This window comes from Centroberyx affinis, unplaced genomic scaffold (genome assembly GCF_046629955.1).
Source record: "Centroberyx affinis isolate AG114_WGS23_722 - 3 ecotype Tasmania unplaced genomic scaffold, CSIRO-AGI_Caff_v1 ptg001580l_1, whole genome shotgun sequence".
Classification (NCBI taxonomy): Eukaryota; Metazoa; Chordata; class Actinopteri; order Beryciformes; family Berycidae; genus Centroberyx; species Centroberyx affinis.
Window position 1 is genome coordinate 1 of NW_027280030.1, and position 120,362 is coordinate 120,362.

The window sequence follows — 120,362 nt, forward strand, 5'->3', positions numbered from 1 at the left end:
TGTGTGTGTGTGTGTGTGTGTGTGTGTGTGTGTGTGTGTGTGTGTGTGTGTGTGTGTGTGTGTGTGCGTACATGTGTCTACGTGGGTGTGTGTATTTGTTTTGCAGGGTTTTTATCTGCATACTTGCCCATGTGTGTGTACATAAGTGCGTGGAGTGTGTATGTGTGCTTGTGTTTGTGTGTGTGTGTATGTGATTCGCAAGGAGCTTATTATCTGCAAATTGTGCATATGTGTGGTGTGTGTGTGAATGTGTGTGTGTGTGTGTGTGTGAGGGCATAATTGTGTAGTTGCTTTGCAAGGAGGTTATTATCTGCATGTGTGTGCATGTGTGTGTCTGTGTGTGTGTATGTGATTCACAAGGAGCTTATTATACGTGTGTGCGTGTATTTGTTAGCGTACAAGTGTGTGTGTGTGTGTGTGTGTGTGTGTGTGTGTGTGTACTCCAATGCGTCTGTGTTTGTATTTGTTTTGCAGAAAGGAATCTATCTGCGTGTGTACAAGTGTGTGGGATGTGTGTGTGTATCTATGTGATTTATGGGGATGGGTGTTATCTGCATGTGGTTGTGGGGGGCGTGTGTGTGTGTGTGTGTGTGTGTGTGCATCAGCATTCTATTGTAGCTGCAGAGAGAGCAGTGCTATGGTGTGTGACAGACAGAGTCATGTGTCATGGTGCTGCTGATGCTGTACACATTTGATGGGGAACTCAGCCAACAGTGTGCGGTTTGATATGGCATGGCATGATACAGGCCATTACACACACACACACACACACACACACACACACACACGCAGACACACAGGCAGATATTCACAAACTTACACGTACACACCCCGAAACATACGCATGAACACATTCTCATAAAACATACAGTCAGAAAGACACACACACACACACACACACATATATACTCTGAAAGAAAGACATAAATACATAAAAACGTGCTTAAAAATACATAAGATACAGTTACAAAGACACACACATAAAACACACAAACATGCAAAGACATGCACACACACAAACATTCTCACAACATATACAGAGGACACTGTCTGAAAGGCAGGCACACACACACACACACACACACACACACTGACACACACAGAGCAACCTCCCCCACACCATCCATCTATCCATGCCCAGCTGTCCCCGGCTACTGCCCATCCCCCTGGGTGAATGTGTGTGTGTGTGGGTGGGTGTGTGTGTGTGTGTGCCCTTCTGCCCACCTCTACCCTTTACAAGCTCCTCTTTTTCTCTCCTCCTCTATTTCCTATTTTTCATCCCTTTCTCCACCCCCCCCCCCACCCCTCCCCTCCCACAAACACACACACACACACACACACCCTCCCCCTCCACTCAGCGAGTCAAGATGCAAATTCAAAATTTGACTGTTTGCCCGGTGAATGAAAAAAACAGCCCCATCTGCACTGTAAAACACTTTAAAGTAACTCGCTTTAATTTTTTTTTTTTTTTTTTTTTTTTAGTAGCACCCCCCCTCCCCGCCCCCCGCCCCCCGCCCCCCCGCCCTCCTCCTGTGAGGGAAACACTGCTCCGGCTTGTGAAGTGCGGAGCGTGGCGGGCGTAGCGAAACGTTTTGTTTTCCGCCTGATTTTGCGCGGCTTCGCGGGCTTTAATAGAGAAACGGTTGTTGTGATCCACATTCTGTTTTGTCCCTTTCGTCGTCATCTGGGGGCGCCGGACAAATTAGTTCTGATCTTTCGGGGGGGTAGGGTGGGGTGGGGTGGGAGGGATTGGGGGTCCGGGGGGGGGGGGGGGGAGGGGGTGTATATGGGATTTGAGTGCCCACCCGCTGTCCCAGCACAAACATACTCCTTATCCCTTGGTTTTTCCTTCAGCCCGCCTTTTTTTTTTTTTTCGTTTTTTTTCCCGGGGCTGGTGGTTTGTGTGGACTCTGGGGGCCCAAACCCGCCTGCCCCCCCCCCCCACTCTCACCCCCACCCCAGTACCCCCTCAGCACCCCACCCCATCCCACCCCAAACCACCACCACCCTGCCTCTCTGCTGCCTGTCAAACATGGTTAGCTCAGAGTTCAGACAATCCCCCCTACCCTCCTCCTCCTCCTTCTTCTTCTTCTTCTTCTCCTCCGCCAACTACCAACCCAACACCCTCATAACATCTCCCCCCTCCCCCCCCCCACCCTCCCAGTCCCCACACACACACACTCACACACGCAGACACGCACACCATCACCGCCCAGCAGTGTTTGCAGCAGCGAGGCGCCAAGCCAGCCGCCCCACCCTGCCACTGAAACAGCGCAATGAGAAAGACAAGAGAGTGAGGGACGAGAGAGAGAGAGAGAGAGAGAGAGAGAGAGAGAGAGAGATAGCGAGGGGTTCAGCTTGCAGTAAAGGGCAGCAGCATCACTGCTGACAAAAGGAAAAGAATAATGATTTGATTTGCCAGAAAGAGAAAGACACAGGGAGAAAGAGGGGGAGTGAGAGAGTGAGAGAGAGAGACACAGGGGAAAAACAGAGGGAGAGAGGGAGAGAGTGAGAGGTGAGCGAAGGACATGGCAGGAATAAGCATATATAGATAGATGAGAGGGATGAGGAAAGATGACAGGGTGACTTAGAAAGAGGGCGAAAAAGACTGAAAGAGCAGAAATGAAAAAAAAAAAAAAAATCCAAACGAGAGCAAGATGGAGAGAACTAGAGCGGGGTGGACGAAAAAGGGAGAGGGGGGAAAAAGAGCGAGATGGAGGGAGAGAAAAAGACAGAGGGATGGAAAGATGGCAGAACATAAAGAGAGAGAGGGAGAAAACACATCAAACGGAGGGATGCAGACGGAGAAGTGGCAAGATGGAGGAAGGCGGAGAGAGAGAGAGAGCGGGGAATAGCGAGAGAGCTGTTACGGATTAATGTCATATATCCTTGTATTCATCACTAATCATTATTGAAACCCATTAGTCAACTATTGTGTGTTACGACATAATTAGTCCCCTAATCATTTCTCTGTAATGTTTTGATAGCTTCCTCATATTGTACTGCGTTGCATTGTTCGCTTTTTGACAGTCATGCCGGTAAAGCTTCTTTAAAATGAACTGATTTGACACAGACAGATGGAGAGAGGGAGGGAAAGAGAGAGAGAGGGAGAGAGAGAGAGAGAGAGAGAGAGAGAGAGAGAGAGAGAGATCTTTAATGCCTTGGCAAATGTACCGACCGCCCCTGCCAATAGGCCACTTAAAGAAATGAGCAGTCAATTACCAGGAGTCTGGCCTTCTGACTAAGATCACTGGATCAGCTACGGAAAACCGCACACACACCCACACACACACACTCTCGATATCTCTCTCCCCTTGTACAGATAACACACAATATCCAAAGCAGCAATAACAAGAAGGCCGGAGAAAGTTTCTGTTGTGTTCTTTGAAACACAGTGAAACACAAGTGTTTCGCAATCACACACACTTATATAAGCATAAAGGGACACGCGCAAAGACACACAAACACAAATACGAAACAGATGCACAGAGAAAGTTTCTGTTGTGTTCTGGGAAACACACAGATGTGTCGCAATAACATACACGGCACGAGCACGCACACACACACACACACACACACACACACAGGCTCTCTAGCATGCACAAACACTCATACAGACATATACACACAGGCAAGCACGGTTACCCACTTTCTACTGCTGTTACTCTGTCGTATGTACACACACACACACACACACACACACACACACACACACACACACACAGAAACACACACTGTCTTTCACATACACCCACCCCCACACACACACATGCACACACACACACACAAACACACCTATCCACTTCTAAAGCCTTCTGATAACAGCAGGGAGTAATACAGCAGGCACAAGAAGGATAGCGTTCTAGATGCCCGGGGAAGGGCCAAGATTAGAAAAAGGGGAATAGTCCTAAGCCTCAGAGAAAGAGAGAGGTTGAGGAGGATGAAGGACGAGAGACGGAGAGAGAGCGAGAGAGAGAGAGAGAGAGGTAGAGCGGTAGCGGAGGGGTGGAGGAGAGAGCGAGAGCGAGAGGTGATCCGGCAAGCCAAGGGTGACGAGGGAAGATATGCTTCAAATTAAATCATTTGGAATAAAAGAGGATTGTTGCCAAGCAACCCAGCCAGAACGGGGTTACCGGGGCAACCGAGGTGACCCGAAGCTTGACCTGAGAAATGGAGTCGCCCTTGTCATCCACTGGCACACGCACACACACGCACACACACACATACAAACACACACACCTGCACCCCTCGCTTTCCGTGTCTTTTTTTCCGAGGTCCGTTAAGACAAACGCGAACAGACAGCAGGTTCCTTCTGGAAAATGCAGAACGCAACTAAAATGTCATCCTCTGCTGCAACTGAAAAGGCGGTTTTAAATCAAGAGGGGTTTTTAAAATCAAGATGGGGAAAGGGGCTGGAGCGGCTAATGGTTGACGTTAGCCAGAATCAACAGCTAATGAGGCAGGACACATCGGCCGTCCAATGTCCAAATGAGCTTCTTGAATAAATAAACAGAGCTGTATTTTTAGGAGGATTTTGGCAGCACTGTCGGTACACAAACACTGATTTGAGATGATGGATGGATCCTTCTTCAATAAGGGAGCATGGGGGGAGCAGGGCCTGATTTGAGAAATGGTAGAATCTGTACGAGAGCTTTTTTCCAGAAGCATTCGCATCATAATATCACCGCACTATCATTCAGACTTACCAAGACAAATCCTTTTAAAACATATTTATGTACACAGAGATCAGGTTTTACAATACATTTTGTTCCCAGACCACCTTTTATAGCTTCAGTCGCCCCCTCTGCCAATGGCGTTTTGATTGGAAGTGATCTGAAATTAATTTAATTTACAAATCAAACTACTCCATTTTAAGTATTATTATCATTATACTTTTCAGGATATTTGATTGTTCTAGTTCATATTTTTTTCTGTGCCATGATATGTAGCAACCGATGAGCAAACTATCCTATTAAAATCCTGTTGTAAACCATGATACTCTGTTGGCATCAGTACTGAAGTCAAATTTTTGGTATCGTGTCAACTCTACTGCCTGGTTGCTTCCGTTTGAAATCGCAAATAAATGCGTTCTCTCTTCTCGTCGTGTAATTGTTGTTGAGTTACATCAGACTGAATGTTCTACCGCTGGTTTTTCTTTTTCGTTTTGTTTCAGGCAGACCTTTCTCCTTTCTTCTCCTCTCTATGTCTCTGACTACTCAGCAACATGACATGAAAGGACGAAGAGGGCTTTTGAATGTCTGTATGTGTGTGTGTGTGGGGGGAAAAGTGTGTCTGTATGTGTGTGTGTGTGTGGGGGGAAAAGTGTGTCTGTGTGTGTGTGTGTGGGGGGAAAAGTGTGTCTGTGTGTGTGTGTGTGTTTCCCTGGAAATAGCAGAGAAAGGCAAAACGAGGTTGAGAGACGCAAAAATGTTAATGGGGACCAAAGTTCAGAGTACAGTGTACTCTGGAGCATGTGTGTGTGTGTGTGTGTGTGTGTGTGTGTGTGTGTGTGTGCACGAGTGTGTAAGGGTGTGTTTAAATGTGTGTTTCTGCCTCCCCTTCCTAGAAGTGTCTTTCTCAGTGTATAGGAATGCTCTCCTGCTTGCATCCAGGCACGTCTCCCTCCTCCAGGGACCACTTTGTGAGTGTGTGAGTGTTCTCTGTGTGTTTGTGTGTGTGTGTGTGTGTGTGTGTGTGTGTATGTGTGTGTGTTTCTGCATCATCCGAGCGTCGCCCCCCCTCCCCTCCCCTCCCCTCCCCCATCATGTCTGCAGGAATGTGAGCATGTCTTGTAACGACCCTCGCGACATACCGCCCACTAACGAACGCAACCTTTCTGCTGGCCCCACGGTTTGTCACTCCCAATCAAGACAATGGAGATCAATGGAGGAGCAAGGAGAAAGAACAGAGGAAGAGGAGGAGGAGGAAGAGGAGGAGGAGGAGGCTCACCGCTTCCAACAATGGCTGCAGACACAGACAGTATAGAGACAATAGAGGCAGGACAGTGGCCGTTGTATCTCCGAACACGCGAGTCGCGGGGCGGCTCCAGACATCGTTAGGGCGCCCCTCGTGGGCTAATTGACTAATTAAGGTCACTTCACGTGTTCTTAACTGTAATGGCCGCCTGAATGGGCCGTCGGCGCGGCCCTGCGACCATCTGGTGACCCACTTGACATGAGAGATTAAAAAAAAAAGGGCAGGGCATCATCGTTTATGTGTTTGGATGCACTCAAACGCAGATGTGCACAGACGCACAAGTGGCTGAAATGTAGAGGGGTTCTCAAATATTCACGTCACAGAACCCCAAATTAGGGCTGGGCGATATGGACCAAAAATCATATCTCGGTATTTTTAGGCTGAATGGCGATACACGATATATATCTCGGTATTTTCTACGAAGTGGTCTAAAATGTTCAGTTGTAAGTAGGGCTGGGCGATATGAACAAAATCAAATATTATTATATATTATATATTTTTTACCAAAAACCTCGATATCGATATTGCGTAAATATTGTAGGGATGACTATTGGTGCTTTCACAAAATATTTACACAATGGGATTTTTGATAAATAATCATCAGTAATGTGGATATAATGACTAAGTGGGTAAAGGCAAATAATAGAACAGCTAGAACAGTCTGGTAAGTTCAGAAAATGACATCACTTTACTGTAATGCAGCCTTTAAAACCAGGAAAAGACAACACTTATGCCATATCACGATATTACGATATCCAAAATCTAAGACGATATCTAGTCTCATATCACGATATCGATATAATATCGATATATTGCCCAGCCCTACCCCAAATACACACACATTATGGCCACAGACCCCGTTTGATCAAATTTTGTCCTAGGGAAACATATGGGGAAAATATTATAGTTGATTTAGTGCTGAATTGTACACTACGTTGTACACTGGGGAGATAATAGTGGCGAGAGTGAAACCTATTATTAGAATAGCCATTCTTATTTATTCTCTAATTGGATAATTTGAATTAAATTATAGTGAAATTAAATTATTTCTCATTTTGCTGGAGACCTCCTGGGACCATCAAGAACCCCTGGGGCTCCCTGGACCCCACTGGTTTTTTTGTGAGTCACAGTGTGAGCACACTGTGACAGCACGCATCTAAACACACGCTATGAATAGATATAAAGCCAAGGCTAACACACAGAAATTATCAGTGATGTTGTGGTAAAAAAAAGAGGTGCGTAAACTATGACCTCCAGTCAGTGATAATCACAAGGCAAAGCACCATGAATATAAACAAAAATCAATTATACCTTCAGAAAAGCATTGATTTGTTTTATTTTTCCTTATTTACCATACTAGTACACTTACTATAAGGTACTAGGGTTCAACCAATGTGGGTTTTTGAGAGCCAGTACCAATATTTTTAGAAAGCCTGATATTTTGTGCCAATCTTCAATATCTATAAATGTGAATGTGAATGTTCTTCTTGTCAGGGTGGAAAAGCCTCTAAACAGCCTTTAATCCATCATGGGACACTTAAACGCTCCATTGAAACCCAGATTAATGAAATTCTTTTCAGTTTGTCAGCAGCTCTTTAAGGCCGGCTGACCCAACACACTTAATGGTAGGAAAAGTCCAAGACACATTACTGCCTTTAAATGAAGAATTCATTTATAAAAATTTACATACAGACTGTTTTTATAGCTGTGGTCAGGGAGGAACCTCCATCATATCAGCAGTGGACGACATGACTGCTCAATATCCGATATTTAATAGCAGGCCAAGATCAGCCCGATACAACCCTAACGTATATTTTAAATTTAGATAATAAAGATATATGTAAGCCTTTAAAAGGATGGATAAATGAAAATTAACAAGTGGGTTTACCCTCCTCTACATCCCAAAGTGCAGAATCATGACGGATGTAAACACTGCTGATGCTGTATATCTATACCATATCGTCGGTGTCGGGTGAAAAATCTCTCTCAAATTTCTCTCAAAAATCTCTCAAATGTCAGCTTTTCAGGAACTGACTTGTTCAGGAGCTTGTTTTCAGACTGAACACGATGCATTTTTTAGTTTATCCAGTGTGTTTGGTGTTTTTTTTTTGAAAGGGTTTCGTAAACACAAGGGCTCATAGAACTTTTTCTTTCCTCCAACTGGGGTTAAAACACGAAAATCACCAAAACTGCAGTTAGGAGGTTTTCACATGACAACAGCGGTATAAACCCTAAGTGTATACAGTGTAAACATACAGCATGCCGTCTTGCACACACACACACACAAACACACACACACACAAACTATAAATAGTTGTCTAGGCTAAGCTAGCACATTACCATGATATACATTCTGCTCTCCATTCACACAGCGGTCAGGACGCTGAATCTTATTTAACGTCAGGAGCCACATTTGCTTGGAGAGAAGCCCGACAAGCTCGGCTCACAGAGAAAAGGGCTGAAGTCATCTTTCTTTCTCGCCGTCTCCTTCTGTCTCTGCGCCCTCTGTCTTCCTCTCTTTCCCGCTGTATCTCTCTATCTCCCTCTCGCTGTGATCGCTGCACCCCCCCTCCTCCCTCTCTCTCCCTCTTTCTTTCTCCCCCTCCATGTCTCTCTCTACCTCCCTCTCTTCCCCTCTGCAGTCAGTGAATTCCCCCGGGTTCGACAGCGGGAGACTATTACACTCACAGACGGATTCGCTCTCCTCCAATTTCTCTCTGTCCTCTTCCTCCCAGCTCTTCCCCTCTTCCATCACTCCCCCCCCCCTTTACTCTCCTCTCCGTCTTATTCTCCTCCTCTGCTCCTCCTGCGCTCCCAAACCTCTAGCCCCTCTTATTCATTCTCTCTGTGTGAGTGTGTGCATGCATGCACAGGTCTCCCAAACCCTTCCTCCCCCTTGTCCTCCTCCCTCCCTTCTTCCCTTTCTCTCTCTCCCTTTCTTCAGTCAATATAATTGGCATCGCAGGAGTGCTCCCTGCAGAGTATGCTAAAACAGCAAGCACAAAAACAGAGGGAGAGCAGAGAAGGAGGGAGGCAGAGAGAGATATATAGATAAAGGAAAAAGACGGGGGGGAGAAAGAGGGAAATAGGGAAGAAGGGAGAGCTAGGAACAAGAGGGAAGATGAGAGAGAGATTGAGAGACAATGTAGTCAAAGGGATGAATATGAGAGAAAGAAGAGAGACATAGAGAGAGAGAGAGGGAGTGAGGGACATATAGGAAAAGAGAAGAAGGCAGAGAGAGACACAGAGAAATAAAAAGAGGAAGATGTGAAAGAAAGAAAGAAAGAAAGAAAGAAAGAAAGAAAGAAAGAAAGAAAGAAAGAAACTAAAAGGACGTAGGGGAGAAAAAGAGGAGAGAGAAATAGAGAGGGAGGGAAGATGAGAGAGAAATAACGAGGAAAAGTGAGGGAGAGACATGAGAAAAAGTAGCAAGATAGAGAGAGAATGAGATGAAGAAATATATTTAGGAGGAACGTGGAAGGGAAGGGAGAGGAGGAAAAACAAATAAAAAGAAAGGGAGGTAGAGAGAGAGATACTAAAAAGGAGTAAGATGAAAGAAATAGAGAAAGAAAGAAAGGGAGGGAGGGAGAGCTCAAAAAAAAGAGAAGAGAGAGAACGGCAAAGAAAAGAGAGAAAGAATAAAAAGGAGGAAGATGAGAAAGAGAATGAAAGGGAGGTAAAGAGAGATAACGGGAGGGAGGGAAGATAAACAAAAAAAGACAGTGAGGGAAGTAGGAGAGAGGAGAGGAGAGAGAGGGAGATAAAGAGAGGGAGAGATAGGAAAATGGAGGAAGACAGAGAAATAGAGACAAGAAAACGAAGAGGGAGGAGAAGAGAAATGAGAAAAGAGAGGGAAAGAGAGAGAGAGAGAGAGAGAGAGAGAGAGAGAGAGAGAGAGGCCTTGAACACAGCAATCAGCAGCCAGAGGAACCAGAGAGAGCCAGTGCTGCATCCATACAGAAACCAGCCAGCCACTCAAGGCAAATTCAGCCATATATCTCCTCCTGACTAGACACACAAGTGCCAAACCACATTAGACTGCAAGACAACCATCCTGAAATAACCCAGACCTCTGTAGCAGCAGCCCTCTCTATCTCTCTCTATCTCTCCCTCTCTCATTCTCCCTCCACAGGGTATCTGCCGCTCTCAGAAAGCCAAAATTTAAGACTTTTAGAGACCTTTTTAATCATAGCCGGAATTGAATTTAAGACTAATCTAAAGGTGCTACGTGTGGCGTTTTGTGTCTGTCAGAGTTAAAGCTGCGCGAGGCGAGATTTTAATATGTATGTGTATAGATGTGAGGCAGCCTACACAGTTCAGCAGTGTTGCGAGAGAGGAGGCGAGTGAATTATTCTGGTTCTGTCTGCAGACACTGCCATGTCTCCTAACGGCCACTAGGGACAGTTTGGCTAACCGTGAGTGGGTGAGTGAATGAATGAATATGTATGCGAGTGAGTTACTTCCTGGATCCACGAGGTGCTTTGCATCTAGAAATTAATAATACCTTTTTTAATGTCATTTTACTAGACAAATTCTGTCTTGCTTTTGCTTGTATTTTGGATTTTGTCCATTTATTTTATGTAAAGCACCCTGAGTTGCATTCTAGGTATGAATGGTTCCCATCACAATCCCATCACATTCCCACCAATCGAGACCTTGTAGATTTGTCCTATTTGTCCTGTTTGTCCTCCCTACCGTTGCTCCGCATGCATTTGTTTTGAAGAGTGTAAATCAGCATAAGAGCCAATCACAGCCCTTGATAACAGCCAATGAGCATTCCTGCCAAGTAAGCTAGGGTGAAGTTGAAACTTTGCAGTTAGAATTGTAGAACTGGAATAAAGTTGTGTATTACTCGCAAAGAAAATATGGTTCCTGTTTGTGCCTTAAAGCAATCTCCCTGTGTGCCGTAAAGCAATCCAGCAGATTTCCCACAAAATCCGATTTCCTGGCCCACAATGTAAAACGCAGTGTGCCGGCCAGCGGAGGCTGCCAGTCTTCTTGGTGATGGTCTCATTTGTTTATGCTAATAATACTAATGTCTCAAACTAAGGTGTTACAAATTAAAAGAAAGAATAAACAAAATTGGCAAAAGCAACATTTCCGTTTGAACAGAGCTAATGAAAGTTCTGAACTATAAATGGGCAGAATAAGAAAAAGGACAACAGGAAAGTATTTGTCAAGGGACATGAAGTCCAATTGTGTTTAGAAAAACAGATGAAAAAATTTATGTTTTGCATATTGTACTAGTAACCCTGTTATATATTAATCTATGAGTGGGCATGCAGCGCAGAGAAACCTGTCAGTGCATGGTGGGAAAAATAAGACCTAATACATACAGTATATTTCATACATTTTAATACTTTTCAAGGCCTTAAATTCAGATAATTTATTTCAAGGCTTTTTCCGAAGTTAAGGGCCCATGGATACCCTGCTCTCTCTCTCTCTCCCTCTCTCTCTCTCTCTCTCTCTCTCTCTCTCTCCCTCTCCCTCCCTCTCTCTCCCCCACTAGCTCTATCTAATCTTGCTTTCTGAAGGCACAAAGGCCTAAAAAAGAAGGGGACAGACTCTATTCTATTCAAATCCAAAGCCGGGAGAGCAGACTCAAATCCAGCCCGATCGCATTTATTGCCGGGTTCCGCTCCGAATGGTAATTTGTCGACGGTCTATTGGCTGGGGCGTTGTGGCTCCCGTGATTGACACCTCAACTACAACACAGCCGGAGGAGGAGGAGGAGGAGGAGGAGGAGGAGGAGGAGGCGGAGGAGGGGGAGACGCTGACGTCACGGGAATCATGTCGCTGTAATGACGTCCCTTCGCTGCGATTATTCTTTTTCTTCGTTTCTCATTTTGTGATTATTGCTTTTCCTCTAATTATTGCTCTTTCAGATGCAGTGGCATTCATATTTTTAATTGTTTTGTTTACTCGCTCTCCTCTGTCATCCAAGCCAGATTTCTATGTAGGTGTTCACCCGTCGTCGCTCAAGCAACAGCCGCCCCTCATATTAATAAATGTTACTATCTAGGAGAAGGATTTTAACATCAATAAATCATTATTGACATTAACTTTGAGGTAATATTGTAATTACTGTAAACAAACAAAACCACTGCTGAGAAGATTGTCAGCCTCTACCAGCCTCTACGCTGCATTTTTCACAAGAAATCTGCTGGATTGCTTTATGGCACAAAACAGGAAACGTGTGCTGTTCTTCCACAGCAAAAGGAACTAAAGATTTTGGAGTTTCTCACAATGGCAGCATCCTCTTTGCAACTGGAAGTGACAGTGTTTATGGGAAATGTGATGTTAATTTTATAGTAACATTGGCACAATACAACTGGAGTGAGATAGAGGCTGCCAACTGTCTGCACCATGGTCTCATTTGCTTATGGTAATTATACCAAGGTATCACAATTAATTTGACAATGATTAATGTTTAAAAATGCTACATGTAACACTGTTAATATTTGTGGTCTATTTGTAAAGCTCAGTGGGTAGAGCGTTGCACTCACACTGCCACAGTTTGGGATTCCCTGGGGCCCCCAATGCTAAAAATGTATGCAGTCTCGGTACCGCTTTGAGCAAAAGGCTTCCAACGACTGGCATAAGCTATATCGCTACTTTATTCCTTGTTTTCAATGCATTTACTTTTTACTTTTCTGACTGAGAAGCGCTTTGTAACTTTACTTTGAAAAGTGCTGTACAAACAAAGTTGCCTTATTATTATGTTTTCTATCAAATACGGTTTCATACTGGATTATTATCATTTCATAATGCTTTAAAGCTTTAAAGGTGCAATATCACCAGTATGTTTTCAAATGTGCTACTGTATGTCTCGGAATAAGAATTACGTGTTTGATGGTGTTTGTCAAATAATGCATATTTTATTACTCTGGTATTTGTATGTGTATGTGCATCTCAAATAAATGAATCAGTGTAGTTCAGTTCGGGTATGTGTGTGCTAGTGTGTGCACGACTCAGCATGTATTCCTATATACAGTGAGGTGCCCATGAGAATAATTAATGGGGTATTTATGAATAGTTAATAGGGTATTTGTTTTGTCGGTGTGTGTGTGTGTTTGTGAGTACATGCGGTGAGGAGTTCATAAGAATTATGCGTTTCATGATGTCTCGCAGATAAATGTTGTTGGTTCATCAGGAATTTCTTGAATTCAATCCAAGGTGGCAAACCCAGTGCCAGCTCCTATGATTCAGATGAGGCAAACCTGCTGAGTGGAGGCTTTCAGTTTTCAGTTCAAATGCAGCACCATGGCTGATTGGAGGCATTTAACTGGTGCAGGTCTGTCACGAAGGTTGATGGCAGTAGCCTACGAGAGACACGCCTCTTCCTCCTTTTGTCACCTTTCCTCCAATATGGCGGCGTGTCCCTCGTGACCACTGGTACCCACTGTCTACACATGCTGTGACAGCCTTCTATTGTTTAGGGAGTAAGTGCCAATCAAGTTGTGATGTGCTGGCTGGAGCTAATCTGAAACCGCCTGTGGAAATGATTGGATTTTTTGAAGATGCAATTACTGTTTCTTAACACGTCGGCCATTTAGCTGACGCTCTGAGGCAGAGCAAAACACAACGAGCGAGCAGATAGGAGTTCAATGTCTCGGCCAAGGACACCTCAACGGGACGCACGGCTGTTGTGAGGATCAAACCTGTGACCTTTCAGTTACTGTGCAGTCTCACTGGGCTTTCCTGACACCACTCAAATCAAACAAAATCAAACTTTTAGTGAAATATTAATGCCCTCCTTTTACAAAATGCTTGATATCATATAGGTTTGTAGCAGTAGGATAGCAAGTAATTAACTTCAGTGGTTTTCTTTTTCTTGAAATGACTATGTAGTGTTTGGGAATACAACTCTTCATCCGAATTCTTATATTAAGATGCCCTCTGACATGTTGCTACCCTGCCGTGACTTAGAACCTCGCTGCTCGAATGAAATCAAACTTTTACAGCGTCTTAAGCAAACGACCTCACATGCCCTGCATAAATATAGGAGAAAGGTTTTGTTCTAAAAGCCAGGATTTAAAAAAGGATGGGCTCCTTTTACAAAATGACTGATAGCGTGAAAATCTTTGGTTGAGAAAACTTTTTTCAGCTTGATCCTTTATATTTTAGAGATATTGAACGATGAACTTCAAATGCTGACTTTTTTTGAAATGGACATGCAGTGCTTAGGAATACAACTCTTCCTTTGACTTCATATAATAATATCCCCTTCAGCTCTTTGCACTATGGGATGGCAAGTCATGTCAGGTTGCCATGGTTATCAGTCTGATCCAGTGAGTTGTGACGCGCAACTGTATGAAGAAATGTCAGTGTGCAGCCATCTTGCCACCGGCGACTGACCCGATGACGTAAATGACCCTTTCTTTTTCTCTTCCTCCTTGCCAGCAGCACCTCACTAAACTGTACCGGGACGTTTGATGAAACCAGGCCGCCTCCGACTCGTTCAACCCCCCCCCCCGAGGGGAAGAACTAGGAAATGTCACCGAACCCTTCAAACAACAACAAAAAGACGCTCTCCCAGGCACACCGAGCACTGTCACACAGTCGAGCGTGACACCTCCCATGTACAAGTATATAACCCCCCCCCACACACACACACACACACACCCCCCTTAAGATATCAAGCTTAAAATAGCTCCGCGAGACTGAACACTGAGCCGCGATAAATAAATCACAATAATATTAAAATATTCATTGTAGAATAAGAGGACGGGGGGGAAAAAAAAGAAATGAGAGATGCAGAGGATAAACTCCTTCGTCTTCACTTCAGTTTGCCTTGAGGAAGTTCGGCTGTATTATCAAATTCTTCCTTCAAGGGACTCATCAAACATACAGTAGCCTGTGTAAGAGGCTGATACTCGTCACGCCTCGGGCCGCCCGTATGAATGAACAGCAGATAAGGGCGTGTAGCTCATTAACTCAATTATATCGTTCGCTTGTGCCGTCTGTCGATGCATTACGCAAATGGGATCAAATTTGCCAGTAGATATGAAGTCATCCTCATTGACACACGGGCCAATGGAAAATGATATATATATGGAGAGAGGGGGGGGGGGTTCCATTCAGAAACTAAACCACGTGAGCCAGTTGAGTGTAATTGCAGGAGCTCGGGCGATATATCTGTCGTTTAAAACGGCCGTCTGTTGTTATAAAGAATGAGGTAGAAAAAAAAAAAGAAAAAAAAAAAAAAAGAGAACAATCAAATAGCACTCGACGCGCTCCGGCACTCTCCTCGTGGAAAATGGGAGGCGAGGCTCCGGCGTCTGGCGCGCGCTCGTCAATCTAGGCCCCGCTGTTTGCTTTTGATAGCAAAAGTCATAATGACATTCAAGTACTCACCGGGCTGAGAAATGAGCCGACGACAGAGGGAGAAAGAGAGCGAGCGAGTGTGTGTGTGTGTGTGTGTGTGGTTTTGAGTGTGTGTCTATGTACTTGGGTGTGTCAGTGTGTGTGTAGGATACGTGTTAGTATGAGAGTGTGGGTGGGTGGGGGGGGGTGTGGGGTGTTGAGACAGGAGTTGGTTGGGATCCAAGCGGGGGAATACAGCAGCTAGCCGCTGTGGAGACGGCATTATTCCACCGAACCTAAGTCTGTTAATAAAGTGTGTGATTAATTCGCACTGTGTCATTTTCCCAGGAACTCCCCCCCCCCGGCCCCCCGGCCCCCCACCACTCCTTCGACAGAGAGGGTTTGAAGAGCCTTTTAATTACTCAGCACTCCACTCACTAGGAAATGGAGCGTCACTCGTTGGACACCACCTTATGAAAAAACAGGAAAAAAAAAACGGGCCCGTAAGCACTTTGGTAAATGTTACATATCAAATGCCTACAGTGTGTGTGCATACAGTGGTGCCGCGCTGTGTGTGTGGTGTGTATATGTGCGCATGGGACGGCGTGTCAGACACACACACACACACACACATAGACAGACAGACAGACAGGCAGGCAGACAGACAGAAAGACACACACATACACATACACACACACACAGATAGAGACACACACACACACAATTTTTCGCCTGGCAGTCAACAGCTTGGCTCACAGGGGGATTTTTGTTTAAGCAAAGACTAGAGGGCCTGGTTCAAAGCTCTCTCTGCCTGCTGGTGTGTGTGTGTGTGTGTGTGTGTGTGTGTGCGTGCGCATGTGCGTGTGTCTATATGCACATTGCTCTGTGTGAATATATGTCTTTCTGTGTGTCTCTGAGTGTGTTTCTATGTGTGTTTGCATGTTTGTGCGTCTCTTTGTATATGTGTTTTTTTGTGTGTGTGTGTGTGTGTGTGTGTGTGTGTGTGTGTGTGTGTGTGTGCCTATATACAGTGACGATGCACACATGTTCATGGCATAACGAGCATGTTTAAGTCTGCGTGAGAGAGAAACAGGGTGTCAGAGAGCGAGCGAGCGAGAAAAAGGGAGAGACAGCGAGGGAGACGAGACAGACAGTGAGTGTTTGTGTGTGTGTGTGCAAGCATACCAAGGATTCTTAATAGTGTGCCTAGCAGGGTGTGAGAGAGAGAAGAGAGTGAGAGTGAATCAAAACGGGGTCTGTGTGTGTGTGTGTGTGTGTGTGTGTGTCTGCGTATTTTGTGAGCGCTCTCTGGCAAAGGTGTGTGTCAGCGTGTGTAGTAGATTCTCATGCGGGGATAAGCGGCTTAGGGAAGGAGCATATTCTTTTCTAAGTAAATCTCATTAATTTTAATTAGCTGTATATTTAGCCTGTACACCTGGATTGGGTGTAATTCCGTTTGTATATATAGTGACTAGCGAGCAGAGCAGGTGAAGTGACTCAGGCAGCGATTATGTTGCCGTCGCCGAGTCACATTTGCATAATGTCCTGTTTTTGATTGTGTTGTGTGCCTAAGGAGGATATCATAGGCAAATACGCACTCCCTTCATTTTCCTATCGCATGCTCTATGTAGCGCGCCATGGCTCGTCCTTTCAAACGCTCACCTTTCTTTCTCTTGCGTGTTCTTTTCCCTTCCTCCCTCGCTCCCTCCCTCCCTCCCTCTACCGTCTCTTCTCATTTTCTCTCCGGTCTGTGCACCCCATCATTAGAGTGCGTTCGTTTTTTTTCTTTCTCTCTCTCTTCCCCTCCTCCTCCTCCTCCGTTTCCCTGCCCTCGTGCTCCCTTACTGTATGGATCTCTCTCGCTCACGTGCATGCCTCTCTCTTTCTCTCTCTCTCTTTTTCCTCTCTGTCTCTCTCTCTCTCTCTCTCTCTCTCCCTCCCTCCCTCCTTTTCTGGGTAATCAGCTTATCCTCTGTGTGTCCAAGCCTCTATGTCTGCGTTCCTCCTCTCTTTGTTTCGGATTCATTCAGCAGGGAGATTAGAGACGCCTATTTGGCGCCTTTGTCTTCAACCGGCGCAGCACCGCTGAGTTACACCGTGCGGCGATGGCCTCATCGTCAAAAGCCACATCCACTCATCATGCGCTCATCATATCCTGATTGGTGTCAAGGGCCAGAGGCAGGCTGAGAGGGGAGGCCACCCCAGACCGCTGGGCTGTGCGTGGGTTCGAAGCCTTCGCCGGCATTAGAGTGACTGACTGTCTGATTGATCGACTGAATTTATTTGATGATTCACAGGGCAGGCAATATATTCCGTGTACCATTTCTCACCAGAAAGCATATTGGATCCATTATTCTTTAAAAACTATCAAGGATAACAGGATAATAAACTGGTCTATTTTCATTGTGTTCCTCAATAAAGTGCTGTTTGGAATCTTTATACCGTGTTGACTTCAATGCTACCTCTCAATAAAGGAAGAGATAGGATCAGAATCGCTGTGCAATGTGTCGCAAACACACAGCAGATTACAGATGTCACTCCACATACTGCATACTCAGCATTCTTTCATTCTTTCACCCCATTTACACCTAGTGTTAAAGGATCTGGATAAGAAGAATTAATGTTAATGCAAGGTGTAAACGCACGCGGTAAGTGTTATGACCACGTTGTGATCAGATCTGCCAGACTGCCTCCGTAGGTGATCGGATCTCAGTCAGCCAGCTGTAAATGAAATCCATACAGTGTGTTCACAGAGGAAGGTTTGTGTGTGACATTTACCCCACGGGGTAGAAACGTCATGACTCACTCTGAAGTTTATCATCCATGCACGCAGCTTCGCCCGACATCGTTCAAACAGTTGTTGTTTCTGTCGCCTTCTAAAAAAGAGTTGTAAAAGAGGACCGTATCCTCCTCAAACACAAAGTAAATACAGGCTGTACAGTATCACAGCTAATGACCCTGCACCCGCCATGTTTGTTGTTGTTAAAAGTGCCGCCGCTCCACCTACTCGCCTGCTTTGCATAGTGCGAACGAGAAATGAGATCCAATCATAACTCAGACATAACGGAGAAAGGAGAATGCAAATAAATACCAGGTGTGAATGCAAAGATCGGATTGATTATCCAGACAGCATATCTACATCACATTTTAATAACAAGTGTAAATGTGGCCTATGGGCACTCAGGCAGCATGGTATACAGTATGACTGCAGCAGTGCATTGGAACAGTCTACCATGAATGAACTGTACTGAGTAGTAGTGTTGGCACAATACAAAATCTTTCACTTTAGTTATAATACCAGCCCAAGTATAACCGTTTCAGTGCTGAATCCATAGCTCAGTACAGAATAAACATGCAACTGAAACAATGTTTAAAATTGCTTAAAATGCAGTAATTATATTATTAAACTGTACAACTTTGTTTTTCCCATCAAAGAGCGGTTCATATAGTAATGTTACCGAGGGGGAAAGTGAAACTACCCTGTGTTTCCCCTATGACATGGTTTGCTGACACATAGCTTCCCTGCTTGCTATTGCATGCTTGCAGCAAAATAGCGTGGTCATCAGAACAGAGAATATTTCTAATAAAAATGTGATAATTGTGTAAATCCATACATTTTTGCAATGATTTATTGTTGTGTGAATTTTATCCATGCTGACGATAGTATAATGATGTTAAAAACAACAGAATAAAGTAGCAGTTCTGGAGAATCTAGTATAGTACTGTTTCTCAAATCTGGTTACGCAGTACTTTTCCAGCATTGGCACTCCGTGTAACACTGCTGTGTTGGACCAAAGGCAGGAAATCAGTTCTGAGCATTATGGAGCATGGACAGAATGGAGAAAAGGAGAGTGGATGGGAAAAAAACCACAGATGAGATCCACCACCCAGTGAATGGACAGTGATATCCTCAGCAGAAACCAGACACGGCGGGTTCCCGACGGCACATGGGTGAATTAAAATGGCTTTGTGATGGAGGCATCAGCGATAAGATCCCCCCACAGACACACACACTACCACCACCTGAAGTGATGGCATCATCAGAAAGAGGCAATAAACAACGGCAACCTCGGCTCTTTCATTGGTGGAGCTCCTCTGCTCAGGGGGAACCCTCAGCACTCAGACTCAATCAATACAAATGCTGTGCTTTATAGCCGCGCTCTCGCATCTTCCGGCACCCCCATCATCGCCGGAGTTCACACAGCTCAGTGACGGGCTTCAACAAATAGAGACACCTTTCCAGGAAGCCCTTGCTCTGACCAGCCATGCGTCAATGACAGGATGGGTGATTTCCACCCCCATAGCAATCAATTAAAACACCCGACGGAGAATTCCGGCAGATTACGGGAGGAAAAGAGAGGTGGGGTGGAGGGGAAGTGGGGGACCTGATCAAAGGGAAAGCCGGTTGCATACGGAGCACAATAATAAGGGCTCTTGTTGGAAACGAGGTGAATTAATTTATTCCAAGGCTGGTGTTGTTGTTAGGTTTGTTTAGTCGGCGGCGTCTTTGTGAAGTGACGGTTTATAGCTGACAGCTCTGCAAACGTGGGACCCCTAATTTTCCCGACCCTGAGCTTCTGCAGAGTGATGTGTCTTTTAAGAGCACCTGAGAGGAAGTCGAGAGTGCCACCGCTTTGCAAAATCTCAAGAGCCCTCCTCTCCTTCAGTCCCTAAATGGCATTTGCTGTTATTATGATGCTAGCGGGGAGATTGATCTGTTCTGATGTAATCTCACATCGTCTGAGTGGGCCTGGGTGGATGAGATCTGCCTCGGATTGATGAGGTCTAATGGGGTCTTGTTTGGGAACAAAGTGCTCCTGATACCTTTAAGATCCGATGATACTGGTGCGCCACTGCATTTTAATTTTGCTTAATTTAGCTCCCAATTACTTATCAACACTTTCGACTTCAGCTGTGAGTCTCTCCTCTCGCTTACGAATGTGTCATGTTTCAACACATCTGAGGAGATATGTGGAGATAACATGAAGACATAGCAACATGCATAATGTGTGATGGAAATCATCCCCAGGGTGCCTACTGCTTGTGGCTGGAGCTTTGTTGGGAGTTTAATCAATCAGCCACAGCGCCTTAATTAACCGGCATGATGAACAGGAGAAATAATTGGTTTTCTGCCAGATGTGAATCTGTTGCAAACTAATACCAGCCAATCAGGATCCAATTTATAATCGCGAAACTGATCTGGACGACAAAATGCTTAAAGGATCGGAGAAGAATAAACACGACAATGGGAGTAATATGGCCTTGGATTTAAGTTTATGATGGGAGACAGTAGATCTGAGTGTGTCTCAGATGCTTAATTTGATCTACACAGTGTCGCGATCAGCATTATTCTGATTGATTGAACTCTACCATATTACTTAGAATGTGTCTTTAAAAAAAAAAAGAAGGCAAACATCTTGCTAATTAATTGGCATGATCAGCATGAGAGAAATTAATTGGGCTCCTCCCCAGATGTTTCTGAATGAATCTGCAGAAAACTAATGAGGGGTGTCTGGTTTTCCATTGAAGCAGCAGATGCCATTAACTGCAGCCCACATTGACAATACTGATCTGTCCAACTCCAATCAGACCAGGTAACCAGTCGCTGAAACTAATGGAAAAGCATTGGGGCCGGTAAATAGCCAGGGTCGAGATTGGAAACCACTGGTTTAGCCCTGTGCCAGCAGAGCCAAATGGAAAAATAGCTTAGGCCTCTTATTAATGTCACAGTGGCTAGGCGGTAATTCCCCCAGGCTCTGTGTACCTCGGCTTGTTAATGAGTCACTGCTTATCAGTCAGCCTTGTTAACAGGCAGAGGCCTCCCATCCAAACCGCCCACCGCTATTGTATGCTAGCCGTCCTGTGTATTAGCCAAATGTTCCCCCATCTTGGCACACAGGAAGTCAACAGTAAACAACAGCAGCACACACAGGAAGTGGGGCGTCGAGCCAGGGAGAAAGAGCTGGTCCGGGGAGAGGGAGCCCATTTTGTGGCAGGATAAAGTGAACCGCTGGCAGAAGCACACACATGCAGCGCCCTCCCGCCTGTAAATCTTACCACACTAACGAGTAGTCCACGCCTGCTCCTGTCCTTTAATCCTCATTCATTATTGGCCTCAGCTGGAAGCGGCGGGCCTCGTTCAGTTCCGCCGACCAGCAGAACGCGTCGAGGTAAATAAACTATTAGGCGTGTTTCTCGTCACGACCGCAAACATCCTCCTGCGGTCTGGGGATCAGGCTGCCATGGAGACGGGGCCAGGTGGCTGACGGGAGGCCGCGGCGTGCTGCTCTGCACGCTGTCTGCCGAGTGCTCCAGAGGACGGACCCTCCGCACTCCACAGCGGCCCCGAGATAACTGGGTCAGCGGTACAGAACCAGGGCACAGCCGGCCAATTGCGTGCCTAATCTGTGCCCTTCTGAGAGGCACTTTCCATCCGCAGCGCATGGCTGCACATCCAGCTGTGGAAATGGATATGTCAAATGGCGCGCAATTAGTGTCTCCCCCCTCATTCTCTCACTCTCTCTCTACGGAAGCCCGGGCAGAGATGAAACCAAAAGAAAACCCACAGTTAGCGCTGTCCTTTCCCTGACTTTGACATACTCATATGGAGATGGTGCGGGGGGGGAGTGGGAGTGCTGGGGGGACGGGGTTGTTCCGCCTCAGGAGTTTAAACGGTCATGACATGCGGCCCGTTGGTTGCCGTATGATAATCATGCCCGTAATTCATGGGGGTTTCGTGTTTTGTTTTTGTTTTTTTGTCGTGTCTCTCTCTCTTCTTCCTTCTCTGAGTGATGAAAAGAGACGGACAGTCGGCGTGTTTTTAATTCGCCGTGGATCCCGAGCCTGTCAGAGCGGCAGGAGCGGCAGCGACGGGCAGGCCCGCTCTCTGATGGCTCATCTGCTCTCCCATTGATTTGCCGAGCTAATCGTTTTTCCTCTCTGATACATAACATTGCATTATTTATGCTAAGTAGGCCCTTCTGTTCCAGGGCCTTTTAGCATGGAGATCTCCATTATGAGGGCATTATCTGACTCCCCACCCCTCCCCTCTCCCCTTCCATCTTCCCTCCATCTTCCATTTAACAGCTCCACCGCTGTGTCACAACAACAACGCCGATCAGGCTGATCTGAGCAGATGCGAGCGATGGATCAATGCACTGCTGCTCACACACACACACACACGCATTTCCCTCTGAAGCTGCAGCACCACTGCATGCCACGCTGCTCAAATGTCTTACAGCTATAGAACTGTGAACACACATATGAAGAGTGATATATAGTTTCCTCTCTGCTGAATGTCTGACATTGTCCTTTTGTGCAGTTTGTGAGACACTGTGAAAGCTTGTTTGTCTGTGTGTACTGAGAAACTCTGTAAGTTGTCAGTATGTCTCTGCACCAATGCCACCAAGACAAATTCCTGTACATTTTACTTTATGAAAAAACTTTTCCTGATTATGATTAATGTCTGCCACTGGAGCACAAATAAGTCAAAAACTGTGGTGGTTTTTGTTGTGATTCTGATTCTGATTCACTTCACAACGAACATTTTATTTAAAAGGAAATATGCGTCAGGTAGTAGTTGTCTTGTTGCTTTTATAACACAACCACATCAGAAAGACCTTGAGTACGACTTTAAGGTTTGCAAGACGCACGCTGCAACTTGAACGTTGTCAAGTCAGCACTGTTCGCTGCCTCCATTCTCCTCTCAATTCCACAGTTTGACGTGTTTTCTCATCTCCTAAACACTGTCAGACATCCCAGGCTTAATTACTCTCCTTGACTGACATGATAATGTAAAACAGCGCTTAGGTGAAACCAAAGCAAGAATTGGTCATGCATGGTCAGGCCTCCCGCCAGGCACACCTTAATCAAATGTGACGCGCGTCTGAATGTGAGCCAAAATCGTTTTCGGCCCCAAATAACGAAGCGCTGCTTGGGTTTCAATGACGAGCCACGGCGGCGGGGTCAGCGCTGTCCGCAATTCTCCCGACCAGAGATTGATATCTCGTCATCGGCGCTCCAATCTGCAGATTGTTTGCGCATTTCTCATCTTCAAAAGCATTTGGGCCTTGACAAGGCTCCATTTGCATTTGTTTGGCGGTGACCTCATCCTGGCTTCTTGGCACAGTGAGATTGTTTCCCACCTCGCTGCACTGACCATTGTGAGCTCACATTGACAACTCCTCCGCTTCCCCACATTTCATATGCGAAAAGCGCAGAAATACAATTATGCATAATTCAACAGACAGTAAAAACGGCTGACGTGGTTAAAGGGAGTGGAACTACAGTAATTGCGTTGTGTGTGTGTGCATATGTACGTGTGTCCATGCATGTGCATGCACAGTGTGTTTATGGATGCATTCAGATTTGTGAGACTGTGTGGGCGTGCACAAATGAGAATGAGGGGCCTCTGAGAATATATATTGCAAATGCAAATCAGGGAACGTCTATTAGAAACTTTCTCCCTTGCTACATCATCTTACGGTTCTTTGGCAAACATTCTATGCAATTAAATCCCAACTGTAATGAGAAAATGGCAACAGGATTCTACCTGTGTCGATCAATTTTCCATGGATTTGTGGCCAATCATTGCGAGTCATTTTGCCGTCGGCACGGTTTGCCCTCTAAAGGTTGTATTACCGACAGCCAGTCACTTGAGCGTTATGTAATTGGAAAAGCACGTCGGACAGTGTATCCCTGTGCATTGGGTGCTCACAGCAGGGATGATATCATTACAAAGTGCTTCTCTCATCAAATCCTCTCTCAGCATCCGCTTTCAGCCACGCCCAGCTCATCACAGCCAGAGCTGAGCTTACACCATATAATCACATGTGTGTGTCATGTGCCTTTATATGTGCTCATGTATATATTTGTGTGTATGTGTGTGTGTGTGTGTGCATCCTTGTGTGTAAAGAGTGCATGCTCTTATGTTGCCATTTGAGAGGTCAGAGGATGTCAGAGTGCTCATCCCCATGTGTCAAGAACCTCTGATAAAGATATAGTCTGTGTATGTTCTGTATGTGTGTGAGAAAGAGAGAGAGATACTGAGCAGGTGAACAGGACAAGAAGAAAGCCAGTGTGTTTGCGTGTGTGTGTGTGGCTGCTTTTGCGCACTTATGTGTGTATGCAAGCGACTGAAGATGTGCGGTAGAGAGCTAAAAGGAAAAAAGGAAGGGGAAGCCACAGAGGAAGTAAGCTCTGGCAGTAAAACCCATAGTATGCATGCGTGTCCGGGGCCTCATGTCCACGTGCGAGTCACACACATTCCTCAAAAACAACAGCAGAAATTCCACTGGGGTCCAGAGCGGGGGTCATGGGTGGAGGTGGGTTGGGTGGGTACGGGCAGCGGTGGGTGGGGGTGTCCCATGTGCTTATTAACGGCTCTCTGATTCCCTTGTCATAATACGGGAAACAACAAAAAAAAGACTGAAGTCAACAGATAAGGGGCACCACGAGAGAGAGAGAAAGAGAGGGTCGGCGAGGTCAGGGGCCCAGGGAGAGAGCGATAGAGAGAATGGGAGAGAGAGAGAGAGAGATGCTTACCATAGATGAGGTTGCTGTGAACCGCAGCTGCGAGTAGTACTGTCAATAAGCTGACACTCCATAACACGGAGGGGGCTGATGGGAAGGCCATGGTCGGGCGCACAGATCCGTGTGTCTCGCCGAATCCTCAGGAGGGCAGAGGCGCTGTGGAGTGTCACCTGCAGGGGAAGCAGAGGAGAGATAAAGAAAACAAGCCGGGGCCATTGGCGATTAATTGCATGCTCTGCCATTGGTCGGCTGCTGCTGAATAAATGCTTGGCCCACCCGTTACTCACGCGTTGCTCCATGGGTATTCATCGATCTGCTTGTGTCATACCATACTGAGTTGGGGTGTGGGGTGTGTGTGTGTGTGTGTGTGTGTGTGTGACGCAGTGACAGAGCCAAACAGTGAAAAAACAGTGGAGAGAAGGGTTGTGTGTGTGTGTGTGTGTGTGTGTGTGTGTGTGTGTGTGTCCGGGTGGGGGGGGATGGGGATGGGGTGTATTGCAGGGAAATTATTCATCCATTCTAACAAGCTGTGTGTCTGTGTGTGTGGAATGACGGGAAATGGGTGTTTTGAACAGCCCATAACCAAGCAACAACGAACTCATTGTAATTAGATATAACGCAGAGGAAAATTCCCCCTGTTGGCCGTGCAAAAAACAGAAAAAAAAAAAAAAAGAAAAAAGAAAAACAGCAGCAGGGGAGAGATGCACCTGTCGCCCGCTGAGAATACCTACACCGTGCGCAAGACTGGAGACGGACGGACGCACACACTTCATCATTATAATACCCGCTCAGGGTCTCTCTCTTTCTCTCCTTCCTTCTCTCTCTCTCTCTCTCTCTCTCTCTCTCCCTCTCTCTCTCTCTCAGACTCTCTCGCACGCACACTTCTTAAAAATAGCAATACGCCGAGGCGAGCCCTATAGCTGGCTCCATCTGCGAAACGCTCTCTCATTGTCACCGCTGAGAGAGAGAACCGTGGCTGGAGAGGTTGCCTGCGGGACGGGCGGGAGGATAGGGCGGGGATAGAGGATAGGATGGAGGGACGGAGGGGTGGAGGGGGACATGGGGAGGGGGGGTGGGGGGAGTGGTGTGGGGGGTGTTGTGTTTATTGTTACTCCAACCCTTCCTGTTGAGTGATGGCGAGAAATGAAAACAAAACTGGAACAAGGCCAGTGGGATGGGAAATAAACCCGGACACTTTGGGCATTATTTAAGACAAGTTAGTGCTCCGCTGTTGGGTGGACAGTTAATAATAATAATGGTAATAGTAATAGCCCGTGGTGGCTACCTGCATCGCTGCGACGGACCAAGGGAGCACCCGAGCAATGTTTCTCAGGTCGGATGCTATCTTATACATCTTCTCCTGCACTTATATCTGGTACCCGGGGATGAGACATAGAGACACTTCTTTCTAAATGCTGGGAAGAGGCGGCTGCTGCACACAGCGCGCAGTTGTAAGGCTTTTTTAGCAGAGCAATGGAGCCAATAGAGCTGGGAGAGGAGAGGAGAGAGGAGAGAGATGGGGAGGGGAGGGGAGTCGGGCACAGCGCAGGCAGCCCGACAACAAAACGCATATTCAGAGTAAATTATAAAACACGTAGGGATTATACTGCTCTCTCCCTGGGCAAGCATAGCGGATTACACACCCAGCACCTACCCAGAGTGCGCACACGGACACATTCCTGGAGACGGAAAAGCATCGGCAAGTGACAGGTGTCTCCTGTCCGCCCTATAGGCTACTGCCTACCCCCGGACAACAATAATACACACTGGGAAGCAATAAGGGATACGGTAATACACACACACCGTTATATTCCGCCTCCGGAGTCGGGTTTGTCGGCGCTGGTCTCCAATAAGGTCCCCAGTAAGGTCCCTCCTTTGATGCGCAGCAGTCGCTTGTCCGGAGCCTCCTCTCAATCTGCTTTTATCGACTTTTTTATCTCCTTGTTCCTTCTCCTGGCTCCTTGTTTTTCTTGCCTTTTCCTCCTCCTCTCTCTCTCTCTCTCTCTCCACGGCTACCGTTCACTGCAGCAAAAACAGTCTGTCTGAAAGACGGGAGGGAGGGAGGGGAGGGGACAAGGGAGGGAGGGATGGAGGGAGGGGAGGGGATTTTAATACGATTTGGCCCGTACCATTGGGATAACAGGGCCAGAGCAGGGGCCTAGTGGCTGAGAGCAACATGAGGGAGATGGAGCAGATAAAGTGGGATCTAACCATACCGAAAAATCACCATAATGTTCCTATAATACTCCATAGTGAGTCTACAGTGGCCTTATCGGACTTTATGGTATTTTTTATCTAGCCTATTACTACAGGATTTTCTGTGATAGACATGTAATATTTTGACCTTATAGCCTAAATTTCGCTGATGTTTGTATAGTATACGTTTGAAATTTATCATAGGATTACTGTAGTTCTTCTTCATAAGAGGGAACAGCAGAGGTCAGCCGAGGCTTCACACTGTGATTGTCACGGTTCTCGATGGGCTATAATGTTTCTTATCATTGACATTACGGAGCTATTACTCCTATCTTACTGATAGTCCTATTTCCTGTAGGCCTGATAATTTGCAATATGGTAATAGTATTACTTAGTCCTTGGCCTTATGGAACTGCGAGCCTTTTTCTTCTCGTTTTAGTGCGTCTGCCCCATATAAAAATCCCTATAATATTCCTATAATACTCCTATAGAGACTTATAGTGTGTCTGGTACTTTATAGTGAGTTTATTGAGACTTTTTTATCTTCTAACATTATAAAATTCCTATAATATCTAGGAAATAAATAAATAAAATTCCTATAATACCTACTTTTATCTGTATAGTGTCCTTCTAAAATGTATTACTGGATTACTATAGCTCTGAAGGCGTGGCCTGTCTCCATGCATCAGGCCCGTTAGACTTCACCAGTGGGTGTTTGGGAATCGGGATCCAAGGGAGGGAAGGAGGGGAGGGTGGTGTTCAACTTGCCAGAGGATTAAGGATTAGTTTTACTGGCGGATTAGGTTTGTGTGTGGGGAGGCATGGGGTTAAACATGGATGGCGGCACCGGCACGAAAGCCCAATCAGTGATGGCGACAAACTGAAACCAGGGAGGCGGGTTTGAGAAAATGAAATTAAAAAAATCAATGGGGAACCGGGAGGGTTTGGGGGATCTTCAAGCAAGCAGCTGCTCTCCACACAGAAAAAAAGAAGGGCTCTTCAGGGGCTTCTTTGGTTGGGGTAATAGGGTTCCCAAACTGGAGTCCAGGGACCTTCAGGGGTCCTTGAAGGGACTCCAGCAAGGTCCCCGGCAAAATGAGTTTAATTCCGGTATAATTTAATTCACTAGAAATTATCCCACTAAAAAAAAATACAAGAGGATGACTATTCCGGTCCGAGGCTTTACTCACTAATTCACCACTATTATCCCCCCACGTAGCCTACAGTCTTGTATTTTTGTTGTTATACAGTTCAATACAAAAATCCTCAACAACAACAACAAAAATCTCCAGACAAAAGACCATTATCTGGTTCTATAAAGACTCCCTTTTGTTAAGAGTAATAGCGTTCTGGAGTCTCTCTTTCTCTCTCTCTCTCTCTCTCTGAACAAAATGAGAGATTAGAAATGCAGCATCTGGCATCATTAAACACTTGTTATGAGGACGGAATAGGCTTTAATTGTTGTTTTTGTTGTTGTTTGATGCCGCATTAGAAAAGCCTTGCTGTGGTTAAATGAATGGACAGTTCCAGGTGCTGAAAACGTGACTAGGTGCAGGTGGGGGTGTGGAGGGTTAATGGCCCTCATGTCCGCTGACTTTCACACACGACAAAGCTGCTGTCGTGTCGTGCTGCATGGTGCCTGCATGTTGACCAACAGGCAGGGCTGGATAACAGGCTGGAAGCAGCGCCCAGAGGTTCTGCTGTCAGGCTTTTTGCCCATTTGAAATCTGCATACTAAAGCGTTGACCTTTGCGCGCTGAAAAGGCTCGTCCATGTGAAGTTCCTAGAAATAACAGTCCGGTCCCGATGCGCTGTGCATAAATTAGGCCACGGAATAAATAACTGTCATGTGGTCAGATTATCTATCTATCTATCTATCTATCCATCCATCCATCTATCTATCTATCTCCCGCGGCCCACAGAAGGGCAAAACGTATCCTATTCACAAAAGCCATAAATCCCTGCTACAGATGCTTCCTATCGGTCCGTTTCACATTAATTGATCCCATCTAAAAAGCCGCATCCCCGCGATTCTCATCTCTGCCGGGACTCGAACCCGGAGCCTCTGGATTAGAAGTCCAGCGCGCTATTCCATTGCGCCACAGAGACTGAGGCACAATTTTTTTCGATGAAAACCGGGTTTATATTCCCCCTCCCCGCCCTGCGCAGCATCCTCAGCATCCCGCAGCATCAGCACCGCGGCTCTGCTGACGGTAATTGGCCGCCCGGTAGGGGGTGCTGCAGCCGCATCATCATTAGCCTCTCTCTGCTTGATAAAGATGGCGAGAGCCTCTTCTCCATCCCCCATTACTTTCACGCAGCTTATCTCATCACAATATCATAATAACGGTAATAATGATAACATCAGAGCAAAATTGAAAACTGAACAGGCTACACTGTAAATGCATCAATAACTATAAGGCAAAGAGTGCCGTTTCTCACGGGGAATCATTCCAGCAAATAGCCCACAATTTTATTACCTTATTTCTTGCTTTGCTCTAAAGAGAGACTATTTCTCCTAGGGTTCAATTTGAACAGACTAGATGCAAATCCACTCTCCAAACCTGCTGAGTCTGACCAATTTTCCTGTCAATCAAAACAGAAAATGACAGCAGGCCAATGAACCTCCAGTCCAGGTGGAAATTAGCCTACAGTGTGGCTTCGGTCCCATCTTGGGAAAACAGTAATGATGCCAAATAATGATGTAATCAGTCTAAAAGTCATGTACACAGCAGATATTCCAGTGTTCAGAATCGTTGATTTTTCAGTGACAATTATTTGTTGACAAGTGTATACTGGAGAGTTGTTTGTCCACTCATACAGCTGGTATAGCTGTGGGTGGGCTGTTCAAAACTATTAAAAGTGTTACATTAACTGTGATGGGTGTGGACTTATATAAACACTGGCACGGTGTTTTGTTTTTTTTACAGCTGACAATTTGCTGTGTATACTTCACAAGCAATAGTCTTCATCATATGTGTGGCTCAGAGAAAATGTTCAGAACAGCATATCTGAAATTCAAACTGACAAGCATTTTCCCAGCGAGCCGCCAGTTGTGAGCAACAAATTGTTGAACAGGCCAATTTAGGCGCATTTTCTTTCACCCAACTACGCTATACGGTCCACTGGTTTCTCTCAGCGCAAGTTACGTTGTTGATCCAAACAGACACATTTTAAACCAACTCGCGCTAAACAGCATGGGTGCAGCCTCCTCCCTGGAACGTTTACCGTTGTTTTTCCCAGTGAGCACTTGTTACCTTACATAAATGGAGTTGGATCTGACATTACATCACGGCCTGCTTTTATTCACACTGCAGTACAAAAGCTGTTCAGGTGCAGCGTGGGGCTCCTGTGTGGCTCAGTGGGAGGTAAGGCCTGAGGCGGGCTGCTGGTGAGGAGCCTGCTCACACACACAGCTTCCACCGCTGGGCTGCCTCTCCGCATTTCAGCCCCTCTCCTTCCCGGTGTTAAAAAAATGCATCTGACCAGCTGCGGCCTGGAGAAGGTGAAATATGAATGACAGCGTGCACGGTAAACAGACGCTGCTCCACACACACATTCCTCCACACGGAAACAACAGGCACACCGGTTAGGCTGGCTGGCTCAGACTAGGCACTGAGGGCAAACAAAAGTGATTAATGGAAGTGACGTCACCGTGCGATTAGACAAATTACATAAGGAAATTCATGTAGGACACGTCTAATTTTGGCCGCCGGTTGTTGTTCACACCGAGAACAAGTGTGAGGAAGAAAACTAGGTCACATTTGCATGCACTTTGAACCACTCCGCTGCAGTCGATGACCCCTACGCTGTTCAGAGCATATTTAACTCCAAGGGACAACACCATCCCCCCCCCCCCCCCCGTGACAAACCACCACAACGCTTTGTCTGTGTACAACATAATATAATCCTTTATTTATTTACTACTTTGTTGAGTTGGGGCCTACAACAGGCCAGAACAGAACATATAAACAAAACTCCCACACTCCCTCCAGTCCACATTCCGTACGACACCCTCTCCTCCTCCTGTTTCTCCTCATCTCCTCTCCTCCTCTGCTCAGAGGAAAGCCACGGCGATGGAAGTGATGATGGACAGGACGATAACTGTGTAGCCGGTGCGGTACACATCTGGGATTCTGAAGCCCTTGCCCATATCCCACCACTGGTAAAAAAAAAAAAAGCAAAAGAGAACAAGAGAAAAAGTAAGCATGAGAAACACTGAGATTTTAACGAAAAACAGATGCTGGTAAATGTTGGAAATGTCTGGTTATGTTTGTGTACCGTACCAGCCACTTTGCCAGCCAACTAGTGTTGAAACGATTTGTCGATTAATCGATTAGTCGATCATCAGAAAATGTATCTATTCGAATTTTGATGATCAATTAATCGTCTTAGTCGTAAAAATACCAAACATTTGCTGGTTACAGCTTCACAAATACTAAGATTTGCTTTTCTTTTCTCCATTTCATATCATTATAAAAAGAAGACTTTAGGGTTTTTTTTGCTGGTTGCTGGTCAGACTAAGTAAGCAATGTTAAGAATCACTTTATGCTCTGGTAACTTGTCATGAGATTTTGTCATCGTTTAACCAAAAAAATAATTGATAGATTAATCGATAATGAAAATAGTCGTTAGTTGCAGCCGTACAGCCAACTATTACTTAGAGTTCCTATTAAAAATGCAATAATTTTCTAGTAAAATTAGCAAAACGGCCAAATACAACAGGAATGAAAAAAGTAAAATACATTACATAATAACCATATATATGTATAAATATATAATATATATTATCCTGTCTGTTAAAAAGCCTAAACTAGGGGACCTGGACAGCAAAGGCCTGATCACTTTAGCTCTTCAGCCTACACCAGGAGCCAGGAGCTTCCAGCCAAAGGATCTCAGATAAACCCCACTATGGCATAAGACAGAAAAAAAATTGCTCCCGGATCAACACTTGGCTCTATAAATCCACCTTCAGGTATTGTGAATGTGAGCAGTCTTACCAGATGGCGGATGCCGTTGTAGGTGTGGTACGATACGGGGAAGGCGATGCCGAACTTGGCCAGCCCGATGAGATATGGGCCGACGGACAGCGAGTGGATCAAGTCCAGGTAGTACGGGTAACTCCCCGGTAATACCATCGCTGCCAAGGCAAAGGCTGAGATAGCTAGAGACAGAGAGGAGCAGTGAGACTGGGCGATGGATAAGGGTGTGTGTATGTGTGTGTGTGAATGTGTGTGAGAGAAAGATAATGGTGTGTGTGTGTGTGTGTGTGTGCGCGTACGAGTCAGAAAGAGATGAGTGAGCCGGGCACAAAATTAACACCTGTCAAGCTCCAAACGCTGGTAAAATTTGTCTTTGGTGGAAAAATCAATAAGCCACGCTGGCCGGTAACTTTTTGAGATAATAACATTTGATGGCTCAGTTAAATACAGTGAACAGCCTGTTCTCAAACTCTGTTCCTGCTCTCCACCGTACACTGTCTCTGACCACGAGCCAATAAAATCAAAGGAAAACAATGGCTCTCTATCAAACAAGCTGTTGATTGGCTGCCTATTATGATGCTCCACACAAAGCAGCAGCATCTAAACTTCTGTTTCTCCACTGACTGGATGGTTAACTAGCCTAACGTTGGTAGAAACCTCACGTTAGACACATAGAAGGCGTGAAGGCACCAAAAAGGAAAAAGGAAAAATGAGGAGTAAGACAAAAAACATCCATTGTGTAAGTGAGTGGGCAAGCTTTAAATTAAAACTCTAAATCTATGCACATAGTACTTGATTGTGTATACAAAATGGCACTGAAAATAGGTAGGGTGAAATATTTATGTGAAAAATGTATATTAATCAATTTGGCAGGTAATTTGTTTTAGTTTACCAGCCTTGGCAGGTGAACCAAAAAGTTAATTTCAGACACTGAGTGAGTGTATGTGAATGTGTGACAGAAAGAGATGACACATGGTGAGTGACTGTGTGTGTCTTCGTGTGCGAGACAGACTGGCAGTGAGGGTGCTGACCTTTATTGAACCCACAAACGTGTAAACAGAGTCGACATGAGCTTTTGCAGCATGCGTTGTCAAGGTCAGCAGTGAGGCCTTACAGTGCCACAATACCACAGGCTATCCGCTTTACCCCAGGCGAATGACTAAGCCCCAGCATTAGACTTGATTCTTCGCATGCAAAGTGTTCAGATCTATTGAACAATTTCTGTTTTGTCATTCCAGTAAGTGCTTTTAGCAGGAATCGATAGTGATGGGCTAAAACGCCCTGAGGGGGTGGTCAGAGTCAATCAAACACTGAAAGCTACAGTAGAATAGTTTCAACAGGGTGTCAGAATAATAACAAAAAAGGAACACACGAGTGCTATCAAGGGCCTCATCATGGGGGATCATTTGGGGAATTTGATGGATGTACTAACTGATGAAGGAAATACAAGGATATTCACTCCAATATCTATGGATTGTCATGGGAGAAGAAGACAAAAGAACAATGTGTTACCTCCGCTGAGCCCCACCCCAGTTCCTCTGTGTGTGATGGACATCATCATGGGGACGGACCACCTGAAACACAAAGACAACGATGCAACACATTTAGGCATTTGGCTGATGCTCTTATACAGAGTCACTTAAAACAGGTGCAACAGTAGAATAAGCTACAATGATCTAGAATGATCACAGATGATGGAGAAGTGCTACGTGAAGTCATAAGAGCCAGGAAGAAAGGAAGTAGTGAAATAGTAGAAAGTACAGGGCAAACCATTTGCTTTATTGGGGTATTTGGATGTTAATTAGTGTTTGATAGTACTTCATAGTTCTTATCACACAAAATGTATCTGAAGTCATGTAAATCAGTGGTACTTTTATTATTTCGAAGGTGGCCTGTCCTGCTGTTTCATAAACATTAAAATAATGAAAAGACTGCATATCTGAAACGGACTTTCATGCTAACTGCCATCTGGATAATGCATGGTAATAGATTTCATAAAGTCCTTGGAACTATGAAGCTGAAATTATAAGAAAAAGTGGTATTCACTTTTTCTTATAATTTTCAGCTTCATAATTCCAAGGAAATTCAAGCAAATGATTTCCTTTGTTGAACAACTGAGTCATCCCTCGTCTTTTGGATTGCTTTATGAACAAGACACAGGCTACAGACTGTATTGTCTGCAGGGTAAAGAACATACTTGTAGACGGTGATGTGGGGAGACATAGGTCGGTTTAGTCTGGTGTTTTTGGTCCAAAACTTGTTCATCTCGTCCTTAGCTGTGGTTCCCATTGGAGCAGCACTGTGGTCCACAGAGGAAAGGGATTAGATTAGTCATATAGTTCTGTTGTGGTCATGGCTTAACTTCATATAACATATCATCACAGTACTTACATTATGCAAGTATGAGCATGTGTGTATGTGTGCAAATGAACTGAAAATTCTTCATCATCATTACTATGATTAGTACTAGTGTAAGTATGTGAACACAGTGCTGTCCTTCGCCCACACACACACACACACACACACACACACACACACACACACTACTCACTGTCTGTAGAAGACACTGTACTGGGGCCTGGAGAGACAGACGCCCTGCCGGGCAAACGTCCTATTAAATAAGACAAGAAGGTGTTAGAATTAAGGCCTGACTAATGACATGATTTTTGGGTCCGCTGTCAATAACTGGAAAAGAAATTGAATCATATTAGATGCATTTCAAGTTAATTTATAGAGCACTTTCAACAAACAGGACTGTCACAAAGAGCTTTACAAGAAACAAAGGACACAAAAACAGATAAAAACAAAGATAATAAAAAAATTGGTTAGATCTGTTCGTTCCTCTGAAATGGGCACTGTGTTTAGTGAGTGTGAAAGTTTTGAAAACAAGACAATTATGTCAAAATCTTATATTTTAGCACCTGTCTTACTGGTGCCTCATCAGTAGCATAAATGTCATTTTCCATATATGGGAAAAGCCAAGAAAAGCCTTCTGTGTCAGCACACCAATGTCAGTCAGGCCCTTCATTAAGCCATGGCCCATGAGTAAATTCTGCCCTCCAACTACAGACTAGAACAGAGCTAAAAATCTGAGCAATACAGTCAGAATCAAGTTAATCTGATCCAAAGTAAAAGAGGAATTATGTGCAGCCACAAGTACCAGCTTACTTATCTTTACCATGGGAAAGGAGAAATAATTGACTTCTATGAACAGTGATAAGCACTGGCTTGATTAGCCTCATTTAGCCTGCAGTCAAGAGCCAACTAAGGTCAATGAACTGGGGAGGCAAAGTTCAACAATCAATTGACTTTCTCCTTAGTTACAACCTAGGAGACAAATGCATAACAGTATGTGCCAAAACGTCTTCTCAAAGGAAACTATCAGTGTAAAGCAAACTCTTCAGTTAGGAAGCCTATCTTCTGGGTAACAGAATATAAACAGATAGCTAACATCCTTATCTTTAGCAGCGATGAATGTGTCCGTGTCAAACAATACTATTACAGTAAGCGCGGTCCCCGTCCGTCATGTCAAGACACAATGCCATCATTTTTGTCATAATTACAGTGGAAGTTCATTATCTTTTCGACACTGTCTGTCTATTATGTCTCACTCCTAGCTTCCAGTGCCCCACACGAATGGCTAACGTTAGCCTACTAGCTAACGTCAGCTAGCATCATTTCGCAACGGATTTATGACGACTGGGGAGAATACAGCGATATACAAAGTTATCATCATGTGTATTGTCATCTATCGTAACGTAATTGTGCGATACATATCTGCACCTGACATGGTAACCGCGACAGACGAGAGACAAAGCTTTAATCGAGCTGAAAAGTTATGTAGCACAGATGTACTGACCTTAGAAGCAGCGCCATGTTTGACAAGCACTGACAGGAAGTGACGTCAGCAGATGTTGTTATTATTCTGCCTGGTTATCTAAAAGCAGCCATTTTGAGAAGGTCAAAGTGAAGTGACGGATAAGGACGTTGGAAAGCTGTCAAGCTTTCTTTCCCATTCACATTTCTGTTAGACTATGAGTTTAATGGTATTTAATATAATGTTGAAAACCAGCAAAAACTAGCTACATGCAGGTGATAAAGCTGTTAATAAAGAAACTGTCCAAGAAAACAAAAAAGTAAACAAGAAATGAGAAAGAACATTTAGGGAAAATGTCAAATTAGGTAACGTTAGTTTTCTTTTTTTTCCCCCGCCTTGGATCAAATGTAGACACAAATTTTGGTCACAACAACAATCTAATCTTACAAATTATTGAGGGATGAAAAACAACAAAATTAGCCTATTTGCATGTGGTGCATTACCTTTTTATGTTTAATCAAATGACATGCTTGAGAAATTTCCCCGTTTTATAGGCCTAGCCTCCACTATGGATAATCATTATTGATAATATAGATTAAGGATGAAATGATGTCCAGGGATATTTTGGAATATATTTTATTTGGTACAATTCATTTGGCAAACAATATTTGGTATTCATCGAAAGCCTGTTAGGCCATGTTAGCATAATTTTTGCAACAGTTTATGTGAGGCACATAGGTGTACAACGCTATTCTAATACAGGAAAGGTCTTATGGAAAAAAAAAAATCTCAATGCACAATCACAAGCCTATTTTCAGCAGTATTTTCTATGATAATGAGATTTGTGAACTGATCCATGCAATATTACAACTGACAGACAGACACCCACACACAACACTTATGCTCACAAACACAAACACACATGCACGCGTTCATCCGCACGCACGCACACACACACACACACACATACAGTACAGACACACAGATCAATCTGACATTTACTGAATGTTAATAATATGTCTCCTGTTCCACCCAACCTGGAAGAGAAAGAGAGAGAGAGAGAGTGTCAGAGCCAAAATGACAGGCGAGCAGTTTTCATAATATCCTTTTGTATTTTCCTATTTGTATTCATCTCATTGCCTTTGTCTCTGTACATTTCCAAATGAATCCCCTTATAACTCAGAGACTCTGATCAGCAGTGTGTGACACACAGATTAACAGAAATGATTAACTGTCACGATAAATTGTATTTGTCTCCCCATGTCTTGCTCCTCATCAACTGAAACTCCATGGCAGCGAACAGACTTTGAGCCATTGTAGTGAGTCCATATCATGCGTATGATCTTTGGGGCACATCTCAAGAGTCTACGTCAGCTTCCTTTAATTTCCTCTTTCGTCATCTTCCGCTGATGCCGTCGGCGTTGGGACAGGTGTAATCTGTTTCCGGGTGCACATTCTGCATATTTATTTCACTAGTGGGCTGAGTGCATAAAGATGGCAACCTAGTAGTTTGACATTGTCACTCGTCGCACAGCGCAAAAGGTTTTTACCTTCAAGCCTAAGCTATAGAAATGAAAAATCACTAAACCCTGAAAAATCGATGATCATAATTCTTTTCTACTTCCTCTGACGGAGTTGGAAGGAGGTTATGTTGTCACCCCTGTCCTTGTCAGCAAGATATGTCAAAAACAGACTTGGCTGAAATTTGATGGACCAATAGCCCTTGAACTAAGGATCAGTTGATTCAATTTTGGTGGTGATACGGATCTGGGATTTCCGCCATTAGACTGTTTTTGTTTTTATGTTTGTCATGTGGTGGCGGGAAAGTCCGACATCCAGGGCTTCCAAGTCAGCTGCTGAACATAATTGCTTTCACATGCTATTTTGTTGGAAAATCAAACCCAGTAGATAAGCAATAAACAAAAACACTGTTATGGAGGCAGCAGTTAGATACTCCGAGTTGGAGAATTGTCCAGCATTGACGGAGGTTTGCGCTCCCCTGAGTGCCCTCCTATTTTCATCTGTATTGATCAGGGTTAGACATAAGGTCTTCAATGTGGTTAAGGTTAGGGTTATATGATCAACTTTTTAGGTGAGAATTTTTACAGTTACAGCTTTATAGCTTGGCCAGAAAGTAATAACCTGGAGCAAAGAGTGCAAAAATGCCAACACTCTGCCAATTGCACAGTAATGGCATCGATCTAAGAGGCTACCGTCTTTAAGCTCCTGGTTCATCAGGCACTTTATCCCAGCAGAACTTTTGACGTTGAATAGATGTTGAGCTGGCACCAATGTTGAGAACCGGTGTAAATATAGCAGCAACATGAAAGTTCAGACAACGTCAATAGTCGTCCATAGCGGCTGCGGCTGCCTGCATTGTTTTGTAAAATTGTGACTTAAATTTCTTTCTGTTATCAGTTTAAATCAGTTTCCAAAGCTGCTTTAATTTTAATTTACACCATGCCATTAGAACGTTGTGCTCGTTCGGATTGATGTTGAACTTGGCCTTCTCCTGCACGTCGCCATCTGTCAAATGCTTGCTGGGTTGGACCTCATCCTTCAGGTCAGATCAGTGCAGGAGAGCCGTGGTGAGTTTTGTCAATCAGATCTCTCTCTCTTAAAGGAGAATAGGCAGATTTCTCTTTTTTTTATTGAGACAGTGGGAAAGCTGCGAGTACGGGAGCCGCAGCAGAGAAAGTCCTGGTGGGATTTGATCCTGGCTCAGCGAGGGCACGTGTGGTTTGAGAGACAGGGGTTTTAACCAGTGTACCATCACTGGCCAATTTCTTTTCTTTTTACACATTAAGATGACAAGGAAGGGTGTAACTTTTTAATTTTGGGTTCCCCTGGGTTCCCTTAGTCGCTACTTACCTCCAGGGTTCCTCCTCAGAATGAATTTACGGATCTCATCATAAATGAAGATGAGGAGACTGTATGGGAAGGCACAGAACCACCACAGGGTCCTGAGAGAGAGAAAGAGAAAGAGAGTGAGACAGGGGCAGAGATGGATAAGAGAAGCAGTGAGTCATAGGTAGAGAGTGCAAATTGTTAAATTCATTGCAGCCATTTTTGAATATTAAGCATAACAACGTGGTGTTTAAGACGATCACAGGCTTCATTTTTAACCGTAGAGTGACAGGCTAATGGCAGCCTATTAGGTCTTTTAGAGGTTATTTTTCGGTCCGGTGGAGATATGCATATGCAGTGCGTACTTGAGGGGGTACATGCGCAAGGCGATGTCCATGCCGGGGCAGTAGGACAGGAAGGCAGCCAGGGCGGTCTCAGCGAACAGGCCGAAGATCAAGATCCTGTTCCTGTTGTGCGGAAAGTAAGAGGGCAATCAAAGACGGGAGGAGGAAGAGTCGATAAAGGTAAAGACATGTAATCAACAAATTACTCCAGATAATCACAAAAGTTCCACATCGACAAATTAATCTCAATGAAACTAATTATCGTTCCCTCTCTAATTTCCTTCCTTGCTTCCTACTTTTATTCATGCCTTGATTTTCCTACCTTCCATTCTTTCTTCTTTCCTTCTTACCTTCTGTCATTATTGTCTCCTGCACCCTTTTCTTCTGTATTTTGTTGCCTCTCTCCCTGTTTTTTTCTCCATCCATCCCTCCCTTCCTCCTTTCCTTCTTGTCACCTTTCTTCTCATCCTTCCTTCCTCTCTCTGTCCCTCCCACCCTTACTTCCCGTCCTCCTTCTCACCCCCTTCCCTTCCCTCCCTCCCATCCTTCCTTCCCTCCCTCCCCATCTCACTTACTTCATGCCCTGCTGGAAGACAGAGTTCCTCCTGGTCTTGCAGATGATGAGGTCGGCCCACTGGACCACCACGATGCTGACGAAGAAGGAGGTGTGGCAGGTGAATTCGATGATCTTCCTCTGCTCATAGGTCTGCCAGGGAGAGAGACACACAGTATATAAATATGCATACAGTATATTTCGGTATCTACGTGCATGTGTGTTTGTACGGTATCTCCTTACCCATTGCTGCCCGTAGCTGTCCTCCAGGTCGTTGAGGTTGCGGTCGTCCCAGTTGATGCGGATGCCCAGCAGGGTTCCTGGGAGGAAGCCGTTCTCAGCCAGAATCACAAAGTAGGTGAAGAAGCCTCCCAGAGCCTGGATCATGCCTAGTGAAAAAGTATAAACACCTATAATAAGGGCTCCCTTCCCAGTAAACACTGTATATCCATTTTGAGCAAAAAATGGTACCTCAAAAATGATCATATGTTTTATTTGCATAGTGCAAATAAGAGAGTTTAGGTCAACAGATAAAAGATAATCTCAATAAAAGGTGCTGCGTGTAGCATTTTAACATCAATAAATCATTATTGCATTCATTTTGAGACATTAGTATAAATTACCATATACAAATGAGACCATCACCAAAAAAATTGGCAGCCTCTTTTGGCCTCTACACTGCATTTTACATTGTGTGCCAATAGGATGGATTTGGTGGGAAATCTGTAGGATTGCTTTACAACACAAAAGAGTAAGAAAGACACTACAGCTCTTTGTTGTATCCTCCATTACACGTTGTGTTTGTTTATTTGCCAGCTGTGGATGCATCGGATGGTGACTTGACCAACGAAAATGAATGAGAAACCCCAATATTCACTGTGAGAATGACACATCCAAACAGCGCTATGATCCTATAGTTCAGAGCCAGTTGAAACAGATAGGAAAAAGAACAGCTGTGCATCTTAATTGAGTGTGTGTGCACAACGTCAAGCACAGAGCCCGTCTCAAACTGTAACAATGCTTCTCTGTGCTCGCTTTCATGAGAAGGTCGTTCTCGCCAAGACAGCTTGGCAAGAACTTTCTCCACAAGGACACAAATATCAAATCGGTGTTCTTGGATTTGTTCTTCCAGCACAAACAGAGCAAGAAGAAACTCTCTGCAACAGGGCACAATGGGATTTATGGGGAAATCTGGGGTCTTAATTTTAGAATTACTTGTATCAACAATACTACTGGAGTGAGATCGTTTTAGTCTCATTTGTTTACAGGAATTGTACCAATCAATTTGACAATGATATATTGAGCTTTAATAATGCTACAAGTAATAATGTTAGTCTTAAAGTTGTCTTAAAAAGGAGAATCTTCAGGGAGCCTTTAAAAGTGGACAGAGTGGGAAAATCCCTAAGCTCCCTGGGGAGGGGATTCTAGAGGTGGACCTAATGTTCATCACTTAGTATATAGTAAAAGCATAGATGATTATCCCCTCATCTTTCCACGCTCTAAAATGGTACTACGCTGTAAGTAAATGGCTCAGGACTGATGACTACAATAACAGACGATAGTGAGTTTGAATTTTATGCCAGCAATCATTTTGTCAGAGGAGGCGTGACATTTTGAAAATGATGGGCATCTCATTTTAGAGCGAAAGTCTTTACATTTACAGAGGAGTGCTGATCACGGATCGAGACCGACTCCTATTCATCATCTCATTTATAATGTTGCGAAATCTAAAACTGACACTGGGTCAGCGTTTAGGTGACAGATGTGTTGCATGACCTTTCCAGTGATAGAGGAATATGTGTTACATCTGTTGTTCGGACACCGTGGCTTTGACCCTTGCACCCCTCGCTGTTGTTCTGCTTGTAACCTTGGTGATCTATGAATTTTACTATTCATTGTAAGTCACTCTGGATACGAGCATCAGCCAAATGCCTAAAATGTTCAACGTAGATGCTTCATGACTTCAAGAAATGATGTCAGGACGGCGGTTTGTGACTGAAGTGAAATGTGGCGATATGAAATGGCAGGTCAGGATACAACAACAAACAATTTGTCCCAGAAACGATCAGCTATAAAGTATTATGGGAGTAGATCTGATTCGCTTGCTGTTTTGAGCCTGTTCAGCTTTAAACTGTACATCATCCAATGAAGTCTTGTCATATTTTGACCTATTTAACAGTCTATGAAATTGGGCCAGCCTTTGATTTTTCACTATTCCCCAACCATATAAAACCAGAGATAAAAAGCATACATCCAAGTGAGGCTCCAACCAGTGAAACATGACCAAGATTAACTAGAAAACAGTTGCACTGTCTCCCCTCCATTTGCTGCAAATGTCATGACAAATAGAAGAGTGTGAAAGTCCCCGCTATCTGTTCACCTCCCTATCTCTTTTCCCAAACTGAACGTTCCTAAACATTTATGGTGGTACATCCACTGTAAGAAATACTGGAATTTCTGATAAATGTCAATACTTGACATTTTTATGACAGTAATGTTTCTTTTATGACCATAACTGGGGCAAGAGGGCTGTCACAGTGATGCAGGTTTGAGAGCTATGGGGCGGCGAGGTTATGAGCCACGAGAGGACGGACCTATCTGGCCGTAAGCCATGCTGATGAGGCGTTCATTGACTAGCTTGTCCGTCTTTGGGTTCCTGGGCTGGCGCTTCATGATGTCACTCTCTGCCGTCTCATAGGCCAATGAGATGGCTGGAACCTGGTGGGAATGTGGGAGGGGGGGGGGATAGATCAGAATCAGGTCACTTTATCTACCTAGAACAATAAATGTACAGGAATTTGTCTCGGTGGCATTGGCGTGAGGACGTGGTGACAGTGCAAGACATGAGATAGAGGGGAGGCTAGACATATCACTATTAATATAATTCAGCATTCAATCACTCTGCGGATGGAGGAAAACAGAGAGAAAGGGCAAGGAGACGGAAAAAGAGGCAGTGACAGACAGTGACAGAGAGGGAGAGGCGGGGAGAGGAAAGGAGAGGAGACAGTGGGGGAGAGACTGAAAATGAATTTCAGACACTCATAAAATAGGAGGGTAGAAAGGTCCCTGTAATAAAGATCTTATATTGGCTGGTTTTACCAGGTAAGCAACAGAGCAATATGTGTGACTTAGGGCAGGAAATCGCTGAGACTTAGGTGGGATTTGAGGAGGGGACTTGGCGCCGTGTGAAACTGAGCACATACTCAGTGGGCTACAAATCCAGTTTGTTTTGGTGTTGCACTCCCCTGACCCAAAGCAGCGGTGGGAGATTGAGAAAGACGAGGAGTGGGAGTAGGATGTGAGTATCCCTGGCATTGATTTTTTACACTTCTGAAGGTGTGTGTGTGTGGTGTGGAGTGTGTGGATGTTTGTGTCTGTGTGTGTGTGTGTGCATCCAGTGTGTTTGGCACATCCCAATTTCAGACTTGAAGTGTTTTAAACTGTGCCACGTCTTGCTTTGATAAACATCTTTCGTAGCTAGCCTTTTCCACATGGCAGTGCTTGCTAAAAATAATCAGAGCAGACTCAAAGCGCTGCTTGTCACCGCTAAATCTCTGCACAGCCCTGAAGCCTGTAGCCTGGAGTTGAACTAAGCTGTTAACAAGCTGTTAACAACTTCACCAGCAGGCATGAAGAATTTGTGCTTTTACTGTACTATAAATACAGTTTTCAGGTACTTCACTGAGTTTTTAAAGTCACACTCAAATGAAAAAGGACTTCCTCGCCTCTTTAGCTCATTCTATCATACCATACACCTATTTGACAATTACGCCACAAAAATGAAAAAATATATATTTTCTTGGCTTTTTATATCAAAACCTAATTTCTTTTACTTCCTACAAAAGGGAAGAAATGTAGTGGTTTTTGAACAATCCTGCCCCTCCGTCCTTCCCATCAAATAAAACTGCCTTTCTCTCCCTAGCTGATCTCCCATTGGTTTTGAATGAGCCCTCCTCGCGTTATGTCTCAACAGGAAATACATCACATTAAGGAAGCAAGATGCTCTCAAAATGTTAGTTAAATGTTATTTTCAATTCAGGGAACTTTTAGAGTGCAACTTTTCAAAGCAAATATCCAGCTGTTTATTCTACCAGCAGTTATTAAATACATGCAGACACTTGTTACTTTGAAGAAAATGTTGTTTTTTTTTATGCAAAACAGGTGTACAAATGATTTGTTTTTAAACTTCAAACAGTGCATCTTTAAAGAGAAAATCCAGTCTAAAAAATTTTACTATCCCTATGATCTTAGACAGTTAAGTAAATATTTGTCAACATGAACAACTCTCCCGCAGCTAGAAAAACAATCTTTGATGCCACCAAAATAAAATGAGTAGAACTGCTGTATTAACAATGAGAGCAAGCATAACCGCTCCCCTTTAACTTAACCTGTGGAGAAAACTGCATTTAAATTAGAACGCTTCCTAGAACTAAAATATGGTAAATGGTAAATGGACTGCATTTATATAGCGCTTTTCTAGTCTACCGACCACTCAAAGGACGACCCGCTCTACCTCCTGAGCCACAGCCGCATGAGGCCTTTTTAGTAAAATTTTCATACTTAAGGAGTCGACATTTAATATCACACACTTCATTTCTTTTATTTCAAGTTTAACACCGGTGTAATCTTTGGTTTTGGCTTATTGGGACTTATAGCGACCGTTTTCCACCACACACTGTTACTAATGTCTGGTGGCTAAGAGCAGGCAAAATGAAAATTTACGTAATGAACACAGGTCCTGTATTAAACATATTCATCGTCTGCTTCTTCCTCTTTTTTCTTTTTTTTTCTTTTTTTTTGCAATGATGGATTACGCCCCTCAGGCAAGCAGTGTGTCGGCAACTCTTTTTGTTGCTGCTGGAAATACAATGGAAAGACCGGCATCTGGAAGCGGCACAGACAGGAGCTTTAAAATGTAAATCTGTATGTGAGCGTCACCGGGCCTTTGTTCTGCTCCAACAAATGGATATCGGCAGTGAGCCAAGAGCAAATTCATACCACCTACAGAAAGAACAAATTAAACTGAACGTTTTGTTCTTTTTGCCTTCAGGCAGTGGTATTGCACAGCCGTAACATTAACTCACCTTTAGCTTGCCTGTAACTGTGCAACATGCTAACAATTAGCTTCCCTGTACTGAGAGGTTTCTGGAATATAACCCACTACATACAGACAAATCTCCAAATAATATAGGTCTACTCTCTGTGATCACTACCGGGAAAATTCCTGTGATTGAATTGTGTATAAAAGTGGTAAACGTTACCTAAAAACCTTTATTTTTTCTCAAGGCGGCAGAGGGAACAAACAATCCAAACAGTCCAAAAAATGCCTTAAGAAAAGTGAGATACGTTGGTGGTCACTTAGTCAAACTCAGCTTGTTGATTCAGATAGCAGCCTACATTATATAAGTCTCGCCCCCTGGTTCCACTTTGTAGTCCTGTAGTCCTTCTGAGCGATGCCGAGCTCAGTTTTCTCTGATAAACAGTTCCACTCAACACCTGATTCTCCGATCTCGGGTGTTTCAAGGTAAGTAATGGAAAACATTAGCGACGATTGTTGAATAGGGACCTTTCCAATTCATTTGTGTATTCATAGCATTCTGTTATATCACCCCAAGGCCATCTTGGTGGGAAAATAACAGGTGAACGTAATAAATAAACAGGTGATTATAATCAAATGACAGCCACAGCCAGCGAGCTGTGTATTTGGTAAAGCACCATATTGGTAGGAAATGCATGTGACATTGTGGGAATACTGCGAATAAAGTTGTAGCTCATTTCCATAAATAATTCAACGCCTACTCAGTTCCCTGCCTAAAGGAAATGTTTGACGGAAATCCTATAAACGGGCGATGTGCTGGTGGTCGTTTTGCAGTTTTTCAATGTTTTACCAGAGAATTTGAAAACTCTTCACTGTGCACCACAAGATCTATTTAGCTGTGTTATGTAAATATAATGTTCTCACCCTGCTCATTGATGAAAAAACGATCATTGTCTTGCTACAACATAACGTTAATCACAGTTCTATTGGGTTCTGCCACTTATATTTTTATTGCTTCTTACTTACATTTCTTCTTACATCTTATTACTGCATTGTTTGTATAGGCTACTGCATTTGTTTCCCTTGTTTACATTGTTGTGGCTAGCTCTAGGCTCAAGAATTTCATAATTTTATAGAATTTCATAGAATTTCATAGATATAGTCCATTGGTGGAATGAACTCTCAAGCTACCTTACATTGGATAACATGTATTACAAAATTAAAGGCAGATCCTCAGACTTTTTAAAAAATATGGCAATCTCATACAGAATTTGGCTGTAAGAACCTCTTACACTAATGTCAATGATTATGACAATGGCAGGATCTGAGTGCAATAGTTTGTGTTGTTTTGTTTGTTTGTTGTTTGTTCTTCGTTTTGTTTCTATATCTTGAGGATATGATATGTGGGGAGTGGGCTCGACCCTCATTACTCCACTGACTAAACTTTTATTTTTCCCTCCACGTTGTCACATGATTGTTATATCTCATCATGTTGTGCTTCCCTTGCCTTGTTTTGTCCGTTTTGTTTTTGTGGGGGGGGTGGATTGGAGATATGGGGAGTGAGTTATATGTGTGTGTATACTCCTTGTGTTGTTTTCAAAAAGATAATAAAAAAAAAAAAAGAATTTCATAGCTAACTTTATCTGCATCTTGCTGTTTTGTTGAGCTTATGACAATAAAGAACCTTGAACTTGAACCTTGAAACTTCAGTTAGCAAAATGCTTAAAGGATAAGGCCGGTGTTTTTTAATGCACTGCGTACAGTCAACAAATCCTATGAAAATAACAAAATCAACAATGCGTTTGCTCTACTCCCGTTACTTTCTGACTTCCCACATACCATTTTTAGCCTTCAACCTGGAAGTCATTGGCTCCAATTGTAAGCTAAAAACCTTTAAATACAGCTCACAAAGACATAGTTTCACTTTTAAAACTCGCTAACTGTTACCACGAAAAGTCAGGCTGTTGTAGTTATTACCAAATCAAATTCAAATGGGAACAAATTCTTCATTACGCCGGGGACTATTTTCGGTGCTACAAAACTACTGTCCTGAGATCGCAAACGTGTTTACAGCCGGCTTATTAAGTTGTTTGAGGAAAAAGTCGGCCGGCCCGGTGCATCGTGATGATGAAATATGCTGCCCAGAGCAGCAGCATGGCTCTTTGACGTGTTTTTAATCGGTTTTTTTTTATACAATGGAGTTCTATGGCTGCTGGGACATGGCTGCATTGGGCACCGGCTACATGGACGAGACTTGTTAGCAAAACAAATTCATTGCTGATTTTGTTATTTTCATTGGATTTGTTGACGGTAAGCAATGCATTAAAAAAACACCGGCTTTATCCTTTAAGTAAGCAGAAAGTTGTGTTTCGTCTGACACGGCGTATTCAGGGAAGCTAACTGCTAGCATGCTGCACAGCTGGCAAACACAGGGAGAAACAAGCCTGTGACCGAGACATTCAGGACGACAACAACAACCACACATACGACCACCTCAGGCGATGAAACACGATGAAGTGTGTTTTTACGGGCGGTACGTCCCATTATTTAAAGTTCCATCTGTTTTTAATTGTATCTCTCTTTGTTTGTTTGGTTTTTTTTAGTTGTACCTGTTTATCTCTTGTATTACCTTTGATTCCTATTTTTTATCATTTATTTTCAGCACACACTTTTATGTAAAGTTCGATCTGTTTTTAATTGTATCTGTTTGAATCTGTTTAGTTGTACCTGTTTACCGCATATATTACCATTTATTCCTATTTTCTGTTATATATTTTTTTTTTTACTTGTTTTTATTTTTCTATCATTCATTGTGGTAGTTTCACATCACTGCTTTTGGGTTTTATTTTATGTAAAGCACTTTGTAAACATTGTTTTTAGAAAAGTGCTATACAAATACAGTTATTATCGTTATTATTATTATTATTATTATTATTATTATTATTACAGACTGAAGGGTGTTGGTGTGCGTCTGCTCACCATGTCGGTGCCCAGGTCGATGCAGAGGATGGTGACGGTTCCCAGGGGCAGAGGAACGCTGGCAATGATGAAGAGGAGGAAGGGCGTGATCTCGGGGATGTTGCTGGTCAGCGTGTAGGCGATGGACTTCTTCAGGTTATCGAAGATCAGACGACCTGCAGCCGCCGGGGACAGGAGAGACAAGAGAGGGACAGGTGAGAGAGAGAGAGAGAGAGAGAGAGAGAGAGAGAGAGAGAGAGACAAGTGGGGTTTTCAATCTGCTTTTAATCCTGCTTGGTTTTACTTGAGTCGTTCTGCCTTTCTTTCTTTCTTTCTTCCTGTCTATCTTCTGTTCTTTCTTTTTTATTCTGCCTTTGTTACTTTATTACTTTCTCTCCAACTACTATTCTTTCTTTCATTTCTTATTCTGTTTTGCTCTGTTTCTTTATTGCTTTCTCTCCATCTAATATTCTTTCTCTTTCTTTCTTTCCTTCTTTCTTTCTGTTACTTCTCCTTACTCTGTCCTGACCTTTTATTCGTTCCTTCCTTCTTTCTTTCTGTCTTTATTCCTTTTCCTCCTATTTTTCCTTCCTTCCTTCATTCTTTCTTTCCATTTATCTAGTATTCCTTTCTTCCTACCTATTCTGTCTTCCTTTAATCCCTTTTTCCACCTACTATTCCCTCCTATTGTGCTTCCTTTTCTTCCCTCCTTCCTTTCTTCCTTCGTTACTTTTTTAACTTTTTTGTTCCTTTCTTTATATTATTATTTCCCCCTCTTTCTTTCTATTGTTCCCTCATGTTTTCGTTTTCCCATTCTGCCTTTCCATCTTTAATTTCATCTTTTTCCCTCTCTGTCTTTCTTTCTGTCTCTCTCTCTTTCTCTCACATCCCTCCCTCCCTCCCTCCCTCCCTCCTCACCCTCCTCCACTCCGGTGACGATGGAGGCGAAGTTGTCGTCCAGCAGGATCATGTCAGCCGCCTGCTTGGAGACGTCAGAGCCGGCGATCCCCATGGCAACGCCGATATCGGCTTTCTTCAGGGCCGGCGAGTCGTTCACGCCGTCGCCCGTCACCGCCACGATCGCCCCCTGCATCCACAAGGACCGCCAGACAAAAAAAGCGTCAAGGAGAGGAAGATAAGTACTACGATTTAGGCTTTTCTCTCCGACACCTTCCCCCTCCTTCTATCCTGTCTTAATAATGTCTTTTCAAAGTAGCTCTGGGGCGATTAAATGAAAAGTGGAATTGAGCTGCAATCATTCAGTCACATGGAGTGAGAGTGAGTGAGTCAGGGTGAATTATAGCATGACCTGAAAATGTGAGTGTGAATATGTGTGTGTGTGTGTGTGTGTGTGTGTGTGTGTGTGTGTGTGTGTGTGCACATACACACACATTCATGCACTTACAGTATATGTACCCACACACTCATCTATTTTCAACCATTCACACACAAAGCAGAGCACATATAATTCAGCCACAAGTTCACACATACAGTATATGCCTATATTCAATCATATATTTTATGCACACACACACACACACACACACATGCATATCTCAACCATACCTTCTCAAATGGCTCACACACACACCTATATTCAACCATACACTCTCAAATGGCTTACACACGTGGGTGCGGGCACACACACACACACACACACCTGTATTCAACCATACACTCTCAAATGGCTCATACACACACCCACACACACAACTGTATTCAACTACACACTTTCAAATGGCTCACACACACACCTATATTCAACCATACCCTCTCAAAAGGCTTGCTTACACTCACTCTCACGCACGCACACACACACACACACACTTAGACAAATATTCAAACACATTCACGCACTCATCCAGTTTATCACAAACAGACACATGCTTATGTTCATCCATATAAACACACACCCACACATCACTATTCAACCGTACACTCTCAAAAGGCCCACACACACACACACACACACACACACAAAACACACATTCACACACTCTCACACACACACACACACTCCTGTCCATTCACCTGTCTCTGGCAGCCTTCCACTATGATGAGCTTCTGTTGAGGTGAGGTGCGAGCGAACACAATCTCAGTGTGGTTCCTCAGCAGGTCGTCCAGATACTCCGAGCTCATGTCCTTCAGGTCCGACCCGTGCACCACGCAGGCCTTGGCATCCCTGGGGCGCGCACACACACACACACACACACACACAAACACACACACAATAAGAAGCCAGGAACACTAGGGAGAATTATGCAAAGGGGCGGACTGACATTTTCTCTCTTTCTCTTCAAGTGTGTCTTTCTCCCTGTCCCTGTCACACACACACTCACTCATGCACAAAAACACACTCTTTCAAAACATACACTCTATCATGCTCGCTCTGTCTCAAACACACACACAGATACTGCCACACATACTGACAGGCTTTTATATGCTTGTATCTCCTTTTTATCTTTGCCTTTGTAATTGTGTTTCTTGTTTTATTACTTTTTACGTATTTAGTTATTTATTACTGTCTCTTTTGGGGACAACTTGTCTGGGCATTCATGTGGTTTGGCACACACTTTTATGTTAATTTCCATCTGTATAGTTGTATCTCTGTTTTTTTTAGTTGTATCTGTTCATCTCTTATATTACCTTTTATTTCTATTTCAACTTTATTTTATTTAATTGTGGTGCTTTTACAACACTGTTTCTTTGGGTTTTATTGTATGCAAAGCACTTTGTAAACATTGTTTTTTAGAAAAGTGCTGTACAAATAAAGTTATTATAATTATTATTATTATTGTTATTGTTATTACTGTAGATATGTTGCCACCCACATACTCAAGCGCACACACAAACAGAGACACATGTCCTCTCATACACTCATACACACACACCCCAACCTCCCCCAACACACACACACACACACACACACTCACACACCTGGGGTTTACTTGGCCGAGGGGAATGTTCAGTCTCTCAGCGATGTCCTCTACCGTCTCGTTGCCCTCGGAGATGATGCCCACGCCCTTAGCGATGGCCTTGGCCGTGATTGGGTGGTCCCCGGTTACCATGATCACCTGACCGCCGAGAGAAAAGGCCCATAAATCACAGAGCATTATGACGTTAAACTGCGCTGCGTCTCATCCATATGACACGTCTCACGGCACGGTGGAGCCATGTGTCCCGAGGCCGATAAGTCATCCAAACGGTCCTGCGTAGCTCCGTGGCGAGAGCGAAGGCGCCAACGTCAAAAAACGCACCACAAGCATCAGACGCACATGTTTTCAAAGGCCCCAATTGTTTTGAATGGACAAACGCACACTCAAGGCCTCCAGTGGAGCGTCAAATTGCCTTGATGCGTTGCTCCCAATGTGGTTCGATTTCGGGAGCGTCAACAGAGACCAGCACGGCTGTTTTTTTGTGGTTTCTGGAGCCGCAGTGCAAAAAGAATAAGGTAAGATACTGATATTAGCACCCACTGACAGCTCATCAAGGCAGCTAGTTTAAAGATAAAATATGTTATCCGTCTTGGTGGTGAAGTGCAAATGTTGACGCTTCAAATCTCGTGCCTGCAGAGCACCATAGAAGCGTAAAACAAGGCGCATCCAGAGCGTTTGGGGCCAATCATGCTAAACATGTATGTGGTCATCGGCACTGTATGGCCAGTGTTGCCAACTCTCTTCACAGGAAAGTGGCTACTGGCTGCTTAGAAAGTCACTAGAAGTACGGTAATTTGCATATGAATATATTTGCTACACCAAGAGAGGTGTTTTGAGAGGGTGCTTTTGCCTGATGGTCCGTAAATTAGCAAGAATTGTCCCTAGTCGCTTGAGAAATAAAGTTGCCAGGTGGTCCGAAAGGTCGTTAAATCTAGCGACAAAGTTGCCAATTTGGCAACAGTGTGTTTGGCTCTTTGGGAAAAGGCATCCATTAACTGCTGTATGTTATGAACGCTGTATCCTTTCACTTTCAACCTCAGATCGACCTGGGAGAGTTACATATATGACCTGTGAACAACTATCAACGCTGCTGATGTCTGTATCCTTTCCCCATGCCTCTATTATTTAAAACAGATGAGCGAAACCCCAGGAAAGGGAACTACTATACAACCAGGGGTGAATCTGTGGAACCAATTACCTTGATGCCAGCAGAGCGGCATTTACCCACTGCGTCGGGCACAGCAGCGCGTGGCGGATCGATCATGGAGATGAGACCCAGGAAGCAGAGCTGCTCGGTGGGGAAGTTTATGTCTTCACAGTCGAAGGTGAATCCTCTGGGGAACTGGGACGAAGACAGGTTCACGTGGCAGAAGCCTGGAGCAGAGGAGGGATCAGTGAGGTCAAGGGCCATAGGTTTCATTTGGGGCGTAGTGGCAGCATAAATGCAACTCAGTTTTCCCTCACTTCATCAGCAGCATTGAAAGAAATATACAAATTTACATGAGAAAAGTACGCAGGTATGACAAAGGAGAATTATTGGTCAGTGTGAAACATTGCTAAACTGAATCCCTGATCTCATGGGGAAACATTAATCAAAACAAGAAACATGGCAGTCTAATTTGCTATTAAAATGCATTTAAAGGAGATTCAAACAACAAGAAGAGGGGCTCCATTTTGTTAAAGGGTGGAAGGGTGTTTGTGCTTGTGACCAAAGCCAATGACAAAATGTGCTTCAGTAAATTCAACCCAACTAAAAATGCAGAGCAAGGAAAAATACAGGATATGCATTGAGGCAAAAATTAAAGGGATGCGAGGGGGGGGGGGGGCAATTCATCTTTCTCCTTATATTGAGGGTGACATGTCCCCCTGTCTCCCCCCAAATGTACGCCTTTGGGTGAGGTGATCATTCTTCATTGACTCACATGGTATCTGAGGAGTATAGGCTATCGCTGTTGTTACGAAAAACACATGTAACTCAAAGCAAACTTCTTGTTTTACAGATTTACCAGGCAGAGTATTTTTCATAACCCTAAGTCCCATTAAACCCATTCAAAACAAGACAATAGAATTTCATAAATGTGTGGTTCTCCTTTTGAAAATAAGGATCCACTTTTTAGTACCTTCCAGTGAGCAATAAGGAGGCTCCAGTGTATTTTGCTGTTGCTGTTTACAGCAAACATGTTTAAAATATGTGAATATGAAAGCGGTCTGAAGCCTTTCGAAGAAGCCTTTGGAAAATACAAGGTTGTCTTCTGGCAGCAGTGGTAATTTACCTTACAGTATGCATGCAAATTAATTTGGATTTTAAATGTAGATTTAGAGGAGGCTGATCTGAAATACAAATTGAATCAGCCTCTTTAATTAATTGATGATCCACAGCCATTTAAATATGTATCTGTTATAATTCCTGTGGAGAAAATACAAAATAAAATGCTTCCGATGAATAACCCATATCTGTCTAAACGTGAAGAAACCTTTTTTGAAACACCCAATCCCTGCAGAGTATGAGTGAGGTTTTTTTTTTTTCATGGACTGAAATGGCTATTTGAAGGCTTTCCATATCCACCATATAAAAATGTGACACCTACTCTAACAAAATTATGGCACATAATTACAACCCATGGCACTTTTTTAAAAGACACCAGATAACGCAGTTCCTTGATTGACAAAATGCTGACATTTTCACAGATTGGATGCTCTATATATTTCAGAGATAACGAAAGCTGAACTTCAGGTAATGATTGTTTTGTTGTTGTGTAATGGGTATATAGTATTTTAGAAAGGCATCCGTCATTTCATGCACAAATCATATTAATTTAGAGAGTTTTAGAAATTCTGACCTGAGATACCTCCATTTACCTCCAGTTACTAGTTGATAATCCTTACACACTGAACTTTAAATTCATACCATAGAGAACCCATACCTATCCAAATGTTGGGGATCTTTTTTGTCATAATAAATTCCATGATTTCCTCTGAAATTTTATGTCACAGTGGTGCTTGGCAGATAATTTCAGTTTTGGCTCCATGTCGGTCTGTTTTGGTCCCAGTTGTGGTTATAGTGCAGGTTGCGGCGCCAAAAAAAGTTGTTCTTCGGATACTTTTTCATTATAACAGCGTTAATTCTGCACTATTAGAGGGACATTTGGCAAAACTACCCTGTTTACTGAGGAAATAATAAAAAGGAAACACGGTAACCAGTCGCTGATGTGACAGTGTGATGATAGCTGGTGTCACCAGACGTACCCAGCACTCTCTCTCCCAGTCCTCCCAGCTCCATGTAGGCGTTCTGGAAAGCATCTTTCCAGTTGTCATCCAGAGGAAGCTCCTGGCCATGGATCATAATGGTACTGCACCTGGAAAACAGTCATTTAGATATACCTATTAATACTACTACTACTACTACTATGGTGACTAATACTACTAATAACAATATATGTATTTTTTGTATACATATATATATACAGTATATATATATACACTCACTGAGCACTTTATTAGGAACACTTTACTAATACTGGGGAGGTATCAGCTTTCAGCTCAGTGTCAACCAGCTACTAAAGTGACATCCGCCTCAAGGTTCGATGTGTTGTGCGTTCTGAGATTCTTTTCTGCTCACTACAGTAGTAAAGAGGTTATCTGAGTTACTGAAGCCTTTCTGTCAGCTCCAACCAGCCTGACCGTTCTCCTCTGACTTCTCTCATCAACAAGACATTTCCGTCCGCAGAACCGCCGCTCACTGGATGTTTTTTTGTTTTTCGCACCTTTCTGTGTAAACTCTAGAGACTGTTGTGTGTGAAAATCCCAGGAGATCAGCAGTTTCAGAAATACTCAAAGCAGCCCGTCTGGCACCAGCAGCAATGCCACGGTCAAAGTCACTGAGATCACATTTTTTTCCCCATTCTGATGTTTGATGTGAACATGAACTGAAGCTGCTGACCTGTATCTGCTTGATCTTATGCATTGCACTGCTGCCACATGATTGGCTGAGAGGATAACTGCATGAATAAGCAGGTGTACAGGTGTTCCTAATAAAGTGCTCGGTGAGTGTATATATCTATATGTAAAGTGCTGGAAAATTAACAAAACAAACAATCAGCTATAACCACTGACACAGTGAAAAAAAAAAAAAGGTGGGTAAACTATGACCAGTCGGTGATCATCATGAGACAAACCACTAATCAAAACAAAAATAAACTATGCTTCCAGAAAAACATTATTTGTGCTTTTGTCTTTAAAAGACCCTATATCTTCATAAAACTTGCATCAGTTTGATACCACCACAAAACTTGAATGGATAGAACAGTCATTCCCATTCAAATTAACGTTCCAGGATGGTCGGAGCGGCGGCCATTTTTATGCCAGTTGTTGGGCTAGCTTCCATATAAACAGACTTACGGCAAATTGCTGAGGCTAGAGGAGAGCTAACATGCTAATGTTGACTACAAGAGCTAGCGAGAGAAGCACCGTCTTTGATAAAGCTAACGTTAGCCTTGACGCTAACGTTAGCTTTCAGTTGAGTTTTGACAGTTTGCTAACAGACTCATCTGCACAGTTCTCAAGCAAGTGTGACAGACTTTACGGTCACCATAGCAACTAAATGTACATTTTATGTTGTACTAGCCAAATTACCTTGGCAAACAGTGTAAGAACTGCTGTATCCATTCAGGTTCTGTGGATACCACTTAACATGATGGATACTTTATGTCAAAAAGATTTATGTCAGGCTAAAATGGTGGGTAAACTCTATTCCCCAAAATAAAAAGTTGACCAATGACAATTTAGATTGGTTTCCCCCCATTACATCCCTGTTCCAGGGATGTAATGGGGGGAAGAAAGTATAGAAGAAAGTACAGAAGAAAATATAACAGCAATACTACCACAGCAATACAAATAATAGCACCTTAGGCTTTATAGTAACACTGTTCTTCAAATTCTTATTGAAGTATTGTTAATATGTGTAAAGGAATAAGTAACCCAAAAAAAGAGTGAATATTTTACACTACCTTAGTTGTGAGATATGTGATTGATCCGTTATTGATGAACCTACCTGTCCAAAATTCTCTCAGGAGCTCCCTTCATGACCAGAATATGACCAGAGGGATTGTCCTCCAGCTCATGGATAGATAGCTTAGAAGAAAAAGGAGGAGGATTGGAATATTGTTAAGGACATAATATCAAGGGCTTCAATCCAAAACATTATATAGTCATTTTGGAAAAAGATTATACTTGTAGTTCACTGCTGATTGTTTTTAAAAACACGGATTACAGTATCTGAAATGTTCCTATTTTGTAAGTAAAGAGCTCAAGATAGCCCGTGACTTCTATCATAGTCAGTAATGAATTTTACTTTCATGCCGGCAATCATTTTACAGGAGTAGGTGTCGTATTTTTCCAAGTGGTTTGGAATGAAACTCATATTGAAGCCGACGTGACTGAGTACACATGGAAAGTCATATGTATTCTCCGTGTTGAGGGCTATGACAGAAACATTCACACTCTTCTGTGCATTTGGTAGAGATTCCCATGGTGTGCAGTTGCGGTGTGCAATTCATTCCCCCCCCCCCCCCCCCCCACCCCCCCCATCCTCCCCTCCCCTCCCCTCCCCTCCCCTAGGTAATTTGTATCTGAGTCACAGCATATCTAATCTCAGAAAACCAGAGTGAAATTGCTTTTTTCCCAACACAGACATTCCTATTTTAAGTCTGGGAATAGGTACACAAACTGCATGCAAGAAATCTTTGTTTGCTTTAACACTACTGTTATGTTATTTATACGCTGGTTCAAATCCCACGACTGGCTGGGCAAGACTGGGTGTGGAAAGTGAATTAGAAACACTCTCCTTTTACCTTAATAACTACTGTTGAGGTGCCCTTGAGCAAGGCATTTAAGCCCTTACAGTGCGGGTGATGTTGCTCAGTGGTCCACAGTGTAGTGCTGGGCAGCTTCCAGGTGTGAATGTGTGTAACTGTATGAATGTGTGGCTTTGCTGTAAAACACCATGCATACTAAGGCGGCCTTCCCTGGATAAATTATGTCACTCCGGCTCTACTTCACTATAAACACCATGGTGTTAAGAAAGATAGATAAAAAATTATGTTGAAATAGGTTTTAATTATATAATATATAATATAATAAATTTTTATTCTTCTGTCAAGTGTGCAAGATGTTCTTTTTTACCTTCACTGGATTAGCGTGGTATTCAGACCGAATGGCCATTTCGTACCACTCCATTATTCAGTCTGAGATTGCCTCCTTGTTAGCCGTTTTCTGTGTGTGTGTGTGTGTGTGTGTGTGTGTGTGTGTGTGTGTGTGTGTGTGGGAGGGTTAATTTTCCCTAAACCAATCACTAGTGACAGCTCTGAAGTTAGCGTATTTATACCAATTTTACCAAGAATCTTGGTCGATTTTGACAAAAAAACGTCTTTGCAAAAACAATATGTTGTTGTTGTTAAGGGGTGATTTCAATAAATCGTTTCTGCTGAAACGGCAATGAAAAAACGCATTGAAACAGTTGAAACTTTAGTCCTGCCCGCAAAGATGCTGATTGGCTCAATTGTCTCTCAGAGCGAGAACAAGCCGTTGACTAGAGCAACACCAGACAACAAAACAACAAAATCTGAAGAGCAGGCGGGACGTGATTCAGGAGTCTTGAACCACGCTATCCCTGAATAAAAAAAGGTTTTAAAAAAATCACATACTGAACAGGATGATTAAGTCCTTGAATGTGAAAATTGTGTTTTCCCGGCCTGGAAACGTGTCTTATCACACATGATACACATGATACATTGCCAATTTCTGGAATAGTCATAGTATAGTCAAGGAATTTTATTATAAAAATGGGTAACACTTTACAATAAGGGTCACTAAATTAAGGGTTAGTTAAAGCTTAATAAGCATTAACTAACCCTTAATTAACAGTTAACTAATGTGTCTGGTAATAATTTACTAATGGTTTTCATGTTAACTAAGGTATTAAGTTATACATTATTTAATAGTCATCTTTATAAACTATTAAATAATGTATAAATTAATACCTTAGTTAACAAGAACGCCATTAGTAAATTACACATTAGTTAACTGTTAATTAAGGGTTAGTTAATGCGTATTAAGCATTAACTAACCCTTATTAAGCATTAACTAACCCTTAACTTAGTGACCTTTATTGTAGTTATTGTTATTGTATTCCAAAAAATGAATAGTGACCCTGGATCCAGTTCTGGTCTGCGGACACGTTCGGACGTCACCGCGAACGTGCGTCAGCAGCGATTACGGCACAGTGCTGCGATGCGTGAATATTCCCAGTACCTGGTACTTGTTGGTGGAGTTGAAGGGAATCTCTACCACTTTGGGGTTTCTGGCTCTCATGTTGCGAACGCTCCCACAGCACAGCTCGATGCATTTCAACAGAGCCGACTCCGATGCGTCCCCCGCCGTATCCCTCTGGGGAAGCACACACAGGCACGCATTAGCACAGCCACTCGCATATGCATATTAGGTAATGAGTGTTGTCTGTCTCGCTGTCTGTGTTTATACGCCCGCAATGGAAAGAAGCTTCAGACTTTTATTTTGTTATTTGCCTGATTAAAGGAGTACCTGAGAGGGAATTCTTTACCATCATTACAGGCACCACAGTGATGCAGGTAGTGAAGTGCCATCTGCATCTCCAGCGCTTGTATTCTGACTAAAACATTTTCTTCAAAGTAGCATAAGAGCACAGAAATAAGAGTACATATGAGTGGAAAACGGGAGGAAACAAATAACTAGCTCCATGGTTACCACAAGGGTTGCCATAGCAACCAATAACTGACAACTAGTGATGCTTAATGAGAAATGGAATTGCAGATAATTGGAAGGTGTCTTTGTTTAGTCGGGTTGCTTCGCTGGAACGACCCGATGTATAAAATTGTAACATGTAAGAGTTTCAACATGAACATTTTAACATTTAAAAATGTATCTAAATAGGTGTACAGTACTTGCATATGTAGACACACACACAACCAGACACACAACTCGCACATGTGCTCACACACACACACACACACACACACAGAGGGTAAAGAGGCCGCTTAATATTTGTTTCTATGGTATTGCCGTTTCATCGGTTCTGCTTATGTGACATAAAGGCACCTGTGTGATGCTTGAATCGGTTACGAGGGATTTCTGCTTTGATAACCCTTTAAAATCCCCACAGACATGAAAATTCCACAATGATCACTACAAATCATTCGCTCTTGGAGCCAATTCATTAAAACCCGTGCCGCACTGATTGACCTGACGCCCAATATAACACGGGGGCCGCACCGAGACACGAGATTTCTCTTTGTTCCTATTTACTCATTCATGAACAGCCGCAAAACAAGGACACACGCTCCGCAAGATTTGTCCTTGTTTGTGCCTTTTCATGAATGAATAAATAGATCAAGGAAATTCCGTTTCTCCCGTGTTTTTTTTTTCCGGGTGCGGGCAGGGGGGGACTTGTTCTCGTAACGGTAGCGGAGCCCCGGCCTCGACTGCCGTGTCTGAGCGCTGTCCAGGGAGCAGAGTGTTACTTAATGCGAGGAGGAAGCCTGTTCACCTCCAGGGGCAGGGAGGCGGCGGCGGCGGGGTCGGGCTCCCACCGGAGGCACCGAGCTGTAATCCCTGTCACTGAGAGCCATACGGAGAATTTGTTCAGGCCAATGTGGCACGGATTGGAGAATAGTGGTTGGTAGAACACTGGAAGAGTATTGACTTACCCACCCAGCGGTGTGTGTGCTTGTGTATCAGTGTGTGGGAGTTATTTCCAGGGGTGCATTGGATTATCCTCTGCGTGTGTGTGCGTGTGTGTGTGTGAGTGTGTGAGTGTGCGTGTGTGTGTGTGTGTGTGTAAAAGTGTGAGGTTTTTTCGATGCGCGTGTGATAGACTCTCTGTGTGTGTTTGCCACTGCGCTTTTGTGAGCCGCCTGTGTGTGAAGTTGACCTGGGTCAAATAGTATTGACAAATAATTTTTGTGGGCTGTTTTATCCCACCTGGGTGCCGAGCGGGTGGAGTTGGCCACATAAAAGAATACAGTGGGTGCTGAGAAATTTTGAGAATCTCAGGAAAAAAATAGAAAATTCAGTTTCATCTACTTTTCTGTGACTGACAGCTTACCTGATGCTGTACCTGCACTCATGTGGTTAACCCCACCCTACTGGCACGCCGTGTAGACAAAATCAAATGCAATGAATAATTTGCATTATTTGACCCAAGTTTAAAGCAATATTCCACTTAGTTTTAACATGGGGGTTATTTGGCACTTCACTGCTATGAAAACCAGAATATAAACTACTCACCAAGATCAGATGCAGCTGGACGAGTTTGTTACGTTCCGATTTTTACTTCCCATTCATTTGAATGAGGCCATTAAAATAGCCTGAAAACTGACATTTAACACTTTTGTGAACAGATTCAACAACAGATCCTGCTTTTAATACAACAAAGCAGTCCTGGGTCTGTCGTCATTTTGCATTTCTATTCTTGGTTTACACTAAAATTAGTATTTAAAAATAAAAGTAGATCCAGTCTCCAAAACAGGAACTATCTCTCCTAAATGGTATCCCTCCGCTATGTTTTCTTCTATCAATAAAAATGCTATTTGGTGAAATTGACCCCCAATCAATTGACAGTAGTGGGATCTGCTGTTGAATACGTTCAAGAATGTATTAAATGTCAGTTTTCAGTCTATTTTCATGGCCTCATTCAAATGAATGGGAAGTAAAAATCCAAACGCTACAAACTCATCCAGCTGCATCCGATCTTGGTGAGTAGTTAATATTCTGGTCTTCACGGCGGTCAAGTGCCCCATGTTAAAACTAAGTGGAATATTGCTTTAAATAGGTTTGCCGATAATGTCATTAGATGAAGCAGAAAGTGTTAAACCCCAGCGCTTAAGGGAACGGAGACGGTTTAGAAGACTGAGATGTTGACAGCGAGGTTTTGGATAGCCAAGGTTGTAGTGAGTGTGTGTGTGGTGGAGGTTTGTACCGTCAGGATGGGAAGATGCTCCTGGCCGCCTTTGAAATCAGCTCTGTTGCAGAGGCCGGCCACGCGAGACAGAGCAGCCCAAGTAGCAGAGCTCTTGTCAAAAGCAGAACCTGAGAGAATAGTAGAGGGAACTGTGTTAGACTTTTTTTTTTCTTTTTTTTTTTTTTTAAAGTGGGGCTCATGCAGTATTTATGCCACCGACTTTACTCTCGGTTCATAGAGTAGCTCTGGATATAAGTAGCTAAATAAAAGAATTGGGGTCAGTTAAGTTGAGTGATCCCCTTTTCCTTGACAAAAGTGATATTTCGAATTCCCCCGCCTGGAAAATGGCATTCATTTTTAACCAGAATGTCTTGGAAAATGAAAGCAGCAAAAAAATTCCAGTATCAAAATTTCATCCCTCCCACCCAATCGAACCGAAAATGACCTCCACTCTGCTGCCGGTGCCTGCATCCATTTTTCATTTACATTTTATTTATTTAGCCAGGAGTCTCCACAGTGGTCACTGTCACTGTTATTGTTAAAATGGAACAGAAATGAATGTGGTAGAGTCATGCAGCATACACAAGGGCAAAAAGTGGCTGGACTTGTTCAACTTGACAAACAAAGTGAGGTGCGAAAAGGCTCAGAAAACCGCAAAACCTGCAAAAAAATAGCCGGCGCTCTTGAAAAATGAATACACTGTGTTTTTATTCAGCAGTGGCTGAATCTGTTTCAGCTGTGTAGCCTTTGTCAGCACTGCTGGCTAGTCTTCTAGTGTAAACATATACTGTATGATTGTACAAACGTTTGACTCTACACTTATTGGCATGCATACAACACAACACTTTTTTTTTTGCTTTAAATCTTTTGGTTAGCGCTAAAAGCTTCTTTGAAATTTGGCTCGACTCGCTGGCTGTTTGGTGGGATACAGGAATCCAATTGGTTCCACAGCAGCAGTCTTGCCGAGCGCTCCGGAAAAAGACATGTTTGTATCTGAGGGTTGTGCCGCCCACCGCATACCGCTGCTCAATTAATCCAAGCGGCAGTGCATACAGCAATGTGGGCTGGCTGCGTGAACATTGGACAGATGATGTCGGCAGGTGGTCACACTCTCTCTCCCCCTCCCCCTCTCTCTATCTATCTCCTGCATTCCCCTCTCACTCTCCTTTTCCCTTTCCCAACACACTCTCTCTCTCCCCATATCCATCTCCCTCTCCCCCCATCTTATCTCTCACAGTCGCTCCATCTTTCTTCCAAGCTCTCTCCTTCCCTTCCTCCTCCCCTTCTCTTTCTCATTCCTCCTCCCTCTCTCTCTCTCTCTCGCTCACCAGACTGGTCCTCGGTGGTGTCGGCCTCGTGGATCTGGTTGTCGAACCACATGTGGGCCACGGTCATGCGGTTCTGGGTCAGGGTGCCCGTCTTGTCGGAGCAGATGGTGGAGGTGGAGCCAAGAGTCTCCACGGCCTCCAGGTTCTTCACCAGGCAGTTCTTCTTGGCCATTCGCTTGGCAGTGAGAGTCAGACACACCTGGGAGGATGGCAGGAGGCGAGGGGAGGGGGGGGGGGGGGGGGAAAGAAGGGGGAGGGGAGAGGAGGGGAAGAAGGAGGGCAGGTGGGGGGAAGGGGGACATTTCAGAGGGGGAAGGCAGTCAAGGAGAGGCGAGGCGAGGATGGATGATTGTTAGTCGAAAAGGAGAGGGAGAACATCGGGTGAGCATGTGTACGCATCGGTGCATTGAAGTGTGCCTGTGTGTCCATGTGAATTCATGCGTAGTACAGGTGCTGTACAAGCGTTTGTGTATGTTTGTGTGTTGTGTGTGTGTGTGTGTGTGTGTGTGTGTGTGTATTTGGTTGGTTGGTTAACAGCAGATGCAAAGGGACGCAAAAATGCAGTGAATAGACACATTCCATATGTTATAAAAGACACATCAATACACATTAATGCCAGCTGATCAGATGACTCCTACTGCAGCAAATGCCGCACACACACACACAGACACATTTCCACACACATTTCCACACACCACTTATGGCACATTTAACCACAAGCAACTCAAGAAACCAGTCACTTGAATTTAATTTATTTTCTATGACCAGTGAAATGTCGACTGGTGACATTTGAAACGCCAGCTGGCTTCAGCCTCACTTAACACCTTGTTTGTTGTTGCAGAAGAATAAGCTGCACTTCAGATTTTCAGCAGCGGCACCAATCAGCAGCCAGCAAAACTGACCCATCAAACTGAAACCTACACATGAATCAATCCACACCCAAAGACCCCACAAACTCCACCCACCCACACGCCACTCAGTCCCTCCAGACGCCCCCCCAAACCCAACTCAAACACCCACCCATGCACAAATCAAACCCCACCCACATACCATTCTAACCCCGCCCACCCACCAGTAAAACCCCACCCATGCATCAATCAACCCAAACCCACCCTCACACCACTCAAACCCCACCCACACATCACCCACTCCCTTCCCTCTCCTTATATATATATGATGTATGAACTGCATATGACGTATAGTATGTACTGTGGTCTAGTAAATTATGTATATGAAGTATGCATATGATGTAGTATAGTATGTATATGATGTATGATGTGTATATACAGTATATGTACTATGTATATAATGTAGTATGGTATATGATGGTATGTAAAGCCCTTTGAGACTTGCTTGTGATAAAGGGCCATATAAAAAAACAAAACTAGACTAGACTATGACCACCCACCCACCCACACACACACACACACACACACGCTAACACACACACACACACACACACACCACTCACAGTGACAGTAGCCAGCAGCCCCTCGGGCACGTTGGCCACGATGATGCCGATGAGGAAGATGACGGCCTCCAGCCAGCTGTAGCCCAGGATGAGCGACAGGACGAAGAAGCTGACGCCCAGGAAGACGGCCACGCCCGTGATGATGTGGATGAAGTGCTCGATCTCCATGTTGATGGGCGTCTGGCCCACCTCCAGCCCGGAGGCCAGGGTGGCGATGCGGCCCATCACCGTCCGGTCACCCGTGGCTATCACAACGCCGTGGGCCGTACCTGAGGGGGAGGGGGAGGGGGGGGGGAGGGGGCGTGGGAGGTGGGGGGTGACTCATTGTTAGTCTCGCCGGATAAAAGCATCAGCTAAATATACAAAATGCAAATGAAGGGTTTCCAAACACATCGTTTTACCCTGAAAATCATAGCTATTTTGCTGGCAAAGGTCTTGAGATGACTCATGACTTTAACAGCAGCCCGTTATGTGCATTACTTTCAGACCGGCAATCATTTTGTACGAGTAGGTGTCAATTTTTTCAAACGGCGGATGTCTTGCTTTGGAATGAAACTCTTCAAATGTAATGAGACTGCGGATCAGAAAGGTTGGAGGGTTCGACTCCAGCTGGCTGACCCTCCGCCTTGAACCCTGTGGTGAAATGCCTGCATGTCTGTGCGTCTCACAGAGATAAACTAATTTGTATTTAGCCTGTGTAAGATAGCAGTTGAATGCACTAAATTCTGAAAATACAAAGACAGGCCTGACAGGGAAGTGATTGCGAGATGAAGCGTAATGACAGATGGCAGTACTGCTGAATTACAGGTGTTGACCAGTGATGGATGGGTCGATGGATTCGTGTAGGGAGTGAAAAGGGAATGGATGGAGCCAGTGAGGTAGGTGTCAGAATCACATTAAATACAACAAATGTACAGGAATTTGCCTGACTTGGTGACATCGGTGTGGAGCCATATTGAGAAATTAGAGTTTCACAGCACATATGAACACACAAGGACAACAGGACATTACATATGGTGCAAGAGAGTAGACTGAACATGCCACTCTGCATATGAGTGAGGTTCGCTCCAGAATGAGATGTCCACCATTTGGAAAAAAATGATATATACTCTTCTAAAATGATTGATAGCACATAATTCAAACAAATTATGGTATTGTGCTTTTTGAAAAGATAGTAGATAACTTAATCCTTAGTTGAAAAAATGATAATTTTTTACAGGCTCCATCCTCCATATTTTAAAGATTTTGATTAAATTATGGTAATGTTTTTTTTTCAAAAATAAATGTATAGTGCTTTGGAAATTAATTGTTCATTTTATATGTAAAAGGTAGAATTTAGAAGAGAAGAAAGAGTGAATTTAGTATGAATGAAGTATAAATTTAGATTTAGATTTTTTTTAGGTGTAGATGATGAATTTGCAGAGGCTGAAAAACCAACTGATTGATCCTTACCAATTTAAATACCAATGTAAATACCTATATGATAATTTATATGGATTCAATAACTGTACATTAAAGGATGGAGGGATCTCTGGATGGATTGGAGAATCTGACGGACTAAAACATATACAGTATGGCTCCAACAACAGGTAGAGCAGACAGACAAAACCGTGCTGATCGCCAGATGGCCGAAAAAGACACTTAGAAGAGACAGAGACAGTCCTGGCCAGATGTGGCCCACTGACCCTCTACACAGTTGGTGGAAAAGAAGCAGATGTTGCGGGTCTCCAGAGGATTGTCGTGGGTGAACTCCGGCGAGCGCGTCTGAGGCTCCGATTCCCCCGTCAGAGAGGAGTTGTCCACCTTAACAGAGAGAGAGAGAGAGGAAGAGAGAACGCTGTTATCCAACGGGGACTGAGTGACAGAGACAAGAGAGAGGAAAGAGGTGAGACTGTCAGGGTGGAGAAGAAAGAATCACAAAACACTTTACTTGCCAAGTTCAATAAAAGTGTGGGAACACGGGGCATCCTGGTGGCTCAGTGGTCTAAGGCAGTGATTCTCAACCTTTTTCATATCAAGCACCTCTAATTTAGTCCACATTAGGGCCACAGACCCCCATATTGATGAGATTTTGTCTCTCAGACCCAAATCTGAGAATATTTTTATTGCTAGATAGGATTTTGTCCAGAATTTCATTACAATCTGTAGAGAGATAACTGAAACTATGACCAAAATAGCCATTCTTCTTCGTTCTCTAATTGTGTTAACTTGTTGTAAATGAAATAACGGTAAAGTTTAATATTTCATCAATTTGCTGGGGACCCCCATGGTGGTCCCCAGAACCCCACATTGAGAACCACTCGTCTAAGGTGAGTACCATGCTACGACATCCCGAGTTTGAATCTGGCCTGGGAGCTTTGTCACATGTCATCCCCTCTCTCTCTCCCCCCCCGACCCCCCCCCCCCCCCCCCCCCCCCCCCCCCCGCCAATGTTTCCTGTCCTCTTTCACTATGCACTAATAAAGGCAAAAATGGCACACAAAAAAAAAGTGTGGGAACAGATCTGTAAAAACCTGAACTCTAGTAACTCCACTCTTGGTAATTTTCATGGTTTAACTTCAGTTGAAGGATTTCTTGTTCATTTATGGGTTAAGAAAATTATACCACCCTTGGTCTTATGAAACCCTTTCAAAAAACATTGTTTAAGCTTTAAGGAGAAATGAGGTTTTCACCCGACAGCGATGACAAGTACATACTGGTTCAGTGGGAAAAGGACCTCACGCTGAGATCATGAGTAAAATTTTAAAAAGTGATTTAATGTTTTTTTTATTGTTTAAAGTACTTTATTTCGATCTATTAGGCTATTACTAAAGGCTGAAAGAGAGAGAGAAAGAAAAACAGAGAGAAAGAAAAAAAAGAAGAAAAAGTAACACAGCAAGAGCAAAGTCAGCTGAGCTAATACATGTGAGACCTCCAGGCCCCCGGGGATGAACCCAGCACCCCCCCCCCCACCTTGCATCCGCTGGAAGAGATCACTCGAAGGTCAGCTGGGATGCGGTCTCCCCCTTTGATCTCCACCAGATCCCCCTGCACCACAAGCTCAGCATTGATCTGCATCTTCTCCCCCTCCCGGATCACCATCGCTTGCTGGCACAGAGAAAGAGAAAGACAGAGAGAGAGAGAGAGAGAGAGAGAGAGAGAGAGAGAGAGAGAGAGTGAGAGAGAGTTTGGGAACACAGAGAGGATTTAGTCAGAGGGAGAGAGTGGAGAATGAGAAAAAAAGAGGAGCCAGAGGGGGTGAAAGTATGTGAAAGGGAGAGAGAGATAGAGGGAAGAGGGAAGGAGAAGGAGAAAAGACAGGTAGGGAGAGAGAGCGAGAGGCACAAGGAGAGAGGGAAAAGAGCCTAAATAGATTAAAGAATTAGGCAATCGAAGAGCTGGAGGCAGAAAACGCGAGGGGAGTTTTTATGCAAACACACTCACAATCCGAAGTTAGCTCAAACATTTATTCTTCTCCCTTTGTGCAAGCTTATTAGGTTTCCACTCAAGTGAGTGTGTAAGCCCTACTTGAGGGACAGCTTATTGATTCAGAAAGCTCTGAGACTACACCAAAGACTAAATACACCAACCTACCTGTGGCACCATGTTTTTGAAAGAGTCCATGATTCGGGAACTCTTGGCCTCTTGGTAGTAGGAGAAGCAGCCGGTGATGATCACCACCGCTGCGAGCACCACGCCCAGGTACAACTGTCAAGACATGTGGGGAGTCAGTGTCATTATCTGCCTAGTTTGGTTCATGTAAGCAAAGTTTGAGCGCAGCAAAGGGATTAACAAACCTCAAGCTGGTTTTAAACGGTAAAGCCTTCGCGGAGTGCAAGAGAAAAGTTCGGCGTGAAAAAAAAAAAACCTTGGCAGGTGACGCGCTCTCGGTCTTTGTAGCCAATTTAAAAGGAAAATCTACCCTAGCACCGAATAGCAACTCGTATGTTATTCCTGTCATCTTGGAGAGTTCATTCAATATTAGTCCAAGTGAACAGCTGTCTCCCAAACCCAGAAACCAAGAACTGAGACTCTAATCTGTGAGACACTATCAAGAGACACTTTCTGAAGCCGCTTCACTGAAAATGAACTGGAGTCTGACTTTGTAGATTCATAGTGCTGCTGTTGCGTGAAACGTGGAAACATTCATTTTGCCGCTTTTCTTTTTTTTTTTTCATTTGAGGGGAATAATTTTGATCTATGGGTCCTCTATGCGCTGAGTGCATGCAGGTGTCATTTGAACAACAGTGTTAGGGGTTCAGCTCCCATAGAGGCCGCCCATACTATAAATGTATGCTCTCATGAGACTGCCAGGCACTTCGGATGAAAGCATCCGCCGACTGGCAAATGTCCTGGAAAATCAAATTCTTAATTCCTGAGTTTACTTTTGGGAGGTGCCTTGGTTTGATTTGACAGCAACAACAAAATGTTTGTTTTTACATGTGAATGATTTTTTTTCCTGTAGCAGTGCAAAAACCTCTGAACCAGGAAATTCACCCATATCCTCAGAAAATCACTTGTCAGTGTTCACAATGTCGGGCTCCATTTCATTGTTCATGGAGCAGCTCCAGGCTTTGTCTCCTCATGGTTTTGTAGATTTGGGTCTTGGCTCTTTTGTCTCTAGCTTCGAGAGAGACGCTCCTGTTCCTGTTCACCACCAGTCCAAAATTATAGGAACAACGTGACGGGTGACAGCCTTGAATGAGCAATTGAGAATAACTGCCTTATTTCTGGATTGTCAACATGAAGTTTTAAATTGTACAGCAAATTGCGCAATTTCAAAAAACGTTTCAGAAGCCTGAGGATCGCAACATTTCCTCAATCCGTAGAGGACAATGTAAGCTTTCAGCTGCAGTAAAAATATGAAATCACCAAAATGAAGTTATAATCTGACAACAGAGATGCGTTTAGTTCTCTTAGAGTGGATTTTCATCTTAAATAACTGCTTGTATATTATGCAAAGGCTCAAAGTGCCAAGGCTGCAGGCATCCGGGGCTTTGAAGTAGCTCACCAGAGCATCCAACTGTATATACAGTACTGAATATAGAGATTAAATCGTAGGGAGATTAAGGCTGTCACGTGTGAATGTGTGTGTGTGTGTATGTGTGTTAATATTATGCAACGGAATAATGCTGTCTGGGATTTGGTGACTGGTGAATGATGATTGCGTAATGGCTCAGAGCCGTAAACTACAGTATGGACGACTGCTTGGTGCCATTTGCACAGTGGTTGGTCCGACTATAATTATCCACGCTCATGCCAGGACCGATGCCAGTGTCAGCGGTTGCATTTACGTCACGCCCTCTGAGGGGGGAAGGGAGCGCGCGCGTGTGTGTGTGTGTGTGTGTGTGTGTGTGTATTCTTTTATTTCTATACTTATGAGGGCCAATTCACCTAACAATGATAATGATATAACAATGAAATTAGGAAATTAAGAAAAGTGAGAACTCATTTCTTTAAGGGGCTACTTTATGGTTCGGACTTGGTTTTGGGGTTAAGATTAGAATTAGGACTAGGTCTAGGTCAAAGTTAGGGGTTAGGGAATGAATGTAGACAATGAAGGTCCTCACAAGTATAGCTATACAGACGTGTGTGTGCGTATGTTTAGTAGGTGTGTCTGTACAGGATGTGTGTGTATGTATGCATGTGCCTGTGTGCATGTGTTTATTCATACCTGCATCTCTATGTGTGTGTGAGAGAATGTATTTGTGTATAGATGCATGTGTTTATGTGTGTTTGTGTGTGTTTGTGTTTGTATGTGTTTGATGGATGTGTACGTGTGTGTGTGTGCCCATGTGTACATGTCTCATGTGTGTGTACTGTCTATGCATGTCTGCATCTCTGTGCATGTGAATAGGTTTCTGAATATGTTTATGTATGAGCAGTTTCTCACGTTGTCATTGGCCGGCTCGTCCTCGGTGGCCACCTGGATACTGAAGGCCAGGAAGCAGAGGATGGCGCCGATCCAGAGCAGGATGGAGAAGCCGCCGAACAGCTGACGGCAGAACTTGACCCACTCCGGGGTGGTGGGGGGCGGGGTCAGGGCATTGGGACCGTCCCGGGCCAGCACCTCCGCAGCCCTGGCGTTGGTCAGGCCCTGGGGAGAGCGGTGTTTAGTGTTCACTGCTTTTCTACCCATCCTGGGAATCTGATTACGACACAACGGCCTCATTTTCACCGCGGTTTACAGTAAGAAGCAGTTTTACTGCTATGGTTGCAGAACGTCAAGTGTTCCTGGCCTATTTAACACCAGAAGTGGTATAATAAACTAGGTGACTCTCCTCATCCAAGGTGCTGTACTGTGAAACTGCTGGATGAACCATTTTTCCTGATCCCAAGCCTATGAACAGTGTCTTTATTCAGTATTTTGGATATACAGCATTCATCACGATCCAATGTGCACAGCAAATGCATGCCTAACAAACACAATAGGGACACAGTTGACTATTCTTTGCATTTTTTGCAAGTTTTTAGCAGCCCATCCTGTCTTTCTTTGGGTTTTTTTTTTTTTTAGTTGAGCACCTCCAGCCTCGATTTTCCCTAATCCTAACCTTAAAAAGATCAAATCAGTTTCACAGCTACTGCAGCGTCACAGCTAACATGCAGCAAATGTGTTGAAAGTTAGGATAGAGACAGATGTGATTGGTTTGTCTGTGTTTTGTATCCGCAGGTGTATGGGTTTGTAGAAGTTCAGGCGTGAGACTCTGTGTTTGTGTAGGTGTGTGTGTGTGTGTTTGTCTGTCTGTCTGTCTGTCAGTGTGTGTGTGTGTGTGTGTGCGTGATTGAAGGATTAAAGATGAAGCAGGCGCAGGGAGAGCTGGGGTTGATCTAACTTGACCAAAGTAACAGTTGGTGTTGGTTGGGATGCTAGCTTTCCAGTAGGCGCATGCAGAGATTAATCTCTATAGGAGACATTAAAGCAACTCTTTGTTGTGTGTGTGTGTGTGTGTGTGTGTGTGTGTGTGTGTGTGTGTGTGTGCGTGTGTGTGTTGTTACCCGTGCGAGGTCCATTCCATAGCGTCTGCCCAGATCATCCAGAGATATTTTGTGGTCATCCTACAGGGATAAAATGCCCTTGGTTTATTTGTGCTACAGTGGAACAGACATTAATTAGGATCAGAATAACTTTAATCATCCAGTAAAATTAATTTAAAGGACTTTGTCTTGGCATCGGTGCAGAGACACTGACAACAACAGTTTCTCAGTACATATACTGACACAACATGGTACAGGGGCAACATGCAGTGCAAAGGGACAGTACAAGACATCCTATGAACTGAAGACTTACATATTAATCCACATTTATGCATTCAGTGTTCTACGTTTATGTTCATTCGAGTGGAGGAATACAGTATGGTTGCAGCTGTAGAGGGAAGTATAGTCTGCTGGTCAAGTGTACCATGAGGAAGTTGTACTGATTAGAATGAGATGCATGAAACAAATGGGCCTCCATCTTATTAATAAAAAGCTTCTATTCTATATATCAGACATGGACCCAGGAGCTACATGAACACGATTCAATCCTCATCACTAATGTGGCCCCCGGTTTTCCCAGAGATAGTCAACGAGTGACGTCCCCTTCCTCTGGAACCACAAGGCAGAGAGACCAATTTTTCCACCAACAGTAGCCTCAATAGACCAGAATGCAATGCAGCCACGAGGCATGTTGTGTTTTGAGTAAGAGGAGTAGCTGCAGTCATAGATATGCCCCAAAGTTCATAAACTAGAAAGTAATAACTTCACACCTGTTCTCTGGGAATTGTCAAAAGTCATTCTGGGAAATGTTGGAAATCACTAACTGAAGTAAAAGTAGACAAGGCAGGTTGAGTCAAAGTGCCTACATAAGAAATGAAATTACAGTACTTCATCACAAAATAACTCCTGGAATGTACTCAACATCTCAACTTGACGATATCTGAAAGTGTAACAGTATCCAAGCGTGGATTTTTCCTTCAATCAGTCATGGGCCAACATAATAATTAACATAAGCTGCTTTATCTGCGATCAGGTGTGCGACAAAACGTACCCCTGTTTTCATGGACGTTGCTTTGCTGTATTTTGACAGCACCTCAAAGAGCTACAGCTCAGCACAAGACACAACTCACAGCACTACACTGCTGGTGGCCCACAAATTATTCAGTATCATGTTGGGTACAAACACGAGCAGCCAGAGGGTAGTAGAGTAGAAAGGACAGGACAGGTTCCCTTAGAAGTAATCTATACCCGAGACTACACTAAGCAGGTCGGATTGCCATTTTGTTTATGGGCCACCATTTTCCTTTATTGCCTTGTTAAATAACCAGGCGTCTTGGGCGTAGCGCTGTTGGAGAGCAGCACCTATGGGATCGATCTCGGCGCGGTGTAAGTGCGGGTTTGGGCAGTGACAGCCTGTTTTTCTTACCAAGGCCACCTCCTTCTTCAGCTCATCCAAGTCCCTGTCCTTCTTCTTCCTCTTCCCTCCGTTCTCGGCACCGCTCTGGAGGGAAACAGAGAGATTACCATACATCAGCCCCAGAGCCACATCATTCAGAAAAAACCTCCACAGACAGTAAAGGGAGAAGTGTGGAAGTCACATGCCTGTAGCTGCATTGTGTGTAGCCATTTACATTCACAGCCACATATTACAAGAATCAATGTAAACACACTGAACTTTGTGTATGCTGGTTCATTTCAATCTCCTGGTAGTATTGGCAGCCCATTCACTGAATATGGAAGAGGATTTCTTTTTTTCTCATAGTGTGAGCTCCCCCATTTGCATGTGTGTGTGTGTGTGTGTGTGTGTCTCTGTCATGAACAGTTGGAAGAATGGTGCATCATGGAAATCATCTGCTCCTGTCAGTCTCCACTCAGCAGCACGTGTGCATGTCAGTGAAAGAGGGATACAGAGAGAGAGAGAGAACGAGAGGAGAGTGTCTGAGCGAGTGACACAGTGAAAAAGTAATCAAAAAGAGCCAAAGAGGGAGCAGAGAGCCGGTGGAGTGCCTGAAATGTGTCTGGCATAGCAATTTCCCCCCACTGTGTTGAGGAAGATTACCAGCCTGTCCTGCCATAAAGCTAAATGGAATAGGCCTGATGGAGAGAATAAAAACAAAATTACGTAATTACCCAAATAAACAGCAGCCGGGAACAAAACTTATTGAGAAGCAGAATCCATCACCCCGACATGTTACTGTCTCAAAAATAAAATCACCGTTCCCGCTGCTTAGTTATCACGCCTGCAGACGCAATCAGAAAACTCACAGTATTTTTCCATGATGCATGTCCATACCATGTGCTCCTACTGTACATACATACTGTGAGAATATATATATATATTCTCATATATTCAACCTTTCAGTAGGGAGTTAGACAGAAAGCATGGGGTTCATTGTATTCGATTCAACCACAGAAACAAACAATCTGTGTAAGTATAATAAAATGAACAGAACTTACCCCTCGCCCCATGCTTGCCGTCCAGACGTCGGCAGGTTATAATGTGAAGGACAGAGCTTAGGGGCCCAGCCACAGCTGAGTCCACCCCCCCCACCCCCCATCCCCCCTTCGCCCCCCTCCACGTGTGGAAGACACTGGTGGCTTTTTTTGGGCCTTGCACCCCCACATCAGCCGTCCCATTGCCTCCTCTCTCTCTCTCGCTCTCTCTCTCTCTCTCTCTCTACCTCCTGTCACAGTAACCTGAGCCGTACACCCCCCCCCCGTCCTCTTCCCTCCCTCCTCTCCTATCCCAGGGCCTCTCTGCACCCCCCCCCCCCCCTCCGTCCCCCATACACACACAAACAGACAGAGGGACCTGCACCTGCTCAATATGTCGCCCCCCCGCTGCCCCACAACACACACACACATTCCTCCAGTCCCTTGGAGAACAACCCCCCACCACAACAACAGTGAAAAACAGCCCATCAATCATCAGTGTCAGCACAACAAATGAAACCCTGTACTGTATATAACATACAGTATATATAACAGTGGTGATAATCAGGAAACATTGCTGGCCCAATTGTCCTCTTGAGTGTGGCAGAATTTTTCGGCCCAAACAAGAGATTCCCGATCCCGCCCACTTTTCAGTCTAACGTGAAAATGAATTTCCTTTAAATACATCCAATGCTAATGACTATTTTTTTGCTTTCAGGGGTTCCTCTATTAACCATTTATTTATTTGTTGAGGTGAATTCTGATGAGTTTAGAAGCTGCAATGAAAAAAGTTAAAAAAAAAAAAAAACACTATACTTATCTTCTTTCATTCTAGCATTTTGTGGCTTTGTGAAGCAAGAATAATGCATCATCTGCCCCATCTTGCCCCAGCATTTTTTTTTTTTATTCAGTAACACAAGATATGTAATAATATAACGACACCATATTTCTACTTTATTTCACCCATTTTAAGAAGAGAACAATTGGAAAATGGGATTCAAAAATTATCTTCATTTTCTCCATAGGTGGAAAAAAAATGGATCTGGAAAGCTAAAAGCCCCCAAATTACAACACTTGAGGACTATAATGACTCTGAAGATTTAGAATAAAAAGGAAGCAGAGTATTTGGCCTTTGGATTCTGACCAGAGGCCAACTCCATTTTAATTGCATTGCACGAGTAGACCGGCTCTACAAACGCTGTAACCTCAATCCTAATACAAATAAATCTAATTCTAAATTTAATAATGATTTCACTTTACTAGTCATTTGTAAATTGTTATTCAAAGCTGAACGATTAACATCATTCACATATTGGGTGTCTGACTGTCGGTCTAACCCAAAGTGACTTGCAATTAGTGCTAAACAGTAATTAGCTTAAACTCCTAGATCACCAACATGAAACCTACTGTGACCATGCAAGAGTCATCGACACAGCACCCACACAAAACACGGTATGTGAAATTTATTAAGGTTTACTAAATCTTTAGTATGTAAACAAAATACATAGACAACATCAATATTGTTCATGTTTTGTTTTAGTGGCCTAAAAGACAAGAGGCATAAAGATGGCAGCCTCCTGGTTTGACCAGCCTTTCTGACCACATCATGCCCATAATCACCATCTCCCAAAGTGTCGGATGTTGACATTTGCAGGGTACATATATTGGAGTTTTAGTTATACAAACATAGGAGGAGGCAGAAATAATCTCATTGTTGAGTTAAACCTCAGAAAAAAGCTCTGAAAAAAGTTCACTTAAGGTTAACTCAACCAAAGATTGTTTCTGCCTTTAGGATGCCCTGCATCCAAAAAATATTTGTATAACTGAAACTCCAGTCTGTGTTTGGCATATTGATGTTCAGAAGCAGAACTCTGCTATCTGTAATAAGGATGATGGTAGCTTAAAGGTTAGAAGTGGGTTTGTGACCAGAAGGTTGCTGGTTTGAATCCCTGGGCGGGCAGAGAAGGTCTCGCTCCTCATAAACAGCCGGTCAGGTGCTGCAGATGAGTGGATGAGAGGCAGCAGGAGAAGACGCTGGATGTATTATGTGCAGTTATCTGAATATGAAGCAGAACATCGCTGAAAAAGAGCATATGCTCCCTCTCTGGATAAATAAAGACTGAAAAAATTAAGCCTTTCTTCAAATTCTAGCCACTCTGTAAAATGTGAAATGGTTTTTAATTGGCTACTGATCATTTATTTTGGGTTCATTATCGTTACATGTTCACAGTTGGGTAATGAGATGAGGTGAGACCACCTCATCTCACCACCACCACCTTTCAATCCTCACTTGTGTCCAGGGAGCAAAAAGGTTTCATTTAAAATGTTATTCCAAGACACAATCCATTTTGAATTAAAAAAAATATTACCTGGTGTTCATTTCTCAATATTTAAAACTTCCAGATTGCATCCTCTAAAATGTTCCTATTTTGTATGCAAATGTCTTAAGATAGTTAATAACTTCAATAGTATTCCATAATGAGTTTTACTTTCATGAGTATTCAAAATTTTCAAATGGTGGATATCTCATTTTAGAAGGAATTTCTTCTTTTGAAGAGTTCATGAAAGTACATCTTGGCAAAGACATTCCGCAGACACATTCGTGATGGATTTAGACAATTTCAATGACTTGGGACTGAAAGAAAGGAGACTGTAGACATTTTCATTTGGGTTTACTTTGTCTTCCTTTGACAACAGCTGCGCTTGGGGCTTTAATTTTTATTTACGTTCTCTTTACAACATATTATACAGAATCATCAAAAGATATTAGTGAGCCTGAATTATCACAAGCATTAAAATAAATGTAAAAAAAATGTAAGAAGCTCCAGTCATTTCAAAGAAAGGAATGTTACCGTGCAACTATAACTAATACAGTCCACAATACATACAAACGAAACATTTTTAAAAGACATTTTAATGCTGTTTGTCTTATGTCAGGTGTCTGTGTGGCCTTGCAGAAAAAGAAGAAACATTCTAACAATCCATTTGGCTGGATAGTTAAACAGCGACTAGTGAAATAGATCTCCAGTTATAAAGATGTGGATTATAGCACCTCCGTTCCCGTTACCAGTTTGAAAAGAAACATTCAGCACACTACACTAACCACCCTGCATATCAAGCACGCAGATCGCGATCCATCTCTGGCTTGGGGTTGGGGAAGGAGCGCCTCAAAAAGAAAGCTCCGGGGAAGAGAAGGCCCTATCTGTAGTGATACATATGGACTTTGGCTTGGTTTAACACGCCAGATAAGTCTCTTCCTCCAAAGCTTCCTCCTGCAGCAAGCGGCCGCCTCCCTTTTTTTTTTCTCCCCAGCCACATCACGCGGTATCTTAGGCTAACCTAACCCTTATCCGCCCTCATCTTCTCTCCGTCGCCGCGCGAGCACCTCGCCAAACTCCCGGAATGAAAAAAGCGATTTCCCTTCGTCGTCTTGGAACAAAATATGCGCCGAAGTAACAGCCACACAGTACCTCCCATAACACAAGGTCAGAAATATAATGGGATATTCCATAGAATACAATTACATTTCTTCCCTGCCTCAGTAAACATATTCTCCATGTGTTTGCTCGCACACATGTAAAAAATGTCTCGGAAAACATTATTTGCTTAGGGTGACGTACAGTTTTTTTTTTCTAAATATCATATCTCAATTTTGACACTCTTACTAGACACACATATACACAGAACACGCGTCGTATTTTTTTGAGACCGGAAGAAGAGCTAGCTAGATTATAAGTTTCTGTTTGGCGTCTTCAGTGAGAACTAAAGGCGATTCTGCCCATTTCCTTCCCTTGCCAGTAGGGGGCAGAGGAGAGCGGTGTGGCATTCCAACCAGCAGAAACAGAGAGTAAGGGATGGGGTGTGGGGCGGGGCGGGGGGTGTGTGGGTGTGTGGGTGTGTGTGTGTGGGGGGGGGGGGGCAGGCAGGGGACATGCCTTTGGGGGTGGCGGCATTTGAAGGGCGAGCGAGGGGGCGTTTGTCGATCATTTGGAGGGAAGGACGGAGGGGAGAGAGAGATGTCCATCACCGAGTTCGAGAAAGGGAAGAAGAGGAGGAGGAGGAGGAGGAGGAGGAGGAGGAGAGGAAGGACAGAAGAGAGAGGAGAAGAGCAGAGCTTTGAGCTGTGGGCCTGGCAGTCAGATAAGGAGAGGCTTAAAGAGTGGAGTGGATTGTGTATAGGCCTTTTCTATGGGGGAATAAGGCAGTGCAGAGCTGCCGGACGACAGGAAAAGGAGGAGATAAAGAGAACGAAAAAGACGTAAGGACAGAGGGAACGAAACAGGACCGGAGAGAGAGAGAGAGAGAGAGAGAGAGAGAGAGAGACAGAGAGAGAGAAACGTGGGAGAAAGGACGGCAGAGAAGAGAGAGATGAATCCCAAGATGGGGGGGGAGCGGAGATGAAGAGAGTGGAGGGTGAGAGAAAGATGTGGAGAGAGATATCCCGTTACCAGCACGCGCTAAAATAATTAGCCTCTGGGCTGGGAGGCGAGGAGGGAGAGAGGGAGGGACGGAGGGAGAGAGGGAGGGAGGAGAAACGTGCGAGTGAGGATTAGCTAGACCTAAAATAACTCGCAGAGCACAAAAGCTGCACCTCTTCCTGGTAAGCCCTTTGTCAGAGTCCTGAGAGTGTCCGCTGGCTCCGGGGCCGTGACGTCATCCCGGGTCGTCAGTCGCTGGCCGAGTCAACAGCGGACAGCCTCATGCACTCAGGCACAAACAGCACAGCAGGGCCCTCCCTCCCTCCCTCCCTCCCTCTTTCTCCTTCTTCTCCCCCCCCCTTCGGCTGAAAAATGTGCAGCTGTTACAGTAAGCCCGTACGCTCTTATAGGGCCAGAAATAGCCCCCTTTAGCCGGGGCACGGACACGGCGACAACCTCCATTAGCTCAAATGTGAGAGGATTGAATCACCCCGGGCGCGAGGGCTTGAACCTCTATCTGCGCCTGGCTGAGAGCAGGAATCATATTTCTCTCCGTCTCTCTATCGCTCTCCTCTCCCTCTCTCTCTCTCTCTCTCTCTCTCTCTCTCGCTTTTTCTCTCTCTTTCTGAAGTCCGGAGTGCACTCAAAGCACCGCTCAATGTGGGTGTGATTGAGTCGTAAACATTAAGGGGGGAAGATTCAGGGGACTCTAAACACGGAGGGATGTGTTCAGGTTCCTCTTAAAGAAGTTATGTGTGTAGTTAGGCCTTATACAGTTTTACAGTTTGCCCAATGAGTGCATATAGGGTCTCCTGTGAGGCGCTATAAAATCATTTTACACTGTTGCTATTGATATAGTAGGACTATTCTTACAGCCAGTACTGTCTTGAAAGAGAAGAGATAATGGGGAATAATGGGGGTTGCATCAGGCTGGGCAGAAAAGGAGGGAGCAGACTAGAGGAGTGGAGGCAGTCATGGAGAAGTCAGACCTTTATCTATAGGAGAAAGAATAGAAGAAAAGAGGGGAGAGAGAGAGAGAAAGAGAGAGAGAGGAAGAGAAAACAGGATAGAGCAGTTAGCATATAAATCACTTCTATAATTTGAATTAACAAGAAAGTCAGGAGAAAAGTGGAAAGGGGGAATTCACAGTGAAAGAGGAAGAAAGGGGATAGGAGAGAAAATGAATGAAGATCAGTGTGAGGGAGAAAGTTAGAGTTTGACACGTCGTCTCTAAAAGAGCAAATTGGCTTGTCCCCGCAGCCGGGGATTCGTGATGCGTATCGGACGCACCGGAGAAAGCTTTTCGCCGGATAGGATCGCACTGAAAGGAACCAAAAAGGCAAAACTCGGGGAACAGCTTTTAGATTTTGTTATCAAACCCAGCCGTCTCAGGGTCTCGCTTCAAATGGCATATCTCATGACCTGACAAAAGTACTCGGGGTGCCAGCTGGTGTAATAGATTATCACGACATCTTAGATCTCATATTGCTGCGTCTATCCTCAGCCGCCCGTGACAAAGAGGAGATATGATTTGACTCATTTATTAGGGGACTCGGGTTTTTGGCGTTTTGGTGGGTGTGAAGTAGGTTGAGCTCCCTTGGGACAAACTCGTTTTTTTTTTTAACTCTCTCACTCTCTCCTCGGTGGAATTCCCACTCTCTTATCCTCGACAACTCCCCCATCCCTCTCTGTCTCCTTCCCTCCCTCCCTCCCTCCCTCGCTCCCTTCTTCCCTCCCGGCCTCCCCTGCTTCCCTATTGGTCTATTTGAAGGTGAGCCTGTTGGCGAGGCGGGAGAGGAAGCCGAGTGATTTGGCCTGCCCTTTCCCTCCCTCGCCGCCGGCCCCCTCCTCCCCGTTTTTGCGGGTCAACTCCAGCTCGATGGTCATCAGCACCCGGCCCGAGCCGTCCTCCCCTCCCACTACTCTCTCTGTCTTTTTGACTAGGGTTTGCTGCTGCTTGGGCCGGGCCGTCGCCACCGCCGAGCGAATGGGCTGGAGCAGCCGGCCGGCTAGCCCGCCCCAGCCCTTCCCCGTATCCTATTTCTTATCCTTGCGCGACTCCTGCTTCTTCTTTTCCGAGGCGGCCGCCTTCACCTTGGAGGGGTCGGCGGGAGGCGCGGGGCCCTGTGGGGGAGGAAGGAGAGGGGGTCGGGGGGAGAACAGGGGAGGAGAGTCACTTCAGGAGGAAAGGAGCGTGAGGGAGAGAGGGGGGGTGGGGGGAGAGGGGAGAGAGGTTAGCGTCAGGAAGGGGTGAGATGGGCGGGTTAGAGGTGAGAGGATGAGAGACGGGTTAGGAGAACGGGTGGAGCTGTGTGAAGAGGAGAGAAATACACATTTAGGAGGAGGAGGAGAGAGAGAGACAGACAGACAGAGAGACAGAGAGACAGAGGGCAGGAGGTAGAGAGACAGTCCTTTTAGGGGAGGGGGTAGCAAGTGAGGGGGGGCGGTGTCCAGAGCTGTAAGGGGGTGACAAAACAGGTAACCATGCGTTAGGATGGGACACAGTGGCAGGCAGGCTCCATACACCTGTGACAACTGAGTGACAAATTATCAATAACATGCACATACACACACACACTGTATACCAGATTGGGTTCTTATTAGGGTTCGACCAATATGGGTTTTTGAACGCCGATACCCATGCGGATATTTTTGAATTGAAGATATTTTGTGCCGATATTCAATATCTTTAAATTTTACAATTTTCATGCCAAAAAAGTCCAAGTATTCGGCGTTTCCCCCTGGAGCGTTATTCTTCTGTAGGTGGAAATTAACAGCATTCAGACCTTCATGGGACACTAAAACCTTCCATTGAAACCCAGACTAATGAAATTCTTTTAGTGTTAGCAGCTCTTTAATCCTATTCAATGGTAGAGAAACTCTGGGATAGCCTGCTACATGGAAGTGAAAGAATTTGCTTACAAAACACTTCATTGAACTATTAAATAAATAAAATGTGTAATGAAAATATAATTTTATTACAAGTTTTACAGGGAGGAACCTCCATCATATCAGCAGTGAACTACTTGACTGGCTGATATCCAATATTCAATACAATGCAGACATCGGCTCCATATTGGTCTAACCCTAGTACTTATATAATTCATACATTCACTCTCACTCATTCCTAATAGTCTACTTATATCTCTCTATATATCTATGTCTATATAAGTATCAGGGGGATGGAAGTAAAGGGAACTAAAGAAAGGAAACAAGGGCTTCACTTGAGCACAACAAATCCTCACAACAGGAGGGACTGGACAGAGTGGAGATAAGGTCAAGGCAGCACTTAACTTTACAATAGCCTTATGTCAGTGCATTAACCTGTGCATTAACCTATTGGAAAGTATCACAAGTACACAATAATGCTGTGTTAGTGCTTAATGAAAACCTCGGTCATATGTAATGGGTGCGACAACAAGAGGCACAATATTCATGAGCACGGTATTATTGTGTACTTTCAATGCTTCTCCACAGGTTAATACACAGGTCAGTGGACTGGAATAAAGCTGGTGTAAAATTTAGGAGTTACCAAGGACAGGTGGAGTGAATGGAAAGCTGGATCTGGGGTTTTGAGACGGAAATACTTCTGTTCTGATACATCAGGTTAGTGAACGGTAAAAGGCACACTAGAGGCTGGTTCTACCCACTGAAGCTTGCACTAATAATACCCCACTGATTGCATTAGAAAATTTATCATCCTTAATTATGCACTCTGCACTAGCAGCACGCAGCCTGGTAACACAGTAATCGGAGCGTGCGCTGCAGCTAACATCCGACTCAGCCCGTCCGCCGTGATTACATTCGATCATACTTACATTCCCCAATATATCATCATATTGTTTGCGATTACGCATCCCACGGCATGCTCGGTTTGTGCTGCAACGTATTGCAGGGCTCCCACGCTAAACAGTGAGGCTGCCTTGTAAACACAGTCCCAGCCTGCTTATAGGCAGAATGCAGAACCACCCTTGTTACAGGGGCACAGTGCAGCAGAGGCTGCACACACTTCAAAGGGAAGGAGGGTACAGTGGGAAGAAGGAGGAGGGAGGGAGTGGTGGTGGGGGGGCTGGTTTTGGGTGGGGGGGGGGGTAGGTAGGTACGTAGATAGGTAGGTAAGTGGCCGGGTCCCCTGCTGCATACTAACACTCCTCCCCCGACAGACAGACGCAGGCGGAGACAGGTGATGAGGCGGAGGGGGGGAAGACAGAGAGAGAGAGAGAGAGACAGAGAGAGAGGAGGGGAGATTGAGAGGTAGATGAAGTGTGAGAGGTAGTGATTTTCTGTCCAGAACCGAAACTGATCAGAACGCTAAGGACCTGAGGAGAGGGAGAGGAGAGACACTGGGAGGGAGTGGGTGGTGGTGGTGGTGGTGGTGGGGGGGGGGGGGTGGTGGGGAGGATGAGGGGGTCGACAATGTGAGAGAGAGAGGGAGAGAGGGAGGGAGAGAGAGAGAGAAAGAGAGAGACAAAGAGAAAAGGGAAGAGGAGAGAAGAAAAGACGGATAGATGCTTCTCATGGTCAGCTAGGAAGTCAAAGGAACGGAGAGGCGGGAGGGAGGAGGGGAGGGGGGAGGAGGAGGGAGGAGGATGCGACTGAAGAGAGGGAGACAGGGGACCGGATAAAAGGAATGTGAATGAGAGAGAGGGAGGGAGGGAGTGAAGTAGTGGGGAGGCATTGGGGGATGGAAAGAAGAATGGGTGGGGTGTGCGTGTATGTGTGTATGTGTGTATGTGTGTGTGTGTGTGTGTGTTAGCTCAGATCGATACCGAGTGCACTCAATTATCATTCCAGTACAGTGTGTGTGTGCGTGTGTGTGTGTGTGTGTGTGTGTGTGTGTGTGTGTGTGTGTGTGTGTGTTCATTCCTGTGAGCCTTCCTTTGTGTGTGGCTGCAGGGCAAACTCCTCTCCCACAACTCCTCCACCTAATGGGGAGCAACACACACCATGGGGTTTCTCTGTCTCTCTCTCTCTCTCTCTCTCCCTCCCTCCCTCTCTCTCTCTCCCTGTTTCTCTCTCTCTCTCTCTATTTCTCTCTCTGTCTCTCTCTCCCTCTTTCAGTCCTCACTCACTCACTCACTCACAGTCTTCGAGATTTGTAGTGCAAGCCCAGCAAACGGAAAATAACCAAGATGGTGAGGCTGATACAAAATTGTGTTGTGTCAGCAGACCCTCCTAATAAGGGCTATTTGATCAAACAACCACTTATGAGCGCACTATGAAATCCCACGGGTCTTCTGTGTGCGGTGTAGCTAAAAGAGAGGAATCGGCTCTACAAAATAAAAAATAAATAAAAAAAAAAAAAGGAGTGCGAGCCCGGCAGATAGAATAGCTGTTTGTGCTGTGTGTTTTCTCCCAAGCCAAGACTTGCAGGAGAGTAACCGTAAATGACAACATTGTCAAATATTTCAGAGTGTCCTTTTGGCGGCGAGTTATTTATTCATATATGCACTGTCACCCGCCTCAGGCGCTTGAGAGCAACTGACTGCAGCTCAAGAGTAACCTGACAATCATGTGACAGTAGAAAGGAGAGAAAAAGACAGAAGGAGGAAAGAGGGCTCCGGGGAGTCGAGAACGAGTACAGTCTTTGAGGTAGATGGAGGGTGGCCCTCGCTGGTGTCGGCCCCTGGGTTTGTGCCACGGAGGCGGCTGGCGGACTCCCAAAGCCCCCGAAGCCCACCGCTGCCTCGTCGAAGCACTAGATTGTACCTGCGGCTAAATGACTCTCTGTCACAATAACACCTTTGATCCTCTGTCTCGAATATCCTTCTGTCTATCTCATTTCAAAGCTGATTTTGATTTAGGAAAATGCCTTGAACTCAAATCCCTTGACTTCTTTTCATTATCAGTATGCGAGGCGTACAGTCGATTACAATACACCCCCACACCCCCAGCCCCCATATTACCACAGAGTAATCAAACAGAACTTGCCCCGGTGCCTTGTATTCACAAAAGAATACAAGCCACCAAAATGTCTGATTAATCCACCACTTGAGGCTATCACACTCCCATGAGAAATGAAAAAAATACCCCAAATCCTCGGCGCACCGCGGCGCACAACCACTGATAACGGCCAAGACCATAATAGGCCCAGTGATTTTCATTTGACTCCCAGTGAGCGAAATCAGTGGCTCCCGTCCATTTTCCTACAGCGAGCAAATCACAGACCCATTCACTACAGCAACAGCATTAGCGGCGTGACTTGGCCTCGGCCATTTCACAGTTGCTGGTTTGATTTTTTTTGCCCCATGGCTGTTTACTTGCGCCGCGTTGTTTGGCCCTTGAGGAAAGCGAACGAGGGGCGAGGGCCACGTGAGGGGGGGGAGGGACAGTATGGGCTTTGAAGCAGCTCGAGCGCTGAGATTGCACTAGAATTTTAACAGCTTGAGCACTGTTATTAGTGTTTGCCGTGGAGCTTTTGAATGACACGTTATTTTGTTGTTGATGCGTGGCTTCAAGGAGGAGCCGGCTGAGTGTGTGGACATATTGCAGCTGCTTGGACTGGCATGGGGGAATGCGATTATGAAACTGTGCCGTTATGCACTGTCATGTTGGATATGAGCTATTGTGTGGCGCGCTGTAAAAGAATAGATGAATGCTCTCTTTGGCACCATATGTTTTCTGAGCCCTCCCAATTCCAACACTCATTGCAATTGTAATCACTCCAAGACAACGTCATTTTCCTATTTAGCGTGCGCTTACGACAGCAAACCCAAGCTGTTGCATTCACTGGCTGGCCCCATAACGTGGTATTGCTGAGTGATGTGTGTACTTGCGGTGGAGTGTATGAGGGGAAGGAGGGAGAGGAGGAAGAAGGGAAGGGGAGGAGAGGAGGGAACTTGCCTGTCTCTGCTGTGATCCCTCTTTCTTTTTCTTGCCATGTTTGCTGGAGGGGACAAAAGAAAGACAATGTCAGGATGTCGAATCTATCTCTCCCTCCAGTGGTCACAGGGCAGCATTGCCTGGCAGCTATCATAAAGTGAACAGCAGAGCACATCAACTTAATCTACTGGCCCTGTCTGAGACGCAGCCCCCGGGTGTTAGATGCGTGGAGATCTCATCGGATTGGATAGGTATAAGCAAGATGATGGATCCATTATCATCATGATCCAGTGGATAATCCACCCAGAATGCCTTGCAGTGCCTGGCTGCACCACTTATAATCATCTTGCTTTGGACCTGCACTACCAGTCAAAAGTTTGGACACACCTGGTTGAATGTAAAGCCAGTTTGATCTAAAGGCTTATGCTTAAATGCTTGGAAGTTGTTTCTTAGACAAATATAAATAGTGAAGTTGATCCTATGTATGAATTTCTTTCCAAAGCCTTTGCCTTTCCATCAAGGCAAAGGGCGGCTACTTTAAAGAATCTTAAATATAAGATAGTTTTGATTTGTTTAACACTTCTTTGGCCACTGCATAATTCCATTTGTGTTATTTCATAGTTTTGATGTCTTAACTGTTATTCTGAAATGTGAAAAATGTGTAAAAATAAAGAAAAATGTGTGTGTCCAAACTTTTGACTGGTAGTGAGTGTAATCTAAATGAGGGCTCCAGTTTTGGGGCATTACCTATCTCTTTCCAGCTGGCTCACCATGCAAGGCCCAGTCTAACTTCACATCTCTGAACCTCGCACACCTAATCTAACCTAAACCGTGGCACCGCGGCTACGCCTGCTTGGCCACGCACGTCTCGGTGCCAGGGATGGGCTCCGGCGTCGGCCCCAGTCCCTGGCACAGACCGGGCTGGCAGAAGGCCGCCGGGCACGGGCCGGGCACTGACCTGACGCTGAGGTTGAAGACGCGACGCGCCACCAGGAACCTCATCAGGTAGTAGATGACCACGATGAGCACCAGCAGGCCCAGCACCACCCCGATGATGGCTCCCGTAATCACTCCAGCCTGGATGGGCACTGTGGGAGGGAGAGGCAAGGAGGAGCGAAGGAAGGGTGGAGGAGGGAAGGTGGGGGGGTGGTGGAGGGGAAGATAAGGAGCGAAGGAAGGGGGGAAGATGACAGGAAGCAGAGAGAAAGATGTCGTGAGGGAGGAGAAATGGAGGGTGGGATGGAATAGAAAGAGGGAAGAAGAGAGGGGAGAAGGAAAGAGATTGGAATAAAGAAAAGGAAGAGGAGGAGAGATTAGAGGTAGATTAAAAAGGGAACGGGAGGGATAGAGGTAGAACAAAAGACGTAAAGAGACGAGATGGAAGTAGAATAAGAGGGAAGAGAAGGTAAAATAAAGGTCGAATGAACGAATGAAAGAGGGAGAGGATGGGAGTGGGAATGAGATGTTGGTAGGAGATAGAGGGAGGGGGGAAGGAGGGGAACGCAGGTGGAATAAAGGCAGAAAAGGAGGCGAAGAGAAGGCGAGACGAAGGTAGAATAAAGGAGGCGGGAGCAGAGAGGTAGAATAATGGAGGTGTGAGAGACGGTGGAAGAAGAAGACGGGAAAAGGAGGGAAAGAAGAGAGAAGTGGGAGGGGACGGCAAGAAGGAGGGCGAGGCGGGGGGAGAAAAGGAGTGAGAAAGTGAGGCACCGATAGCGATCTCAAATAGAGAAAGAGAGATAAAATTGTAATTGATTTCATTTAACGGGAGGGTGCGAGGAATTCTAACAAGGCAGTATAGCAGGAGCAGTCTGAGCACAGTACTCGCTTTCGTCTGCAGCGCACAGCGTAAATTGAGATTAATTTCCGAGTTCGGAGTGATTATAACGACAATTGAGAACAGTTGGCTTCTGACGAAAAAAAAATACCCGCAAAAACAGAAAAACGCCATATGGACTCACAGGAAAGCTAATGAGCAGACACAGATGTAAGACAATATAGGCTTTAGGCATTACATACTCTGAATCTGAATTTGCTGCGGACCCCCCCCACAGAACTCATTTCCCGGACCCCTCCCCCTCTCACCCTTCTCAAAGACCAGCAGCCGGACGCTGGAGGGCCGGCCCACTATGTCAGGGGGGTTCTTGGCGTCGCAGGTGAAGGTGCCGTTGTCGCTGAAGTCCAGGTTCTTGAGCAGGATGGAGCCGTCGCGGCGGCCCGGGTTCCCCACGAACTCCAGCCGGTCCCTGAACGGTCCCTTGTTGTCCACATAGGGGGCGCCGCCGGTGTAGTGGAAGATCTGGGAAGGGCAGAGAGGAAATGCTTGTAGTGTCACCCATACTGACTTGTATTTATTTTTAAAGAGCAACTGCACCATGATGTGTTTGACTGGTTTTTTTTGTAGTCATGAGGCACTTGTGGAGTTTATCATGTACTTGTTCCATGTCTTGTTTTCATTATCCTTGTTTTTAATCTGTTTATGTGGCATTTGTTCTTTGAAGAGCACTTTGCAGCTCTTGACTGAAGCACTTGACTGCTTATTTCAGCTCCACATTAGTAAATTGGCCATGCTGTAGTGAAAAGCACCGGCCATGATAAAACATGGAAACAACGTCAGTAAAATCCAGCCGTTAATATGGACATGTGACGAATTTCGCATTTTTGTCTTGAGTTCTTTGTCTACAGTTGATTTCAAGTTTTAGTGCTCTTGACATCAGGCTCCATTTCTTCTAATAAACAGTATTTTGCAATGATGTGCGATACGGCTGCAAATACTGCATGTCCCCTAGGATTAAAAATAGTACTGAGTGAAACTGAGTGTGTGTTTGTGTGTGTGTGTGTGTGTATCATTACATTTTACATACTGTTCTCCATTTGCTTCAAATTGAACTGTGTGTGTCAGATTCCATCAATCCTGTTTGTTAAAAGTAGCAAAAAATGTATCTATTTCTCCATGCTATAGTGAAAAACATTTCAACATTGATTGATTGATTTGATTGATTTTAAAACAGTCATGTTTAAAATCCTGACTTCCTAACATTAAGCTGCACAAGGAAACTTTGCACTTTGGTTTTTGAATTTTTGAAATATGCACATATGACGAATTTCGCATTTTTGTGGAGTTATTTGTCTGCAGTTGATTTCAAGTTTTAGTGTTCTTGACATCAGGCTCCATCTCTTCTAATAATCAGTATTTTGCAGTGACGTGCGAACATCTCATATAAAATTAAAAAAAATAGTACATAGGATTCTGTATAAAACGAATTTAAAAACTATAAAACATTGCACACTTAATGTCGGCAATATTGGGTGGTTGTGTGAGAGTCACTGTTGCTCCCCCTAGTGGGTAAAATCTCTGCGTACATGATGACAAAGTTACCGCACCTGTCTAGTGCCAAACCGCACTGCTGAGAACAGCCAAGACTGGGGGTGCCATCCCATTATAAACCCAGTGTTTGAAGAATTGATTTTTGAGAGATGGTTTTAGGTGCCGATTGATTTTGGGGGAGGCTGATATTGCCAGAGTATATACAGATTGGAGGGCTAGGGGTAGTAGGTGCTGTTGCCCAAGACCCCATTAGGTCAAAGTCTAACCCAGTTTAAATTTTGGTAAACAATCAATTTTAGCTACTTGGCTAATTTGGGGTTTGAGGCCTCGGGACAGCCTGTGGGAACCATAAACAAGTCATCCATGAATTACACGCACCCTTTCACATGACATGACTTGTCAGAAATCAAATACGACATTTTAAAGGACAAATCCGCCATGAAAACAGATAGAAGTATGAAGCTGAAAATCTGCCTGGAGGGGGGAAAAGAAAAGAGCGACAGAAGATAAGGAAAAAAGAGGAGAGTAATCTAGTTTCAAAGGGAGGGCACGGTGGGAGACGGATGAAGGCAGAGGAGGTGAGGGGAGGAGATAATGAGAGAGGAGGGGAGGGACAAAGAAGGCAGGGCCGGGGAGGGGGAGATTAAGGGAGGTGGACGGAGGGAGGCGCAGTCAGGACGGAGAGATAGAGAGATGAGAGAGATAGGAGGGAGATAAGGGCAGGGAGAGCGAAATTAAAGAGCAGGAGGCAGGTGAGGCAGGGAGAAGGAGAAGAAGATGAGTGGGGGAAAGTTTGTGTGTGTGCTTGGGCTTCCTACGCACCTGTGTGTTAGATGAAACTGAGAGTGTGTGTGTGTGTGTGTGTGTGTGTGTGTGTGTGTGTGTGTGTGATTACATTTTACATATGTATACTGTTCTCCATTTGCTTCAAATTGAACTGTGTGTGTCACATTCCATCAATCCTGTTTGTTAAAAGTACTTATTTCAGCTAAAAATTGATACATATCTCCATGCTACAGTGAAAATCATTTTGACTTTAACTGATTGATTTGATTGATTTTAAAACATCCTGACTTCCAAACATTAAGCTGTACAAGGAAACTTTGCACTTTGGTTTTTGAATTTTTGAAAGTTTAAGACTTCATTACCCAGAAATCATGTAAACTACACCCCTCCTTGGACCTAAATGCATTCTTCTTCATGGCCGGTAGGGGGCCGGGGGTGGTGAAAAAATATTTTGGCAGCAGGCTTAGCCATTGTTGGCGAGTCCAGATTTCTCTCGACGGAGCACTCATTTGGGCCAATAGGCTGAAGCTGCAAGGTCTCAATTAGAAGGGATGGGATGCTCCTCTCTGTTGCCGCTCCACTTAGAGATTTAGGCCAGTGGTTCTCAACCTTTTTCAAATCAAGGACCCCTAATTTAGTCCACATTAGCACCAGGACCCCCATTTGATGAGATTTCGTCTCTCTGACCCAAATCTGAGAATATTTTTTATTGTCAGATATGATTTTGACCAGACTGTCTGTACTGTAGGTAGAGAGATAACAGAGAAAACTATGATCAAAATAGTCATTCTAAAATGACAAAATAATGAAGTTTACCAATTCATCAATTTACTGGGGACCTCCTGGAATGCCCTCAAGGACCCTTGGTGGTACCCGGACCCCACGTTGAGAACCACTGATTTAGGCTGATAAGACTTTTACATAAAAATCTTGCCTAGTGCAGCTTTAATGAACAAGTATGAATAATTTAGCACTTTTGTAGAGATTTACAGATTGCTTTACAGGTTGCTCCCCCTTATGGTTCATATCTCTGGTAGTTTGATGTAACTGCATACTTAATTTCTGCACATGATAATGACATAGGTGTGGGAGTTACTACCACTGTCTAGTGCCAAGCTACACTGCTGCATCTTTGAAATATGCAGTAGGTGTGTGTGTTTGTGTTTTCACTTACATTTGCTTCTTGTGTGCATGCCATTTGTGCATGCATATTGTATGTGTAGCTGTACATGTTGGTGTCTTAACATTTGTGGTGTGAAGTTACAGTGTGTGTGTGTGTGCGTGTGTGTGTCTTACAGAGATGCTGTCCCGGGAGCCGTCAGGCCTGTATGTCCAGGAGAAGGTGACGTCCTCGGAGGTCCAGCGCCAGGAGAAGAAGGAGCAGGACAGTCGGACGTCGGAGCCCACCAAGGCATGGCGTTCCCAGCCTGTGTAGATCACTATGGCCTGGGACTGCTCCGGCACTGGGAGACACACACACACACACACACACACACACGATTCAAATATTCTAGTTTGTTTTAAGGACGGTTAAACAATAGATACATATTGTCTACCACACAGCCTGGCTACCTTTTACTGCAGACAATGAATAGAATTTTCTAATTGTGCTGCCTTTTTTTTTGACTGGCCTGCAATCTGTAAGCTTTCTGTTGCAACTCGCTCAAATACGTGTCCTTGTGTTGTTAGACATTATATTGACTTGCATTCTTCACAAAATTCTTTACCTTTTTCAACCCTTACTGTTTCTCTAATTTGATGAAACAAAACAAAACACTCGTCACCAAACCACTTTTCTCTTCTCAAATGTAAAAATATAGATCACAAATACTGGCATACACACACACACACACACACACATGCAGTTAAATTGCACATTTAGGTTTGTCAAATCTGCAATTGATGCAGACATGCACTTAACAAATATTTAGATTTTTGCTGAAATATTAGTGTTATAGTCTAAAAGTCAAAGGGGAACATAATTTTCTCTATTAATATGGATTATGTTGACTTAATCATGTGCGCTATTAATGCTTGAATAATATTTAATGATCAATGTTAATTTGGCTTGGGCTGCAAAATCAATATTTTACTTCCCTAGAAAATGCAGTCAGCATCTCAAACAACAACAATCAAATCCCCTGGGAGCTACAAGCCTCTGCCACTGTAATATTAACTGGTACAACAACATTTTTGTATTATTCAACTTCATTGTAAATGTGTTGATGGACCTCCACGAGTCACAGTAGTCTCATAGCAACGTCAACACTAAGTATTCTGGAGCTTTCTGCCTTTTTTAACACCCAGAGGAAAGTTCACAGCTTTTACTGCGAGCGTCCTTGAGTGAGCGCCGTTAGTGCAGCCAGCCCACAGAAAACTTGTCAATGAAATCACGCTTGACATTTTTAATTAAAATTCTGACAAAACTGCACATATCTGACAGGAGGAGAGCAGAGAAAGCTGTCTGCTGGATATCACAAGCTCTGCCAACCCTCTGTTTAGAAGTCATAATATTAGTGCTCTTTAAGTTTGCGAGCCTGGAGAAACCAGCTTTGTGTGTGCAAGAGAAGCACAGACAGATGCATGCTGGTCACTGTAAAGCCCTGAAAGATTAACTGCTTCTTCTACAGGTGTATTATTGGCCTCCGTTGATGAAATCAATACAGGCAATAAAGAGATATCACTTAAAATGCTTTAGCTGACCTGGATGCCTACCAAGTAAGTGCAGAGGGAAATAGATCAGTTAATTCCTCCTGTACCGCTCTAAGCCTATTGGCCTTGTCTTTATTATCAGGTCCATCAGTTTTCAGACAAGAATTGAAGAAAGGCAACATTTAAGAAAATGTAGAAAAAGGCTCATCTTCATATCCGCATTTAACCTTTAACCCCAGATGAGAGGAAAGTTAATCTCTGGATCTGCACTTCCAGTAGCACTGAGGTGAAATCACAGGCTAGGTACAGCATGTCAGTACTTTGAGCCATCATCAAAATAAATCTGAACAAAGTTTAGATTAAAAAGAGCAAATTGTTTTTTTTTCTTTTTACCTATTCCCAGGAGGACAACCGACGCCAGCGCCAAAAACGTCAGCATGGTTTCTGGCTTCTACGGAGCTCCCAAAAGTGATGCTGCAGACCTAACAGGAGTCTGTAGAGAAGAGTCCCACTCTGGAAGGAGAGTGAGTGGAAGGAGGAGAAAGAAAGAAAGAGAGAGAAAGAGAGAGGGAGAGAGAAGGGGTGCAGGATGCCAGGACAGAGGGCTTCAAAACAGGACAACAACAGAAAACCCACTGTCCCCTGGTTTATACCCAACCACACCCCTTGGCCTGGCCCAGCCCGGCCCATTCCTCCTCTCCCCTCTTCCTCTCCTTCCCTCTCTTTCTTCACCCCACCCTTCCCTCCTGCCACTTCTCTCCATTTCTTCCCTCATTGAAACAAATTACACACATTATCTCTTGAAGTGCAAGAAAAACACTGGGCGAGAGGCACACAAGCACCGAGTGTCTAGATGGTGAATTAATTGGGTAAACAAAGGGCAACTCGGGGCGAATTTGCAAAGATGTGTGCAACGTTACACCACGATGAATACAATAAGTTAGATTACAATCTTGGGCGCGATGTGATGACTCCTGCGAAAATGCTAATCGATGCTTAGTATGTAGGAGCGAGCTGGGGCGTATGACGGGAATCAGTTGCTCTGTATGTGATCACTGCACGTGTGTAAATATTACATGGGAAGGTGGGAGGTGTTTCGTCCGACTCGGCCTGTTTCTGTCTGTTTACAGTGAGGGAGGGGAGGGGAGGGGAGGGGGGGATCCTGCAGCGAGGTCAATGCAGCGCTCTCTCCTCCATCCCCTTCCCTCACCCCATCTCCCCTTTTCTCCTCTCCCTGCACTTTCACCCAGGTTCCGAGGCCAGCGGACGAAAACAAAGCCCCGAGTCTTCGCTCTCTCTCTTCTCTCTGTCCTCCCTCTCTCCAGATTCCTGTCGTTTGCTGACGTCTAGCACTCAGAGACAATGGAGAGAGAGGGGGACAGGGGCTGACTGGTGTATGCCCGTCTGTCAATGGCGCTTTCTTCCTCTCCGACCTCTCCCTCATTCTCTTTCTTTCTTTCTCTGCCTCGTTTTCTCCACACACACACACCCCCACCAGACAAAGCTGTGTATTCACTCTGCAGCGCCCACTTCTAGCTTTTCCAGTAGCACAGACAGGGAGAGAGTGGGGAGAGACCTGCTATATATAGATGGGTTGATATGAGGACAAGCGAGACAAGAGCGAGACAGCATCAGATGCAGGAGCAGGAGCAGACACTGAAGGGGGGGAAATAAGAAAGAGACGTGAATAAACTAACATAGTGGAGTGGAATTTCTGCGAAAGCCTCAATTCTGAAGGCCTCATTCCATCATTTTTTGTCATACGTCATAAATATGCATTTATTTAGCCGCTGGCACCATAATAGTGAATACATGCACAGATTAATGGTCTGCAGAACTCCCCCGGCTACAGTAAACACACAAGTTATTACAAATTATTCCCATCATTAAGTTTACACCATATCTCATGACTTAACATTTGACACTTCCTACCTGTCCCCTTGGGAACATACAGCCTGTATACAGGATAAAGAGAGAAGAGGCACTCGACAAGGTTGTCCACTTCCTCCACTTTACTTTCTTTCTAAATGTTGTTTTATCGAACCTTTACTGATCCAGGTTCGTCATGTTGAGATGAAGGATCTATTTGGCAAGGGACTCCTGGCCAAGGCAGCAGCAGCACATTTAGTTACAGATAAACTTCTGCTTACATATGAGGCCGCGGCACAAATTCTTGCCACTTGTGACAAATCGCAAACCACTCATTCATCTTAACACCTCAAATACCGCTGACGGATCAGTTGAACAAAAAAGACCATCTGCCAACTTGTTGGCGCCATCAACTGTCTAAGCTTTGGCTTGAACCGCCTAAATCGCGACATCCTTAACGATTATGGCAGATCCTGCCTTCGGGCCCCAGAGAAACAGGGGGATTCTTTATGAGCCTGGCAGGTGCAGAACGTGGCAAGCGCCCAAACTCGTCAGCACCGAGCGACGGTGGCAGCAGCAGTGGCTGAGCTTGGCAGGCAGAAACTGTATCAGATATAGAGCGAAGGCCCCCATTCCTTCAGCTGGCAGTGATATAGCACACTAATGTAGGAGAGGGAGAGATTATCTGCTGCTAAATTATACAGAGAGGAGAGGTCGAGAGAGAGGGAAGGGGAAGAGGTACCAGTGAGGAACAGTCAGAGAAAACTGGATGTGTGGAGCCATTTTGAGGTTTTAGTGAAATTATACATGAGTCCTCAGCCACACATTAGTGATATTGAGGGGGACAAGGCTTCAGATCGATTGGTGTTATTAGAGATGACTGAATACGCAAAGTTCCTCAGGCTTCAGCCGCTGTGTGAAAACTATAATGCCTGTCTGCTTGCATAACCCATCAAATTTGTTTTCATGGGTTAGACAGTGGCCTCAGTTGCATTTTGTGAGGGCATGTCATTAGACACCCGTAGAAATTTATAGAGCATATTTTCTTATGATATTGTAATTTTCTTTGACATAGAATTATTTCCAATGGAAGAAAAAAAAAACATACCAAGCGCATAATCAAAAGACCAGGGATAATCAGAGTCTGGGAACGCGTCCCAAGCTGTAGATTTTAGGCGCTCTTGTCAACTCTATCCATGTCTAATTTGTCTGCAACGTTTAGTATGTTCGTCACAGTTCCGAGGGTGCAGCCCCGATCACAAGGCGCGCTGGCAGATGTGCAGAAGGGGAATGTCTTGAGCTTTTTCCGGAGCAGAGGGCTGCTGTAAATGTCTTGGGACGGGACCGCTGGAGGGTTTCTCGCCGGTCATGACGAAGGGGAGAGCGGAAAACACGAGAGAGAGAGACACTACAGAGGCCAGTTCACATAAAGGTCATAAGACTAATGACCATAGCAATGATTCAATGGAGCGCACTACAGTCTTAGCCCCTTAAGTACAAGCCTCTCAGTGTGGGCCACGAGTGAAGCGCTGAGAAGGGGGGGAACAACAACCGCCATCATAAACCAATCATAAGGCAGTCTCTTAAACGATCAGCTCACACAGTTTTTGCTGCAGGGGTTGGATAATCAAGCAAAGCATTAGCATAGCCAAATAAGGCAAATGAGCCATGGTGAGCAATAGGCCAGAAAACTGTCAAAAGTTGAGGCTAGGAGGCAGGATTAAATATATCTATAACGGTTTACATTATCTAGGTTTCTTAAAGGGACACAGGTTAACATCCTGCTGTGTGACTAAAAAAAGATCTTCAGTGGGAAACTGCCGCAGGAGATATTACTAGAATGCATCTGTACACAATTCTTTTTTTTAGATTATTTTTGGGGCATTTTTTATTCTTTCGGCATTATTTTTAGATAAATAGATACTTTATTTATCCTCAAGGAAACTGCTTATTTGATAGTTGACAGTGGAGAGAGACGAGAAAGATATATAAATGCAACAAAGGTTACCAGGACCCAGGATGTTACGGTTATGTGATACGACCACTGACCAGGACGCCCCCACATTTAGCTGACAGTCCCATCTGTTCAATATCTTGTTCTAGGACACTTCAGCAGGAAACATGGCTGTTTGTGAACATCTGTGTCTTTGCTGTCGCAGGGATTGAACCTGCGATCTTTCGGTTACAGGACGGTCCCTCTGTGTCCCACGAGCGCACGGCCCTAAACGACTTTTCATTTCATGGAGTTGGAGTGCTGTGATGAGTCATAGAGTGCATACAATGCAGCGCTGTCTCTTGTGTACAGGACCTGATACTCTGCTGGACTGGAGACCACAGGGCGAGGGGAATCATATAAAGGGCCCAAAAAGAGGCCTGACATCATCAAATCCAAAAGGTTACTGGCCAACGCTCAGCGCTCCTGCTCAAGAAAAACACTATTGATATTCCGTGGGTTCGGTCGGGGACAATAGCCGGGCCTGTCCCTCCCTCTGTCCCTCGTGGCCTCGCATGGCAGAGATGTCACAGAGAGCACCAAACAAATGGATGGAGGGATAGAAAGGGATGGAGGGATGGGGAGGAGGAGGAGGTGGAGGAGAACAAACACATTGTTCTCGGGGTGGAGAAAGGGGTATTGTGAGCAAGACAGATAGCTTATGTGGGAGAACGGGGTGTGGGGAGGGAGAGAGGGACACAAAAGGACAGAGAAAGGTGAAACCTGGCATTTGTCACAGATGCCCCCGTTTTTTTCTTACAGTTGGGGGTAATCCATAACCCTGCTTTTGGGGGGACACTTCCTAAAACTTTCAGACAAAACAAACGGCGGGGAGGGTTCCACCATGGCCGAGGCTTCTCTTCAGCCTGCCTTTCATCTGTCGCAGCGCCAGGAAGCCGCCGGCCGCCACTCATATCATCCCGAATCGGAGCCATGACATGATTTGATCTGTCAGTTGCTTGGTTTTCGCGTCTTGCTCCCCACCCCAAAGCCTCCCCTAACCCTCCCCGACGAGTGCAGCAAAACAAACGAGAGTAATTCAACAGAGGCTACAGGCAGATAGGTTTGCAAGTGCGACTCCCCCAGTGGGAGCCGGTCTGAACGGGTGACTTGATGTGAACTAACAGCACGGCTGTTTGAACACAGGCGAGGAGAGGAAAGCGGGCCTCGGCGGGGATGGAGGCCGCCGCACCGCCATGCCCCGCAGGCGTGTGATGTGCGCCAGCTGCCCCCCTCGGTAAACATCAGTGACACACACACACACACACACACACACAAACACGTGCCGTGACACAAGCACACGCTTGCACAGTCAATCACACACATAGTCCCACAGGCTTGCACATATACACAGTCAAACACGTGCAGTCACACACACATTTTTTTTGCACAGGGATGCAGATGAACAGGAGTTCAGTCACACATGAACAAAAGAAGAGGCAAATACAGAAATATACTGAGGTGCCGGTATTTACACCTACAACAAAGTCACAGACATTCAGGGAGAGTTTCACACTAAAGACACCCTTTCCTTCCGCTGTCACAATCACACATACGCAAATAAGGCTGAGACATAACACTTGCTGCAGTCAACCTTCAGAGTAATTCACAACAAAAGCCAGCATCATACAGCGCACAATATGGAATTGAATTCATTACACATTTGCATTTTCAATATTTCATGCTCTGTTGCCTGTTTGATTTCCATTAGGGCCTTTCCCATCCCTCACACTTGCTGTTTAAAGGCAACTTCTAAAGCAACAGCTACAGCTGACAATTCCTATTTGAATTTCAGATTTTTGTAACACCAACGGGCCCCTTGTTTCGATTCAAAAAATAAGCGAGATGTGATGATGATATTCAAAATGAGTGATAGATGGTGCCCAAAGAAATCCACACTGTGAAAGGGAAAATAGGATAGATTTATTCGAAAGCAAACAGGAAAAAAAAAAAAAAAAACACTTAGAATATCCAAAGGCTCACATGGAGGGGGAGAGGAAAAATAAAAATTAATGAAAAAAAAAATAGAGAGTATGGATAGGCAGAGATAAACAACAGTGGCAGATGGAAAGGGCAGGCAAATCTGAATTTGGAATTTCCATGGTTATTCTACCACAATGGTGTCCTTCTCCTCCACCTCCCCTTCAGCAGACACACACAGGCCACTGCCTACACACTTCCACACACACACACACACACAAATAATAGGCTAACCACCAGGCGTGCAGTATGCACACTCGCATACCAAGATACAGCAACAATAGCATAACAAATACGGTAATCTCACAAGCTCTCAAGTATGGGAAAAACAATTCACAATGCATGTGCATACACTGTAACGACATTATTTACTCCGATACGAGTCACATACAAATATGAGTCACTGTGGAAATTGGCCGACTTTTACATGCAGACAGCCCGCGCATAAACCCAACATTGTAAAACCCGCAGACTTGATGCATGCCTCTTCGCAGACGCAGGAATGCCGACCCTCCAACGCTCATCATTGAATGTTTCCTGCATCTCATTTTCTATTCTGCATGATGTCCTGGTGTTGCACTGGACCGATGCACTGCTGGTCACTTGGGGTTGGGGTCAATTCATGAATGAACTCATCAATTCATATTCAACTGAGGAACTGGAATTTGGAAAAAAAAACCTACAGGACACAGAATTGGAATTTCAAGAAGTTGAATTTAATTCAGTGAAATTCTGTAACATTCCATGTTCTTTTGTTTTTTCTTGCCACATATCTGTAATTACATGTAGTGTTATATGTTATCAATACTGCCTATCATAAAATGTTAAAGGTGCCTTTCAGGTGGCTTTTGATGCATAACATGTAATCGTAATACATATACTGAACACACACCAGATACTGACTGTTTTTTAAAAAAAATGCATATCTGTAGCCCTAGTCATGTGAGATCCATAGTTCAGTGCCTAATAAATGTCATTTTTCAAGATAAAACTGCACATTTTAGAGTGGCCTTTTATTGTGACCAGCCCAAGGCACACCTGTGCAATAATCATGCTGTTTAATCAGCATCTTGATATGCCACACCTGTCAGGTGGATGGATTATCTTGGCAAAGGAGAAGTGCTCACTAACACGGATTTAAACAAATTTGTGAACAAAATTTGAGAGAAATAAGACTTTTGTGTGCATAGACAAAGTCTTAGATCTTTTATTTCAACTCATGAAAAATGGGAGCAAAAACAAAAGTGTTTATATTTTTGTTCAGTGTACATTATTATTGAATGTATTGGATTTGTTTAGCTGTCTTTTATTTGATTTCTAATGTTTACCAAGTCAAGACAAACTCTCTTAGAAGTGGAATTTAACAGAATTAAATTCTATTTCTTGTCATTCCAATTATTCCAACTTGAGGAACTGAGTAGGAATCTATCATGCATTACCAATTCAATTCATGAATGGCCCCAAACCTGCTTTTTTATTGCTTAGCACACTTCCCTCTACTGACAGGGGCGGAGCTTGCCTTTCATGCATATGGGTGTCAATATCATAGCAACATCAATTCCCCTCTCCCCCCAAATCTGCCATATTGCACCAATCCTACAAATGTAATTTGTCAATGCCTGTGTTGAAGGTTAGCGATGGAAAATAGTTGATGATTGTTCATAATATGCTACGGAGTGGCCATCGGGAGAAAAATAATTTATGTCGTGGGCCACGATTTACTGTAACGTGCGCACGATATGCAATTCAAGCTCTCGTTTATTTTTTCGTGTGCACGAGATACAATTCGTTCCCTCGATTTCCTCTTTACACAAATTGCCAAAACGTGCCCTCGAAATAGTGATATTATGCTCTCGATATATAATACATACGCTCTTCACGAGCTTATAAAGAGTCAGTGCATATTGGTGATTATGTTTAAATGTGCCGCTGTCCTGGGTGTGTTGCAGCCTCCTGATTGTGTTTACATGGCCTGAAGTTTAAGTGGCTAAATATGTTGCAATATTTGGGGGATATGCCTATTCAGTGTAAACAGACAATGGATATTAACACACCAAATCCTTACTAGGCCTATCTGCAATACCTAAAAGGTTCCTTTAAGTTGCATTTTTTCCAAAATTGCAGTTTAACGAAATCAAGGAAACAAATTGTATCTCGTGTGCATGAATGGACTAAAACATGCGCACGTTACAGTAAATCGTGGACTCGATATAACTTTTTGTTCTCTCCCAATGGCCTCTCCCGGGCTCCGTAATATGCTTATTTACCTTCTGAGTCATTTTTACCAATATTACTACATTCCAAGGGACTCATCGTTGGCCATGGTTTCCAGACACCCATTCAAATTCCACTAATGCAGAGTTAAAACCATACACCGTAAGCCCTGCTGCTAGAAGGCACACAGCTATAGAATGCTTTTTATTTGTAAAGTGACATGTATCGTTTGCAATCAAATAGCTCTTTGCATTTTAAGAGGTTGTGTTGTCCTTGTCTGCTGTGCTGCAAAACTCTCAAGTTGTCAGTTTGCCTCTGCATCAATGTCACCAAGACATTTCCTGCACATTCACTGTACTTGGCATTTAATGATTCTGATTCAGCTACGGTTCATACAGACAAAAGCACATATTCACAAACATATCACACACGCACACACACACACACACATCAAGTGTCTCATTCTCTCTGTCACAAGCACACTCACATCCTCTCACGTGGCATCACTATGCAGAAAACTCTCCCAATCCTCTTTGCTTCTCCATGTAATAACGGCCTGTCCTTGGCTCTCAGACTGACCCCTCCCCATCTCCAATAGTCTCTGATTGATTCAGGCTGGACAGTTAGTGGATTTCCATCATCTAATGCAAGCTGTGAGTGCTTCTCTTTTGTCCTGCTGTTTGAGCAACTGTCAGCCCCTTCGTCTTTTTCTGCTTCTAATAACGTTTCAGGCAGCCGCCGTTCTCCTTGGCTTGTCCTCTTATTGCCACACATACCGCATGCACTCTGCTGTGTTGGAGCGCGGCGCTCCACCAGAAATCAGGCCAGTTGGAAGTATTGGTATGCTGCCCATACAGTCCGTATTTCGCCGAGCGGTTTTGCACAGCGCATTTTTGATAAGGATCTATTACCAACAGGTATGCCTTAACTGCAAAGTCGATTTGGCATTTTGGGATTTTTGCGCACCGTATGGCGTGAGATGTTTATGTATTTTTTGCTCTGAAAGGGAAATCCTAGTCAATAATGCAGCAGCTTCAAATCAATAACACAAAATGAGAGGATATCATAAAATTGCCAGAGCCTTTATTTTCATTCAACATTACAAAAAGAAATAACCTATTTACAATTGAATTGAAATTGCCATTAGTCATTATTCTCTGCCGATTACTACAGATGATCAGTAGTAGTCCTCTAGGTCAGCTTTGTCTCCCTGATTCTGAATCTGCTGCTGCTTCTTGTACAAATCAGCAATCTGGAGGAGAGAGAGGAGACAGACAGAAGGAGATTGAGAGGGAGAGGGAGAGACGGAGCGAGAGAGCATGAGAGAGAGAGAGAGAGAGAGAGGGAGAGTGTTCACATGAGAGAGAGTTCACATGAGACAGCATGCATGAAAGAGAGAGGAGGGGGGAGAGGGGGGGGGGAGAAGATCATGAAGTCAGGTCAGTAAAACGAGGAGGACAGGCTAAAAATAACCATTTGATTATTCATATCCCGGGCTTTGAAGCTGGTGACTCCCAGCCGCCGACTGGGAGAGGAGGGTTGCGTTCACTCAAGCTCATCAGGATATGTGTGTGTGTGTGTGTGTGTGTGTGTGTGTGTGTGTGCATAATGCGTCAACAGCTGGCCCACCCAGAACCAGCATATACCAATACAGCAGGGCGGCGTGGTGAGGAGGGCAGTGGAGTCCGGTCATGAGCCGTGGAGGCCAAGAGCCTGCAGGTTTCCCTTCCAAACGAACACAGCGGCCAATTTCACTGATTAGCATATGTTCAAGCAGAGAGGAGGAACTAATCAGTGAAATCACCTGGTGTAGTGATCAGTTGGAATGAAAACCCGCAGACTCTCGGCTCTCCACGGCTCATGGTTGGACAGCAGTGGAGTAGAGACGCCGCCCTTCAATCAGAAGACAAGTGAAAAGAATTTCCCTGCAGGGATCAATGAAATATCACATTATTATTATTCCTACAACTACACAGATCTCAGTGAAACTCTGCCTTGCACTGTTCAACTTCACACTACCGGTCAAAAGTTTGGACACACCTGATTGAATGTACTATGTTTCTCATTAACTTAAAGCCATTTTGATCTAAAGGCTTATGCTTAAAATGCTTGAAATCTGTTTCTTAGACAAATATAAATTGTGAAGTTGATGCCTATATATGAATTTCTTTCCATCAAGGCAAATGGCGGCTACTTTAAAGAATCTAAAATAGAAGATAGTTTTGATTTGTTTAACACTTTTTTGGTCACTGCATAATTCCATGTATGATGTTAATTCATAGTTTTACTATCATTCTAAAATGTGGAAAACAGTAAAACTAAAGAAAAATGTGGTGTGTCCAAACATTTGATTGGTAGTGTTTGTAGATACCTGGCTTAGATGTCAGAGGACGGGTTGGTGAGAGCAGTGATGTCCAGGACAGGAAACTCCCTTTTTTGTCCGCTGGCCACGCTGGCCAGTGCATCTCAAAATTCACTGGCCACTTTCACAGTTTTACCAGCCAAGTAGACTTTTAGAGAGGAGTGGAGCCTCCAAATGGCGGCTGGTTGCCTGCCAAAGTGGCTGGTAGACTGTAAACAGGATTACCAGCCAGAGCCAAAATGTACCAGCATTTGTCTGGTTGGTGGTGGTAATTAAATTTCCCCGCCTTTGGGATTTTCAAGATGGCTCCTCCCAGGACAGATTGATTGATTCATTATCATTTATATACAGATAATCTGACGTACCTGCGCTCCGGTTGTGGCGTCCTCCGGCTTCTTGTCGTCTCTGATCCGAAGGAAGCGGGGGAACCTCAGAGAGATGCCTTTCTCTGAGTCCACCTGAAGACAGACATGCAGAAACACAGAGACAAATCAGCACTGACCATCGTACATCGTCCACTTAACTGCAATTTGAGCGTTTATCCTTTTCTTGCTTGGATTGAGTTACACATTAGTTAATGCGTTGAGTGAGTTTTTGTGACTGTCAGGCCCTTGAAAGCTACTAAAACCCCATTGGTTAAAGGTTTTTAAACATCAAATATTTAAATATTTTTAAACATCAATATATTATTGTCAAATTAACTGTGATACATATTATATATACGGCATAATTACCGTAAACAAATGAGACCATGGTTGAGATGATTGGTAGCCTCTATTGTTAGTGCTAGTGTTTCTCAAAATAAATTAAGACCACATTTCCCATAAACCCCGCTTGCCATTGCCAGAAACTTTAGTTCCATTTGCTTTGAAAGAACAGCGCCTTCTTCCTGTTCTGTGCCATAAAGCAATCCAGCAGATCCGACCCGATGGCTCACTGTCAAATGTAGTGTAGTGTCCGGAGGAGGCTGACAATTGTTTCAGCAATGGTCTCGTTTGTTTACGGAAATTATACTAATATCTCAAAATTAATGTGGTAACGACTTATTGATGCTGAAATGCAACATGCAGCACCTGTAAATAAATAAGAACTGTTGTCTTCACTCCTAAAATAAAATATTTATTTTCTCAAGAGCAATTTCAGGGCGCATGAAGTGAAGTGCCTTTGGGTACCATGAAGAGCAGTATACAAATAAAATGTATTATTACTGTGCATTATTACTATTATTATGATAAATTGACTGTTGTGTACTGGTGCTGTTAAGGCAAATACTTCACCGTATGCGTGCTGTGGGACTTTGAGTCCAATATGCAGCCGAACCACGGGCAATAAACAGGTATCATTACATTAAATCCAACATCTTTTACAACAATTTTTAACAACTCCATTAAGAGTCGCTAATTAAGACTTCTCATCGCTGGCAACAGACCATAACAGGGAGAATTTATCAGCGGAAAAACATGGGGGAATTAACAGGCCGAACTGACCATTCCCATGGCGGCCTTGTAGATGGGCGACAGCGACAGGTCGGCACACTTCACCTCCCAGACCTGCACAGCGTCGAGCCACACATCCGGCTCTGCTGATTGGTCGATGCGGTAGTAGGCCCTGGGCTTGGGCAGAATGTGCTCCTGGAGAGTGGAAGAAAAAAATAGGTTTATAAAAAAAAGAAATAAAAAAAAAATAGAACAATGCATTCATGGAGAACTTGATAAAGAGACAGTGACAGAGTGGCTTTGGTTGACCCGGTGGATGCTGCTACTGCCTCACAATCGCATCCCCAGAGACAGCAAAGGTTTCAACACTGCTGTATTCAAATCATACCTGCTTGCCTGAGGGGCAACATGAGTGGGAGGTTTCCAAACTACATTATCATACTACTATCTGAAATATTTCATTCCAAAATGCTTTGATATACACACATACACATTTTTGTTACCTGATATTCACTGCTCAAGATATGAAAAACACTGGCAGAATGTTACTAGTCTGCAAGTGAGCCAAGAGAACTATCAATTTCAATAATATTTAAAAGCCCCTTTTTACTTTGATACTAGCAATCATTTTGTCAGCGCAGGTGCCACACTTTTCCAAATGATAGCTATCTCGTTTTGGAATGAGATACATCCATTTCTGTAAATGTGATTCTCAACCAGTGTGATGTTAACTAGGCTGCCGCAGTGTCCACGGATCTAGGTCATAGTTAAGTAATGCTGGGGAGAGAAGGCAGCAGCACTAACATTATTTATACTGTAGGTACTCAAGTGACGCCCTTAAAATGGAGTGAATTACAAAGAGTGAGCAGGTAGGTGTTTAGTGTCTTGCAAAACATGGCTGTTTATAGACACATCAGCTGTGGCGGGACTCCAACCCGTGGCCTTTAGGTTACAGTACTCTCTCTGTAACCACTGGATCACCCTGGCAGGGGTGTTTGTATGGAATCAATCCTCTCCCTGTGTGGAGTCTCATCGGCCTGCAGCGCTGCAGCCACAGCAAGACGGCCTTGCCTTAATTCACTTTCAGACACTTTCAGTTGGAGTGCTTCATTACAAAACAATACAGTATGGCCTGTATTGGTTTTGGGGAAAAAGGTTACAGCACCTTCAATCACCGTTTCACTGTGATTGTGCACTGTGCAGCAGTTTGTAACCAAGTCTAAACCCTTAAAACATCACTTCAGAATGAAAGGTTTTGTTCCACAACAGTATACCTGTTTTTCAAGAACACTGTTACCTGATGATTAGTCAGTATTTCAACAACACTTGTTTGCATCCTCAAAAACTTTAATGTTGTATAAGCACAGGTCTAAATATAGCTAATAAAGTCAGTTATGTACTCTAATGAATTTTACCTCCCACAGCAGCTATCATTTTCCAAGAGTAGGTGTCATTTTTTTCAAACGCTGGCTCTCCTGTTTTGGAACAAACCTCTTCAAATGTAAATTGAAAAAGCAATTCATTACCTAACGTGAAGGCGCGCTCTCTCAATTACTTCGTCATTGTTTGGGTATGAAAGCCTTTGGATGACTAACATTTTCCTGATATCTGAAGGGTTTTTATTCCAAAAAGCTATGTGAAACATTGTTATCTTATGGTCATTGGTCAATATTTCCCAAGTACAGATGGCTACACAAACAAACAATAAACAATTTTGTTTTACAGCCAAATTCTTTTGGTTTGATGATTATGACACAATTGGCATATGCTCCAAAAAAGGTGGATTCTATGTGGGCACATAATCTGTAAAGCCTGGGAAAATACACCAACATACTTTGTGTAATACCTGGGTTTGTTTAGGAATATGTTATAAGCTCTCTCATTTTGGCAAGGTAAAAGTGAGTGTCTCTTACAAAATGATTGCAGCATTTGAGTCGTTTTACTTTAGGAGTTTATTTGCACAGTGGCCAGCTCATTTTGGAATGAAAAAATCTCTGTTTGTATCTGAAAAGGATGGAAATGAATGACAAAATGAATGGGGCCCAAAGACCTGAGCCACACACATCCCAGCTCTTTCAACCTCAAAAATAACTTTGGTTCTGGGTAAAAAAACAAGTAAATGCAATTTTGGCTTTTTTCCCCCTCTTTTTATTACCTGAATTAAAAGTTTACACGGTCATTTAAGTATTGAGCACGTTTTGCGACCCAGCCTTGACGAAAAAGCCCAGGGCGTGATTTCAAAAATACCTGGGCATCAGTGAGGGAAACGCATTCTTTTCTTCATTCCTGAGAAACGTTCTTTATTGCAGGCTTTTACCCGACTAGTAAGCGCGACAGCCTCGCAGTGCCACTTTACCTTTAAGAACTTGTAATGCTGCTCCAGATCTTCATCCTTGAAGCCCGTCCCGATCTGGAGGAGACAAAAGGAGATAAGAAATACACACACGCGCACACACACACACACACACATATATATTTCCCCCATGGTGAGACAGCAGACATTTGGCAGCGTGCGGCAGAACACAGAACAGCGAGCAAATCCCCCTATGCCAAAAGCGCCTTGTCTGGCTGCTTTGCCTGAAGCGTCGTGTCACCTCTCAAAGACTTGAACCCGCTGAGACGCGAGCAGAGACGAAGGAGTCACCTAGCAGGCAGACGGGCACGCGAAGGGAAAGGCAGATTTTTAACGCAAACATAGTGTTTTTCCACCTCGCAGACGTACTCAAAGCCGTTCTGTAGGCTTTGTCCAACAGAAGCCTTGTGTTTCTAAGGGCGGGTTCACTCCAAGCATGTTTGGAGCGGTTTATTCAAGCTCTGGAGCGTTTACTGAATTATTTTGGTTCATTTGGGAAGGAGAGAATGGCATTTGAGCGTGGCTAACACCAAGTACACCACGCTAAGACGTCTGAAAATGCGAGTCTCGGTTCTTTATGTGGTTCTTTAGGAGTGAGAACAGAATCCAACCAAACTACAGGAAAGGACAAAACGCAAGGGTTTATGGGTATAAGGAGATGGATGTCGATATCTGATAACCAGTAGCTAGTCATGCTTGGAAAGCCCAGCATAACAAAATGAGGGCAAAATGTGTTCTTAACTGGTATGAACTAGAGAAGGTAAATTAGAGCGAGAATTAGAGAGTAAAGAGTGCAGACAAGTCCTTCATGCTTAGTTAACTTTACAGGAACTGGAATTGGTTATTTGTTACGACTCTCCCCGCTGCCAAAATCTCCAACTTTTCTCCTTGTGACTTTTGTTTACAAACCTTGGTCTGTTTGTAATTGGGCATGGGGAACCCATACTGACCAAGTTTTCCACTATGGTTCTGACCAAAGAAAACAAACTCTAGGTGTGATTGCATCCTATTTACTTATTTCTGTTTTGTTTGTGTTTTCATTTGGGATGGGGGTGGGTTGGTGGTGTCAGAGGGCAGGGTCGGGCCGCAGAGCAGCACCCCTGGAGCTGGTGGGTATTCAGTGTCTTGCTCAAGGACACTTCAGCAGGGCGGACTCCTGAGGTTGCATTGGGGGAAATGGAAATGCGGGTTAAATTCTGCCTCCAGCTACAGGAAAGCTTCTCAAACCAAGGGTTCCCAAAGTTGACCATGTCAAGGACACGTATCAAGCTACAGACACCCTTTTGATTACAGCTTGTTTAGTGAATGAAATAAAACTTATGAATGTGTGTAACTATATGAAAGTGAAGCAGGGCAGTGCTGAAAAAAAGAGTGTCTGTGTGTGTGTGTGTGTGTGTGTTTTCACAGCCTGGTAAATCCCTTTTCCATGGATAAATAAATAAAAGTTACAGAAGAAAAAGAAATTGGAGATGGAAGGTTTTTGCAGGACACCGATGACACAGGATTTATCCTCTGTGGCACAGTCAATACTCTGGCTTGTTCACGCTCTCATTATCTCAAACACACACACACACACACACACACACACACACACACGCACACCAGTGGTCACGCATGCTCCAATACATGCTTAACACTTATCCTAAGAAGCACCCAGTCACGCCTCTACGCAGGCTTGTAGACACATAAGGATTTCCTTCAACCTCAGATTTGGGGGGAAAAGTGACAGTTCAAACAAACACACACACACCGACGCCAACAACCCCAGATTTACACACACGCATACATAGGCACACACACACCCTCGCATACACACAAAGCAACACACACAATTATACAAAACACACACTCAAAGCAAACATAAAAAGCAGACGTAAACATACACACACACACACAAACACACTCAATCCCACCCTCACCCGACATACATAGACCCAAAATACACATCACACACACACACACACAAAACACCCAAACATACAACACACACACACATACCTTGCAGACGGACTGGAACTCCTCGTTTTCGTCGTCGTAGCAGGCCAGCAGGAAGCCCCCATAGGTGCCCGTCCTCTTGCCTTTACCCAGGTAGGCACCGATCACACACAGGTCCACCGTGTCGCCCACACCCTCCAGGTAGTCCTTCTTCAACTGGGGGAGGAGGGCAGGAGTGTGTGTGAGAGAGTGTGTGTGTGTGCATGTGTGTGAGAAGAAAGGGTGGAAGAGAAAGAAAGGGAGCGAGAGAAAACATATGTGTGTAAACTTGTGTGGGACAATGAGTGGTATGCACCAGGTTTTTCAACGTTTGCTGAAAATTTTTGTAAAAAGTGTGTTATTTGTGCTACTAACAATGTTGGCAGAAGCACGGACATGCCCCTGTCTACACACCCACGACCAGAGGCCCCTTTGAACACTGGATGATGGACTTTATTGAACTCATCCCATGTTAAGGCTACAAATATTGCCTAGTCATTGTAGATATGTTTTCAAAAGGGGTTGAGTGTTTTCCTTGCAGGAATGCCACTGCTGTCTCAGTAGCAAAAGCACTGCTGAGAGAAATGATTCCAGGATGGGGCCTTCCAAATTGACTAGTGACAAAGGCTCTGGACCACACTATTTACAAAATGAGAGCCATTCGGAAAGTTCAACAGATAAGTCTGAAAACACACTGTGCCTACCACCCAGCCAGTGGAGGTGCAGCTGAAAGAGTAAATCAGACTCTAAAAACAAAGCTGATGGCTGAAACAGTTGTCGTGGGTTGAGGTCTTACCCCTGACACTAATGTTCATGAGAGGCTGCCCACACAAAACTATTGGACTCTCTCCCTATGAGATGCTCACCGGGCGCCCCATGCGCATGACTAACACCCCTTTTCCCCAAAACAGGTTGACCCTGACTGGTATGGATGATATGTTGCAATATTGTTGTGCTCTTAACAATGTTCTGAAGCTCATCTTTCCTAAGGTAAAAGCTGCCTTACCTGAGCCAGCATCAGCACAACTCGACAACATTCAACCAAAGACCTAAGAAGGAAGCACTAGCACCAACCCTGGCACCCTAACCCTAACCTGTTGGACAGGACCGTTCCAGGTGCTGATGAACACTCCAACTGCAGTCAGAGTGGCTGAAAGAGACACCTGGATACACGCGTCCTAGTCATAGTAAAAAGCACAAAAGAGTCCTCTACAGCATGTGAAGTGTGTATGGTGTGCAACATGTGAAAGTGGTGATGGGAAGTTACTAGTTTAAGTAACAGCCACAGACGAGAGTGCATCACAAGGTTAAAATGCCAGCTTCCTAAAAATGATAACAGTCTAAACCACAGACTTGTATGTATGTGAAGAATCAGTTGAAACCAGTTTATAAAAGAAGCACTTAGGCTGGAACATATTATAAATCAGGCTGTGAGCACCTGTTCTGTAAGATGTTTGTCACACTGTATAAAAGAAAGTTTTAAATTCCTCTTTCCTTAGAGACTGCTCTACAATTGCATGACTAAGGGCGCTTTCACACCTGATAGTTTGCTTCCTTGGTTCGCACCTGATGCGAGAATGACACATTGTTTCGTTTTTCAGCTGGTTCGGTTCGCTTTCACAAAGCCAAAACTCAAAACGGTCCAGATAGGGTTGCCAAACCTCCCGGATTGGCCAGGAGACTCCGGTAATTAGCCTCAGTCTCCCGGGATGGAAAAAATAAATTCCCGGAGATTTTTTGATGGCTGAAATTATAATTTTGTGTGTGTGTGTTGGGTACGTTGTACGTTGTGTGCATTGTGTGCGTCCACTGCGGCGCTGCTCATGTGGCGACCAGTAGCAGGTGTTAAGTGTCTGTGTATTGTGTTTTATTGTGTTTTTAATTTAGGGTTTACTCCTACATTTTTAACTGCCATCATCCCAATTATTGTTGTGGTGAGACCACTGAAAAATAGAGATCCTTTTTTTGTTTGTGGCAATTTTTATCCTGAATATCACTCTTGGCCTTCACCATTCACAAACAATCAGAATTCAGTACACACGGGAATTTCTCTTGGGGCTACAATGGAATCGACAAGCCCCGGACTACTTTATGGATAATTCGCTGTTTGGCATATCTACCCTAGATGCGGAGCCCCATGATCGGATGTCTAAAAACGAAGTGTATAACCCTGGGAAAGTTAATGTCAGGAAACGAGGAAGAAGGGGTGGTGTTCGCAGGCGGATCAGACAACAAGTACGGAATAATCGCATCCCACTGCCTTCTATGATCCTGGAAAATGTGCAGTCTTTAAGGAAGAAAACTGACAAGTTGCAATCCAATGTCACTCATCTACACGAATACAGTAGAAGCCTGTATCATGGCGTTGACTGAAACTTGGCTGACAGATATGGAGACGGATTCTTCCCTGGATTTTAATGGCTTCGGGACTCCTATTCGACTCGATCGGGACTGTGAGGTAACGGGGAAGACACAGGGAGGAGGCGTTTGCTTGAATATAAACCGCAGATGGTGCAGCAATGTTACTGTAAGAGAACGACTCTGTCTAGCAGACATAGAGCTGCTCTCTGTGTCGCTAAGGCCCTTCTACCTCCCGAGGAAATTCCCTCAATTATTCGTCACTGTGGTGTATATACTGTACATCCTAAAGCGAACGCCAAATCAGCTGCTGATGTAATATTCAAAGTGACACAACAACTGCAATCTATCTCACTGGATTCCCCCAACTTTATATTGGGAGATTTTGACCACTGCAAATTAAAGGGCACGTTGTCGGGTTTTTATCAGTATGTCTCACGCCCCACGCCTTTAGACTCGTGTTACAGTCCTATTAAGGGGACTTATAAATCTGTCGGTGGACCCCCGCTCGGATCATCAGATCATAATGTAGTCCACCTCCTACCGACGTATAAGACTGTGTAACGTGAGCAGGTGGTGAAGCAAAGGGTGACTTGGACTGAGGACAGTTCCCTTGCCCTGCAGGGCTGCTTCAAGTGCACAGACTGGTCAGTGTTCTTGGACTCTTCAGACGATATAGATGAACTTACTGACGTGGTGTGTAGCTACATTACGTTTTGTAAAGACTCTGTGATCCCTACCAAGGAAGTGAAAATCTTCCCAAATAATAAACCCTGGGTTTCAAAAGAATTAAAAAGTCTGATAAGTCAAAGGAAAGCTGCTTTTAATAGAGGTGATGCAACCAAGGAGAGGGAAATGAGGAAAGAGGTAAGGGCTGAAATTAAGAAAGCTAAAATTAATTACAAAGACAAGATAGAGACAGAGTTTAGAAGCAATAACCCAAGAGCTGCTTGGAACAGCATGAAAACAATGACCGGGTGTTATGAGAGGGGGAATAAGGCAGTTAGTCTTGATGGTTTTAACTCTGATACACAACTAGCCAACAGCCGTCTTAATGAGTTCTACTTGAGGTTTGAGGAGCAGGACTAAGTCGAGTCAAAAAATTACCATTGATGTTGACACTGTTGCAAAATTGTTTAAGCACACCAATAGCACAAAGAGCCCGGGCCCGGATGAGATCTGTGGTAAGGTGCTTAAGACCTGTGCTGAGCAGCTCTGCAATATTTTTTATATTATTTTTATGGAATCTCTTGAGCTACAAAAGATACCAGTAATCTGGAAACACTCACCTATTGTCCCTGTCGCCAAGTGTACTAACCCAAAGACTTTAAATGATTTTAGACCTGTAGCACTTACATCCTTAGTTACGAAGGCTTTTGAGAAGGTGATAAAGCAGGCTGTTCAGCAGCAGGTGCAGAGTTCTTTAGACCCTCTGCAGTTTGCTTTAGACCCTCTGCAAATTGCTTATAGAGCTGGCAGAGGCGTAGAGGATGCCACCCTGATGCTGCTGAACTGCCTGTATCGTCACCTTGAGGGCCCCCTGACTCATGCCAGACTTCTGTTCATTGATTTCTCTTCTGCTTTTAACACCATACAGCCACATTTGCTTGCAGAGACACTTCTCTCAGATTTTAATCTTGATATTAATATTATTGGATGGATTTTAGACTTTCTGACAGATAGATCACAGTGTGTGAGAGTTAACTGTGTCCTCTCAAACAAGCTCCACTCATCCACTGGTTCACCCCAAGGATGTGCACTCTCTCCCCTTCTTTATATTCTTTACACAAATAGCTGTCAGAGCAAGTTTGAGAATTGACACATTATAAAATTTGCAGATGATTCGGTCATAGTTAGCCTGTTGAAGGAGGGGGGGGGAGACTATATCAAGGGCCGGTTGTTAATGACTTTGTGTCATGGTGTAAGGAGTCTTTCTTTGAACTGTATGTGTTTAAAACCAAAGACATGATTATTGATTTTAGGAAGTCAGCACCCATCCCCAAACTCACAGTTATTGAGGGAACTGAGATTGATTTGGTGGAGAACTAAAAATATTTGGGTACTGTGTTTGATAATAGGTTGTGCTTTCAGGCTAGATGCCATTTCTAAGAAGGCACAACAACGTCTTTACTTCTTGAGAAAAATGAATTCTTTTAATGTGTGCACCAAAATGATGACTCTGTTCTACAGAACTTTTATTGAGTTGGTGCTGTCATTTTGTATTGTGGCGTGGTTTGGGAACCTGAATCTGGCCAATAAGAATAGGCTTGGTCGGCTTGTCAGAGTGGCCAGTAAAGTTATTGGGGTGAACCAAGCACAGCTCTCTGACCTTTATGACCGGCAGGTCGTAAGGAAGGCCCATGCCATATTGGATTGTACTGACCACCCCCTGCAGAGGGAGTTTGAGCTTCTACCTTCAGGTAGAAGATATTGAGTTCCAACTCAGAGGACTAAAAAATTCAAAGACTCTTTTGTCTGCACTGCAATTAGAAGGCTGAATTTGCACAAATGATTGTACTAAGCACTTTCTGCACTCAGCAATTTATTCGGCTTTCGTCTTCACATGAAGTGATCTTGCACTGTACTGTATTGTATTGTTGTCTCTGTGTTCTGTCTGGTATCTTGTCTTTCATGTTGTATTTTATGATGGATTGAATGTGTTTTTAATACCTGGCTACAACTAAATTTCCCCTAGTGGGATAATAAAATTTGACTTGACTTTCTTGGTTGTAGGTTGCGTATTTAGCCACTGGAAATGTGTGATGACGGTTAACGGGACATGCATGTTGCGCATTTGGCATTGTGTAATGGTGAGAGGGACACATAGTTTTTGGCATCGCATAATGGTGACAGCATATGGCAACATGTCAGGAACGACGTAAAGTGCAAATTTCCATAGTAGATGATCCTATTTTTCTAGTTTTGTATGGTAACGTTATGTGTGTGTTTGACAGAGAGAGAGAGAGAGAGAGAGAGCTGATTGATGCTGTATGTATCAATAACAACGGGCATCATATTATTATTAGTTTTTTTTTGTCTAACAGTTGATCCATACAAACGGTAGTTTCACCAGTCACCAAAACAGGATGTGAAGATGTTGTTTTTAACCAATACAATTCAGATTAAATGGTTCGCTTCCTGAGATTGGTTCGAATGGTGTTCTCACCAGAAATGAACCGGGTTAGGGTGTTCACACCACCCCGAACGATCCGAACCAAGGGGGTAAACACTCCGGGTTCGATTCAAACGGACTAAACAAGGCTGGTGTGAAAGCACCCCAACGTGCTAGAGTCCTCTCTCCATGTACATGTGTAAGGAATTAAGACTTGATCTGACCCGGGTTTAGTTTCTTTAGGTTTAGTTTAGTGTAAAGACATCAAGCAGTGGAAAAGGGGGGTTAAAGTAACCCGGCTCTGACCCGCCTCACGACGGAGGGGAAGAGCAGCAGAAAAGCCAGACCTGGCCTGGTATTTGTTCTGTGGGAAAGTAAAGCCAGAGAAGTGCCTGTGCAAATGCCATGGTAACCATGGTAACCGTCTCAGCCACAACAAGCGTTCCATCACCTGTGCATGAGATACACGTGGAAGCCAGGCTATCAGCGGGCAACTGTGGCACAGAGTCAACTGCTGTGTACTTGAGATGAAGGAGAACTGCAAAAATTCAAAGCTTAGTAGAGACGTGGTTTCAATTTAAGCATTTAGCTCACTTATAAATAGACTAATTCTGCAATGATATCACACAATAATCATCCACATGAGATACACTGCTTCCTGTGCTTCCCCTCCCACAGTGTAAAGACGGTCATAGCAGGTAAAAGGTGGACTCTTATGGAAACTGATCATGATTAATTATATCCCGGCTCTGCTGCGGCAGTTTTAGCTGTGTAAAGACGGCTTATGATTGTATGAGTGTGTGTGGGTTGTGAGAGAACGTTTAAGTCTGTGTTTTCGCTTGTGAATTCCATGTGTGTTTTGTGTCAGTGCGTGCCCACAATTTACAAGCGGTGTGCGTAAGTGTGTGCGAGTTATTGCAGTGTCACATTATTGCCCCCGACCCCCCCCCCCCCCACACACACACCCCTTAGACACACACACCAACACACCTTGAGCCAGTTATGAGAGCGCTTGGCAATTTCATAGGTGGCGTCCTTCTCTAGAGTCTTCACCATCAGTCCCTCGCAGGAGTCTACACACACACACACACACACACACACACACAGACAAACATACACATTATACACCAAAACACGTCTCTAGTCGAGCAGAAAGGAAATGAACAGATTATTTTTCAGATACATGGAAGGTCTTTGTCTCACTCTCTGAGACACCGACAGACACACACACACACAGTCAGACACACACACACATACAGAAAGAGAGTTCAGGACACAAAGAAGCAGCAGGCAAGGACACAGGCATACAACTCAGAAACACACACTCATGTAAAAGACACAAGTGAATACACACATTTCTATGTTCTCTCTTGATATACACAGACTCATGGACACACACTACACAAGTAAACTAATTTAACCAGCTCAAAGGTTCTATTTCTCTCTCTCTCTCAACCACACACACACACACACACACACACAAAGAGACAGCAGGCAAGGAAACAAGTGCACAGCTACTACTACACACACACAACTCACACATACAAAGACACAGCAGGCAAAGACACAAGCATACAATTAATACACACGCAACATGCAAAAAAAGCACATTACTCATACACACAGAAAAAGGTTCAAGACACAAAGAGACGGCAGGAAAGGGAACAAGTGCAGAATTATTACACACACACACACAAAAACATCATACAAAAAAGCACATAACTCACACACACAAATGTTCATGACACAGAGACAGCAGACAAAGAAACAAGTGCATAACTCTTTCTCTCTCTCACACACACACACACACACACACACACACACCTCGGACAGACTGCTCCAGGAACTCGGCGATGGCGTCGGTGTTGTCGGAGTCGATGGATCGGGCGAACACAAACTCTCCCTCCACCTCCGAGAAGCTTTCCTTCAGCAGAGCCCGACGCCGACACAGCGGCTGGCGCACCAGGGACTGCACACACACACACACACACACACACACACACACACACACACACACATCATTACAAACAGCAAAATTACATATCATTACAATCATTTCCTCTTCATAGCTTGGAGCCTTGCAATCACTATCAGTATGAAATGCCAGCTCAACCAAACACACACAAACACGGTCTCACACAGAATACACACAGATAGACAGTCTCTCACACACACACACACACACACACACACACACACGCACACACACACACACACACGGGGAATCACGATCAGATGCATACACACAGCTTCACACACACAAACTCAATCTCAGACACACACACTGTCTTAGATGGATGGACACACACACACACGGACAGACAAACACACACACACACACTGTCTCGGACGCACACAGTCTCAGACACACACTCAGACATACACACCATCACACACACTGTCTCAGACACACACACAGTGTCTCTCACACACACTCTCAGACACACACACTGTCTCTCACACACACACACACACACTCTCAGACACACTGTCTCTCACACACACTCCGCTGGAATGACAATGAGCGTTACAATCATTATCTAGTTACGGCCTCCAGTAGCTCCATCATTGACATTCAGGGGCATTGTCGGCATCTCAGCGGGGTGGCGAGCGCGAGCACGTGCACGCCCGCAGACAGCAGACGCACACGCCGGTTTAAGATGACGGCGGGTGTGCCGAGAGAGATCTCTGGGTAATATTTTCATCATTACCGCCAGGGCTTACCTCGCCGTTGAGGTAGAGGAGGTCAAAGGCGTACACACACACTTGGACTTTGATCTCTGAGGCATCCACGTCCTGCAGGGCGGCATCAGCACACACACACACACACATTTTAATATCATCCCTTTACAAAAATATGCAAATACACAGATTTTATTCACAAATCACTGTACATCCAACCTTGGGACTTTTTACAAAAAGCTCTTTGATTTTCTCCCGTTTGTCTTTAAAGTTTAGCACCCCTACTTCCTCTGTCTCTCTCTCTCTCTTTTCTACCTTTTAACTGCAGTGCACCTCTCCAACTTGTTTATCCCTCTATTTTTTTTTTCCCCCTCCACCTTATCATTCCCTCCTCCTCCTCCTCCTCATTTCACTCATCTTTCTCCTACTTCTTCGTCTCCCTCGCCTCCCTCCAGCCCCCTCTCTTGCACCTTATAATGTTTGTCCCACTCTTGTTTACTCCTGTCAATCTTTCCATCCGCCTCTCTGCCTTATTACAGGGTTCCCACCGTGGCCCTGATATGAAATTCCATGACTTTTCCATGACTTTCCGACCCAAAAGTTGTTGTTCCATCCTGGTTTGTTAAGGCTGTTTTTCCCCCTAGAGAAGCTTGGTTTCTCCTCCAATTGGGCTTGGTGTGGAGAAAAACAGCTGAAAACCACCATCTACCCAACAAATATGTGAAACAAGTTGTAAAATACACTCTGGTATATTCCAGTAATGTGATACGTTTGTAAAAATTCCCTGATCTTCCCTGACTTCCCCAGAAAATTGATCAAATTCCGTGACATTCCCTGTCTGCAATACACCTCTCCAAATTAAATGATATTCCAGAAACGCCATGACCAGTGGGAACACCGTTATTAAAGGATGTAAGGATGAAAATGAAACGGAGGAGTCCAAAAAAAGATCCCTGAAACCTGAAATATCACATTCCTGCTCATCCCTCGTCTCCCGCCTTCTCCTCCTCCCTCTCTCATCCCTCTCTCCTCCACCCATGTCACAATCTTCTCATCCTCCTCTTGCACAATTAATCATGTATAATTGTAAATCGTGTAAAAAGTAAAAAAAAAAAAAAAAAAAAGATGATGCAAGATGCCACAAGACCAGTAAAATCATTTTGTGTGGCCTCCAATTATCACCACAAATAATCGTGATGACAATATCTAGCAAAATCATCGGGATTATCATTGTAGCCTTCTTTGTGCGGCCCTGGCCTCTTCTCTATCTTTACACACTCATCTCTCTCCTTCCCATTTTCAAGGATGTGACCGAGAACAAACAAAAAAAAAAAAAAAAAACGAGGATGAGGGAACTCTTTGACGATAAATTAATGTCATTTGTGTGGTGGAAAAAAAGCCGTTATCCTGATCAAAACTGAAAAAACATCGCTGACATTTGCAGTCCCCCCCCCCCCCCACATCCCCCTCCTTCTCTCCTCTACCTCACCCCTCCCTCCCTCCTCTCCCCTCCATCCATTTGATTCATCTTTCTCCTACTTATCAATCTCTCTCTCTCTCTGTCTGCCCTTTCTCCCTCCATCTCCCTCTCTTCTGGATCATTTCACTCCATTATCTCTCTCCTCCACCTTCTGGTCTTTATCTCCATCTTGTTTTCTCCTTTCAGTCGCTCCCTTCTTCTCTCATCTTCCACCTTTTTGCCCCCTGAGCGTCTCCTCCCTACGCATCTCATCTACCTTTCTCCTCTCTATCTTCTTATATTCCCCTCCCTCTCCCCGTCTTCATCCTTACCTTCCTCTTACGGGTGGTGAGGACCTGGAAGGGCTGGATCTGCCTCTTCTCCCGATCCCAGGCCACCGCCTCCGTGTCCAGGACGCAGGACACCACAGAGTCCTTCTTCACCTGGGGATGGAGGGAGAGACAGAAGATGAGAGATTATATACTGTAGATAAGGAGGGTTTTTCCTGGTTTAAAATGGGCCTTTGGCGGTGTCCCTGTCGTGAGGGCCAGATGACATTATATGCTAATTTGCATATAAGCACCCTACGCCATACCAATTACAGATTGTCTGCAAGTTTCATTGAGGTAAATTACAATTTCACAAATCTAAGAGTTTGAGACCTTTTAAATGCTAATTCAGATGAAACAAGACCAATTTCACCTGGGAAATAAACATGAAAATACAAAGGAAAAAAAACTTCAAGAGTAAGGGTCTGCAGACCAAGAAACCTCAATATTTTGACAGCTGAATTCAAAAACTGTGTTTACTAGTATTTAAGACTTCATGGCCATGAATAAGTAAATCTAATTAAACATATTTTCAGACTTCAGAGGCCCTGAATTTGTTGCTTAATGCTTTGGGATTAAACACATTAACATTTTTCCCTAGATTTGTCGCTAGTTACTTACATACAACAATAGAGTTGCGGTCAGACGAGTTGCTAAAGCTAACGACCAAGTCACCAAGCTGGCAACAGTTGTCTTTAGCCAAAAAGCACCACAGCCTGAAGTCAGTCAACCAATGAGAAGACGTCTGCTGCAGTCTCTTCTGCTTAGCCAATTACCGAACTGTTCAACACACACCCTCTGTCGGCTGGACGGCCGCATTATGCCAAAAGTCAAATGCTTCAAAATATAATATATTTTGTTTTTTTAATGTCTCACCTTGTTTATCAGTTCCTTGTTTTTTCACTTCAGCACAAAGACAAAGGGTTTGGCAGCTGAGAAACATTTCCCTGTAGTAAAAACCCTGATAAGAGCTAGGCTGGCTGGTGATACACTACCTGCTTTTTAGGCAGATTATAGCCACAGTTTGACACTTATGACTGATTTTCAAGATCGGACCAAGTCGTTGCTAGTTTGGCCTAGTTTTGGGTGCCACAGACAATCTTGTGTGCGAGGCTTAAGGTCTTTATTTTCTTGCCTCCAGATCCAGTCGGGATCATCAAGATTCTTTCAAAAGTGTTTGAATTTACAACTCAAATCAGGACAAGTCTTGGCATTCTCCTGTAGTGAGCCAGTCATCTACTCAAATACGAACGGTAATCAGCAACAGCCAATAAGAATTAAGCGCAAGAGTGGCATTAGAGGTTAGAGGTAGGGGTGTGATCTCCAAATTGAACTCGTCATCAAGTGTGTGGGCCTCTAACATGCAAGATGAAAACAAGATGCACTTGAGCTGCCTAATGTCTCGCCATAATCACCATGATATATTAAACATAACCAGTTATGCTAATCAGGTCATTAATTAAGCTAATTAATGCATATTTCTATGTCAACAAACTTGTCTTCAAATAACACACAGGCAGTTTTAATATGGACTCCGTATCTTAAAGCATTAAGGAGATAATAGTTAAAAGAAAATCAGTTTTTCTGCATTAATATGCAAATTTATGCAGCAAGGTGCTCAAAATTCTAATCAGATCATCGACTCGACTATAGGGAGAAACCTGTGGTGTAAGTATGAATTTTCCATCATGTATTGTTTTGTATCAGTGTTTTGTCTACAGACACATCGACAGACAGACGCCACCAACGAAACGTTCCACATAATGTCCCGTGCTGGCGGGACATAAATATCTACAAATGCCAGTCATTATTGCTGCATTCACCTCCCAGGGGAATAACCATTGGGACGACTTGACAGTTAAAAGCATCGACTTCAAAAGTGTTCACGTGTTTCAACGTTTTTTAAACCATCAAATACCAAGTTTTCTGTCGACTTGGGTTGCTCTTGGGGATAATTTTTCCTAGCGTTTTCACACTTTTCACACTAAAGTGAGTCATACATTTGAGTTCATGTTTTACCATGTCACCCGCAAACGAAAACAAACATCCAGCAAGTAGTTGTATCCTGTCAGGGCATTTTAAAAGGGTTGTGACTACAAAATGACAAAATGGATGTTTCCACTTCACTGAAGGCATTTCCTCATTAGTGAAGTCAGAATTGAAGAAGTTGGAGAAATCAGGGTCCACTGCCAAACCTCGAGTTCCCAAGCAGCATTTGCCACCTGAAAGCTGTCGTGAAAAGTACTTTCAAGTAGGAAGCTTGAGCCTACCGTCTTTCACATGACGGGAAAATTCAGCATAAGTGTGTAATATCCAATCTTTTCACTCCGTTCAATTGTGTAGTGTGTCCACTGCTTTAGAGGTCAGGCAGAGTTAATGAAGAGGGAAGGAGGAGAGAGACAGCAAAGGAGAGAGGTTAAAAAAAATTACGAGAAAGATGGGTTAAGAGAGCACAGGGAGAATGAAGAGAGAAGAAAGAAAAGAACAGGTATTATTAAGAGGTAATGAAGAGGGAGGGAAATGCATATAAAGGAGAGAAGGCGGGAAAAATGGTGTGAAGGGGTAAGGGGAATAAAGAGGCGATGAAGACAAAAACAAAAACATGAGTGAAGACAGCGGTAATGAGCATCGACAGGCAATGAAGAAAAAGCGAGAAAGAACAAGAGTAAAAAGGTAAGTGTAGAAAGTGACAGAAACGGTGAGAGGGAAGGGATAAGGAGGAATGTCAAGAGGCAGAATAGCAGAAAGAGGGACAGAGAGAGAGCAAAAAGGTGGGAGAGTGAGAAATTAGAGACAGGCAGCATGGAGACGAAATGAAAAGATGAGAGCAAGAGAGAGAGAGACAAGAATGAAAGAGACGAGAGAGTAAGTGAGGAGAGAGTGGAGAAAGAGAGGTAGAGGGAGAACAGCAAGATGGGAGAGAAGGAGGAGGGCATCATCAAGAAGTAATGGAGGGGTAGAAAGATAGAAATGATGAGGAGACAGCGAGAGGCAAGAGAAAGAGAGCAAGAAGGTGAGTGAGAGAAAAAAACGAGGCATGTATAGCTTTGTGGAGTAATGGAAAGACAAGAGGCAAAAAAAAAAAAGAGAAAGAGATGAGAGTCAGTGTGAGAGACAGAGACATGTGAGAGGGCAGATGTTATGTGAAATGAGGAGATGCAGCAGGTGACAGAGAAAGAAAGAGACAGAATTAGAGTGTGAGAAAGGAGGGGCGGGCAGCACTGAGAAACAAGGCAATGGTAAACCTGAGCCATCATTTCCCCAAAGTTTCGGCAAAATCCGATCTGCGGCGGCCGAGGTATCGCAAGTGACAAACGGATGAGTACATGGATGAAGACCGATCCACGGTCCCTCTCCAATATATATATATAAAATTTCATTGCTTTTCCGCGACTTTTCCATAACTAAGCCGGAGCGCTTCCATGACCTAAGAATTGTATTCCTATCTGGTTTGTTAATGTTTTTCAGCTCAGAAATGTTCAAGTGTTAAGTGGTAAACAGTCTGGTTTCCATGGCAGATGGGTCTGATGTGGAAAAGAGGCCATACAATGTAGAAAAATGGAAAAAAAGAAAA

At 44.1% G+C, this 120,362-nt stretch overlaps 4 protein-coding genes and 1 non-coding gene across 7 annotated transcripts; all 5 read right to left on the bottom strand.

Annotated features, from left to right (window-relative positions):
• Positions 1–29,044: 29,044 nt before the first annotated feature.
• trnar-ucu (transfer RNA arginine (anticodon UCU)) lies at positions 29,045–29,118 on the bottom strand. The gene has a single exon. It is a non-coding gene; the product is annotated as a tRNA-Arg (tRNA).
• A 1,781-nt stretch (positions 29,119–30,899) lies between these two features.
• Positions 30,900–35,888, bottom strand: sdhc (succinate dehydrogenase complex, subunit C, integral membrane protein). Of its 2 annotated transcripts, XM_071527838.1 has the most exons (6): positions 35,851–35,888; positions 34,543–34,602; positions 34,189–34,290; positions 33,504–33,565; positions 32,010–32,173; positions 30,900–31,171 (listed from the first exon to the last, which is right to left on the bottom strand). In XM_071527838.1, the coding sequence occupies exons 1-6, from the start codon at positions 35,865–35,867 to the stop codon at positions 31,067–31,069; spliced, it is 510 nt and encodes a 169-aa protein (XP_071383939.1). In that variant the 5' UTR covers positions 35,868–35,888; the 3' UTR covers positions 30,900–31,066. The 2 variants fall into 2 exon arrangements, with proteins under 2 accessions (XP_071383939.1, XP_071383940.1); XM_071527839.1 differs by lacking the exons at positions 34,543–34,602; positions 35,851–35,888 and having other exon boundaries at positions 33,510–33,565; positions 34,189–34,304.
• A 580-nt stretch (positions 35,889–36,468) lies between these two features.
• atp1a2a (ATPase Na+/K+ transporting subunit alpha 2a) lies at positions 36,469–72,697 on the bottom strand. Its single transcript, XM_071527836.1, has 24 exons — positions 72,686–72,697; positions 71,655–71,729; positions 70,250–70,309; positions 69,147–69,350; positions 66,848–66,961; positions 66,227–66,361; positions 64,960–65,077; positions 63,275–63,543; positions 61,804–62,002; positions 60,494–60,603; positions 57,793–57,927; positions 55,535–55,614; positions 53,731–53,840; positions 51,683–51,858; positions 50,486–50,622; positions 49,580–49,730; positions 48,467–48,635; positions 47,570–47,724; positions 42,147–42,270; positions 39,796–39,941; positions 39,575–39,705; positions 39,021–39,122; positions 38,680–38,771; positions 36,469–36,845 (listed from the first exon to the last, which is right to left on the bottom strand). The coding sequence occupies exons 1-24, from the start codon at positions 72,695–72,697 to the stop codon at positions 36,817–36,819; spliced, it is 3,033 nt and encodes a 1,010-aa protein (XP_071383937.1). The 3' UTR covers positions 36,469–36,816.
• Positions 72,698–78,835: 6,138 nt separating this feature from the next.
• On the bottom strand, positions 78,836–91,268 carry mpz (myelin protein zero). 2 transcript variants are annotated; one of them, XM_071527840.1, is made up of 6 exons: positions 91,061–91,268; positions 89,312–89,478; positions 85,987–86,200; positions 84,860–84,989; positions 83,923–83,965; positions 78,836–79,203 (listed from the first exon to the last, which is right to left on the bottom strand). In XM_071527840.1, exons 1-6 carry the CDS (start codon positions 91,104–91,106, stop codon positions 79,117–79,119), a joined length of 687 nt encoding a protein of 228 aa, XP_071383941.1. In that variant the 5' UTR covers positions 91,107–91,268; the 3' UTR covers positions 78,836–79,116. The 2 variants fall into 2 exon arrangements, with proteins under 2 accessions (XP_071383941.1, XP_071383942.1); XM_071527841.1 differs by having other exon boundaries at positions 78,836–79,535.
• Positions 91,269–99,802: 8,534 nt separating this feature from the next.
• On the bottom strand, positions 99,803–116,914 carry LOC139651014 (DNA ligase 1-like; the record flags this gene model as incomplete). The annotated part of the gene is made up of 9 exons (XM_071527837.1): positions 99,803–99,975; positions 101,451–101,543; positions 102,573–102,716; positions 104,878–104,931; positions 106,873–107,025; positions 113,309–113,391; positions 114,143–114,287; positions 115,043–115,114; positions 116,792–116,914. Coding segments are annotated over 9 exons (942 nt in total), but the record flags the coding sequence as incomplete, so codon positions are not given.
• Positions 116,915–120,362: the final 3,448 nt, after the last annotated feature.

Coding starts and splice junctions, on each gene's coding strand:
- mpz (XM_071527840.1), bottom strand. CDS start 91,106: ATGCTGACGTTTTTGGCGCTGGCGTCGGTTGTCCTCCTGGGAATAG. Junction 84,990..85,986: donor GCTGCTGGTCTTTGAGAAGG/GTGAGAGGGGGA, acceptor TCCCTCCCACAG/TGCCCATCCAGGCTGGAGTG. Junction 79,204..83,922: donor AGGGATCACAGCAGAGACAG/GCAAGTTCCCTC, acceptor CCTCCCCCACAG/GGCCCCGCGCCTCCCGCCGA.
- sdhc (XM_071527838.1), bottom strand. Junction 34,291..34,542: donor TACAGTGTCTTCTACAGACA/GTGAGTAGTGTG, acceptor TGTGGACCACAG/TGCTGCTCCAATGGGAACCA. Junction 31,172..32,009: donor ACAACGGCATCCGCCATCTG/GTAAGACTGCTC, acceptor TTTTTTTACCAG/TGGTGGGATATGGGCAAGGG.
- atp1a2a (XM_071527836.1), bottom strand. Junction 51,859..53,730: donor ACTGGGAGAGAGAGTGCTGG/GTACGTCTGGTG, acceptor CCTCTGCTCCAG/GCTTCTGCCACGTGAACCTG. Junction 39,942..42,146: donor CATGGCTTACGGCCAGATAG/GTCCGTCCTCTC, acceptor CTTTTTCACTAG/GCATGATCCAGGCTCTGGGA.